Genomic DNA, 135436 nt, shown 5'->3' on the forward strand with positions numbered 1-135436 from the left:
TATTTTAGTCAGAGATGCATGTGCTTCAAATCTATTAACATTAAGCCTTACATTTCCTTTATTCCAGTTGTACTGATAGTAAAACCTGAGGTAGGAAAGTGATGTGACACAGAGCAAATTAGAGCTGGGAAGGAATCAGAAGTTGGTTTCCTCATCTATGCTAAACCCAAGCTGCACAGGTATTTCATACATCAAGGCCCCAAGACATAATTTCCTGAGTGGTGCTGATTTGTTTATTTATTTTATTTTTTTTTTTTAATTTGCCCAAAGAAACGTGCTTGTAGTGCATGGCTTGAAATGTTACACAATAATTGGCCTATGAAACTTTTTGGTTGCACATTTTCTTCCTCTCTGCTTCCATTTCTCTTTATTTAACTAATCCATCTTCACCAGGATATCTGGGCATCTTCTTATGAACAACACGAGCCACAAAATAAATTTGTTTCCTGCCTTTTAAAAATAGCAAGATTCTCTTCTTTCTTGAGCGTACAAGAAATTTAATTTCTTTTTCAAGTTCAGGGCAATTTCATTTGGCTGCTTTGGTTCTCAGATAATTCATAATTGACTTGGAAAAAAGTCAAATTCAACTTGGATTTAATCCATATCACAAGAAGCAAAATCACAGCTGACACTCTTGTTAGCACGGTCAGCAGAGAAACCCAGAACCTGCTTCTATAAACATTACTCAAGCAGAACTTATATTCTGAGTAATTTATTGTTAAGAATTTTGCTAGCATGAGGACACTCATGAAATTAAGACATTGCTCCTTTGAAGGAGACCCTCTCTGTTCCCAAAATTACACCAGTTTAATTAAAAAAAAAAAAAAAAAAAAAAAAAAAAAAAAAAAAAAAAGCTTTTTAAAGTAGTTTTTGTTCATTGTTTATGGAGGAGTTGAGAGTTTTTTTGGTTGAAGAAGGATTTCTTCTACTTAGAAATAAACATAAACTAAACATTTGAAATAATCTTTCCCCGTGAGTAAAAATGTTCACAGTGGTTCTTGTCTTGATTTTAGTTGTAAATAATAGCAACCCACTTAGATAAGTTAAGTTAGAACCACTTCTTCACCAGAAAGGTTAATTGTGCCAGGGAAAGGATAATGCTTGGCCTTGTGTCTAATCAAGGCACTGATAAGCTCTCATTACTCTTATTTAACTTGCAGGAGAAGCTGGAAAGCCAGAGTTTGTGGTGTGCCCAGCTGATAAAGGAATTGTTTTCCTTTCCCTGTCCGGTGCCAGGGTCTCCTGTGCAGTTTCACAAATTCAGCCCCATCAGATGCCACGGGAGCGTATGAGCAGCACCCGTTGGTGCTGATGCAGTGGGCTTAAGCTCCTGGTCTCCCTTCAATCCATGCTGCATGTTTTATCATTCATGTTTACTCCTTTTCAAATGTAGAATAAAAAGCCCTTTTTTCCTTAATATTTCTTCTTTCCTTCCTCTGCCAGTTTTATAGCTGTGTCCCTTAATTGCTATCTTTCACCAAAGGTTTCCAGGTTTCATCACGCCAGTAAATAAATTATTTCCATTTATAACTCCATAGCTGTCAATGGCTAATATATTCATTTGTATCTTGAAAGGGCTCCACACCAAAACCTAATTAACATTTACTGAGCAGAAGAAAACTGTATAGAAGAAGCAGTTCTCTCTAGCCAGTGTAATAAACTTGCTCATTTTTCTTTTCCTGGTTTTGTGTTCTTTATCCATATTTGAATGGATTTGTTCTAACTCCCTTTGCTTTAGGACTCCTTTTGCTTCTGTTCCCTACCAGAAGCCTGTGAAGAGCATTCTCCTCAGAGCAGTGAGTATTCTAGTAGCATGGGAAGGCTCATGAACAGGTCTCAAAGGATGAACAGGTCTCAAAGTTCATTGTGAGCAGACATGTAGGGCCATGGCCAAAGCTACATTCCTGTCTGCTCCCAAGCTGTATTCCTGCACTGCTCCTCCTGCTCTCACCATCATATATTTGAGGGGAAAATTCAGTAGACCAAACTTAGTAGTTTAAAATTAAGATATCATTTAATAGAAGAGGAACCCCTTCTCTGGTGGTTCAGACCATTTCAAACTGTTTTAATTCCATTCTGGGGGGCATCCCTCACTCTCTACTGCAACAGGTATTCTTTGTCTCCCCTGGCAGTGGACAGTAAACAACTGAATATCATATTCTAAACATCCCAGAGATACAGAGATGAGTCCCACGGTGTAAATGCATCAACAATCAGCATTCTCCCTACCATCCAGCTGAGACCTTCCCCACCTGCACAGGTTTTCTGCTTGGGCCAGGGCAGCTGGAAACTTGGCCTGTCCCCACTCCCACCCGTCCCTAAATCTAACCCTAATAGGACCAATTCTCTTAGCATTCAGTAGGGGAACAATGCAGTTGAGTCTTCAATAATTTGGCACTAATCTAATACTGTCTTTGTTGGAGGGGTCCGGACTTTGTTGTGAGAAAAGCTTTCCCAGACTGAAATTCGTTCTCTTGCCAGATTTTTTGTTTGCATTTCATTTTTGAGCGTGGCTTACCCAGAAGAATTGATATATACACACACCCACTTTGCTCTTTCACAGGCAGAATTTGTCCACATCAGTGAGAGAGAACTCAGGGCTCTCCATTCAGTTTCCAGCACCAGAACTACTTTGGCTGAACACTGTGATGGCAGACCCTACAGAGAACATGCTCACTGTCCAGGGAGATTTTAAAGCAGCCTTTCAACTCCTAAGGGGTCTGCAGGAGAGTTGCAGAGGGACTTTTCCCAAGGACATGCAGTGATGGGACAAGGGGGAATGACCTCAAACTGAAAGAGATTAGATTTAGATTAGACACTAGAAAGAAATTCTTTGCCTTGAGGGTGGTGAGGCACTGGAACAGGCTGCCCAGAGAAGGTGTAGATGTCCCATCATCCCTGGGAGTGTTTAGAGTCAGGCTGGATGGGGTCTGAGCAATCTGGTCTAGTAGGTGTCCCTGCCCATGGCAGTGGGGGTTAGAACCAGATAATCCTCAGTGTCCATTCCAACCCAAACCATTCTATGATTCTACGAAATTAAGCACTTTCTGTGAGTTTCAAAGCTGAAACTGATATGCACAAGAGCGACCAAACATTTTCACGGAAGCAAGTTAATGCCCTTTGGAATAAGATAATTATTATATATATTAATTCTAGTAGAAGATACTATATTAACAAAATAATTTCTTTGTTATTTTGTCATTTAAAGATACCATCATCTTGTCTTGCTTCAGACTGGAGAGCACAACCCATATGACTGCAAACAACAGATGAAAAGTTCATTCTTGCTCTTCGGTGACACTGATCACTGAGTTGTCATAAATGAAGTGCAACCCTCTTTATGAACCTTGGACCTACTGTTTCGGTGGCACAATTATTTAGTTATTAATTTACACAGAAAAAAAGAAAAAATTAATAAAAGCACTTGCTTGCAGCTGAATTTTGTCATTCATAGGTCTAACCCCAGAGTGATTCTCTTTGTAATCATTTAGAAATTAATTATTTGGCTATTTTTAAGATGCAAAAGTAAAGAATTTTTTTTAACTTAAAATATTTTGTCAGATTTTTTTTTTTCCTAAAATAATACTTAACCAAATGTTATAAGCAGGTTTTTTGGTTTTTTTTAACTATTGAATTTTACTACTTTACAATCAATAAAATTATTGATTCCACTACTGTAATGTAGTGAAAGGGTTCTGTTCAAACAGATACTTTTACCAAAAGAATATTTCCCCATGCTGTATTTAAAAAAACTCATAGTCACCTCAGGCCAGAATCATCAGTCTGCATGCAACAGTGCTGGCCATCAGGTGTACCCCATCTCTGGGGAACTCTTTTAACAGGTGTTACTCAGGCTTCTGCTGCAAATTGCTGGTTTAATTTGCAAGCTTGAGCACCCTTCTGCTAATAAAGCCTTTGTACAACGCGAGCACAAAGGCACTCTCTCACAGAAACATGGCAATACCCCAATGCCCCACAAACAAAAGTTCAGTAGGAAGCACTGTGAAGTCAACAAAAAATTATTTTAAAATTACACTATTTTCCTTTTCCTAAGTGGATGTTTACGATAACAGTTCACATGTTTCTTTGAAGGCTTAAATTTTAATAGCACACTTAGTTCGAGAAAATCTAATGGATTCTAGGGAGTGGGTTAAGGTATGAAGCAGAAGGGAATCAGGCACCTGGGAAAACTCTGGGCAAACTGACTAAAACAGAGATTCATTTTCCCTGCATCATAAGGTAGGAACCAAACTGGTTGTCTAGATTTCCTGTGTATGGAAAGAATACCCAGAGGGCAATTCATCACAACTTAGGTGTTTATCTTAGACTGAGGTAAAATAAATGTGTCCTGGAGGTATCTTTTCTATCCACTAACTATAGGGGAACTGAAAAATGTGGTTTAAATTAGACGTACAGGTTTTAGACAGCAAAGTGAGGTGAGATATATGGCTTGCAAAGTAAAAATGGGAGCAACATCAACAGCTGAGAAATAAAAGGAAACTGTGAAGGGCCTTTGGGGTAATAGGGAAAATGTGGAAGATGGGAAATAACATAATTAGGTAATCAAGTGGGGTCACACAAAAGGATTTGAAGAGCAAGACAAAACGGTTTCACAGCAACCAGGTGAGTGTGACTGGGCTGTCGTACAGTATAAAAGAAAACAGAGAAAGCGATTAGGGAAAAGGTTTGCAATAATCACTGCAAAAGTTGCTCAATGCATGGATACAAGAGCCTCCTGTATGGTGCAAAAGAATTGCCAGTCTTTGGGATATTGTGGAAATACAAAGGGTATTCAACCGCAGTATCTTCAAAAGATGAGGAAGGCAGTGAAGGTGAAAATGGGTTGCATTTGTACTGTAGGGGAGATAAAAAATATGATATGCCAAATTGAGTGAGAAAAGGTGGGTTTTTTTTTGTCTTTGAACCAGAACTAAACCTCACAAAGAGAAAAAGTCTATTGCATGTTAATATGGATTTTTTCTGGTTGCCTGTCGAGACAGAATTGCTGGCTGAGATCCTAGAGATAAAAGAAACATTTACGTGGAAAATCTTAAATCATAGACTATAAATGGGAATCTATTTCATTGAAAAAACAACAAAATTTTATGATTAACTAAATTAACATGATTAACTAAAGAAATCTGCTCCTTGGTTGTGCATTATATGACCTAGTCTTAACAATCTGACTACACATTCCGTAGTCTCAGTCTGTAATATAACAATAAATATTACATAATCCAGACTAAGAAAGAGTGGATTATTTGATTCAACCGAATCAGAATAATGAACTGATAAATATCAAGTGACTGCAAAATGGCTTCCAAGGCTGGCTCATTTGGACATTTTGGGAAATTGTACTATAAAAGCCTGTGGTGATCATCAATAACCTGTATTATCGGAAATCAGTCATGGGGTAACTGAAGGCACTTTTAGAGCACTGCTTTGTGACTCACATTTAGCTAAAACATTTTTATATTTTCCTTGCCCATCTTCCCAGCTCAAAATCTGAGCTGTACTTTTTTTTTCAGTTTTTATAGGAATTCATCTAGGACTCCTATTTTTCTCAGTGATGTTTTGACTGCATTTTAAGCATAAATATTATGAATCCTTCCCTGTCAACTTTTGATTTACCAAACATTTGGCCAAGTCAATGAACACATTAAGCTCACTACATAATACCAGATGGCTTTATGGGCTTGTGTCCTCTCCTGGGCAAATCTTGCTGTCATCTCTGAGCATCTGCACGGAGCCACAAGGGATGTGTGCACTTTTCATTCATTCAGCTGGGTCACTCATCATTAATATTCGGAGCAGGAAAGGAGGTGTCAGACAAGAGAATTGGTTCTGGCTTCTGTTAGCACATTGACATGTCAATCATCCGCCCTAGAGGCTGCCAGGCCCAATTTAGAACAAAAGTAACTGCTGGGCTGAGCACAACACAAAAGGAGACGAGGTTTCTTTGTGTTAACCAGTCCCCACACAGCGTGGAAATGTAATTAGAGTCTTCCTCACAAGCAATAACACACGAAACCCAGTCACTAGCGGGACATACTTTGAGATAAAATCTCTGACCCCAATCACGTTATGAATGATCCTGCTGCAATCATAGGGTGTCCTCAAACAGAAATTGCATTTAAAGTGCCTCTCTCAGGAAAGTGGTCTGACCCAGCATGGTGGAATTAACTGGAATATGTTAAATTCCCTACAATTTCTTATATGACAGCTTTGATCACTCATAAAAGGTACTCTTGTTTTCTAGATTAATACAGGCACCTTTAAAAGACAAAATAGCAGGGGAAAAAAAAAAAAAAAAAAAAAAAAAAAAAAAAAAAAAAAAAAAAAAAAAGTCCTCAAGCCGTTTGAGCTCAGTGCAATTCCCCAGCAGCTGCGTGTGCAATGGCCTCCTAGTGCTCCCTACTGGAGTCCATCCAGAATGCCTCCTGCTTCCAAGGCAGCTTTAAGGGAAAAAGGTGGGTATGATACAAAACCCACATGGGCTGAGCTGCTTGGACTAGGAAACAGGAATTCCTGCTCCATGAACCCTTCAGCCTTGTCTTCCAAAATTTCGATCTTTTTTTGCAACCTTGAGATAGTCTAAACAAATGTGAGCATCAGCAATGAGAGTGTTTTCTCTCACAGTTCATACCTGTGTACCATCAAGGGACAGAAGTTTCATTTTGCTCTGGCAGGTGGCTTCTCTCTCAGCAGATGGGCTAGCATAGGACAGCTTACAAGTGACTGCCTTTATAACAGCAGATTCAAACCCCTCAGACACTGGGATCTAAATGTCAAAGTTAGCTTCTTCCCTGGCTTAAGTTGAACCAACATCCAGGCTGCAAGTATCCTGAGGAAGGTTAAATATTTATTGTATTGGTCAGCTCTATCTCTGTGTGTAAAATCTCCTACCACCCATTGATATTTAGAGAAACATTTTCTCAGGACAAGCCACATGTACACCAGTAAATCTCTGTCAGAATCAATAAACAGACACCTTCCTATGCCAGCTGAAGAACTAGTTTATTTAGCTTTAATATAAGGTTGTCAAATACATGTTCTTTTCCCTAATGCTTGCAGCCATCTGCTGTTTACTACATGTGACACAAGCAATCCACCTGAACTTCTGCCTTGGTTCGTATGTGGGAAATCTTTAAATTTCAGCATTTCTCATAACAGATAGCCATTGTTTCATATGCCTAATTTGTTTTCTCAGGAAAAGAAATGGGGAAAAAAAAAAAGTATTTCAGTGTCTTTAATTCTCTTATCTCCTTCAGCCCCACTGACTGTATCTGACTGCATCACGAAAGACGCATTTTAATTGTGGCCTGGTTTTGCAGTGAAGTTTTATGGCCACCTATATTTAACCCAAAGTATGAACCCCATAGCTCTATTTCAGATCCTGCAAAACAAAAACATAACATCAGCAGCCAAAGGTTGTAGCTAAACTGCAGAAGCAGCAACAGTGACAGCGGGAAACAATAAAGCACTTCTCCTTTAGCTCTCATAGCTATATATTACTAATGCTGTTTAGTGATAAATGTGTTTGAACAGCTGCAACTCACAAGCAGGTGAGAAGGAAGCCTGACCTCCCTCCTTATGTAGCCATCCTGAGTACAAGGAATGAAATATCACAAAATATTTGTCTTGGGCTCTTACTTAGACCGGTACTTTATCTGTACAGATATTTTGATATTCAAGTACCTACAGACATTTTTGTATGGCTGACTACACAAATTTTTCTCTCACACATTTTTTCGTCTCAATAACATGGTGCCATGCCCACAGAAAAGAAGAGTAAAAAGACAGTGATTTGATGAACTTTTAGGAGTGCATTTTGATCATCAGCATAAGACCATTTCCCTTTTATAGTCTAAGAGACTAAATAGGCAGCACAGTGGCACTTTTACATGCCTTAATAAATGCTACATAAATCTATGATTCCTACCATTAATATCACCTTCAAATAACATGTTCTTGCCTAATTCACGTAGTGTTGAAGTTTACTGAAAGGATAATGCACACACTATAAAACTCTGGCCAAAAGATCAATATCAGTGACGTATATGTCATGGCAAAAGAAAGAGATGCAGAGGAGCTTTCATGTTCTCTCATAAATGCCCAAGTCACTGTGTGTGAGTCCAGCATCCCTTCTGAAGCTGTCTCCTCTAAATTATATGAGGGACCAAGGAACTAATGTTCACAGCTTTAAGTATATCTTTAGCAAAATGATGATCCTTCAATACTTCAGACAAAAATATTGTGCAGAGAAAGTATGTATGTCTTAGTCAACCACCTGCCACAATATGGAGAAAGGAGGCTAATTTAGTTCTGAATAAGTGCCATCACTGACAATGTAAACATTTGTAAGGCAAGTAACTCAGGGTGCAGTTATGCCAATACATGTCAAAACTATGTTACAAATACACATGTTTAGATAACACGTGAGAGAGGAAGAGCACATCGGTGCTAACCTGTCAGAAGAGACAGGAGCTCTGTTTGCTCAGCAGAGATTTGTGTGCTTATTTGTCCTCTTCTGTTCCTCATCTCTAAAACTGAGATTAATGCATTTTTCTACACATTAGGGAGATGTATGAGGTTCTTAGGAACAATATGAATAGCATTGGTATGAATAGCATTGGTATAAATAGCTTCTTTTCATTTAAATTGTTTTTCCACAAGGAATGTTGCTGTTTCAGGATAAAGATGCTCCAATTTTCAACACGCTGACAGCATTTTGATCAGTAAGGTTGCATTTTCTTCCCCTTGTTTCCATCAACATGATTTTTACGTGACAGAACTGGTCCCTCTGTAATTCATCTCCATACATAGCATTTCCACACACAACTTTATGAATTCAGAGATAAATAGTTTGAGAAGGCCGTCTGCTTTCATTTGCATCATTCTCCGTGCACTCTCTGATCTGAGGTTAAGTTTAGCAGCTGCCTAATACACAGACCAAAGACTGAATTATCTCTGTTACTTGTGAGGACAAGAACTCTTCTCATTATGAAACATTCTATCTGCTGCAGGAGAAGGGCAGATATATACAAAATGGAGAGGGATGAGCCAGCATTACTGTTCACTCACAGTTTTAGGGAGTTTTTTTACATTTAAAAAAATGCATGTAAAAAGAAACTGTACCAGAGTAGTGAAATAATCAAGATTTCTGACTTGAATTTTAAACAATGGAGTATTACCTAAGAAAACTCACACCAAAGCACCCAAGAGAGTATCCAGTATTTATTTAATGCTGAAGACAAGTTAAAGAGTATATCCAATGGAGACTCCTCAGCCACCAAAAAGAACTTATGCTGAGAAAGCAAGGAAATAAAGTTAATAAATTAAAGAAAATTTATACAATACTTTGATTTTCAGAGGTTAAAAATGGACTAAAATCCCTATATTACAAAAATATTGAAAGTAAAATGTTTCTTGTTAAAATCAGCTAAAAGTCACGTATAGGACTAAAAAAACCCAGATTCTTTCAGTGGGGGTTTAAAAGAAAACTGTCTCTGAGAAGACTATTGCTCTTTATTTTTGATTAAAAACATAATCACAGCAACCTACATCTTCATAACTTCCAGGGTGGATCAATACCCCTCATTATATTGTTTAATGCACATGCTGAGATTAAAAAGCGCTTCTGCTGGTGTTAATCCCAGCAACCTCTTGTGATGATACCAGCCTTGAAGAACATGACCTCCCCAGCACTTTGCTCCCTAGCACAACTCCAAAGCAAAGAAGCCAATCAGCCTTCTGGGGCACAGTGCTGAGCTCCATGGTGAGCTTTCCCAGCAGATGCTCCAAGAGCTCCTTGTTGGAAGAGCTGTTAACCACAATTAGAGGCTATATTCACAAAGGGATTTAACGCTGAAAATTCCTCTTCAGGCCTTTAAGTTGTTAGACTTAAGTACCAGCAACACTCACAGCTGTGGCTACCACTAGGTCTGAGCCCACAAAGCCCCACAGATATTTCTCATGTAGATGGAAGGAAAAGGAAAAGGAAAAGGGAGAAAGAGAAAGAGAAAGAGAAAGAGAAAGAGAAAGAGAAAGAGAAAGAGAAAGAGAAAGAGAAAGAGAAAGAGAAAGAGAGAAGGATGGCAGCTGCTGGGCAAAGTCCAGGGGAGTGGCAACAGTCTAAACAGGGAGTGATTTTCTGGAGGCCAGGCTGAAAGAAATGGCTTTACAAGAGATAAGATGCCAAAGACTGGCACTGTTGGAGTCCAGGGCATTCCTTTGGTTGCCCTGGAGGGTCAGGGACCTGGGCAGGGGGGTCTGGGACCCCAGCCCAGAGCTCAGAGAGACACTGGCTTTGATCTCAGTCCATAGGAAAAAATTCCTACACTGAGAGAAGGTTTACAGACTACAAGAGTGTGAAAAATAGTAGTTTAGCTTATCACAGGGTGAAAAAATAGTAATTTTAGATTCTTAGCATTGAAGTGAATGGGGACAAGATGGAGAATCTGGGGCATTGTCTCCTTCTCCTTCTCCTTCTCCTTCCCTCACTCCATTGCTGCATTGACGTGGCACAAAGTAGTTAGTGAGGATTGGGTCAAAGTAAAGATGACCTTTTTAGTAATAGTGATAGACATTGGTGAGAAATAGTAAATAAAAAATACATAGCAATTAGTATAAAAGATAAGGACAATCCAGCTCGGGGGGAGACGTGAGGAATCCATGCAGCTGCGAACATCTTGTCGGACTCCGAGAGAATTGTAAGATAAGAAACAATAAACGAAGTATGCAACCTTGAAAAATCTAAACCTGAGAACTCCGTCTCTTCCTTCGGCTTGGCTCGGAGCTGTGCAGGGGAGCAAAGGACCCTGAAACCACCTGAAAAACAGGGAAAGCCCCTGACATGGCACATGAGAAAGAAACAAAGCACAAGGCAAAGCTTAAAAGATCAAAGCTCTGAGATGAGTACAGGAAATGTTTCCATGAAAAACATCTGAGAAAGACGCAGATCATGGAGAAGGATACTACAGACCTGAACCATAAGCTGCTGAGATGCAAGGCTTCATGGGCTTCTGAGAAAAGGTATTTGAAAGAAAATGAGGAAAAGAAGAAGAGTCAGGAGCTGATCCAGTACAAAGTGACAAGACACAGGCACCTGAAGTTAATCACCAGGTCAAAGCTGATGAGCTTTAGCAGAAGATTTGCTACAGAATAAAAGCTTCAAAGATCTCAAGAAATCCTGGATCAGCTGATGGAGGAATGGATTAGGGAATCAAAATGAAAAAGCTTTAAAGGAAGAAGAATGAAATTCTAGAGCAAATGAGAATGAGGATGAGAAGACATATAAGTGTGCTGCTAAATATAGCTGAGAGAGAAAAATTCAGCAAGCCCCAGAAATCCTGGCAAAAACTACCCCACAGAAAGTAAAATACATCAAGGAAATTGTTTGGAGGAAAGAAACCACTGCTCTCAAAGACAAAACTTGGTGGTGGAAAATGTCATCTACAGGAAACAGAAGAAACAATCAGAAGAAGAGATCAGAGAATTGATTTGTTTTTAAGAGTTTTGAATTTTTTTTGAGAAAAAGTTATTAAAAAAATACCCAAAGCACTGTAAGGCCTGAGTCAAAAGGAGGAAAAAAACAAAAAACAAAACAAAACAAAACAAAAAAGTGAGTATTTAAGCAAACAACTACATGTCTTCAAATGCCTCTTATAGTGCAGATAATCTTAAAGAAAGATTACAGCCAATTTTGGGTCCAAAAGATAGCTGGCAATTTATTCTTTTCAAGATCTGCCAAGAGCTCTGGATCATATTGAACTAAAATGGTTTCATTTTAACCTCACTGCATCCAATGAATATGCCAATCACCATCTCTCCTGACAGCCTGGCCTACCTTCTTGCTGCTCTGACGTCCTTTGGTGGCACAACACTTGAAACACATGTTAAATATACCTAATTAATATAAACTACAAATATATTTAATTAAGTTTACTAGACAACCTGATTTATGCATGTAAAAAATAGAGATCTCATAACAAAAAAAGCTTACCCTTCATTAACTTTTGAAGCCTTGAGGAGAAAGAATTGCTTCATATCTGCTGTGCAGGTGTTTTTGCCTCAGAAATGGAACATAAAATACAGAAGTTTTTCAGAGTTCAGAAACTAGAAGAGTTATTAGTCCTAAGACAAGAACACAATTATATTTAATCTAAAGTGTGACTTGCTAGTTTGCATTTCTGTTGTTGAATAGACCATTAGGACAAGCAACAGTGTCACCTGAAAAAGCAAAGAGCTTTCTTTCCTAGAAAAGGAAGGCTGAAGCAAAGTTCACGGCATTAGGCTCTACACCTTCGTGAGGAAGAACAGCAGAGCATTCCAAAGAGCTGGCATTTTCAGCTGATGGCACCCACACAAACGGTGATTGATGAAATAGACTGCATTTGAGAGCATTTGATCTGGATGTTCTCAAAGACCTTTAGGGGCTTCTGCCTTGTGAAACTAAATTTGGGTTTTCCCAAGCATGTGGTTCAAAAATAATGTCTCTCCCCTAGAAGAGTGAAATTCTGAGCAAAGCAGAAAAACCAGCAACAGAGAGAGCCTAACCCTTTCACAACCACTGCTGAATATCAGTATATTAGTTTTGTTCAAGCTCTTGCGTGAAATTTCCTAGCTTCAGGCTGCAGCCCAACAAGTCAAAAGCACTTCTTGACAGAAAAGAAAGTAAAGCTGTATTTTGCCAATATAAATCAACTACGATTTGAAAACTTGTTCCTGCTAAAAATTCAAAGAGATTGTAGGAGCAGAATAGTCTGTCTAAGAACCCTACAGTTGGAAATACACTTGTTCCCAGTAGAATTGAGGATTCTAATTTGTAAAGCATAACAGGAAGATATTTGCATACTTAGAAATCTACAATATTTTCTACGCTGTCTTCCAATACATCATAGTCATCTGCTGAGAGATTCTGGTTAATCTTTCCTGCTTTTCAGATGGAGTTGGAAAGTGCAATGGCTGTGATTCTGATTTCTGTGTGCTGAGACTCTGGTGAGGCACAGAAAATGGATTGGCTTACTGCTTGCTATGCACTTATCCAGGAGTATAGAAACTTAACCCAGCTCGGTAAGGAACACTAATACTACACAATTCATATAATTTCTGGATAAATATAGAATTGTAACCAATTGTACACTCCAAGAAAAGATGACGTTACCTCTTCCTGGCCTGAGGAGAAATCTGGGAGTCTGGGGTCTTGTGAGTTATTTCAAATGCAGAAGAAACTGCCAGAGGCCAGCATATCTTGGATATAAATTAGCTTACTACAAAAAAAAATGCTCAAAGCCACCTTTCTTCAGTGGAAGAGGAAATAAACAAAGCAGGTTTCTCAGCAAACAGGTAAAGGTTGTCCCTCTTGAACAACATCAAGAATTCTCTCTCTGTTTTCACCCATGCCAGTTTATATGTGTCTTTTGTAGACTTTTCTCCTGGTTATTTCTGTCATTCTGCATCCCACAGATTTGAACATCATCATATTGCAAAATCCATTTGTGCTGTGTCTTTTTTAGATAGAAACTATTTTAATTTCAGTTTTCTGAATACCTACAGAAGCATAATCTTTTCCTACCTTTATCTCTCACAAAAACCTTTTGTTAAACCTAGAAGCATTTAATGACATCTAGCCAACTATAACAACATCCTGCTTTTGAACACTAAGCAACAGCTACAGAATTTCTCATTGCTGCAAACAGCAGCTATCCAGCCATGTGCCCCAACATCTATTCCAGCAAAAGGCAGATAAAGATAAATTACCCTGGTGTTTTGAGATACAGCAACAGCAGCATAATAGTTCTCATGTTTTAGTGCTTCAGCTTCAAAGAGGTGCAGTGACAGAAAAGGAATTGACTCAGGAGTCACTATGGACAGACAGCACAACAGGATAAGCTGGCTGCAGGAGGAGGGAGAGATCACAGTAGTGCTGCCCTTGGAAATCCTGTCAGAGGGTGAGTGCTGTGAAATACACAACTTCCAAACAATAGTATGGATTCAGGCTTAACAAGACCTTGAAACAGTCTTACTCATATTTCATGCTGCATTTCTGGAATACTGCTCTTGCTCTGTAATAACATCCTCCCCTCCCCCCTCCCACCCCCTTTCCTAATTAGCCATATCTGAGAATACACTCTTCCTTCTTCCTTTTAGATAGATGTCTGCCCAAAGTTGTTCAAAACTAGATGTCTGTGAGGGTGTCTGCATTGCATGTGAAGGTCTTGAAGGCTTAATCCTAAAGTGAACTCTATACAGCAAACAAACAAGCTTTTTGTTGGATTTCAACCAAGACACAAAATATTTACAAAAAATACTTACAAAACTCTTTTGAAATTTAAAATAAAACCCATGAGAGATTTCAAAGCAATGTTTCTAATTGATTTGGATAAGCTCAGCTTTTAGGATTACTTCCTGCTACTTTTTAAAATAACTGGATTATCTGCAGGATGAAGAAATCTTTGACCTATATATTCTAGTTTCTGTCTTTTTCTTCTATTTACTTGGTTTTAAAGCACGTTAAGACAAGCTAACCCATATAAGTGTCTTGCGGGACATTAGATCCAATTTGAGTCATGCAAAAAGCACCTGTGTACCACAGGGAGACAGATGGACAGACTCTTATTTTAGCACATATTGCACGGCAGAAGGAAACCGGTGGAAAGCAGGACCTGAATTTCTCTCCACCCCAGAAAATTACAATCACAGAATTAACCCACCCCCCCCCCCCCCAAAAAAAAAACAAAAAACAAAAAAAAAAAAACCAAAAAACCGAACACCAAACAACAGCAACAAAACATCTACCAAACAAACAAACACACACTGCCCCCAAATCCACAAAACCACCTTCATGCTGCTTGTATTGATAGGTCTCATATTAGTGTTGGTTACATGCTCATCAAAGCTACAAAGCTACATATTATCAAGGAGAAAGAACAGACAGGAACGTGGCAACTTAATTTATTAGTGAATTCCAATTCCTGCAGGAAGGATGTGACAGTCAGATGAGAGAGTAACATCAGGAGAAATCGTTCTTTACTAGGAAGGAAATGAAATTGATATTAAGTAAGGAACTACTATAGAAGCACTTGTCCAAGGGTGTGAAACAACAATCCTTTTCCAAGGAAGGATCACAGATACTTTAGATATCATCTCCCAAAAGTCCAAGGAAAACTGAGTCTCTTGACTGTATATCAAACCTTCTTGCTCTTGCATAGGACTGGCATAGGGTAGCACACAGTGCGGCTGCAGGGATATGATCCCAGGGCAGGGAGGCTGTGGAGATGCTGCCCTGGCTCTCCACAAGGGCCAGTTAAGCCATCTAAAAGTATGGATGAGGTGAGTCTCCTGCATCTGCACACACAGTAGATATTTGACTCCATTCTCCTGTACACTGGCTCCACCACCTCTATGTTCATTCTTTCTTTGAGCAATGTGTTAATTTAGATAGCACACGTGGCACACCTGTCCTCCCTTTCATCCAGGAGAAATGCACACAGTGCTAAATGACCCACATGGAAGAATATCTGACTGACCTAGAGAGTGGTAAGTTTAACTGTTAGCTTATTTTTTTTCCATTTGCCTCTCTGACACAATACACTGAGAAGTCAATATCATTGCGACCCCTGGAAAACATGGCACATGCACAGTCCTTTGGTGGTTTTGATTTCTTGTTCTCTGAATAAATGAAATGCCCCTTTCCCCACTTTTAAGACAAACAGATTGAGTTGAGAGATAAAACAGACAACAGTAACATTTCAATTTAGTAATTAAGTCACAAAATTATTTTCTTAACCATAGTTTCCCTACCAAGCATAGACATTTCTACTCTAGGACAGGGGAGGGCACTAAAGAGTTATACATAGATCTGAAAGCTGAAGCAATGCTTTGTCCAACATGCGCCATGCTCGACCATGATTTCAGGCTCAGCGTGTACACTTCTTGAATGAAAAAAAAAGGCTTTGATACAGACTATTTAAGTTGCTTGAACCCCTTCCTTAACCGTTGGGAAAAGATGCTGAAGCCGAGCTTTGCTTTTGTACTTTATCTAATCCTTATCTAAGCCAAGTAAGGAAAAATACATCCCTGTCAATAGTTTTCTAAGAATATGTTGGACTCTGAGAGAAGTAGACGTGGTTTGAACAAGACTAATGTGTTTAGGCATTAGTTTTATTTGTCTCTAGTCAATCAAATTAAGTTTTAGGATTAAAAAAAAAAAAAAAAAAAAAAAAAAAGATCCTTGTTCTTCCTGGACTGATACCACTACAGAATGGACACAGTTCTTGGATAGTGTCAGTTTAGACAATCGACTGTAACCATTACTGCACTGTCAAGAAATCTCCTGCAAGACTATTTGCAAACTTACTGCACTTGTTAGCTCCTTATGGGAAGCCATGATTCATCTTCATGTGCATGTGTGTTTTGTCGACAGAAATGAACAACGCACAACTATTTACATAATTAATTACCATCAAGCTCAGACTAGCATATGAAGCTGAGATAATTCTTCCCATTTTCTGCCTGTCAGAGTCCAGCTCAGAACTTGAACTGAGATCTTTCTTTGTACAAGCACATCTGCATGAAGACTCTTTTAATTATAGCAACTTCTTTTTAATTAGTGAATAATTCTGTAACCAGTGGTAACATTTGTCATGGTGCAAGAATATAATCAGATCTCATGCACTGGTGGATGAATTTATCACTGCAGAGGTCAGGAAGGCTTTATGAACAGCATCCAGTTCAACAAAGTATAAGTTCTATATTTTTATAGAGACCTTTTTTTTCTATTTTTCATGCTATGCAGCATGTAATAAAGCAGGAGTAAACCTGGTTGTGTTGGTCAGTCACGGGACAATTATGAGGCAACGGTATGCAGTACACATGAGGAAAAGAAATGCTAACAGAGATGGAGAGGCATGAATGCCACTTTATAGGTCACTGATACAGTTCTGGCCTGCTGTTTTGGCCAACCCTTATCAGAAATATAAAATTTTAAAAAATGGAGCAGAGATATCAGAGGAAGACTGTTAAGCAGCCCTGAAACTTTTGAGTTGATGGATGTCTTGTATGCAGTGAACACATATGTAACACGTCCTAGGGTTTGATTTTGATATACATCCAATTCTGTATCACAGTTTTCATTTAGCAACTCCAACAATTGTTTTAGGGTAAAAGGGGGTCCTCTAGCCATCTGGATGACATCCTACTTATTGACATATTAGAAGGAGTATCACATGCAGCAGAAACAGAACTAGGGAACAAAGGCAGGCGTGGAGGAGGAAGTCTGCCTGGAGAGTCCTAAAAGACAGCCTGTGCAGAGGTGTGGTGGAAGAGTCCAACAGCAGAAGTCCTCCAAGAGCTCACCACCCCATGGCCAAGCTCTGCTCTGGTTTCCAGAGAAGGACAAGCTTGCTGCCTGCCCTCATGGTACAGAGAGACAAGTCCCCTAACAGCTCACAAAACTTGTTTTTCTCTCCATGATCACAGTTTCCCATGACAACCGTGTTTTTTTCTCCATAGGGACACTATGCCTGGCTGTGAAGAGATGGACTTCTGCGAGAAACAGAATTTCCGCAGAAGCTGGGCCTGTCCCCAACAGATGGAAATGGTTCAGGTGCTTATGGTGTCCAAAGTATACACAATGTGAATCCATTTTTTCCGCCTTTGAAAGAAGCAACAATGAAAACCACATTGCAAACAGAAAAAATAAGCTTCTTTTGAATTTCAAAACAGAGCAAAGAAGGAATCAATTTCTCTTAAGAAAATACCAGGAGCTTGCAAAAACAAGGACGAGCTGTGCGAATCTTGACTTTGTGGGTGTAACAGAAAACTGGAACCATAAATGCACACCATGTGTTACAATTTTTTTTTTTTTTTTTTTTTTTTTTTTTTGAAAGAGAACTGGCTGCCGCGCTACCATATTGACACAGACCCTCCAAATCAATTGTAAGGACATTGTCATGAAAAACAGGATAAAGGGAAGCGCTCGGTCTTCCCAGGAGCCGCAGCGGGCTCTGCGCTGGGGGTTACTGGAGGTTATTTCCTCCGCACGCCGCGCTGCCCTCGCCCGGTCCTTCCGATTACACACCCTGCTTTTGTGTGTCCCGGCTTGCCGGGGGAGAGAGCTCTGTGTGTTTGCGGTTTTGTTCCCTTCATTACCATGCAGACAATATTCGGCTGTTCTCAAGGAAGGTCTGGGATCCCCGCTCTTTTCCCAGGCTTTCTTCTCGTCCGTGAAAGGAGGAAAAACAACGAGGAGCCTGTTAGGCCGGGTCTCGCCGGGCCGTGGGCTGACGGTGATGTCAGCAGGAGCGCGGCGGTGAGTGGCTGCGGCCGCGCTGGTCATGCTCTGTCCAGGCGTGGCGCGGCCGGAGCCTGGCAGCCGCCGCACAAAGGCTCCGGGGGGAGCGTTCAGCGGCCCACAAAGTGCCAGCCAAGCATGAAGTGGAAGGGGATCTCCCCCTCGGCACAGGGACGGCTTCCAGCTCGCTCTCTGTCAGCCGAACGCCTGCCCGCAGCTCGCACGCTTCCCGGGAGCCTGCCTGGGGCTGCGGATATGATGATGATGATGATGATGATGATGATGGCGATCGTTATTAGCGGGTGGAACGGGATTTTGTGAAACTGGGGCTGGTTGGGGAGGTAAGCGCAGAAGGGAGAAAACCAAATTTGTTTTGGTTTCGCAGGCCTCAACCGATGTAAATCAGCGTAGCCTCATTGCCTCCAGCGGCAGATACGCTCCCGTGCAGATCAGCACAAAAGCAGGTCCATGATACCAGATAACCGGAGGCAGTTTATCTCTACAACTGTTGCACAGTTCCTTGTTGGGCAATTAGTAAGCTAAATGTCTACTAGCAAACATTTAAACACAGACATTAAAGCAAGTAGGTTTAAAACCAGTCTGTGGGTTTTTTGGGGGTGGTTTTTTTTTTTTTTTTGGCCATTTTTGAAATTTCATTTTGCCTAAAAATATTTATCATTCTCGGGGGGGGGGGGGGGGGGGGGGTGTGTGTGTGGGTGTGTGTCTGTGTACAATCCTTAGTCAACCCTTTGGTGATTGCTTGTCAACCTTCCAGTTTTAATTTTGAAAATGAGTTACATTATTAGAACTAGAGATAGGTTGCCACAGAAAGACAATGAATAATTCTCAGGCTTGTTTTGTCTTCCTGGCCAGATACTCAACACAGAATGCAAACCCCCAAATTCTGGGGTTTCTTCACAGTAGAAAGTGGTAAATACAGGATTTATCCTTGCTAACAAACTTGTTAACTAGCTCTAGTTTTTCAGTCTTCATTCGGCTTTCATTCTGCCTACTAAAGACTGACTCCTGGGATGACCCATTCCAACACTGTGGCTCACAATACTCACAGTCTCTTGACAGATCCACGGGGAATTAAAAGCAATGGAAGTTTGCAGCTTGTCTTCAGAGGAGAAAGACACTGAAAGCACATAGCCATTTTTTTCTGAGAAAATATTAGACCTAAGTGAAAGACAATAAGGACGAGTGGGAGGAATTGAGTATTCCATACTATCTGAAACATGTCTCCAAAGTATCAGTCAATATACTTTTCAGATGCAACTTCCCAAGACGTTGGGGTATCATTTAAATTTTATAAGGAGTGTCAGACAGCACAAATGTTTTACGTGCCTTCCAGAGCCTTGAGTTTGAAACGTGCTGTGTTTAAATTCAGCCAAGTTATAGGTTGTAAATTAATTAATTGTTAATTGTAATGAAAATAAGTGCCTGGCTAGCTAACCTGCATGCCATTATATTCATTAAAACCCAAAGAAAAAATAAACAGAAAAGCCCTGATTATCACCCAGCAACACAAATATTCATCCCCTCAGCTTTCTCATCAGACTTTTCAAGTGCTTCACAATACATTTGCAAATTTCTATCTGCTACATCCATTTTTCAAGAGTATGCAGGTGCTGCCTGTTTCTGCAGCTCAGTGACATGCAGTACATGCACAAAAACGTGTAATGAACATTTTCATTTGGGAGATCAGAAATTGTGGACAGTTCAGTCTCTCACTGGCATTTGGAGGCTGACACATAATAATAATGATGGTGCCAAAACTGAGATTTACAGCAAAGCCATGCACTCACCCGTGACATTCAAGGTCTGTCTCTTTACCTTGCTGTATCTCATACATGCACACACACAGATGTTTATGACAGCAGGAAGTGTATGCAGTAGAGGGGCTACAATTGCTCTAGTAAAATCAGAAATTAGAAGTGCTTGGAAATTGGAAAGTATTTCTGTATTAAAAAGTAAAATTAACAATAGCTGGTGAATTCCCTGAGCCTGCCACTGTATGTCCTTACAGAAAACAGAGCTGGGGAGAGGAGTGTTTGGGGTTGATTTGTTATTGGGGGAAAAAAAAAAACCCACACACACAAAACAACAAACAAACAAACAAGCAAAAACAACAACAAAAAAAAACGCCCACAACAAAACAAAACAAACAAAAAACCACCAAAAAAACCTAAACAAGTCACAACCTAGAAAATTTCAGTCTTCCCCCAAGCAGTTTTCTTTGTTAATTAATTTGTCTTCATCATTAGAGAGACCTCACCCTTTTTCTTCATGGTACTTTTCATCTCAGTGCTCTGCTCTCTACCAAAGGCTACAATTCATGCAAGGTGTTACTTGCAATCCTGTGTTTTTAGGATTCTCATTATGACTTGGTAATTCACAGATCACCTGATTTTACCTTACTGCTACTAATTCCTTTCCAAAGCCACCTTTCAAACGTGAAATCTGTAAAAAACTAACAACAGTGATTTCTTAAAGGTTAGTCCTCTTCTGGATGCTATCCAAAGCAATCGTTTCTGGATGTGGATGCCCCATCCCTGGCAGTGTTCAAGGCTGGGTTGGGTGGGGCTTTGAGCCACCTGATCTAGAGGAAGGTGTCCCTGCCCACTGGAGAGGGGTGGAAGTAATGATTTTCAAGGTTTCTTCCAAGACAAACCATTCAGTGATTCTATAATACCTTGTACTTCTCCAACCACTAGCTGTTTTTTTCCGGATCCTCGAAGCAAAGTCAAGAATTGCTTGAGCTATAAATTTTAACATCTAAACATTTCAAGCAACATACAGAAAATGTGTCTAGAAAGAGAAGGTGAGGCCTGTGAGCAAAGCACGTTGCTTTGGTTTTATCTACTTTGTTACCATGCTTACAATTGTATTGCAACAGGTTTTCCTAAGCAAAAACTACCTGGTGTTGGTGCTGATAGAGACTGAAAAGCAGCAGAACAAAGAGAAGGTAGGGAAAATATTCAACCAAACCACAAAAGATAACTAGGGCACTATGCCACTTGAGAATCATGGATGGCTTTGTTAAAATTCATAAACTATTAAAAAAAAAAAAAAAAAAAAAAAAAAAAAGGCACCATCTATCTGTACTTATGTAGATAGGTGTTTGGTTAGTTTTGACAACAGTAAGCTCCATTGTAGGGAAAAAACATTTCCAGTTCCAGAAGGGAAACCTTCACACTTCAGAAAGGCAGAAAGCAGAAGAGGCTTTTCATTCTGCTGTGAGATACTGGGTTTTGTACTTGTTATGTGTCTGGGGACCCAAGCTTTCATGCTCATGGGGAAGTAAAATAGTTCTTTATGGAGTATTTTATAAAGGACTATCAATCATTCCTGTATGAGTCTGAAGCAGAGGGGAAGCAAAGGAGAGGTCATGCACAGAAATGGTTGTGTCTCAAGCATGCAAAGAAAGATTTGACTGTGGGAAAGCAGATTCACATTCATGCAGACGCTGAACTCAGCCTTACAGAGCGGGTAAGTGCTGCTTGTGCCTGCAGTATCCTCTCGCTGAGGTCTACCACCTATAAAATAAATCCTGTAATGAAAGCAGATCACCTCATAATGCAGTCCTGGAAGGGACTGATTCATCCAATATCTTTTGCTTACAAATGTACCACGGGGTTACCACAGTTCAGGCAGCCTCATTAAAAGCAGTGCAAAACACAGAGCCTGAATGGAGATGAAATAAAAGCCCTATAGATGGTTGTTACACATAATCCATTTGTTACTATGCTTTGGTCAAACAAAGGAGCACATTGTTTATAGAGCTGCTTTCTGCCAGCAGCAGAACAAATTTTTATATGATTCTGCTGAATATTTTACAACATTCAACAAAACTAAGAGTGTGCCTCCTTCATAATGCTAGTAATTCATAACTGGGAGAGAGATGAAGGCGGAATAGAGAGTGTGAGAATAAAATAGTGTGATAAGGTAATTTGTAACAGCTGTACAAGGAAACCAAAATTATTACTGATTCTGAGCACCTGAAGACGTGCACTGGAAAAGAGATGGAATTTTTCATTCTTTTATATGCATTGCATATAATATGTATAAAACTTAGAATCTATTCCTTAACCACTAAATTCAATGGTTTAACATTTTGCATACCAATGGGTGAAAATGTCTAAGCTGAGAAAGGCAAAAATAAAAGGATATTCATGAAATAAAAGTTGGCCAGACACTAAAAACCACAATTGAAAGCAATGAATGAAGCAACGAATTTAACAAGTATAGGACCTGTCTAGTTACACAATTAGAAAGTTTAAAATAGAATTGCTATTTCTAGTTCTGTAATTGGCATGTATGTTGAAGGCTTTTTTTTTACCTGACAAATCAGTGAAAAATGTAGATTGCAGTCTAGGTGTTATTTGCTTTCTCATATCCTGGGTTAATTTATGTATATGATGTAGATGCAGACTTCATCCTGACCTCACTGGAGTTGCACCAGACTCTAAACATGCCAACCTAGGTGTCAGCCTAACCAGTTAGCACTGGTTAATTCACATTTTTCACCACTCCTTACTTTGTTTTTCAAACTGTGTCTTCAGGAATACACTGTCATTGTTCATAAATGTGAACAAATAAAAAATCCCAAAGCTGGATTTTCAAAAGGAGGCTAAACACTCCTTAGGCTGGCATAAGCTGAGAGGTGGGCCTTATACCTAAGCAAAGGAAATGTGTGATTATTATTCAGGCTGAACATGCAATACACTACATGGAGCTAACCTTTTGCAATTTAAGCACAAGACACTGGTCTGTCACCACACCTACAAACAAAGTGCTAAGAAAATATTATCATCTGAAAAAAATGATACCCCTAAGAACGGGGGGATCCGAGACAGAGCCCCCAAACTCCCAAACCTATTGTGAGGTTTTATTTAGCATCAGTATGATAACAGTTGTGCAACTGCAGCTGAAGCAAGAGATTTTCACCTCCCCTGCTCATGATATGACTTACCCTGGCTTCGAGGAGAAGGGGCAGGTCTCACTCAAATGGCCTTAGCACTCCTTTGGGAGGGAAAGCAAAGCAAAGAGACCCTGAATGCAGTTAGGGGCCCCAAAAGGGAATCAACATATCTGCAAGGAAGTGGCACACCATGAGGCCCTGGCTGTTAATACTATCTTTGTCCCGTGAAGAGAAGTGGCGGCAAAACATGGCCTGGTGAAAAGACGTGAAGACAGCACCAGGGTAGATATGCAAATTTCTGTGGGAAAACATCCCCTTGGAGGCATTGAGAAGCACTGACATGTTTTCACATAAATCATTAGGCAAGACAGGATCCTATTTTCCATCCAAAAGGCACTCCAGAGGCTGAGGGCCACCCTTCTTCCGTGCACAAACAAACACTCTTGCCTCTATCCAGCTGCTCACACAGCAATTACTTTCTGTATAACTATATAAAAGTAGCAAAGACGATAAGGGTTGTAAGGAGTATATTGTTTGTGTATGGGTGGTAAATACTGATAATTGGGATACAGGAAGAGCCACATTCAGATTTCTCAATTGCTGATTTTCTGTATTCTAAGTTTCCAAAGTCATTCAAGGCACTATGACACTGTGTCAGTGCAGCTAATATATTCAATACAGACTCCAATGGGATGGATTTCTGCCGCAGCTGTGAAGTCTTAAGTAAGCAAGTAAACTAGGCAGGGGCTAAGTAAGCAAGTAAATGCAGCGAGTGAGTGGGAATTTTTTGACTGTTTCAATGGATCAAACCTTAATTGCAGGCGTATTCTGAATGCTGGACTCCTCTGAAAACTTGAACTGATACTATGCAGAAACCCTTGCTGACATTTAGCGATTAAATAAAAGAGGAAATATGACTGAGTAACAGAGAAGGTTTCTGAGAGAAGCTGTGGATACCTCATCCCTGGAAGTGTTCAAGGCCGGGTTGGATGGGGTTTTGAGCCACCTGGTCTAGTAGAAGGTGTCCCTGACCACAGCAGTGGGATTGGAACTAATGATCTTTAAGCTTCCAGCTGAACCATTCCATGATTCTATGACAGGGAAAAACTTGGGACCTTAGAGAAGAGACCTTAAAATCCCGAGTAGAGGGATGGGCTTAGGAGTGGGGTGGAGGCAGTGCAGGGAGCTGCTGAGGGCAGGGAGCTCATGTTACTGTCATGAGCAGTGGCACCTACTGAGCAGCACTGCAGCCCCAGCACTTGTACCCGATGGAGAACCGCTGAACAAATGTCCTGATGAGCCCAGTGAGAGTGTTCTGCTCTGCCCTGCTGCCCCACCAGCCTGCCTCTGACCCACCTCCCCGACAAGCTCCCTGTTCCTAATCCTCCTTCCCCTGACCAGACTAAAGGGAAAACTCCCATTTCCTGCTGATGGGAACTCCTCCATCCATCCATCCATCCATCCATCCATCCATCCATCCATCCATCCATCCATCCATCCATCCCTTGAGTCTCACACACTACAAGTAACACACTCTCCTTCCTACTGTGGGTCACTTTGAGGGGAGCTCTTCACCCATATAAATATTTAGCAGTCGTTTTCAGGAGAAAATTCCCAGCATCACATTGGATGAGACAGTGGGCTTGGGGCAGTGTAGTGATTAATGGGTCCTCTGCAGAACAAAACCTCCTCAGCTCTGTCACAAGATAGTTGCTATGGTTTTTTGACATTGCTTAGCAGAAATTTACTTTGGCCAGGAGATTGGAGGAGGGGAAATATAAAAAAAAAATGCCATAGAAAAGCCTTCCATTGTACACTGGTAATTATTCTGAGCAAATCCTGTGCCTGTCTAGAATTTCAAGCTCTGTATAAATACTTTCAATTAGATTTAAAAAAAAAAAAAAAACAAAAAAAAAAAAAAAAAAAAAAAAAAAAAAAAAAAAAAACACAGAAACAAGAAATTAGGAGACTTTGTTAAGAACAGACAGCTTGAAACATGTCTTGTTAGCTATCAACAAAGTCTGTTAGAAATGCTGGAAGGTTTCAGCTAGGTTGATGTAAAAACAACATCAAATATCCTGCGAGAAACTAAGTTAAATATTCTTTGCAGTGGCTCAGTTAAAGATAGGTAAGAATGCACACTTCATTGCAATCAGCTGTAACAACCTCAGAATGTTTTAGCAGGGTATTTTACTAAGGTCTCAAATTTCAGCTGACTCTGTGGCAGATGGCAGCTTTCATAGGTGTAAAATGTTCTAATATATCAGACAAGTTCTGCCTAAAATATCCAACAAAATAGGAAAGAGAAGTTGGCCAGGGAATGTTTTTGAATGTGTTTAAAAATGGATGCTTCCCATTTCATACAGCAAAAAAAAAAAAGGCCAGAGCAGCATGCAAGAGTTTTAAGGCATTCTACCCATCTGGAAGAGGAGTCTTTCTGCATATATTTTGAGTGACACAATGACAGGCTTGTATCACCATCCCCACTTGAAGGAAAATCCTGCCAGACTGAATACCGGAGATTTGGGTTTCAAAGCTTATATAAGATCATAGAGAAACTGCTAATCTTGAGCAGCCTTAGGCATGCCTAAATTGCCTTGTAAACTCCAATCCACGAGATGCAGAGTGCCCCACCTCCTTAGAAACACTGTATTAGGGTGTTCCATCTATAGTCAACAAACATCAAACCAGAACATCTGGGAGCACATTTCATTTGGGTTTGTACACTTAAGTCTGTAGGTATGTATCTGCAAGTCATAAATCAACGTTATACCAGCAAACATCCAGGCTAACTTGGAAGGGAAAAAAGGACATGTGTTATCAAGTCACTCTGGGCTACAAAGGGAATTATTCCAGGAAAAGCACTATACTGATACAGATAACTCTGCTACTGCTACCTGAGTCTGCTTATTCAATTCCAGGGAGAACTGCATTGTCACACAGAAATACTTTTTAGGTGTATATGAAAACCCATTCCTGAATCTCAAGTAGAATTATTAATTTCTTTATTTATTCATCATTTTACTAATTTCAATGCTCTGAAGTCAGTATTTACCAGCTGATCATCTGATCTGCACAAAATATCAAAAATCTTAGACTATTCAGGGCTAATAAAGCTGCTGCAGCTTTATTGGCATCCATTGGCATGTACTCTGTTGGACAGACAATGTGTCAAACATAATAGCAAGTTTTGAGAAAGGCTTAACAGTTTCAGTGGAAAACACTGCATCACTATCAGAATTTTTTATATAAACATAACAGTCCCAATGGAAATTTTAATTTAGAAAGTTGTTTAGTTCTAGGGTAGAAGGAGAAAACATAGTCAACACCATGGCAATGCACAGCAAATGTCTGAGGGGGAAGGTGACAGGCTAAGGTGCAAATTCCCACTTTGCATTTCTCCCTGCCTAAAACCTTGTCACAGTCTTGGTTTTATTCCAGTGGAGAATACTGAAATCTCAGGATGCTTTTCAGGATGGGAGAAACTTTTTCTGCCCAGGCCCACATTTGCACCCTCTCCAGCTCAATTTTTCCTGATGTCTGAGTGGCTGCTTTCAACTCCACCAAAGAGTTTAATAGGGTATGAGAATGGTGTCCAGTTTTCTTACCCAATGCAAGCTAGAAGGCATGATGGGGGAATATTTCAGTAATTAGCTGTAACATATTTCACAGGTAGATCCAGATAAAATTTGATTAAATTTGATACAAATGCAGATAATAGAAGCAATTTTTTAGGAGTTCTATAAATACAGCTCTATAACTGAAGGCAATATAAATTGAATTTGAAAAGCTGCAACTTGGCCCCATCTGTAAGCATGTCTGTGCTCTTTCCACTGCTTCACTAGGTCTTTGAGGCTGAGGTTGCCACATTTCCAGTAGTTTTCCTTTCAACATTTTTTCAGTTGATTACCTTGTTGTATTTTCAGTCATCTACCAATTTACTACATGTTCTGTCCTACATGTGACCACTCTCCTGATAGCTACTTATGCAGGAATTCATATACGGTGATCAGCAGGACAGTAGCAGCTTTTAGTACAATGCCTTCACTATACCCACAACCACCAGAAACTGATTAAGCATACACAGGGTACTTTAAATTTTTGGTTATTTTCTCTCTACGTGGATTTTTTTTGTGGGGGTTTTTTTTTGAGTTCCTACAGTTGTGATATTCCACACAGTATGAAAACAACATTCACCTTACACTAGGTTTCTTTGCAGACCAGGAAATAACTAAACTGGCGGATTTCCTAGATAGGATGTTCCTCCAGCACAACAAGAAACCTAGGGCTGACAGATGAAAAATTAATTACCTAAAGCAGTATTTTCTTGTTGAAAGCTCCAGTGGTAAGCATATAGAACCTAGTCTTCAGCTTTTGGAAAATAAGGAAGAAAAACAATCTTGAAAGTTCCTTTCTTCATTGATATTGTCACAGTTCCTTTTAACTCGGCATGAGAGGGACTTCCACAAGTTTTATTCTTAGACCAATATTCTTGAGATTGCTTTTCCATGGAGGGAACTTAGATACAGTACTAGACTAGACTTATCCTTGGATATGCTGTGTGTTCATCATTTTTTCCATTTCACCACAAAAGAATACATGTACTTACGTTACCTGCTTCTGGTTTTAGACTCATCAGTATTACTAACAATTCATTATTCACATATTCTCCAGTCTCATCTCCTTCAGTCATTTCATTTCTTCAGGCTGACAAGTGAAAACAATAGAAGTGATGAGATCACATCCAGACACTGATGAGTGCAATCTAAAGCAATTAACATGTCCATCTGCTGCACCTTCCCTTTGGTTTGGATCAGAAACACACCTTTGAACACAGTTTACTGATCACCCTCACTTACCGTGCTTTTATTCATGTTGCTCTTGGAGAGTGTTCTTTCAGAAGTAACTGCAGCTGCCAGCTGCATTTCAAGGGCACATCTAACATCCTTCATCCATCCATCCTTCATTCAGTAGCATCCAGCCTGCTACTGAAATGTGCAGAATGAGATCAGCTCCTCAGCACGAACACTTCTGTTAAAGAAGGCACTCCTAATAGGCTACAGTTCCTGCTAATGTAGACATGAGCTTCCACAGGATTCAGTTCTTCCCGGGATTGGAGCTGAGACCTGTACCTATCACAGGGCTCAGGATCCATCAAGAGACATGGCCTCTAGACGGCAGCAACCATTTAATACCCAGAAGAAGCACACATAACTGCAACATGGCAGTACTGCTACAAAGACGTAGCAGTACTTCCTTCGAAAACTTGTTACCTTCAAAAGCTAGGAGTTAAGTCCTAGAATATTTGAGAAATCCATGTTTATATGCATCTAGCTCAACTGCACATAAATTAAAACCTTTTTAATCCACTAGGTGGTGTATTTTGTCTTTCTGTCAAATGTGGCCTTGCAAATATTCCCCTTAATTCTTCATTTCAAGATGGGGCCAGTAAACAATACCATCTGAAAGGTGAAGCAGTAATCCGGTCTACAAGGGCCAGCTACTTTATCAGGTCATGCTTCTTTGACATTTTCCATGATTCCTTAGAAAAGCTTCTGTCAGCACAGGATAATTTTGTTGTAGAGCACTCCTAGATCCATGAAGGAATAAAGTAGAAACCCAAAATAAAAACATCACGGTCTCAGTCTATTTCCCCTTATACCCAGGTATGCTGCCTGGGTATCTAAGCTATTCTTGTGATTTATGTCACGTATTTTCAGCTGCAACATCTCTGGAAGCTCTCTCCTTGGTTTACCTCCAAGTCACAAGATGATGCAGTAAAACACATAGCTGGATCTTTTTTGTCCAGTTATGCTTGCACTTCCATGGCCATAGTTACATACAGAAAAAGCAGAGAATGCCAGCCTGCATAACAGGATGTATCTTGGGGGATATACCCTGGCTGGCTATAACCTTCTGTCTGAGACAGAAAACACCTTGGCTGGTGCCATTCAACTCTTGGCTCCAATCGAAGTCCACATTAAAAAAAAAAAAAAAAAAAAAAAAAAAAAAAAAGTATGCCTGGATCATAGCTTGCTATTTAGACATTTGGAGGCACTCATTTGTCCATATTCATTGAACAGTATCTACTATCTACTGATACACGGACACACAGACACACAGACACATAGACACACAGACAACAACAACAACAAGTAGTAAGCAGGATGCCCAACATCCCATCAGCAGCATATCTCTCTTCCTAGAATTCTGTAGCCGCTAAAGCACCACATGGTCCAGCTCTCCCTAAAGTTTAGCAATAAAGAAGCCTGTAATGGAAGAATATACCTAGATAATTTTAATAGTGTTTCCAGGAGGTCTTGTTGGTATTAAGCTTATATAGAAGTCACAGAATTCACAGAAACAAACCAGCATGGTTGAAAGCTCAAGACTGAACTGAACAAAATCCATCTAGCAAATTGGAGGAAGCTCAGCTATCCTCCCAGCTGCAATTGCCCTTATGCTATCCACCCACAACTCAGCTTGCTTCCCTTGGAAAACGGGTACTGGTAACAGGCTATTTTTTAAATAAACACACTCATGAGAATCACAACCAAGGGACACAGACAACTCACACGGAATCATGAGCTTTCAGAAGGGAAACTTTATGGCACCTCCTCACAGTCTGTACAGTCACGGTCTGTACAGTGCCCACGTCAGTTTAGGTTATTTACATATCCAGATCCATTTGAGGCCAGGCAGAGCAGATAGCTCTAAAGAGTTTACATGCTCACCATTTCTTCACCAAGCACCAAATTTAAAATACAGGACTTGCCTGCTGTGCACTGGAGGATTTGTCTCTTGCAAATTTTAACAAATCAACCATTTCCTCTGTGGATGGTTGATGCATGAGAAATCTGAGGTATCTGCATCTACAGTTGTGCATGCTACAAACTCCAAAAATTTATCTGAAAATTTTCTGCTGAATATTTCAAGCTTGAGTAGAAACAAACCTAGGAAGTTCCTCAACAGCTGCAGTAAAGGCTTTAATCTCATTATAAAAAAACCCATCAACTGGATTTGTTTCATAGCCACTTCTACAACTCCTCTTACTCGGGGATAATATAGAGCAGGGTCTGTGTTGTATTTTATTGACCAAAGTTTCCAAAAATACAGCTCTTCATGTGTCAGAAAAATGGGTAAAGGTCCTTCTTGGTTATACACACACTGAATAAAGGGCCATCTTAATAGCATCATCTTGTGCACATATTTAGCTGTAAGAAGAGGAAGAAACAATCTCTGCAATTGTAAATTTGAACATGTAATAATCTTCACATTAAGTACTAGACTGCTCTATGAAAAAAAGGAAACCTAAGAAACAGCATGCAAATAAATGTTTACCCGTGCCACACAGAGAATGTATATGCTGAATCCAGTTATTGATGTTGATCATTTTAAACCTGATATATGGTCTGCTACAAAATCTCATACCAGGACATTCCTTGACAGCTGGATCAATGTACGTAGTTGTATTGTAAGAAAAAAGTACTCTGTGCTGGGCAAACATATTGTGAAAAATTAGATTAAGCATTTACACGATCAAGGTTTGTGTTCCATTAAGTCACTTTTATGCCATCATTAGGAAATGCCCCTAAGAAGTGAGTTTGAGGGATTAACAAGGAAAACTTGGCACAGAGACATATCTAATACTGGCATTGCATCAACACCACTGCACTCAGGTCTCAGCAAATGCAGGTTTTGCTGACTTCAGTTTGCAAATTTTGACAGCAGATGGTTGAAACCTGCCCTCCTAAAAATCCCATGCCTGAAATGGCATTGCCTATGTTTACACACTCTGAGAAATAAGACTTGGATTTACAAAGACCTGAGTGAGTAACTTCTATTCTCACACACTGGGATGCCTGTCACAGAGAGTACAGGACACTTGAGACAAAGCAAAATATCTGACCACTGCTACAAAGCAAATAAACTTTTATTTAGATAATAAAGGAAAATATATTTTCAAGAAAAGTTCTAGGGAGTTTTACTGCTCCCCTGAAATGTAGAGAAGTCCCACAGGCTCCCTATCAGCATGTCAGTCCTTAAGTGAAAGAACAAGCAGGTTCTTTAAATCACGGGCTAAAGTCACTATCTGCATTAACTGCAGGGATTTCATCTCCACATTGCCTCTTGATTGATGCAATCTGCATATGAGGAGTAATCTAAATACCGGATTGCACATATTTGGCAGGTCTTGCATCCCTCTTCACAGAGAATAGTTTTGTCATAACTCACAATATAGTTACTGTAATACTGCTCAAACAGTGTGCTCTTTGGCATAGACAACTGCTTGGCCATTTCATATAGGCTTTCTGGCTTCAAGTCTTCAATGCCATAAGTTTTAGTGAAGATGTATTCTAATTTCCAGTTTGATTCATTTTTCTTGTTGGCGTCTCTGAGGTCCAAGTAAAACTGCCAAAGATCCTACAGTTCAAAAAAAAAAAAAAAAAAAAAAAAAAAAGAAAAGAAAGAAAAAAATGGGCACTGCTGTATTGCTTTCTTCCCTGCTTCATTAAGTCTCTGGAGTGATATATTGATTAGGAAGCTGTCACTCCTCATTATTCACATGTGAATAGAAGGTCACGTCCCACCCCAAGAGCTGGGCTTACACCCAAAGCTGGTATTGCGGAGCAGTAATGGTGGGGGGATGGGGAGGAGAAGAAAAAGGAGCCACAAAAGCAGCAGTGGCACTGTTAGAGTCTTTCCTGTCCAAACTCCACAACGCTCATGTCTGCCTTAGGAGTGAGGCAAAAGGGTGAGAGCCAGAAGTTTCCTTTCTGTGGGCACTACTTGAGGGGCAGAATGGACAGAAAAAGAACGGCCCAGGGTTAAGTTAAGGAAAAGGAGGGATGTCGATGCAGGAGTGAAATGTGCACAAGAAAGGAGCAGCCTGAATTAGCATAGGTCTCCAGAGAGAAACCCCAGTCCCAATCAAGCTGCAGGGTGCATTGTCATTGAACTCGGCAGGGTTAAGATTTTATCCTGAATTACACAAAGTCTAAACCGTTCGCGGCCAAACTAATTACACAGGATTCACTTTATCTCCAAAAATCACATGAAACTACAAAGTAGAAGCCTTCTACTTTTTATTTTCCTTCTAAATTTATCTAATATTTCCTATAAAAAATCCTATATAGGATGATTATATATGATTATAAAAGACATTATATGGTTAAAACTGCTTTCTTCATCAGCCCTTTTACACTCTTTAGAAACGTTTCATGGGCTGCATCCCAAAACCCAGGCTATCACCAGCAAACAACATTGGTACGTAAGCACGCCCAGGATTTAGGTCAACCTCTTTCACCCTTGCAGATCTCCCTGCAAATAGTTTTAGGATTTTGCCCAGAAAAAATTCTGTCTTTGATCCTACATCATAAGAATATTTGATACAGAGCAGTACTGGGCTGTACTGGACAGTTCTGCAGGCACAGAAAGACCAATCAAGTTCTCTTTCAGATTTCCTTTTCATTGCCCAGGAAAAAAAAAAAAACAAAACTAAGAGTAGGCACCAAAGTTCCACCACCAGCAGCCATAATGCTACAAATGCTGACATCTCGCTGAAATTTTTACTGACACTATAAAGTCATAAACAATGCTTTAAAATCCTTACTTACCAGCAAGCTATAGTCAAAAAGATCATATTGATACAATCTGACACCAGGGTTGTTGGATTCCATTTGCAATACACTCTTCACCGGGGTTACAGCAGGTGCCACAAACAAGGAATTGACTGGCTTTTCTGCAGAAAAAAGGAAGTTGAGGAGACAGTTTCAAACAAATGTTTTTGTAGAGTGACCAACAGAGCAAAACCAAGAGTGACAGGCTTTAAGACATTAGAAATTTTTAGCTGTATCACTGTGAACTGCCATACTTCCAATGGATAGACCAAGGCCTGTGTGAAATACCACAGTACCACTCCAGTGTGTACCACTCAAGCCCATCTATACTAGAGGCATCCCAACCAATTCAACTGCCTGTGCAAAACTGCAAAATGGTCTTGCCTATGTGTAAAGTCTCTGTATGTTGTATATTTCTACTAAAGAAATATTAAACACCTTTAGCTGCTGTTCCCATATAGTGTATTCTACATGTTGCTTTATGTATTCATGATATTATTAGAAACACCAAGATCTGTTTCATCACCTGACCTTAAGTAGCCCAGCACCTACTGTGTGAACACCGACCTTCGCAGCAACTGAAACATGAGGATGTATGTGAGTTTTATTGAGACAGAATGTGCAGTGAGGACATTGAGAAGTCCTCTGTGGGACAAAAAGGAAGCCCTAACTATTTCCATCTTCGACAGCATCACAGCAGTGAAATCACAAGGTCAGCCTCCACATATAGGCAGAAGTTTTGAAAGTCTGGAAATCAGTAGATTCTTCTGGAGAAAATACAGCTGAGCTCTATTTCAGTACACTGGTGCTGGCTGCAACATTGCATCTATCTTGAATTCTATGGAATTTTGTCAAGAGGAAAATGTCCTGAATAGAAGCAGTCTAAAACTGTACAAACACAATGTGTATTTGATTACTATTTAAATTTTGTCAAAAGATGAAAAATTACTAAAATAATTATGAAGCAGTTACTCGCACATGCAAACTTTAAACACAAACACCAAGATCAGTCTGTTCCCAGTGAAATTTGCAGTAGAGATGATGATTTCGTGAACAAATGGGACAGTGAAAAAAAAATACAGGTAAAAGACTGCATTGAGCATCATTAAAAAAATTAAATAAAGCAGCCAGTTCTTTCACTGGGCTGGGTTCTTTTTTACTAGAGATTAACAGCAGGTAAAAAGGTAAAAATTTGGAATAGTATTACCTGGTCAGCATTTTGGGCATTGCTCATGAGTTAATATAAATCATAGAAGAAGAGCCATTTAACATTTGGATATTTTATATAAATCAAAGCAATGAACCTCTTACTGTTCTATGGTGAACAAAAAACTTGCTAGAGTTCTGTTAGAGATGTTACGAGTGCTCCATATGGCCATGCCCATGCTTAGAACTAAGGGTTTTCAATGCAATAAACAAAAATTTCAACGTGGGTGATTTTCTTGAAGGGAAATTAGCTGGTCTAAGAGATGCAACAGGCAGAGACTTTCTTCCCCCTACCTCCTGCCTACCCTTATCTTAATTAACTTTGAAGCAGCAGGGAACTCAGCAGAGAGGCACAGTAATGATGCAGGAAATACAAGAACATAGAGCATGTCTAGCTGGTCTGAGAACATTCCCTTTGACACATTACACAATAGCAACTGGCTGGTATAATTTGCCCATGTCACTGAGAGAGCAGAGAGGAAAGACTAGAAATTCTTGTCTAGGCATAAGCATTCATTTAAAAAAAAAAAAAAAGGCTTGAGGAGTCTCTGCTGACATCAACAACAACAAAAAAAAGACAGTCACCCTTCTCTTTGGAAGGTTCTCTTTGGAAATAAAATTGGAGTGTGTGAGACTTGAACTCTTGCAGATAAATAACAGTATTTCCCGATTTTCTTTTTTGAATTCTTTATAACACAGGCTGGCTAGAAAGAACATGCATGTAAGTATTAACTTGCTTTTAATCAGGAAGAAAAAGTTCAGGAGTCAACAAGCATCATTACCTTCTTCATCCAGGAGGACCATGATACTATCTCTATGTGTATGTCCAAAAAACTGGCCCGCAATAACACTACTGTATTTGCGAAAAATCTTTACCAGTCTCTCATTGTAATACTCCCTGATAGCTGTAGTATTCCTTGCATATGGCAAGTATCCTACTGGGACATGACCTATTATATACACCTAAGGAATTAAATACAGAAAGCACAATTAGCACCTTTATTTCAAATGTAAAATCTTAGCTGTATCCTAGAAGTGGCTACCACAGCTTCATAATAATGCTGCCTTTAAAAGTGGCATTCTAAAAGCTGTAAATCATGATAGGTTTTTTTAATATAAAATCCCAACAGTAAGATCACTTGGGTTCATAATATCAATTTAGTATCTTATTGAGGAGAAAAAGATGTTCCAATAAATCTATGCATGATTTTAGACCTAAGGAAAATGTTATCAATCACTTCAAATGAAAAAAATACATTACTAGGGCAAAGCTTATAATTTGGCATCTCAAGAGGACAGAAGAAAAAAATTATGTTTGAGTATTACGGAGTCTGCGCCCGAGAGTCAGCGAGTCAGCAGAAACATGGATAAATGGTTAAAACTCCTCTGAGGTAGAGAGACTTGGTGCCAACTGCAGACACCAACTAACACGCTGCAGGGTTTCCTGAGGAAGGGAAATCTCTCCTTTCTCCTCACCATTATATAATATTCTAATATTGTAACACTGTAGCAAAAGGTAAACATGTTTCAAATTAAATACTGTTGCTCAGGTCCCCACACAAACCAATCACAATCAGGAAATAACAATTTAAAACTTCACTGTGTATTATAAGACAAGTTATTATAACACTCAAATCATAACAATTACTGCAGCTTGGATAAGTTTCATGTCTGATAAACTCTTTTCTAATTTCTATTTCTGATACTTTAAATTACATTAAAATGCAAATAAAATATGCTAGCTTTTGTCTTAGGCCAAGAGCATACATTTTAAAATTAAAGGCTGTATGTAAAAAGGTCAGAAACGGACTTCTACGGTATTTTACATGGTAGGAAAGAAAAGGTGTTTTACTGTGTAATTTGAGAAAATTCATTCAACTAGTTTATTACTTGTTGCAGTACAATGTGCATATTAAAGGAGGAATTATTTAAAAAATAAATTTTTGACTTTGTAGTATCTTTGGCAGCATTATTCTTCTAGAAGCATGTTTATACTTTCATTATCTCAACTTTTTTTTTTTTTTTTTTTTTTTTTTTTTTTTTTTTTTTTTTTGTCAAAATTGAAACAAATAACGATAGCTTCTATTCCTGACCCCTACCTTTTCCTTCTTTTGTGAAGAGGTTTCAAGTATTTCCTCCAGCCAGGCAAACTGGTTGGCTGGGTCAGTGATATTCACGGTTACCTTGTTGGGGCTGTAATATAAATTTGTGTTCAGACTGATTATCCTGAGTGGTTGATGACTATTACTGGATTCAAACAGCTGAGTGTAGAAGCCACCTGTGAAAATAAGACCAGCATCATATGACAAATTAAAAGATTCAAAGCACAATGTTATAATCAATATACATCACTGAGAAAACACCCAACCTTCCTCTTTCTAATAGAATACCATGCTTATTCAAGCCACAGTCACCTTATCACAACAGAATATTAACAATGTTTTCAGTCATATTTTACTAGAAGCTGACACTGAATTATTTATTAATTCTTGCCTGTATTATCTTTGTGTTTATTTGACAGTATTTAGATGCAATTATCCAACTGACATGCAAAAAGTGCCCTGTAATATTTCTTCCACATTGACAGATACAGTAGTTGTTAAAGACCCATACTTCTTGAAATACAGCAAACATACAGGCCCCTTGAGGAAGAACTGTTTGAGTGTAGTAGCCTCGTACTTTGAAAGTCGCTTAACTTCAGACTGATTATATGATGAAAAGTAAGAATCACATTTTTCAATCCTTGCTCCCAAAATTTTCCATGGCATGATGAACTTCTTCAATAGGTATAACTTAATATCTCATGGACTTCAGTGGAGCCATGGGAACAGAAGCATAACAATATGATTTAACTTAAGGTCTGCCTCTTTGAGTTTTATTATCCTTATTCAGATTTCTACTTCCACTCTTATCCAAAGTTTGCTCTCGTTCAGGACACAAAAACGCAAATTAAACTTCCAAATCCCTAACGTTTGAGTGGATTGGAAATTGGGTGGAACTTTCCAGTCCTTTGCTAAAAAGAAAAAATCTAATTAGGAAATATTTACTCTATCAGTTTATTAAGTTGCACACAAATATCAATAGCATAATCACCACAGCTATGTGCTACCATAATCTGAATAAAAATGCACCTATTCAGTAGGCTCTGAAATACATACACCATTAAAACAGATGCAACATTTTAACAGTTTTTTTCCCATTAAAGTTTTTGCCCTCATCTAAAAAGTGCTATGAGGTCTCGAAAGCAGAAAGATATTTCACATGAATTGGTACAAAGCCAGAAACATTATACATGTTACAAGAAGTGATAAATACTGCATCAGAAAGTAATAAACATATCCTGAATATGGGCACTGCCATTCAAAAAGGTAAGTAACTTCTTCCAGGAGAAGCATCACAGATAACCCATTGTTCTGAACACATCCTATGATACCTAGCTAGACAAGCAGGACAAATCCACAGAAATATTACTTCTCTCCACCCTAACTTCACAATGTGTTACTGCCATACTTTACCTTTTCTGAAGGTATTGATTGCCTCATCACTTAGCCAAGGTTTCCAGAAATCTGCTACAGCATTGTAAACTTCACTGGTAGTTACAGGAAGCTGGTCCTGTGAGAGAGGAAAACCTGCCTAAGTCTTAGTATTCAGACACACAGACAAAAAATCCACTAAATTATCCTGCCTGACCTCTTTCATCACATGTAACTATATCCGGTCATCACCAGGAGGAATTCAAGAAAGGAAAAATCAGCTTCTGAATATCCAATATTGCTGATTAGGAACAAATGCCTAAACTTAGAACAGACTGCATGGCCTCGTTAATGCATTATTAAACTAATGCCAGAAATATGTCAAGCCTTAAGAATACAGCAGAATGGAAAACCATACATTCTGCAAAATTAATAAATATATCAACTGGCAAGTCAAAGTCTAAAAATAAAATCTTTTGGATGAATACTGGTTTCTTTTTCAAGTAACTTGGGTTTCATAGCAGCTCCCTAAAACTCCACTTCAGCCCTCAGAAACATTCTGGTGAAATTCACAAATGTTTTCATGAAGTTCTTTTTTTTTTTTCTGGTAAAACAGCATTTTAAAATGTACAAGAGAAAAGTTTTGTAAATGTTTTCTCCCACTGGCTCTAATTAGGACTGTAGCACTCTTCAGTCTGAGCCACAGCCTGATGAGACCCATGCTCTGATCTAACCCTGACAGGAAGATACCAGCCTGTCCTTGCCTTTCCTGAAATATCTGGACTCTTGGTGCTAGAAGGAAAAAAACAGGGATTGAAAAAGTTGCAATGCATGTTTTCATAAACTTAAAATTTGACCTTTCTAAGATCTTTGAAACTAAACCTACATGATTAGAGGTTTAGGCAGTCTCCGTCTAGGAGCAGAGCAATCAGACATCTGTTGAGACATTTGTTGATTGCAGTGCCCAGACATGAGTTGTTAGGACAGCTTTGAGCCAGAGCTAACAGTCCCTTACAGACGCAGCAAAAACCTGATGCCAGATAAGAGGCCATGTTGTGGACTGAAGGTGCTTTGGGCCCAGGCAAGTTTGTGTTCTCTGAACTGCTAAAAGCAGTCTGGGGGATTGTTTTAAGCAGGAGCAAGGGTGTGAAACAAGTAAGACTATGCAGAAAGGCTGAGGTCACAATGTATGATCTGAAAGGTATCCAAATGCTTGATTAACCTGAGTAGTATTTTTAACATGTTCTGCAAGAAAAATCACCCAGGACTCTTAAGTTGTTAAGACAGACAGCTCAGAACACAAGAGAGCAACAAAATTATTTGGTTCATGGTGGGTGCACAGCTTTGGAACAGCCTACAGTGCGTGGCTTGCTCCATATTGCTTCCAGTCTACAGGACATTTGCCAAGCCTATCCATATGAAAAAAGAAATGCAATAAAGAGCAAAAAACAAACATTAAAAAATTGAACAAGTTGAAATGATCCCATAGTGGGGATTGTCTGATCCCACGTCTTTTTCAAACAGTAACTGAAAAGCATGTCAGTTCTGCACATTGGTGAAGCATGCCATTTCAAAAGTGTCACAGAAACACCCCTGAGTGGCTTTGTGCAGGGAGAACTAACAATCACCAGTTATTCCAATCACCAGCTTGTTTCAATTTTCTATTTGCTGCCCATCTGCGCCTCCCGATCATATTTTCTTTCTGTCTTCAGATTTAATTTCACAAACAAAATTCATATTTGTTGAAAAAGTCCCTACATTCTTTGTTTACAAGGTTTTTGTAGGGGTTTTTTTTTTTTTTTTTCTTTATCAAAGGAGATTGCTGAATGACAACAATTCTCTGCTAAGACATTTTTAAAAATGAAACAGTGAACACAAAACACTGTGTGACACTTCAGTTAAGGTGTTATTTAAGTGAACACAAAACACTGTGTGACACTTCAGTTAAGGTGTTATTTATCGAAATACTTTCCTAGTGGTTTCTAATGAATTAACCTATCCCCATGTCAGTGCATATGAAAAGCTGAGGTTTTACTACCACAGTAAGAACACAAAGGACTGAAAGCACAGTTTGGTTTCTGCACTCAAGACTTCCAGTATACATCTAGCTGTTACTTTGTCTCTCACACTTCCTTTGCGGTGTCTCTCAGCACCTCTGCTACACCCCTGTTTGGGAACCACTAACTCCAGCAATGACAGAGGCAATCACACAATCACCTGCTGCACTAACCTACACTCTGACAGGCCTAATAAATACCACAGAAAGCTGGAATACAATCCTTGAGGGTGTGAAGGGGTGTTACTGAATTCCCATGAGGAATTTTAAACAAAGTACTTCAGTTGACCTGCTTCATATCCCTTCCGATCCCCTCATATCCAATGACAGCATTTGCTTCTGATCCAGTGCGCTGCCAAATCGACCCACAACACGCTTTAAAGGACAAATGAAGCAACTGTTTGCTTTTGAGTATGCCAAGAACAATATTCAGCACAGTCAAAGTGAAAAAGCACCATCCTCAGCTGCACATAACTAGTGAATCATCAATTTGATTATTTCTAAATGTCCAATGAGGAAAGAAAAGTAAGACATATTTTTAGTAGTAGCGGCAAAACTATGGGAACTTAAAAAAAAAAAAAAAAAATCTGCTACTAATTTAGTTAAAAAACAACGACAAAAAATCTAGTGATGCCAGCTGACAGATTTCTAGTAGGTCTTTCAGTATGCTTTGAAACTTACCACAGGCTCACAGGTCCATTAATGATGTCACTTCTGCTACATTAAGTTACTGTATACACATGCATGACATACACAGTAAGGAAAAGTTTGTGCATATTAAGTACATTGACACGTGGTGGTTCTAAGCCATGAGGAATGATTAGCAATAAATTTGTGTGACCTCAGGCCATGTGCAGACTCTACTTTGCCTCAATGCTTCCTTAGGCAAGAACACAGAGAGAGTGGTTTAGTTTCTGTTCTAGACTGTAATCATTATTAACCATATTAAATGCTAACTGAAGAACTGTAGAATTCTGTTTCCAGAATAACAGTTACACATAATTAACTCTTATTTTTCAGATGTGCCTTCCCAGGAGCTAGGAACACACTCAATATGATGTATGAACAATTTTCTAACTTGTTTTACCTGTGGCCAGTAGTCATGATTGCCTAAGGCTGGGAAAACCTGAAGATCTGGAAAGAAATTACGAATTGTAGAACTCAGATTACCAATTATGTTAATGACCAACTTTGTGGAGAGCTCTTTTACGGGAACATGAGGAGGGCTATCCCTGAAAAAGGAAAAGGTTTGATTAACAAAGGTTTGTTAGCAACACAAGGGAAGCAAAAAATTGTGCAAACACATCCATATTCTAGCATGTAACACTACATACATACACTACATATACTTTACTTAAAATCACAGAATCAAAAGCTCTCTGCAAAGGCTTTTGTTTAAAAAAACATGAACAATTAATCTTATTTAGACAATGTCTATCCTATGATTCATATTTATCATAATGAAGATTTCTTAGAAATCAAAGTCATTATTTTGCACTACTGTGCAGTTTGCTTTATATATCCTTCTTCATCTGCACATCATTGCTAGTTTCTTCATTCCCTTTTAACAATATCCTCTTGAAAATTAAGTACAATAAGGTAAGTGAAATAAAATCATCACTTGACATCATATTTCTTAACACTCTTTCCCAAGAAAAATAAGTTATATAACATAAACAAACTAGTCCTTACACTCAAAAATACTGATTTCTTTGATAAATTATTCATTGATGTATGCCGTAACAAATTGTGTGATAGGAGAATTGAGAGTTCTGCTACAGCAGAAGGGTAAATCAATATTATTTTTTATGATTATCTAGAAAGTTACAAGGCACAGTACTATGAAGCTGCTCCCTTTCACACTTCTTTGTCTGGTCCCACTGCTAAGGCACACAAAGCCTCACAGGTAGCATCTCTGTGAGAGAGTATCAATAAGCCCACTTAATAATAGTGAGCAGAAAAGATAAATGTTCTTACTCAACAGAGGCCTGCAATGAGTCAGTTACTGCTCTGACCATCCTTTTTGCTTTTTCTACTTCCCACCCTCCCTGCACCATTTCTATTAACTCACACTAATTTATGCTAAATATCACAATGAATAGCCCAGCAGCTATTACAGAGGTCAAAGCCTGTTCCTGAGGCCTTATATTCCCACTGAGTATTCCACCTAGTAGGCCATTTGGACAAGTAAAGGGACAACTAGGATTTGTGAGATATTGAACTCAAATCTATTGGTGCAAATATAAACTTGTGAGTTGCCACACTATTTGGCTATCCAGCTTTAACTGCAGAGTGACTTGAACACTTACCCTGTCCAAATCATGAATGAAACCTGCTCTTTTGAATCCTTCATGAATGCAAATGCTGACAAAATAAGTTGATAAGGAGAATCACACAAAAAGTCTCCAAAAGGGCCTGGGTTGGAGGCATTGGCTCCTTTGGATGAAGAACAAACTTTGGAGAGATCAGGGGTAATGTGGTAAGTCGGATCTAAATGTAGGTCAGATACATGCCAGAATTGCCCTGTTTTCAGAAAACAAAGGTTAAAGGAAATGCATTATTTGCATTTGAACTGGATATACAGGGGTAATGCCAAATTTACTTCAGTTTATCTACTGCTACTCCTATTTAAAGTTTACAATTTGTTAATTAGCCTGTCTGGAAAGTGTGGGCAAATTCTTCCTGAGTCCTTCATGTAGTCTGCATAGGAAAACCAATTACAGAAGCAGAGGCTATTATGCGTTATGCTATTCACCAAAATTTAAATGGAGATTGGAAGGAACTGAAAAATCAGCTCCTTTTCATTAACAGCAATCTGGAAACAGGTAGTAGAGGAAGCAATAGAAAGACTTCTCCACTTTACTTGAAAAGAAAGGGAGCTGCATTTTAATTATTCTTCCAGAACTTCCCTGGCTGGAAGCTGCTGTAAAAGATGACAAGAAAGATGTTTAGAAAGAAAGGCAAGAAACAGCATGTGTGCAGAGACTGGGTTTCTCACAATAGAGCAGTGTGTCAGCCTTACTTACTACTTTCCAGGATGACATGCTCTCAGCCACTGTTACGCAGCACTGCATGGATAAAGGAGCTGAGAAGTATAGGAATGTGCTGAATAAGATGTACGAAGTCTGTTAAACTATCAGCCTTCAAGTTTTATGTAAAATAAGAGTAATTTCTTTCTGTCAGTTTCAAAGCACTTGGTAAAGGCACATGTGTATCTGGGGCAGTGGTTGTGAAATAGGGACAGATATAAATTGATTTTTTCCAAGGTCACATGCTCACTGTATGGCTGAGCAGGCACCACACGACTGTACCCCCATGGAGTTTTACTTCAGGAATCAAAGACTAGGTGATCTTCAAAATCTGTAAAATCTTCAGAGGAGGAGACGGGAGAGACAAGACAAACGCCGGGACACTGCTGCGTGCTTGGTCAGCGGCAAGTGTGAGTAACATGGGATGAGAATTCTGTCGGACATTTCGGAGCACTCACCTGTGCGCACCCCGAGGGGATCAGGCCAGGCAGAGCGTGTGTGTTTGCTGCCAGCACAGCAGAGCACAGCAGAGCAGAGCACAGCCCCCAAACGCGGTGTTTGCAGTGCGTGCCTCGGGACACCGCACCCGAGCCAGGGCTCACCTCACCTCACCTCATCCGCCGGCCTGCCTCGACAACTAAATATAAACCCCGTGTAACCCCCACCCCCGTACCTGAAAAGAGGCATGTTGACTGATCTAGCAGTCACGAGCGGCCGAAGCCAGTTGGGACAGGGAATGCTACGGCGGCAGGTTATGAGCGGGAAGCAGTGCCAGGGGAAGGGAAAGGAGCCGCGAGCGTGGACCGCGCAGCCCGCCCCCCCTCGCCGCCGCCGGGCTGAGAGCGGCCCCCGGCCGGGCCTCCCTCGCCGGGCCGCCCCTCACCCGCCTCCCCCGCCCTCCACGGGCGGCCCGGCCGGGCCCCTCAGGCGCTGACCCCCGGCCCACTCACCCACGGCGGAGCGGGGCCGCTGCGGGCCGGCCGGCGCCGCCTCCAGCGCGGAGCAGAGCAGCGCCAGCCCGAGCGCCACCCGCAGCTCCATGTCGGCCGTGCGGCAGCGCCCGGCCCGCCGACGGCTCTACTCCTGCGACCGCCCCGGCGGGCAGGAAAGAGGCGAGCCGCGGACGGCTTGTGCAAGCCCCGGCCCTCGGCGGAGCTGCCGGAAACCACCGCGCCCCGCCCGCACCGCTCGGGGGCAGAAGCCGCCCCGGCCGCCGCCCCGCTGTCGGACGACGGCTCGGGCTGTCGCCTTGAGCCGGCCGTGCCCGGGGTGACCTTCAGGAGGTGCCACCCCCGGGTCAGCGCTAAGGAGCGGGCAGGAGCCAAGCCTGGCCGCGGGCAGAGCCGAAGTCGAGACACCGGCTGATGCGAGGCAGCCTGAAGGAAGGCTGTGTGCTCGACACCCTACACCAGTCTCAAGCGTCTCTTGGAGGAAAGGTTTCTCACGGCATACATGTAAAAACGGATCCCGATTACTTATAAGGCTTTAAAAAAACAAAACACAGAAACGCCCAATTTGATGAAAAATATTATCAAGTACACCTCTAATACAGCTTCAGGGGAGTGACGAGGTATATTGTAAATACAAGTCTCCACTGCCAGGGCTTTCGGAACTGCTGTTTATTGAAGTCAGAGTAGTTCCATATAGAGAAAGAGTACTTGGTGTCAGTTTTAGGAGAAAATCACAATAATGTCATGGGTCCTGTGACTACCCTGAAATGTCCCATGGCTCACTGGGCTGTTCCTGTCCGGGCTCTGCAAAGCTGTGTCAGCAGCAGCTGGAAGTCCCATGTGTCAATATATTCCTCTTTTCCACTCCTCTGAGCAGCGTCAGTTACTTCACAGGCACCACTTCTCCACTCTTCTCTCCCTTATTTAATTTGACACTGACATTATTTATATTTAGAATAGGGGAAATTAGCTTTTGTTTAAAGGGCTACTTACCTGTCTCAAAGTGACTATAATGCATAATATTTACCATTCAGGGATTATTTGTAAACCAAATCCTAACAATTTGCCTCTGCATTCCTTGCCTAGTATTTAAGAAGAAAACATAGTTGTTTTTTTAATTCATCACCCCACAAATCACTTGTGCAGATAAATGGCCATACTGGGAAAGCAAGTCTGTCTACTCCAGTAAAGAGGGAAAAAGCAGATGCTCCCAACTTTCTGAGAAAAGATGGCTGGTAAGGACAGTCATGGAGCAAGTGCACCCACAGGCAAGCGGCAGCAGCAGAGGGGAGGCAGATGAAGGCTGTATTAGGTACCGAAGCTGAGAATAAAATGGACTGATAAAACCAAAGGGCAGAAGATGCTAAAAAATGACTTGCATTGTAACAGTGAAACAGGCCAAAACGTAGAGTGGAACTCCCCCATACCACTGGATCACATTCTACTTTTCATTTCTCTAATGAAAAAAGATAGCTTTTAGATTTTAAAAACTATCAATGTCCACCAAATAAAATATATTTTATAAAGGTTTATAATTAGTATAGTGTTCCCCACAAGAGAAAACAGACTTGAATATTCCTCTCAAACTGTTTTTTGTAAAAAAAATAAAGCTAACAACTTTGAATTTTATATTTGTGTGGGGTAGGTCCCAGTTATGTGTGAATTTTTATCAGATGAGCTACCCATGTCAGCCTATCTATCCAGGGAAGCAAGAAGCCTCTTGCCATATCACATGGCAGATCTGAAGGATGAGGCCTGGGAAGTGGGGCAAGATGCCCCTCATACACCTCTGGCTGCAGCCACACACACCACTCACAGAGCAATGACCAGCTAAATCCATAGTTTAGCTTTGCCTTTGTTTACAAGGCTGTAGGTAGCTACACTTTCTGAGTCAAGTGTGTAGAAAACAGACTCTCTCATCTCCGCCATGCTGCCAAAAGTCTCAAAAGTTTCAGTTTTCCTAAGCAAAGGACACTTTTTCCCACTGTGGCCTTTTAGGGATATATTGTTCAGGCATGAAGTTTTAATTCTAAGAAGCATTTTATTTTAAATTGCTCACAGTGCAAATCGTTATTTCTTGTACAGATTACCTATGAAACAACAGCTCTGAAAGGGAAGTGCAGTGGGTTCATGTTGTACAGTTTTCCTCCCATTCCTGTGGAGACTGTTGTAAGGGAGTTACTATGTTGACTCTTTCCTCCCACCTTGTAAAAGACTTCAATATTTGCGTATTAGGAAAAAAAATAAAATTAAAAACTCTTTAACTATTAAAACCAAAACTCTACAAACTTTGGAACATCATCTGTAAATCTACTGACCTTAACCTGCACTTAGTAACAAGTTCCCAGTGAAGAAGAGAGCTGAAACTTATGTGAACATCTCACTTCTCTGTCTACATAAAGTTTAGATTTCTCCAGCAAGCCACCAAGATCAGTTTTTCATTTCCCCAAGTCTACACTGCATAAAAAGGCTGCTCCATCACTGTGTACCACATGGTTTTCAGGCCTTTAACTCAGAAAAAGGAACTCTGAACACCTCTCTCCGAGACACCCACTGGAATATTAGCTGATTATATACAAAAGGAGCACAGGTTCAAAAAATGTTTTAATTGCAGTCCAAAACAATTCAAATATTTTCCATTTACTGTAAAAAAAAAAGGAAGTGTTTCAGAAATTTAATGCCAAGTTTAACCTGTTTCACTATACAGCACAAACATGCCAATGTGATGCCGTAAGTTGTTGTTTTACATTAAAAAACCACCACCCCCCCAAAAAAACCCCATCTTTATTAACCTTTCATGCCAGAAGTGTGCATTTTAGCTACGATCAATCATGGACAGGACATTAATCCATCCAGCAGAAGTAACATCAGGACAGAATACTCTATGCTTTCTCATAGTGGCGAACAGCAACCACATCGCCAAAGGTGAGAGTCTGCAAGTCCAAGGAAAAGACAGACATGTTAGAGGCTGGACCACATTCTGTCATGCTTTAACACATTATGAAGTCCATGTTAGATCAAGGTTGGTTTACATTATGTAATTTATAGAAAAACAAATAGATCTACATTATTGACATTTTAAATTAACAAGAAGCCAAACCTTAGCTTTCTTATGGGTAGGTACCATAAGAAACGGTACTTTCTCCTTGCTGCTCTCACACCCAAGAAATACATAATGCACATTTACAAGGCAGCTGTTAAAAATTTAACTTACTGTGGGTTTGGTTTTTGGTTTTTTTTAATACAGCATTATTTTAATACAGACTTAACACTTATTTTCCCAAAGCTTTTCCCACTAAGATGTGCAGTCTAAAATTCCAATGCCTCTGATCTGTTATGCATAAATATAAACTCTAGGAGAATCTTGTCTTGAAGAAATGCATTCTGTACCCTGTGTAGCTAGAACTACCAAATACTGTAGTCACTGTAATTGAGCAGAACACCAACTATAGTGTGCATTCTGGAGATATTTCCTGAAGTAGAACAGGGCACCTCATTGTATTCAAACTGCAAAGGACAAGATTTTCTGTATCTGTGATTTGTGCATGGCTGCTTCAAAGAGCAAAGGATGTGTTTTTCCTTGAAATGCTTGCCAAGTTGTGTTTCAGTATGCTTTAAAGTTTGTATTATTTGCAAGTCTTCATCCACACAGATACTCTCTGAAATAATTAGGAAACAAAATGTCTTCAACATCCTAGCCTGATAGATTAGTATGGCTGAAGACATTATATTTTTGAAAGCTACATCTCTGTGCCATGAAAAGGACATTAGCTATAATAAATTACAACATTTATTCACCACATAGTCTTGTTTCTAAAAAGTCAGGAAAAGCAAATGAAGTTAAACTCAGACTTTTTTCCACACAATTGCTGTTGATCATAGTTTTTAACAATACAGGAGGACTAAACCCTTTATTATTAAATATGAAAATGCTATTAGCTCCTGCAATATTGTAATTTTATTTTCACGTGAAACTACTTGTTCTGTGTAAGTATTTACTATTTATGTGTGCATACATAAAACAAGCTTTTACAGAAGTCTAAATTGCCACTGTCAACAGATGATTTCCTACATAATCAACTTCTTTATCATTTATAAGCTCACCAGGACTTTTCTCTTGTGTATTTCCACAAAAGTCTAGAAAGAGAACATCTATACTCTGGAAATCCATAGGCTAGCCCGCCTACAGCCACTAGCAATTTTTAAATTGTCAGTAAAACAAGACACAAACAAAACCAAAATAAGTATTCTAAAAATCCCTGCTAGCTTTCCCCAGCAACTAGTTTAAGGGTTTGTGTCTAAGTCACACTGTTCACAAAGCTTGAGATAAGGGTAAAGTTGGAACGTTTGTGGTGCAATGCAAATGCTCAGTGTGCTCTATACTTACCATTACCATTTTGCCATCCTTTATTTCTCTCACAAAGTTTGTCTCTTTGCCATCCCACTTCTGTACGTGCACTAGCTTCTCTCCATCCAGGGTCACAACTGACTGCGAGATACCAAGAAACACAAAGACATGCCTTTATTTAGGGTACTTGGGATTCTGCTCACACATTCAGCAGGCACAGTTCAATTGAATTCTCTTCAATAGATGGATGTGGATCTAGAATGATAAAGTAGTCCCAGCCATTTTAAAGCCAAGGCCATGAACCATCCTTGTTTTTAAGCATGAAATTCACACAATTCTTGTTTGTGTCAAAGGATGAAAAAGTTGTTTCCTTTGAGTTCCAGTCTCACAAAACCTGCTTCAGATGTGCCTTGGAATAATATTTGATGTTAAGCCCCCAAAGGTGCAAGAAAAGAGCCAACTGACTATTTTGACTGGAAAAAGTTATGCCAAATGATATTTGGCTTGTGAGAAAAGCAGGCAACGAACACAACCAGCTGACACTGAAAACACAGGGAGATGCAACGTGATGCATTCAGAAAAGGCACGGCGTAAGCAGGCAGGGCAAGCAAGACTCAATCTTGCTCTTTTTTTCCTGTCCTTTGCAGTGCTATAACTAGTAGCAGCAGAAGTTAAATGGGGTTTTGTTTGTTTGTTTTTGTCTGTTTGTTTGTTTTGACCCTACCAATGGAAGAGAAAGAGAGGTGACTGAAGCCCCCGAGTTCACTTACTTTGCAGTTTCTATCATCGGGGGTAGTTTCATCAAATTCCTCTCCGAGTTTAAAGCTGATTTCTGTGTTTTTGAAAGTGCTTTGAGTTCTGATCACTACTTTGTCCCCCTCGCTGCTGATAATCACAGTGGGTTTCGTCACATTCCCCACCTGCCGCGTTGCAAACCCCACTCCTAGACAATTCAAGGAAAAAGAGAAATACATCAAACTTCGGGAATTTCCCCCCACACACACATATCGAAGTACAGAAATTCTTCACCTCCCTCTACAGCTGTAAGCTATCCCTGTGAAACGCTGCTTTCTGCTTCTCTCGTGCCCTTGTACCGAGAGTATCCATCGCTACTGTCCGCCCAGCTGTAGCTCCGCGCCTCCCTCGCCACTGAGCACGGCAGCACCGCGCTCCATACGCGGTCACACGCACGGCCGCGATGTCCTCCGCTGCTCAGAGTTTCTATTCCTTATCACTCCAGCATAAGGATTTCTTTTTTGCTTGTTTGTTTCAAATTTATCCGCAGGCAGCACGTGGTCGCCTTTCTCTCGCTTCCCTTAGCCCGGGGGCATTTCCCGGAGCCTCTCCCACACAAACACATTCGCCCCCCCCCCCCCCCCCCCCCCCACCCCCTGTGAATGATTCGCATCGAATTAGCTCTATGGATAGAAGCACAGCCGCCAAAACCACCCCCTCCATCAGCACCACTGCTGCTAATGTCTCACCTACACCTCTGGCACCTGCGGGGAGCCTTTTCGATTTCAATTTTTTTTTTTTTTTCCAGGTGGTGAAAAATGCCAAGCTTTCCTAATATGCCACTACCCTGCCGTACCTACCCAGTGCCTTCATGTACTCGTCAAAGTTGTGGCTGTCTACTAGCTTCCAGGTGGCGCAGAAAGCCTCGACCATGGCGGCCGGCTGCGTGTTCCAAGCGCGGTGCTGAGGGCGGCAAGAGCGCCGATGCCCCCGCGCCGCCCCGCATTTAAAGTCGGCGCCCGGCGGGGGGCCGGAGGCGGGGGCGGCCGCGGTCCGTCCCCCACGGCCGCCGCGGACCGCCCGCACCGCCGGGGAGGGGGCGCGGCGTGCCCGGCCGGGCGCTCGGCAGGACTTGGAGGGGGCAGGGAGAGAGGCTGCCTCCGCCCGCCGCTCCGCTCCTCGCCTGAGCCGCCCCGCTCCTCGCCTGAGCCGCCCCGCGGACACACCGTCCGCCCGCCTGCCTCGCTGTTAAAGGAACGCGAGGGCAAAACGAGAAGCGGGCACCCAACGTGAAGGGCTACTGAGTGAAAACACAGGGTTGTAATGCTACCGGAGAGCACCATCTCCAAAAGTTTTCCCGCGAAGATTTTCAAGGCCGTTTTGGTGCTGGCCAAGTGCAGATGCCTTTACTCACGATGGCATCTGTATGGATGCTGTCTGAACTTGGTATTTGCTGCTCCTGGCTCAAAACAGCATCTTGGCTCCATAACTGTCATAATTTCGAGATTAAGAATGAGGAAAAAGGAAAAGACCTTATTTTTTTTTCTTTTTCTTTTTTTCTTTTTCTTTGTCTTTGTCTTTGTCTTTTTTTTCTTCTCTGCAAGAGAGGGAGTAACTTCCTTCTAGCTGTTCCTCGAAATTTTTTGAAGGCAGTAGGTGGTTGGTCATCTTGTCTCATCGTGAGTGCTTTTCAGAAATCAGCCTGTCTCTGTGGGACATCCCACGGTGTCCTGACCTATGGCTTGGATGGATTCCAGAATAGTGAATCAAGCACTTCAGCTCTTGCAAGTGAAAGCATTTATGTGATTTAGGAACAAAACCTCAACAATTTTCCACCTAGTTCAGCCATACAAAATATAAATTATTAGGAATACTTTTCTAATATTTTTTAAATTAGTTTTTGCCCATCACTTGCATTTCTTTCAGGCTCTTGTAGTATGGCACATTCTTTGAGCGTAAAGAAAATGATGTCTCTGGTGGGATTATGATTTAAGCATGCCGGGTTGGATGAGGCATTGAGCAGCCTGGACTAGTGAAACAGTCCCTGACCATGGCAGGGGGCTTGGAGCTGGATGATCCCTTCCAACCCAAATCATTCTATGATTCTGTAATATTAAATTCTAAATTATTTTAGCAATATCCTCATGAACTGGCAGTGTCTCCTCTCCCAGTATCAAAAAGGAAAAGTTACCTGCTCATAAAGATTTTGTTTGCAGTAGCCATGGAGCCCCTGTTTATTACTCTGGTGCAGATGTGTGGGAGCCTGGAGCAAGCTCATGCTGTCTTTGCTCAGAGGGGCTTATATACAACCAGCCTCAAGGACTTTGTGATATAAAGCCCCTGAAAATGATTCAGTGCCACTCCCAGTAGCTGGACTCCTCAAGGACACTTCTGCTTTGCACCTTCTTAATTTCATTCTTGCTGCAGCCTGGCCTCTGGGAGGCAGACTCTCCAGGATCCTTCGTAATTTAAGTAGTCATACCTACACTGATGGGACAGCTCTGTTCTGCCAGGATTTCTCAATGTATTTAAATAAGACAAGTACTTAGTGTGATGACCTGCCATTAAGGGGAAGGAAGCACATAAAATTTTTTTAAGAAAAATACATTCTTTAACACTTTGCACTACTCTTCAAATATAAAACACGGTCAGTTAAAATGTTCATATCCCTTCTTAAGTGGATAGGTTGCCAGAGTCCTCACATTGTGTTTTATGATGGTGAGATTCCACCTATCTCCATTAGTGATGATTTGGGATCAGGGTAAATCAACAGTAGGAAATGTTACATTATTGACTCCTTTGTGGGGTGACAAGCCACAGTTCAAAATGTTTTCCATAGCCTCTTATGCCCTGTGTTTGATTGTGGACACTTATGCACGAGTTATGCTAACATCAAAAACTAGTACGAGTCATCTTGATTGACATAAATGCTTTGCTATGGCTGAAACAGAGATCATGGTGTGAAATACACTGACCTGGCGTGCATTTTAGGTTGCTGCACAAGAGACCAGCTTGGAGTTTCTTTTGTGATGTCAGCACTTGGATGTTTTTAACAGACTGTGTATTGCTGTGACAAATATTATCTCTGGAGATTCTGAACAGACAGGGATTCATTCTCCTTTACACTACCTGAGCAGTGTTAAGTAGGCACACTTGCATTCCCTGTACAAGGTCTGCTTAAAAGATGAAAATTCTGCAGCAAGATATCCCTGTATAATGAGTAATCCTTGCTTCCAAAGGCCATTTGGTGAGACTGTTCTAACCTTCAGCCTTCAAATACTGGACAGACAACCTACTTATGGCTTATTTTTTCCCTGTTGTATCCCTGCTTTACACACCCTCAGACATTCAGAGAATGAGGCTGTCAGCCTCATTCAGCCTTCATTTAATACTTGAAAGAAAACAAACAAACAAACAAACAAAATGCCAAAAACCCACAAAACCTCTACTTCTTCAGGGAAGGGAAAAAAAAAAAAAAAAAAAAAAAAAAAGGTGTGGTGGAGGAACACCACAGGATGGTCACCAGGCTGCTGTGGTAGAAAAGACTGACCATGAGGTTCTGTCATGTGTGGATTCCTCATAATTTATGTCAGGAACTGGTGAGCATCTAATCACAACAGCCAGTCACTAAAGGCTTAGTGTCTGGCTGTAGAAAAGTAGGGAAATTGGTGCAGTTAGTATTTGAAGTCAGGTTTATCTGTCCTTCTGCTCAGTCCGTCTCTGGATATAATAAAGGGAGGGCTCTCTTGCTACACCAACGCAGTTCAATCTCTGTCTTTTCACCGTCTTTGTTGTACAATAGCCAGGAATACTATGTTAAGGGGATACTATGTTATAAGACCTCAGATAATGTAGTGATGATTGCATTATTCAAACATTTCTGGCAATGGAAGTCCAGGAACTGCAGAGCATCTTGTACCCATATGTGCAACAAAGGGTAGCAGTGATACCAGGGCCTAACTCCCCTGGTACAAAAGCAGATGTAGGCATTCAGAGGCCTTTCAGGAATTGAATTCCATTGAAAGACAACAGGATTTGGCTGTGCTAGCTCACTTAGGCATTTCTTTAAACTCAGAATTATGAAACATTTAGGGGTCTACTTTTGAATTAAGGAAACTGAAAATAATGTGCAGCTGAAAGACGTTTCCTCTATTTATGGACAGCATGCAAGGGTATTCTCAGCAAATTTTAAGCTTGTTGTATGCCCTGCTGTGATTCTCTCTGCAGCTTAGTTCTCAGTGTAATAAAGAAATGAACAGAGTTTAGTAGCTATTGCATCAGATGAGTGTCTGTTACTTCAGGGCTGAGTGTGATTTCATTTTTGGTGGTGCAGAAAAAAACTAATGTCAAGCAGCGCAGTAGAATGTTCTTAACTAAAATTATCTCATATGTCTTCTAGTTGTCTGAGATTTGTGGATCCCCCTAATAAAAATAAACCATCTCAGTGCTGTTGGTGAGTCATATAAAATACCTAGGTTTATTTACTCTATCAACAGACAGTTCATTAGAAATCTTAGGTTCAACAAGAAATAAATGCCTCACAAGACACCTAATTATGCAGCTGCACAAGCAAGTGGTCACAGAATGGCCCCAGGGACAAAGCATCTGTATGAATCCAGTTCTGTGCTACATAAATGCCATGGGAAGGGCTTTGCTGGAGTTTTGGACCAGATGATGGGTGTGGTGCAAGGTAATGCAGGCAGGAGCAGGAAAAATATGTTGACACCTTATCCCTTCTAAGGGCATGACATATCTTAGGCAAAATTTAGGAACATGTTCAGTAGGTTTCCTACAACTGTAAGCCTCAAGCAAAATAATGCCAGGACAGGCTAACATTAGACACAAGTCATGTTAAGGTCTAATTCTGGTGTTGGTTGCTAACTGGTGAAAATGAAGTGGTCTGTGGATCATGCATTTCACTCTTGTAAGACTCTCTCTTATGTTACAAATTGGTGTGACATGAGATTAGGAGAGTCTTGGAAAGTAAATATACACTAATACCTCATTATGAACTATTAGACATATATTTGGATTGGTTTAAGCTGGGAAGACAGCTAGTTGACAATGATTTAAAGGAAGCAAATGCTACGAAATATCTCCAGGGTGTTCTCTGCATCTGAAAGGCATTTGGGAGGTTGTTATCTTTTGTTTAATATTACTGTCACTTACAGTTAGATGACTCAAGTCAGACATTCTCCTCAATGAATTAGCCTGCATTAAACCCAGCCACCTTCCTGCTCCCAGTTCAATTTATGGAAGATGCAATTACTTTAATTTTGTGCCATTAGGCCTTTGTTATTCTAATATTTGTCTTTTCTTTCTTTTACATTTAAGAATAGAAAAGCAATTTAAAAGCCTTTAAACTGTAACAGAAATGCCTGATACTGGGTGTCACTTACAATAGCTGTCTAGTTACTGTAAAAAAAATCAATGCAAGAAATCAGCCTTCCAGACACAATTTCAGCATGGGCATATGTAAAGGAAGAAAGAAACAAAGTTTATAAATAAGCAACCTGATTATTTCAGGGGTAATAATGACTCAGAGAAATTTAGAAGGCATGTGAATACTATGAACATATTAAATTAAAATAGTTCTTATTAGGAGGAATGGAAAAATAGCACATAGGTTTTAAGGAGATTTGATGACTTTCATTTGACCTGCTTCAGCTGATTCTGAGAGACGTGGAGATTTGGTGTTCCATGCAGACTAGTGAGAATATTAGTGGAGCAGAAGGACCCTCTTTATTTAAGAGGGTCCAAGGACTCTGTATTATAGAAAAGGAAGGAATGATTTTTATCACCATCAATATAAATTTTACAGTGTTAAAGGTATGAGATTAACTTGTCATATGTCAAAATATCATGTTCTCTTTCTGTAGCCCTAGAATACGCTATGGAGGCAATGAAATACATAAAGTAGTGTGATTATTTGGGATTCAGTATAACAAATCTCAAGCTAATCAACCCCAAGGTAAATCCTTTCAGCAAAATAAGAAACAACTGTGCAATCTGCAGGGCTGAATTTAAGATATTTTTGGAATGGCTCAACGTACCTTCATTCAGTTTGTCCATGCCAAAGCATTCCATTTTCTACAATATACTGCAATCACTCTCAGTACCAGCTGAGATTAGGCAAGAAGTGAAATCAGCTTTATTTGACTGAATTTCAAGAATTCAAGAATTTGAGAAAACTGAATTTGTAAAACAGATGCAAAGTTAAAACTCATTAACTGCCTGCATTTGTATATTCTAAAGCTCCTCCTTTGTTCCACTGAGCTAGGGACTGACAGGACACAGTCACAGCCTTTTGGAGCCAGATATGATCTCCCAGATGCAGCTGGAGCCACACTCCTCTGGGTTTATGTTCTCTAAATGGGAATCTCTCACCCAGAGCAAGCTGTTTCCTCAGAAGTTCTAAAGAGCAGTGTTAGTGCACCTGGAGAAATATATTAATTCCACAGTCTTGATAAATAATTTAATTAGGTTATCAATATATGGGCCTGTCATGGATGAACAAATGCCTGACACACATCAGGCATTTGAAATGAAACCTCATGCTGGGTGACCTAGCTGGAATTACATACCTAACTCGACTCATTCAAGAGTGCAACCGTATCCCTGCTTTACATATTGGTTTGTGACCAAGCACTGACTCATTTCTGAGTTTTCATGAGTCTAAACACATAAACTACCTGGAACACAACATTTTAGAGCAACCTGAAGCATTGCAGGGTTACGATAGCTCATAACTAGCTTTAAATAAGGACTAGTGCCGAGACAAGCTTGGGGAAAATTTTAGTCATACAGGATATTTGGAGACAATCCCAGAGAAACAGTGGTCTCTTCAGTCTGGTACACAAAACTCCAGTCAGTGAAAGTTAAACTTACAGAAATTTATATTAAAAATGAAGTGCATATTACCTGTGAGGAGACTTAAGCCTTTGGGCAGCTTTCAAACTGCCTTACAAGACTTTTTAATCCCGCAAATTGTAAACTATGCTAACAGCCACACCTATTGGGTATGATGCAGGAAGTAATTCAGAGAAGTTCTATATCCTGAATTGTGCAAGAAATCACATGAGATGGTCACAGTAGACAAGTCTATACCAGGAAACTTAAAAACACATCCCACTTGCTAAGTGTGGGTTCATGCTTTGCCAAATCCAGAGTCTGTTACAGGAAAAAATACAGATATACACAGAAAGGAAAGCAGGCATTTAGTCCCTGCCTGGATAATCATGGGACTCACTTTGTGGACTGTACTGCACTAAGTACGAGTGGGGAGGTATAGATACTGCCACTGTTCCTTTAATTCCATACATTCATGCATACATGTTATGAAAGGTTTCCTCCTCAGTGTGGCAACAGTAAACATAAACCAGACCCTCTATGGTCAAAATGATTAACTAATCTTGTAATATTTAAACAAGGCTTCTAATAGCATCTTCTTCCAGACCTTTGAAACTTTCTTGAGTGACCGATCAGCCTTGCACCCAGAGCTCAAAATATCCAGAGTCCAGAACCAGTGGAGGGTGCAGGACCAGGCTGACTTCGTTGCACCATGACTGGCTCAGATGTTCTGCAAAAAAGAAGGGCTAAGAAGGGCTGGGGAGAGGAAATACAGTGCAACTGTCATGCCATTAACTCCACCTCATTGTCCTTTGTCTCCATTCCCTTAAATATACTCCTTCTTACATTTTAGCATTTCATTTCATCCTTTATAAAATTACCTAGAAGTTCAGAGTCACAACAGCCAATGTTAAAAAAAAAAAAAAAAAAAAAGGCAGCAAAGTTCAAAGGCTGTCTGAAGGAAGATGCCTGGGAGAAACTTATTTCAGCACTTTTTCAGATTGCAACACCACCTCTTACTTGCATAATGACATGTTATTTGTTTTCCACAGCTTTCCCTCTTTTGGTGTTAGAGACAAGGGCTGTTCTGGGCCTGGCTCAAGGGTCTCTCATGAGTCTGTCTGACAAAGTAAAATTTACCCAGTGCTTGCTGAGAGGAACAGCAATGAGTTGTCCTTCTACCGTCCTATTTTAGCGAATTTGGAGGTAATAAAAGAGATTCGTTTTCTGCACTGAGTGTTGAAAGCACTAACAGTGGATGTTGGGCTTCAGGCGTGAGTGAAGCAAGGGGTGGGCACTGAAGAACAGGAAAAGAGTAGACGGATGTAAGCTTTGAACGGAGTAACACGATAAATCAAGAGGGAAAGAAGGAACGGGATAGGATTGGATTGTAGAGCTCGCTTCCCCCTGCTTTGGAAGCTGCAGGAGTTGCAGCGCCCAGGGCCGTGAGGGGACGAGCCCAGGGTCCGTGTGAGGAGGAGCCCACGGTCCATGTGAGGAGGAGCCCACGGTCCGTGTGGGGACGAGCCCAGGGTCCGTGTGGGGACGAGCCCAGGGTCCGTGTGGGGACGAGCCCAGGGTCCGTGTGGGGACGAGCCCAGCGTCCATGTGGGGACGAGCCCAGGGTCCGTGTGGGGACGAGCCGCGCCGGCGGCCGCTGGAGCTGAGGCCGTGCCAGTGCAAGGGCGCCCTCTGCCGCCACTGCCCGGCGCTCACAGTGAGCCGCGTCCTCCGTCCTGTGGCGCTGCCACAGCCCTGCTTTTCCTCAGGGCAGCCGTCATCCCGAAGGAGACCCGAACTCCGCCGTGCCCGGGAAGCCGGGAGGCGGGGTACGGACAGGGGCTCGGCTGTGAGGAAGGCGAGGGCCCGGCTGAGTGGCTGGCGCGGGCTCGGGCGCCATCTTGTGCCGGCTGGGCGGGAGGTGCCGCCTGACGGCTGCGGAGCCCATCCCTCGGGAGTGCTCCTGCACCCTTAGTTTTCCAATAAGGCACCCAGTTTCCTGTTTCTGGAATATTACTGGGCATTACCAGCAGTTCAAATGCTCTTTATTTTTATGTTTACACTGCTGATGTATCATTGACAAACATGCCCGAGGAGTCTGGAAATAAAAGCACAGTGAGCCCTACAGAGTAGGGTCAAGCCAGTCTCTCACAGATTGGCTTTTCCCAACATTGTATGATAAACACTGGATTTACAGCATCAATCCTTGCACAGCAGAGCCCCAGGAATGGTAGGGATTGTCCAAATCCTCACAACAGGGCCCTTACATTGCAAGCAATTTTTATAAATATGTTTAACACAGAAAAGCCTGCAGCACACAGGCCACACTCGGCCCCCAACAAGCAAACAATCAATCAACAACAAGAAAAAAAACCCCCACAACACTATCCATCAAATGTAAGTCTTTCACTAAAATCCAGACATCTGGCATTGGGATGTGCCACATCCCAAGAAGAAGTGATGGCCTTCAGGCTTCCTGTTGCATACATCCATCGGCATGGTCCCCACTGGGCTGAAGAGGAAAATAAACCAAGACAGTAAAGAAAGAGCTCTCAGTAATCATTGCTAATTACTAGCCAAAGTAAAACAGCTTCAGGTTGAGAAGATAAAACACAATTATCCCTAAAAAAGATCAAAACGGTCATCTGTGGTGGGACTTGCACCCAAGCCCAAATCACAGAGTGGGCACTTAAAGCAAGGTAGGCTGCAAGCCAGACTCGGACACCTGCGCTAGAATAAGAGTTTATGGGTTGAAACACAAGATGCTTCCTGTTTGCAATCACATGGATTTCTGTATACAGAGGCCTGTAGCAAAACTCCTGAAGTGAATGTGTTGGATCAGCTAGAGACAATCTGCCTCTTACCAGCCCAGTTTGCAGCTGGGTTTGAGGTCTCTTAAACTTGTCTCCCTCTACCGCCTTGCACAGTGTACCTGACAAGTTCAGGATCCCACTAGATGGCAGGACAGTTTAAGCCTTTGCTATTTCTACTTCAGAGCAAGTGCCCTGCGACCCCGGTGGGCTCAGCCCCACTGGTCTGTGCTGTCCGGACCAGGAGGAACCCACACTCACCACCATCTGGCGCTTATGCTCACTGAATGCACATAGAGAAATCCATAGCTATGAAGTCTTTGTTCAATTCTGCGTCATGGACTTTATCACAAACAAAACACTAGCAGACAGAAGAGAGGAATATGAACTAATATTAATTTGCTAAACCTTGAAATATTCCACTTTATGTGTGTGATACATAAAGGACATTTAGCCTACTAATGGTAGTAGGTAAAGTGGTAGTCGTAGTAAAGTGCAGTTTAAGCCTCTTATAGCCACCGGTCTCTTGCAGTTTTTAAGTAGTCAAGTGCAGTTATAATTTTGTAATGACATCTGGAAAATATCAAGGTGAAATTTCTATATATTCAAAATACCTAAATTGTTTTATAGATGCACAATAAAATTACAATGATACTTCCTTTTTTTTTTTTTTTTTTAACATGCTGAGTGGGTAAGAATGGATAATTGCTTCATTATGTTCTAAAATATGGATACAACAAAGTTACTTTTTTTTTTTTTTTTTTTTTTTTTTTTTTTTTTTTTTTTTTTTTTTTTTTTTTCTGGATACTAACATGAAATTCTTCGCTCTATGAAAGCCCAGGATAGTGCTGTAAGATGATGAAAAATATGCTATTACCTGTACCAAACTTGCTGGAATGGAAACTGATATTAATACATTATAATACCAGATTAGCCTAAATAGACGTTTGCTGCTGTCATTTATCAAGGTAATTAAGCATGTACCTAATTTTAGGCACCTAAGTAGTTCTGCTGACTCCTGTGAAACCCCTCTGCATTTAAAGTTAAGCATGTTTTAAAATACTGCTTATTCAAGGCCATAACGTTGTGGCCATGTGAACCAAGAGAATGCAGTGTTATCATTTACCCATTAGTTGAACTAAAGGAGGGCGGTAAAGCCTGGATAATGGTTGAAACTGGATAAACTGGCTCAGTGACAAGCATATTCAGAAGCACTTAATTTGCTCTTTACAGACTCAGCTGAAGTTTAGTAGGACTATTATCTGTCTTCAGCACACTAACAAGAAAATGAACCAAAGCTTCCCCAACTTCAGCTGTGCTTAAGACAGTAACTGCCCAAGCCCCGGAGTACTGGACAGCATACCATAAAGCCCCCCAGACAGGCCTAAAGGGGTGAGTTCCCTTCTGCCTGAGTCAATAATCATGCACAACAAATAAACTCTGCTCCAAAGACCAAAGTTTATGTGGTACAATGTCTCCCACATCAGTCAATTTGTGAGTCAGTTTATACAAGTTCAGAAGTATGCATTTGGCTCAGAACTGGAGAAATTTGGTAAAATCCAGGCATAACTAAATATTCCTACTGCTACAACTAACTAATAAAGAAATGTCTCATGCAGTCTAGATTAATACTTGTTTAGACACAAACGGTACATGCACATGGCAAAGAAGCATTTCTGTGTTTGTAACTTGGTTAATGTGCAATTAGATAATACACATATAACATATTACAGATATTTTTAAAATGTTCATCCAGCTTTTAATTATATTGCATTTTAAATCTTGGTTTTAATACGGTGTTTTTTCCAAATTTGCTGCTAAAATTCTTCTTTCTATGCAACATATTTTTATTGACAGGTTCATTCAAGTACATTCAAATTCATTCAAGTACTCAAGTACAAAGCAAACACCTGAGTGCTTACAATAAATTACGCAGTGTGTTGAGCATTCTTGACTAGTCGTAAACTATACATTTGTGAGCAGTTAATGCCATTTATGTATATAGTTATAGACTGGGGTTTTTTTACATAAAATTTAGCACATGTATAATTTGCTAAATTCAGCTGGTTCATAATTGATGTATTAATAGCAAAAAATTTCAAACTAGCTTAGACTAACAAAGTACCTAAAGTATCTATTCCTGAAACCCAAATTTAAATGTTTGTATTGTATCAGAGAAGAAACTTAAACATATCCAGTGCTGCAACTGTGAACGAAGTGCAGAATTCAATATAGGCCATGACCCAGAAGAGCAAAGCATATAAGGACTTATGTTTCAGTAATACTCATATGCTTGATTTTGATGGGATCACCACAGCTTCTTCTAATTTACCAATATATGTACTGTGATGCTATAAAGGAGGCTGCTATAGGAGAATGGGACTGCAACCCAGAACAAGCATGTGTACCACAAATACAGTTACCTCCTAGTCCCTCTCCACTGTGGTTTTCAGCTCTGGTCCTCCAGTGTCAGCTAGTTCAGCATCTCAGACTTTCTTAAGCCACCTGTTTAGATCCAGTGGAGTAAGTTATTTTACCTTTGAAAATCTGAAAAAAAATTGGGATGTTGCATTTGTTAAATGAAAACAGGTTTAAGAGGAGGGAACTAATTGTCAGTTTAGGTGAATTAAACTGGATCCTTTATTGAATGGTCCCCAAAAGCCAGGGTATGAGTAAATGCACAGTAGGAATGAAAGTTGTGCCTAATAAGCTCTCTTGAGCTCTTACAAGCTCTCTGCCAGGTTTAGGTAACACAAATATTTCATAGATGGAATACCAGTCACATGTGGGATGTACCCATCCAAGATGCTTCCTGTTTTCATGATGTACGTAAGTGGCTGCTGCCCAAGGAATCGTTCATGTCTGTACCTGAATCTTAAACCCCTATAATAAGGGAATGAATGCCAAGTATTTTCAGAAGCATGATCTCTAAAACAAAACAAGTCCTTTCAGTAGAGAAAAAACTTTGCCTAAAATGTTTGTAAAATCACAATGATTGAAACATCTTCACTATCAGCAAACAACAAAGCAAAATCCAGATGAAATAAAAGATATATGTATTATTGGGCTTTAAATATTGTCCTACAGGCGAAACATTAAGAAATCAACTGAAGACAGAAAAGATGATAGATATTTAATTTCCACAGTGAGATCAAATAATATTCATCATATACAAACATACCTACTTTACTTTAGATACGCATGAACAGCTACAATATTCAGCATGAAAATGAATGGCCAAAGTGGTGAGATGGCAAAGAGAGGGAGAACTGAGATGATCTGCCATAATTAAACAGGGGTAAGGAGAGTTTGAAAACAAATGCTGATGTTTAGTAGTTTATGCAACCTTTCAGCAACAGGAGTAGGAGAAAATTTTATTTTGTGTAATTATTTTTTTTCTCATACCCATCTACATTTGTCTAATGAGAACAAAAATCTCAGGAGATAAATTACAGATAATGTCTGTAATCTAATATATACTTAATATCACGTTACAGGGAGGGAACACACCTCTGTGTCAGGGAAAAAGAAGCTGGCTTGGGAAATTAAGAAACAGGATTTTTATTTTGAAACAATAATTAATTGCTGGTAGGTATATTAATTGAATCTGTCAAAGAAGATCAGTTAGGATGAATACTATAACCAAAACAAGAGAGGAAACTGAAAACAAGAGATACATTCTTTAGTTCTCTTCCTGTTTGGATATGCAGAACATTGCTTTTGAAGGATGACAGTAGAAAGAATTGTATGCCATCCACATAATCATCTAGGTACAAGTGTGTTGCAAAGTCATGTCTGTGCTGCTAAAGTTGCTACCACACTTCAGAAGGGGTGACACAGGGAAACTGGGAAGTCTGTTGATGGGATTCATGAACCCAAAAGTCCTTAAGTGTTAGGAATCACTGCATTTTCCTTCCGCCTCTTGACTTTCCAGCAAGGCTTTGGATGATGACACTTCTCCACCCTCTGCTCCTGCATCTAAACAGAGACAGAATTAAACATTTATACCACACACATTCTCACAGCTTTTTTAATGCAACCAAATATTTGGGTTCACTGATCATCTCTGTTTGGACTGGCTCTTTACTACCACAGTCATGGGTGCTTTAGAAAGAGAGACCAACTCAAGAAATAAAGAACTTTGAGAGGCATCTTCTAAAAGCCTCTGCCTGTTGGTGTTGATGTGCCCGCTTCTTGCACAGGCTGATCAATGTGCATTTGGCTGTAAAAAATGGATTGAAAATAACTTTGTACTACTGTTATTTTTTTTTTCTGGGTAATTTCCAAAATCAAATTAGAATATTGCATTCCTTTAAGCACTGTGTGGTTTCAGGTAGATAACATTACAGTTTATGGATATGCCAATTATCTGTCTGACCTTCTTTGACAAGAAATACCTACGTGAATTTACCCTGTCTTCACAAGATGGGGGATTTTCTGTTACTCTGAGTTGGAAGTTCACTTTCCCACAGATTAGAGTTGAATGCTTGCATGACTGATATAAAGAAAAACTCCCCAGTATCTCTGGTTATTATATGCATTGTTTCATGTTGTTTCTTTTGATCAACTTTACTCACTGAGAGGCAGAAACTCCTCTTGCATTGATTTCCTTGCAAACCATAATAATAGTTTTCACATTACCTTCAAGCCCCACATGGTAGTAGCAGTGGTAACAGCATACCCAAATCTATGGCAGTCCATAGCTTTTGGGGACAAGGAGAGGTCTGCTCAGCACATCTGGCTGTACTGTCCTTCACTTCATACTCCTCCACCTCCTCCACAGTCATAATCTAAGGGGTACATTTTCTGACTTGCTATAAAATCAAAAATACCCAAAAGAGTTATATATCTTGGTCTTTCACAGCAAATATATAATGCTGTGCACAATTTGTCAGCTAAAGCCCTTGGTAGAAACTGCTTGATGTCTTAAGTCTCCTCAGAGATTCAGAGGCTTTGGAGTTCTATAGCGATAAAGAACCGAGTTATTTGACAGCCTCCAGCCTAATGCAGCACAGCACGGTTGTGGAAAGGGAGACAGAGCAATCTTCTCTATTGGCTTTTTCTGTGCAGGTTGGACATCTACTGTCAGAGGAGTCTCTCAGACAGGGTGGAAAAAACCAGTTTGTTAGAAGAAATCTAATCTCATACTTGGTGGCACTTAGGTGCTAGTTAAGCTGCTGAGTGTTATTGGCAGAATGGTGCCCTAATGCAGGTCACCAAATGTGGAAGACCAGTACAACTTCTTGCTCTCAAACTTCTTGTACCTTCCTCTTCAACCTTTGGATCACCAGTGACACCAATCAATTATTCAACCTGGTTCCAGACCACCTGTGGAAAGTCTCAGCACTCCAAAACTTACATACCAGATGATCAGACATGATACAGATGGTTTGCATTTCAGAGTTAGGCTCCAAGATAAGTAGCTGATTCCAGAATCTCTCCTGTTGATCTTACAAGAACATCAGCTTCGTGTGGCTTGCAGAGTATCTGGACATTTGTATCATACAAACACCGTCCTTGTGTATTCATAAAAAAATAGAGCAAAGTCTCTTTTCTTTTCTAAACCAGAAGGTATTACCACATCCTGTTCCTGACTTTTCACTATGACAGTAGCTGACAGCATTTTAGAAAGAGGAAATGTATGATCCAATGAGCATTAGCTAAATTTGAAACAAGATGGAGAGAGTCATCCTCACCATTTCCCATAATCTTCACTGAATCTGAATTTCAGAGTGGCAACAAAATAGGGCATACTTTATATAGCCACATGTTCCATCTTCTTCACTTCTCTCATTTATCTGATTTCTTTGTTCTGAGCTGCAAATGACTTCCTTTTAATGACTTATTGTTCAAGTCAGAAATAGGCAAAAGGGATGCTCATCGGAGCCCCAAAAGTTTCACAAACAGTTTCCCTGTCACAGCATTTGAGCTACAAAACTGTCTTTCCATTTTGATGAATTCTCCTTTGTTTGCTTTTTGTCTCATCAAAAACTTTAACATGCAACACAATGAGGCTGAAATTCCCATCTAATACTTGTGGAATTCCCATCCCCAGAAAGCACCCAATCTGTCAGAGTGGACCTAACTGCATGCTTTATTCACTTCCTATTATCACTACTGTAAACTGCTGATAACAGAATCTGCTGCCTTCCAACATGCTCTGGCACAGCTATATGTCAATGACAAAAGCCAAGGACAATTCCATGCTCTTAATCTTCAAATCCTGGCAGTGCTGGTCCTGTGTTTCTAAGAAAGCATCAGTACATTTTGCTAAACCTAATAAAGCTGGGTTTCATTTCTAGGTGAGGAGGACTATTGTGTCATCTGGAGGGCTAGATACTTACTTTATGCCATACTGTAACTTTTCTTATAAAAAGACTTCCACTCTTTCCTGTTTGTTTTGTAGGGACATAATTTTCATATTCAAAGGGAAAATTGTCACCTCAAGACAAAATAATGCCTTCTTCCAGAACCCATTCAGAGTCATATTTTCCTCACTTCTTCTGGTTCAAGTCAGGTTATGGTAATTTGGCCCTTCTTACTCCTCCAGGAAATGTTCTTTCTGTCCTGCTTAACAGCCCTTTAATGGGCCCGTGTGGGCTTTAGATTACAGAACCCCAAATACATGTGATGTAAAATATGAAAGCTAAAGCTTAAGGCATCACATGACTATAAATTAAATCACCAAAATAACAACAATTTGAGATCAAATAAATCCTTCCCTCCTGGCCTTTTACGGTGCTTTAGGAGGCTGTACACCTAACATCCTGTAATTTCTTTGGGCAATGTAAAAGGAAACCTCCTTTGCAACCCTGGAGACCACGAATCCCTTTAATGATCCACTTCAGTTCAGATCCATGGACCGTTTACACTTCTGTACAGGCTTGCTTTCCCCTTTGCTGCGCTCACACTTTCACTGCTCCTGGATGCAGGACCATCTGTTGTGGTGATACCACAACAGCAACAGTAATGGGCATGAGAAGAAAAAGTTTTGTGAAATAATTCTGATTCAGATTTTACAAAGTAGGGGCAGACCACGCTCAGGGCCAGTCTATATTTTTTGTTTCTTAGGCATTAGAAAACAGATTTTTATGAATCTGAAAATTCTCCTGAAGTCACTCTGAAAGAAAAAAGAACTCACAAAGCTGGTGTTGATTAGACCTCTGCTATATCAACAGGGCACCTTATCTAAAGGACATGACAAAATAGGGCACTGGTCTCAGATAGCAAAGTTAAAAGCCTACTAAACAGGAATAAAATACTATAAACTCTACTCTTAAACAGGAATAAAATACTATAAACTCTACTCTTAATATACATGCATGAGTGTGGATAGCTGTCATTGTATTAACAGCACAGCTGTTGTCTTATGCAAAGTTATCTCAATGCAGTAGTACGCTGGAATTTGTACTTGGAGTGATGTGTTATCCTAGTTGCCCGGAAATACAACTGTATTTTCTCTCAAGTGAACTGGAATTCAGTTCCCACCACTGAACTGTTTCCCTAAGCTGCTAACACTGTATCTGTGAATGGATATGGATATGGGTTAATATTAACTTGTCTCATCAGGAGGCACATGTGATAACTGCTTTGGAAGGTTGAATTTAATTCTAAATGATGAAAGGAATATTAGTATTGATATCAAAACTGCACGGTGGTGGAAGTCTAAAAAAAAAGCAAAGTACATCTGCATAAAAATGTCCTTTTCTGAATGCACAGCCATTACCTTCTGAAACAGAGAGCTCGGCCAGTTTGTGTGGCAGGTCTGAAGTCCCAGCACCAGCAGGAGAGCCCAGGATATCTGGTAAGGCGTTTCGGCGGCCTGCCCGTCCTGATGCTGCAAAATCTGTGACCACGGGCTCCACATCAGTCATTGCTGACTCCTTTCCTCATAGCAACATCTGAACAAACAGAAGAAGAAAACAGCTGTAGCCTGAGGGATGCTAATCACCTGCTCAATAGTACAATAGCCAGAGGCTTTGCCCAATGGTTCTTTTGTTATTAAAAGCCATACATTTCAATACTAAGTGTTTAAGCTTTATTTCTGCCCCTGAAGAAGACAGAAGACTGTCTGTGCACGTCCTTACCTTGCCATTTGCACATCAGAACTAAAATTTTGTTGTCATACAGTCTGTTCGAAGTAAAACATGTTTTCCTTATTATGAATCTTGTTCGGATTCTTATTTAGAATCTTGTTAGAACTAACTCATTTCACAAAGGATCAAACTTTATAAAATGACCTCTCAAAACACCAACTGAAACTCTTCCCAGAAACCAAAACTTTTCCCAGAAACCACTTGTTTTCCTCTGCTGCTTGTTAGTCTGGTTTAACCTTCACTTGAGCATGTGACTTTTATCAAATAAATAACTGATTCCTGGAAATTACGGAACCAACCGTTTTATGCTCTTGTGGTCCCTGTCTCAAAGCCCATTGAATTGAATGAGAAAACTGAGGACCACAGTGGGCTTTCGATCAGGGACAGGGATGTTTGCATGATCACACCCCGAGTCAACAGATGAATTGAGAACTCCTAGAGCAGAAGGATACCTGGCTGCAAGTGGCACACAGAGACAGGGTGTGAAAACTGCCCTTAGCAGTCACAAAAGGCTAGAATACAGTCATTTACACAATAATATGATAATTAACAGGGCAATTTATAATTACGTATCCTTTACTCAATTAAAAACAGTAGTTACTCGCTCTATATGAATGAAGTTCTGTTTGCAATGTGGGAGCAGGAATGTTGTCTCTTTTTTGTAAATACGGTCAGTGCTTTGCGTGGGAAGGGATACAGATGGTACCGGAGACCAATCTGAGGGAAGGCTGTCAGCTTTTCGTTGACAACTGGCTGTATTTAGACTAAGAACTGGATATGCAAAGTGTCAATCATGTTAGTGTTGTCCATATAAGAAGCAGAGCATCACAGATTCCCTTTTAAAAGTCTGCTAAGCTTGGGAAATATTATTACTTTCATTTAATGGATAGAAAAAAATATACAAGTAGATATCAAACATGACTTGCTCTGATGTGCAGAAAGGAAGAGGCAGAACTTTGATTACTGATGCCAACCTGTTATTTCTACCACAAATATTTTCTCTTCTCCATCAAAGTACTGTGATATATGTCCTAAAGTTAATTCGTGTTAAAAAATGTAAAATGTAATGCAATCTCTATAAGTGTAAGTTTTGTTTTAATCCCGTATGCTAAGAGTTAACTCAGAGGAAAGTATCTCGGAAAAGGTACAGGAATTTCTCTTGCCTGAAAAGACATGGGAGGGACACGAGATAAAAATGATTGGAATTACCAGAAAGGGAGACCCAAAAATGCCTCTGCCGGGAAGCGTTAGAAAAAGAACAATGACAACGGAAAAAGGAGATGAGAGCCCGGAGAACCAGATGATTACATCAGATCGATATCTAGAGCGTCTCCTCCTGAAATTAACATCTCCACACCACACCTGGGCCCAGCCATTAACGGCATTGTCCTTTCCCACTGCCCTATTCAAACTCTTAGAATTGGAACATGAATGTTTAATGAAGATGCCTCGGAGGAAGAACCGTCGAAATCCCGAGTTTCTCTCAGCGATCCAGTGTATAAAAAGAGGCTGCTGCAAGCCAGAAATGTGAACTTGGGGGATAACAGACTGGCAGAGTGTGTTATCATTGTTCACCCAGCGCCAACCCCGGGCTCAACGCTGTCCTTTTAATTGTGGCTGTCCGAGACTGTCATTCTGTCTCTCAAATAAAATTCCAAATTTTGATTTATCGAATTGATCGTATTTATTACAGTACCTTTCAGCTCTGTCAATCCAAAACCAATAACTATTTTTAATCTTCTTTGTATCTCTAAGTACCTTGCAATAGAAGAAATGAATCCTTCTTGGCAAGAAACAAAGGCACAAGTAGGACCACCAAGTCTGAACAGTGACCAGAACATGCAAATAAACTGGTTGCTTTAACCAAGGGCAGTAAGTGAAAGATCTCATCTGGAGGTTTAGTAGAAGGTTCCTGTTCTGCAGGAAAACAGGAAAATTTTTCCATGAGTAGCAAAATGTAGAAACTATACATGGGCATTCAAGAATGACATTTTTCAGAAAGCACTTAAAAATCACGGAGTCATCAAGGCTGGAAGAGACCTTTAAGATGATCCAGTCCAATGGTCAAACATGCAGCAACATTCTCCATTAGATTTAGCATTATACTGTCAGAGGCTGAGATAAGCACTTGGCATGAAATACAAAAATAAGGAGAAAGAATCCATGTTCATATACACAGTCTCATGGCTTCTTGGGGGGGCGTTCATATTTATTCAACTTTAAGTGTCCTAAGTGTTTTTCCTCATATGCTCGCCACAGCAAGTAAAAAGACTATAAATTACACTGCAGAACAGAAAATGCTTGGGGTCTTCTTCTGCTTAGTAAAATAGTTAAAATTACTCTCAATGCCAAAACACCAGCATGCTTGCATTTCCTGCCCATTTAATTTCAGCCATTAACGTGGTGGAGCCAAAAGTACTGTTGTGAGTAGACTGCTGTTCATATAAAATCTACAGAATAACATTAATATCAAAATACACTTTCTCAAGCCTGCCTTGTGGACTTTCCCCTCCCTCTTTTCTCTCTTGCATGGGTGTTTTGGCCCCTAAATGGTTACTTTTTAAATGGAGAAAATCCAGTCTACAACTCATGCCATATGAAGATACTCTCTTCTGCAGTACAGTTTGCACTTTTGCACTTGTTTCAAATCCCTCCTTTTCCTCTCCAGCCCATCTCCTTCTCCTCTGATGTAATCTCCCTCCACTGTATAACACTATACAACCCAGGCAGATGATGAAGGACACAGTTTGATGTGCCTTAAAGTAAGTGAAATTTGATTTATGCACTTGATTAAAAAAGTATGCAAATCTAGACAAATCTAGAACATCTGTCAGACAGAAATTCAGCTGATCATTATCCATCCATCTGGTGGCCATAATTCAAATATAGCTATCTAAAAATACAACATCCTTTATATACATAACATTTACCATTAAGGGTTTTCAGCTTTGTTTTTTTCTATCTATACTGCACTAGCACAGCATGCTCTCTAAGTGTATTTGAAAGATGAGGGACTACCCCAAGAGACTTAGAACTGACATTACAAAACATAAGTCCATTTATAGGTCCATATAAACCAAAACTTAAGCTCAACTCCTAACATATGACACACATTATCCATAGTAGCTTGCTGCTGTACTTGAGAGAAATGCCATTTTGTTTGTTAATATTCTAAGGGAGTTAATCTATTTCATTCTGAGGCTCTCTTTTATCAGTATTTTCTAAGGCCTACATCCAGTTAAGGATACAGAGTTTCACTGCTCTTCATCTGTTTCTACCTTTACATTTTTTTAATACATTCCTTGGAAAATATCTACCTTTCTGGCATCTCTTGCATCTGTTAAGCACAGTATTATCCATGCCTCCTCACAGAGTAAACAATAATTACAATGTGCACAGCATCTATTTTTCTCAAATTCACTCCTCCTGCTGCTGCCAGCACATCCTTCCGCTTCATTGGACCCATTTTGCTCTAGCCTTATCCAAGATAAAGATACTCATATTTTGCCAACGCCTGTGTGCAGTTGCTTCTCTGAGTTTCCAAATTACTATTGTCATTTTTCTCCCGTGTTGCTGCTCACCAGACTAATGGAGCACAGTTCCAAAAAGAACAGTGCCAGATTTCCAAATCACAAAGTTCTGTACTTCCCCAGCTCCCTTTTTTGCCATAGCAAAAGCCCAGTCTACCCAAAAGTATAAGGCAACTGGGTTGAAAGAAGGAGTTGGACAGGGTGGAGGCTGTCTGCAGAGCGTCAATAGGAAGGCAGGTGCATGTCCCTACCAGTTAAGAGACTGAAGGCTATGACTGACATCCCAGCTAGCACTCCATCACCAGGACTAACTTTGCAGCTCATTAGTGGGCCAAGAGAGTCTTAAAGAGGTTTTGGGAGTATTAGAATAATCCTCTCATATATGCCTCTGAAATGCCTGCTTGTGAAAACTGACTACAGCCAAAAGCAAAACTCAATTAATGATCTACCAGATATTCAGGTAAGTGTCCTCAGGCAAAACAATGGCAGGTAAACTACCAGTGGCATTTTCTCTAAAGACAGCTAGTTTGTTAATCTTTGAGTCTTCTTTTGCTGGCAGCATAGCCTTATTTCCTTTGGGGGAAAATGAGTCACAGAATCTGGTGAGAATTAGTTTAAATAAACGACAGGAAAAGAACAAATAATTCTCCTGAAACAATTTGTGTTGAGAATCAAGGGAAATAATGCTTCAAGGTATTTAGTTGTAGCAGGTGCCATTGTCCACATTTAATGTCAGTGTTGTCTCTTCTTCCCTCTTATCTGTTAGAAAATAGATAAATCACCACCTTAAGTATTTGTGAAAGCTGTTTTTGCTTCTGATCTTTTTACTGTCTAACGTAGAGAACACCAGATTTGTTCTGCTTGGAAGGACAATCTATTCCTCATCAAAAATCAAAAAGTTCCCAACATTGTCACTGTGGTAACCTACTCCATGCAGGAGCTTGAAAGACCAAACACATCACTCCTTGCTATTCAGGCACTTTTGTAAAAAACTTACGAATAGTCTCTGCCCATGCTATCAGAGAAAGCTACATTTCCCAAACACTGTTCATTCTGAATGTCCTTTAGTAGAAATAAACTGGAAAGCATGACATCTTCTCACAAAACAGATGAAAAATTCAATAGCCAAGTGTAGCCAAGTAGTACTTTCAGAGCCAGACTGACTGATTCTGTCTCTTACTGTAAGATGCATTTCAGCATCTTAATATATTCAGAAAAAACTTTAGTCCTTCAAGTGGTGTTTAGTTGGTCTTTATTTACTTGTAATGAGTTTTCTCCATGCACCTCTACCCCAAAAGCCTGTAGTTCAAAATTTTCTAAGTAAGGAGAACTGCAAACTTAGTGAACGAAGTGCTTTCCACTGTGCAACTGAGATGAAAACCACATCTTCTTTCTATGCAGTTGCCATGCTTTCACATCCACTTCTGTTGCAGCTACATCCTCATGTCTTTGTCTCCTCTTACCAAAGGTCTCAGAATAGGAACATTCTCATTATACATGCTCATGTAATCCTTATGCTTTATCCTGAGGTGTTTCTGGACCACAGAAAAGGAAAAAAAAAAACCATCCATGCTTTTAAGGAAGACAGCCTAGAGATTATGATGATAACTAACAGTAATCTGGGCACTCACCTAAATTTTGTGAGAAAAAAAATTTCTCTCATGTGTTTCTTCACATCAGGAACATTTGTTACGCACAGGCAACCCTACTGCTAGGAAGTACACAGAAAAGTAAGCAAGTGTTCTTTACCAGTACATCTTTACCATATGTATATCCAAACACAGGGGTTTTGGTTTTGTTTGGGGCATAGGAAAAGAAATAATACATTTCTTACTATGCAGAAGCAATATAGCTAACTATATGAATAATAGAGGTGATTCACTAAGGAAAAAGAAGCAAATTTGTAAACTTTCAGTTTTTTTAATACATCACTAAACTAGAATCAAAGAGTAATTTTTAGTATTTCACCTTAGAAATATGATTTGGATTTCCTGTACCAACAGAGTTGGCCGTTCTCAGAAAAAATAATGAATATTTGTTTTCCTGTGCAGGGAAACGAAATTATATCTCATCTCACTAAATCTACAGTGCAGAAGCATGTCCTTCTACATCTTTGCAGTCTGTCTGTTACAGCCCATATAACACGTGATATTTTTGGGATGATATTTGAAAGTTTGGTATATTGTATAACAGGTTTTCCCTTTTGGTTATTTGCAGTGTACACAGCTGTACAGACATTTTACACAAAGATCTTGTGTGTTACTTCTGCTCTGGGTATATGACCTGCTCTACACTCTTGCACCTGAAGCAACATACTTATCAACAGTGTGCAAAAATAGCTTCCATACATGATCTTCTTAATACCAAAATGGTCAGACTGGGATATCATGATTGCACCATTCCTCTATATCCTGGTCTCAGAAGCACTGAATGAAGCACCCAAGATCTTGATGCTGTTGTTCAGAAGTCCATCATTTTAGAGCACAGAATCTGAAAAACTTGGTCAAAGCTGTAGGACTTTTTTTTTTCCTCTGAATGGAACTTGGAAACTTTCAGTTGAATTTTCAATCACTTCCATGAAGCCAATATCATACTAATGGGAAAGACAAGAGAGGAAAAAAAGCAACATAACATTGATCCTGCTTCCTTTCAGCTTCTGTAGAATGTGCAGACACCAATGGTGCAGTTCATCCTCTACAAACCTGTGCAGGGTAGAAATCTTGAGAGTGAGCTGTGTCTGACCCCTGAGTATGCACAGTGCTCTGATGCACAGGAGAACACATTACAGAACTAATAGCAGCTCTAAATAATGGCACAATTTTCTCTTTGTGAAAATAAATAAGGGAGAGAGGAGAAGGGGTCATGATACTGACAACTGAATCAGAAATTGTCTGCAGCGAGTAATAAATGAAGTGACATTAGCTGAAGGCAGTCAATACCAGGCAAACAAGCATGTCACTTTCTGAATGTCTGTGAGTGACCAAGAGCAATGACAGACATAAATGTTAGTCGACTTCATGGGAAACACAGTTCAATTCTAACTCATCGGCCATGCTGGAAAGAAATCAAACACATCACCTACTATGGAATAAGAAATGAAGCTCAGTGGTAACAAATCAACTGACCAACCTAATTCCTCCCCTTGTATTTTGTCCATTCATCCCCACAGAGTTTTCATTCCCTGTTGCAAATGTATATGCCACTTTCTGAGTTCAGCCACACAGTTCCAACCTGCTAAATCCTTTCTTAGAATCTACATTTGGCCTGAAATTCAAGAGAATTTTGCCCACTTTCAGGAATATATATGAGGAGTAATTTCAGAATTAGAAATAATTTTTGCAGCTAACCTTGCCTTGCAGAGTCCCTGCAACTACAACATTGCAGTTCAGTTTTATTTCTGATCTTTTGCACTGTCAAAGGCACACAAAGAAATGAGTATGTATCCCCCAGCCACTCCAATCTCCTTTCTCCTCAGCCGTTCAACTAGGAATTCCTTAGTGAAGCATCAAAGAAGGTTTTCCCTCTGCTTTGATGTGTGCTGTCCCACAAACACTTCCTGTAACACAGACAAGTCATCTACATAAGCCAGCATATGTATGTCAATCTGTATTCTTCATTAGAAGCAGCGAGGGATTTGCTTCTTTACTTGTCAGCTCTGTGGAAGAAAACTATTCTGACAAAACCACTGGGAAAACTGAGGCAAGCAAAGAGCTTGAGGCATAGTGGAGTCCATTTACACAATGCACTCCAGTGAAGACATCATCCCAGTGAAGTGTAAAATGCTTTTGTGAGAAGATGAATTTACAATTTAGCAGAAATATGAGAATGGAACAATCCCATGCATGTAACCAACACGGCGGCATACCCAAAGTCTCTCACTGGGGAAGGCCCAAATCTCCTTGAGATCTTACTGACATGAATGAGGGATGTTTCCATCTGGCTCAGAGTGAATCCCAGTGTGTACCTGTATGTTCCCAGGAAGGGAAGTCCTTGTAGGAGCACTTCCAGAAGAGGAGTTGCAGAGCAAGAGGAATTTCTTGGTACTAACATGTGGGCACGAAGGGTTGAAAGCTGGAAGCACAAGTCTGACAGAGAAGTAAAAACCACTCAGAGCTGTAACTGCCCTTCTATGTAAAGAGAGATTACCTGAGGATCTGTGTGAGACAAAGAAATTACATGGGAAGCTAAAGGGATATGGGAAGAAAGGAGAGCTCTAGAACCTTACTGAGGAAGAGGAACAAAATCAGCACTGAGGCGTTTCTTTGGAAGGCAAGCAAGATGGGAGGAAGAGGCTCGTTCAGTTCTGGAGAACACTGCAGGAGACCAGCTCAGGTGCAGCATGAGCACATGAGAGATGGGCACAATGGAGACCCTACACTTAGCAGCAAAATAGCTAGGAAACACTTAAACAGGTTTGTTTGGTTTAAAATAAAAAATAAAAAAAAATTAAAAATAATTTAAAAAAAAGTTAACTACACCAAGGATCTTTCTTCTCAGTTTTTTTTGGAGGGGGATAAATTATTGTGTTAATATGACATGTGTTACAACATCTTGGCTACCAACTTCATAGTATTTTTGACAACCTGTAAAGACTGATATTGTTTGGAGCCCTCAAAAGAACAAGCAGCTCCAAAAAGAGCTTCTGCACAGAAGTGCATTTTCTTTGGCCTGCAGGCAGCACCCTTCCAGCGAGAAAAGTCCCTGTTTATTTAATATTAAGCCCTCCAGAGTGTCCCTTGGAGGCAGAAGTGGGTTTGGAGAAAGGGTTACCTTTCCATTATGAAACTGGCGATGGACAGAAGCATGGGATTGAGACCATTTCTATTAAAAAGAAAGGACAAGCTCTTAGAAGTACTTTATTGATTTAGCTATGCAAATAAAAGTTGACATTTTATCTTTGTTACAGCCAGGTAACATTCTATAGTTATATATAAAGCCAGATTAATTTTATTTTATTTGTATGATTCTTCCTTCTTCAAATCTATGAGCTGTGGTTTTTTTAGCCTGGATCAGACCAGGGGATCATCTCATACTCTTCATGGACTTCTTCCCTGCTCATCTCCGTTTCACCTGACAGATGTGGAAATACTTGGGTTTAGCCAGTTTTGCAGTCACACCCCCCAGCATTTCTTCACCAGAGCATAGGAGAGGATACTCTCTTCTTATAATTATATAGTTTATGTCTGATGAACACTTTGGAAAAGCTGAAGTCCAACCAAATCCAAGCACCATTCTCCTCCCTGAATAAAATTTTCCCATTGAAGTTTTTTATTTCTGCATTCTGGTTTCATAGTGTAAGCATACATCAGGAGGAGTCCCTATTTCCAGAATTACTCATAGCAGTCTGTTTAAAAAACCAAAAAACAACAAAAAAAATAAACAAAACCAAGCCAAACAAACAAACAAACCAAAACAAACAAAACAAACAAACCCCACACAACAAAAATCCCAACACAAACTAAACCAACAAAAATGAAGTGAAGATTGTATTTAATTGCTACTTACTCATAGAGGACTGGAAACAGCATTTAAAACAAAGTAAGCTTAAATATTTATTAAGTTGTGAAAGTACTAACATACTAATAAAGGCTAATTTTAGTTTCTTTACCAGGGAAAGCTACAAGAAAGCCTGCTTGTCTTTGTCATGAGTGAGTCTGTAAATCTAAGACTCCAAGTTTATTATCCTGCTGGCTTCCTTAAGCACCAGCCTGGCCGGTAAAGCAGTTGACAACTTCAGCTTTTTTAGTAGTGCTTATTGTTGATGGGAGCATCTCTACCACCCTCTTCAGCAAATATCAGTCTGAGAGCCCTTCAGGTATCTTGCAGACATCACCCCAACACCTCTCTCAAACACACTTTTTTGGTTCTCAGTGCTCTTTGCTTTTGCCATGAAGCTCTGCGTAAGTATTTCCCCTGTAATTGTTAATCTATTTCTCACTTCTGTTGTGTCTCATACTCCACAAATGATCTGGGCTTCCTGTACTATTCTTCTGGCTCATCCAAGAATACTCCTGGAAATCCAATCCAAAATAACTCATTTGGCATTCTTCACTGAATAGGACAGTGGAAAGAACATCATATTTTCTCAATTCATTAAATGTTTGAATAATGAATATTATTTTATTAACTCAGTTCAGGGACAGTAAAAGTTCTTTGAGTTTTAGGTGAACTACTGCAGGATAATTCTATAAAGCTATCTCTGCTGGTCTACCCAAAGATTTTTCCAATCACATTTTTCTAACTAATAAAACATAACTTTTTTCCCTAAAAACTTTGTCTTGACCATGTTCCTTAGACTGCCACAGATGCTGGAAAATCATTCTGGTTCAGTTTGCCCTCAGGGGAAGATGAACCAACAGAGAAGAGAACTCTGTGCTTTTCAGATTAATCTGGTGACTGTTTAAGTGAGCCCAGGCAGGAAACAGCCATTTGGCAAGTGAACTCTAATACAAGGAAAATGGAGCTAACCTCCAACTGCAAGTCAACCTGGTGCCCTGAAACAGCCTTAAATGAGTTACTCAAGTTTCCTACTGTTCTCCTTGACATGTCAGTGACTTTAACATCCACAAAGATTGAGAATCAATAGGACATAAGGATACATTTTGAGAAGTTATATGACTTTGCTGCACTGTCTTCAACAACTGCATTTTAAATGAGGACCCTCAGTTCCTTGCTCGGTATGTTCCATTTATACTATATTTATGCTTTTTTTTTTTTTTTTTTTTTTTTTTTTTTTTTTTTTTTTTTTCCCTCAGAAACAGTATTTCTTCTATATTCAAGGAATAATTTTTCATTTTCATTTCATTCTCCAGCATACATTGTGCTTGCTCCAATACAATTTCACTGAGGTCACAGTTTACCTGTTCAATCTTGGCAGCAGTCTTATTTACTGATTTTAATGAAATTACAGCTAGGAAAATTTGCCCCCTCTCATGGTGACTCACCAAGAAAATAAGCTGAAATTTGAGAAATCAGCCTTCTTTTAGGCTTATAATTTAAGTTAAATAATGACCTTGATTCACAAGACTTTCTCAATTATATTTACAATAGACTTTAAATCACAAGTAAAAAAATAAATTCAATCAATTACAATTCACTGAGACGTAACCTGATAGTACATGTCTACAATTTGACCCTGCAGTTCCGCACGTACCTCATCTAATTGCAAGGCTTGTGTCACTTCCACTGAAATTTGATAATACAGCCAGGACACAGTACTAAGAACGGGCACTTTGACATTCAAGACCAGATCACTGAGTCAGATTTGTCCCACTCAGATTAGGTGATAAGAGTTATCTCCAGGGGATAGGACAGCTGATGATAGAGTCTCTGGTTACCTGTGTACCTGAAAATCTGTGACTGCACCATGGTCAGAGACTGCAGGGTATTTACACCCACTGGCAGAAAGGACCAGAATAACAAAACCCTCGGATTTAATCCTCTGCCAGAATGCTCTGAGACTGGGGGAAAAGCTTTTTTTCACAGAATAAAGACTATAGGGGCATAAGTATTTGAGAGCATCTTGTTCTTGAATTTTCTGGAAATGAGCCAGCTAAGCACTGCTCCACTGAGTATCACTGATGAAAGAAATTAGTAAATAAAAACTCCACAATCCCCAAATCTCTTGATGAGTAATGAAGGAAACAAATAGCCTGTGTGATTATCTATAGTACAAGTTAAGGACCTTTTCCTTAGAATTTATTTTGGATTCATTTTACACTTCAGGTGAAGGGTTCATCTGTAGTACTATACTTGCTTCCCCCTTCCTACTATTAGATGACTCTGTGCTTCCTCTGCATCTCTGCTGAAAGGATACCATTGATCGCAGCAATTTATAAACCTCCCTGACTTTCATGCTGTTTCAGAGTGTCTTTTTTTCCTTGGAGAATAGGTCTAATAGGTAAAATTCATAGTAGTTAGAAGCCTAAACAAGTCAGTGAAATACACATGGGATTAATTTGATTTAACTTCTTTAATCTTTCAATATACTTCTATTTTATGTGAAAGTATGAATCATCTCTATTATCCTCTAACGACCTTAGCCTGGGACACTAAAGCAGCCTTCCTATCTTAGGGCTTCACAGCTGTAGACTAGTTTCATAAAAAACAAGACATATTTCAATCAAAATTCTACTAAAATATACTAAGGAAATTATTTTATGGTATCAGCGAGCTTACTTGGCAATTAAGAAAAAATATTGTCTTTCAAAAAATCTAAGCCCTGAAAGCAAATCCCTACTTCCAACTGTTAGAGCCTATCTGGTTTTCAAGAACAAGCACCAAACTGACCTTTCCAAGGCAAGCATGAGGCTGGCAGGCAAGTAATTTCCACACAGTTTAATTAATGTATTTTAAATGAATTCAGTTAGAATTATCTCTAATTAAGGCAGATGGCTTTCAAAGAACCCTTTCCATTTTGAGAAATGATCCTCCAGTAAACATGCCATGCTATTGAAATACCTGGATTAAGTGCTTTAAATATGGACCAAAAAAAGGGTGTATTTATATCTCAAATGATAAGGAGGCTGTGAAAATCACCAGTACATATAGGATGATTTAAAAGATGACAGTAGCAAGTTAAAGTGTGCTTTTTATAAATAATTTGAATGAAACACTCAGACTTTCAGTACTGAAAGGGCCTAGAATAAAAACTATTTTGCAGGGCTTGTTGTTACAACACAAGAGAAAATGGTTTTAAACTGAAGGAGGATTGATTTTAGACACAAGGAAGAAGCTTTTTACAGGAGGTGGTAAAACACTGGCACAGGTTGCCTAGAGAGATGGTGGATGCCCCATCACTCAAAACATCCAAGGTCAGGTTGGATGGGGCCCTGAGGAACCGGACCTTGTTGCTGGTGTCCCTGCCATTGGCATGGGGGTGGGACTAAATGAGCTCTAAAGAACCCTCCCAACCCAAACCATTCTACAATTCTACGTATGGCTGGACCCTTAAGCTATTTTAGCTGGGATACCATGATCCACAGAACTTTTATTCAACTTTCTTAATCTGCATGGGCCATTGATGCTTAAGCAAAGTGAGGGAATGAAAACCAAAACATAAACAAGCAATCAAGTCTTGTTCCTATTTGTCGTACAAACAACATAAAGTAGAAGTTCCACATACAGAATCCTTTGGATTTAAAAGTTTAAAAGTCACCTTGCTTTCTCCTCATATTTTTAGTTTTAATTTAACATTTATTCTGCTATATTTTGAGTGAGAGTTGGGTTTAATTTTGACATGTTAGAGCAATGCCATCCTTCCACAAGAGTAGCAGAAGCAACGAGATCTGTCTAAGCAAACGTTGCTCCCCTTTGGAGCAGAATTAGATAGGATTTTCATTTTGAAACCTCAGAGGAAATGGAGAATCTGCACTTCCACGATGCAGGGATGGTACCATGTAATTCCTGAATCACATCAATTTTAATTAAACTTTTTACTAGGTCCAGGCAAGAGAGAGACCTCTGACTGTTCCTGAAGAGTTGCTTGCCTGTATTCAGGGACTGGTGCAGGGTGGGAGGACAGTCAGCTTGAGTTGCTATGGGTATGGTGACTGCTTTAATCACCAGGCTCTTTGACCCCTCTGAAATTTTCACTTTTTGGTTTCACCCCTGGAAGCCCACAAACTTCACGGGGTTTCCTTGCTCTGGAAAGAGTTCATACAGCACCCCAGTGATACAGAACATTTCCTATGAGGTTAGAAGGCAAGGAAATCCCAGACCTTTCTTGGCTTTATCACAGGAGGTTTGCTCCTTTGTGCCCTCATCCAGCACTGAGACAAAACCAGTCAAACCCTGACAGCCACAGAGGCCATGCAGGAGATGGGACATCCTTCAATGGAATTCCTTCTCTTACCCTGAAGGAGACAACACCAGCCCTGTCTCCCCTCTCCCTTCCCTCCCATGGCAGCAAATGCCTTCTCTCCTCTTTGTCCTATGGCAGCAAATTCACATGCTCATAGACATGCTCTTTCCATGCAGAAAGTGCCAGTGTCCCCCTCCTCACCCAGCCTCTCCCACCCTACCCCACAGAAGGACCATGGAAAAGTCTCCACTATCCCTGCAGAGGCTCTTTCCCAGGCAACACCACAGGTGAATGTCCCCACAGAAAGACAGAAGAATGAGCAACACAGCCTGCAGAGGGGGAGTTACACGTGCCATTTGGAGGTGCTCACACCCACCATTTCAATCCCTTGCTGAAGGCACTCTGCTGCAGGGGGTGAGGAGCCCTAAAGGACCCATTTCCCTTGGTATAATAATTACTGCTCAGCACTGACATTTTGTAACCTTCACATTTTATGTTTCACTGGAAATAACATCCCCCTGGCAAGCTCCTCTTAAGGTTTTGCAGCCTCCACAGCATTTGGTCAGAGCCTGTACCTACCTGTGTAATGTGTGCATTCAGGAACTGCAGAATGCTCAGAAACAAATTTTTCCCATCTGCTAAGCTAATGACCTCTCCTAAAATGCCTATGAACTCTGAACATTTCCTTTTTTAGTTTTGTCAGCATAATCATATTACAGCCTGACACCCAACAGTGTAAATTAATCAGTTTTCTTCTTTTTTTTTTTTTTATTTTCCATGCAAATTCCTCAGAAGTCTGTTTGTTTGTTTTATTTTTTGTTTTTGCCCATTTTGTCTTATTAAGCACAGAAAGAGAGAAAAGGAATAAAAAACAGATAGTCATTATTCCTGAGTGAATCTTTCTGTGAGCTGATACTTCTTTTTCTAGATAGATTGAAACCAACACCAAGGCCATTTTAGAGGATACGTTCTGCAGACATGTCTTTTCCAGAAACACACAGACCTAAGTGCATTGCTAAATGGAAGTTCCACAGGAGGGTTGTTTTGTTGTTTTTGGGGGTTTTTTTGCTGGTATGAATTGAACATTTTAAAAGAAAGCCTGGAAGTGATAATGACAAGTGCAGATCATTGAGGAAGTACGCTGATGTTGTGGAACACAAAATATTTACTGGTTTATATACTGGGAATAAGTTCTGCATTGAGACCTATATATTCAAAAGGTCAAAAATAAGAAGGTGCATGTCATTGTCTCCCAATGAGTGCATACCCTTAGAGATGGTGGATTGTCTTTTTTTAAACTTCACTCAGCACTGGAGATGAGTAGAGCCTACATCTCCTCTCTAGAGCCTTGCATGAATCTGGATGGAAAACTGCAGATAGGGAGATTTCAAGGGACTCTTTCTGCAGATGACCTCTTGTTCTTGAAGAGCTACCAAAGATTACAGGCATGATAACATTTTTCTCTGGTCTTCTCTACTACATCTTTATATCTCGCTTTAAAATTAGCAGCTGAAAGGTTTGTTTTATTTATAACTTGTGTTTTTCTTTAAAAAAGGTACAGAAATAATTCTTCATTTTCTGCATTTTCTTCATTGCAGATGAACAGGCACGACCTTTCATTGAACAGGACCTGTATGCTAGTCTAATTTTAAACCCTTGGGTCACATTCTATTCCTTACAACATCAATCAAACCACTACAGCTTTGTTCAATTAAATGGAGGTTTAGGAGAGCGCTGTCAGAAAAGAAATCCCTGCAGATACCCCTCCACAAAATCCTTGCTCATGTATACTGATAGAAGGGAAAAAAGTAAGAGCAAGATTTGTTCCTGCCTGAGAAGTTTCAGCAGTACCCCCTCAAGTGTAGAGTCCCTCATGTTTGTGATGACTGTGTGAAGGCCAAGGACAAGCAAAATCAGCTATTCTTGCTCAGTGCAGAGCTGTTTGTGTCCAGTACTCCATCTCAGACTCCTCATGGTCACAAACAGCTCCAGAAACCTGGCTCTGACACGGATGTCTCTGCAGGGCTGACCTGGCAGTCTGCAATTTAAGGGTCAAATAAATGGTTTCACCCAACAAATCCCTCTTCCCCTCAGAAGGAGGAAATGATGCACCCACAGAGAAACTGAACTCGTTTCTGTACTTCTCAGCAGGGAACTCCTAAAACACTGATAGTTGTAGCCAAAGAACATAATTTTAACATATAATATGGAGGGGTTTTTTGGCTTTTAATCTAACCACATTTATTATACCAAACAACAGCCTAGCTCTGTGGTTCAAAGGAGAGCCTATAAAGACAAAGATGACCCCCACAGTGTGTAAAACCTAGCAGCAGGATAACACTGGCAAGGCTATGAGCATTTAAATAAAGGGAAACTTCTCTGTTTGCTTAGTCTGTTCAAGGCAGTAAGGAAACAAGCACAGCTCATTACCTAAAGTTTTTTAGGAACGGCAGATGCTAAAGAAACACTGTTAAAATGTTTTAAAAACAACTCAAAAGAGGTACGGAATACAATACAGCAAATGAGAGCATAAGAAAAATGTACTTACAGGACAGCAAAAAGAGGCTGATGAATACTAGAGACACCCAGAAACAACTGGGAAGTGATCTCAATGTCTGTCTTCTCAGCTGACTACAGCAAAACACCAATGGAAAGCTGAACTGTTGCCAAGAAGGAAGATAAACTTGCATGCATTTAAAATAAATGAACAGATTACAAATTCACATACAGGAGAGCATGTCACACAGGTAGACTTCTGGACTTCAGCTTTTCATTCAGAGCCCTTTTTGTACAAAAATAAATTCTTAACAACAGTACCGTTAAAGGAATTCTCCATCCTCTCATAGTGGAAGGCAAATCTCTCTGCACCAGCTGTGCTGTTATGTTCACCCCAAAGGTGGCAACTGCTGCCTGGACACCGTGTGAGCAACAAGCCCTGGCTGTCCTGTGGCATTCTGCTATCCAAACAGAGAACATGTAGCTGTGGCATAAAAACTGCTTTCACACTGCTCTAAGATAAAGACTACTTTGCCAGCACATTTTCAGCAAATATCTAAAACAGAGTTCATATTTCAACACGTAAACACAGAGTTTCACAGCAGACAAGAAAGCTAGCTGGAAATAACCACACTGCCTAATTTTGTATTATCTGTCAGTTGATTTGGATGAAGAATCAATCAGTCTGCAAGAGGAGGGGCATTTTGTATGGCTGCTTGGCAATCTGCACAATTCTGCCCCCCAAATTCTAAATACCTTTGGTTCAGGGATGCCTTGAGCCCCACAGCATGGCCTCAAGTGGGGCCGACATGAGCTACAGAAGAAAGCCACAGCTCAAGCTGTGCCAGCAGCTCCAGATTCCACTGTCTCCACAAAAATAACCTGCCATCACATAACTACCAGAGAAGCAAATTGGAAAAGCCTCCCTGCTTGTAAAAATCAGAAAAGCTGCAGCAATTTGAAGCCACACATATCTTGTGTGCCACGTACGTCAGCAGGGCAAAAAAAGGAAAGAAACTATCAGGAAAAATTAAATTCTTGGTCAAGGAAATGATTCAATGTTCTGTACCAAGTCAAGGTTGCCCCTAGCTGACATTTTTCAAGGATCAGTCACCTACAAATGGGGGAGGGGGGGGGAGCCTGGAGGGAAGGTGGAGGTTTATCTACCACTGAATAGGTTTCTTCCAACACAGAAGATCCAAGCTGAATAAAATTCAGCTGCTGTGAATCTAAAGCAATCCCACAGGAGTTATGTTTCTCTAGATGTGCAATGAGGTGACTGAGATAGGGGTCTTACCACAAACTGTTCACATCAGCTGATTACTTATTTGTTAGAGTGAAAAAGGGATATTTCGGTGGATGTCAGTGCTCACATAAAGTTAGGTAGCAGAAACAGAAAATAATTTGCCTATATACATTTTCTGTACAGTGTCATCACTATTTCAAATATATAACATAGACAAGAAAAGATTGTTTAAAAAGCTAACAATTTGTTTAAATCGTCATATTAATTTAGCCTTCAAACATCTTATATAATAACTTGCGTAAAATATGAAACCACACTGAATTTTACACCAATGCATTCAACAATTCAGCTCTTGGCAAGTATAACCTTTTCTTCCCCAGATTCTCTTTTGGATGAATATTCTTTTCACTGCACTTTCATGTTGAGAAATAATGAAATCACTTCATGAAACACAGTACAAACTTTGTGAAGGGCTCAGAGAACTCTTGCCTGTTTCACAGCTAGTATTTATAAAAATGCTGCTCCAGAAAGTTTCTAGAATATTAACAAAGGCCAGCATTTTGAAGTAGATATGGGTTCATCACAGGGAGATTACTGGATTTCAAAATATTTCAATAAGTTGTGCTACTTTTCAGCTTCCACCTCAACATTTCTGCCACAGTAGCTAATACAATAAAGACAGCATAAATTTACAGGAAAACTGCAATCTTGCCTGAAGCTTTTAGCACTCTGTAAAATTAGTTTTCTTCTTGTGTGTATCAGCCATGCCTATTTTATTGGTTTTGCTCAATTAACACCATGCAGGTGAAAATTCAGTGGTGTACCTGTCCTTGGCCACTGGTTACAAAATATGCTTCATTTATTTTAGTATAGTTGGCAAGGCAAAGCAAGAATGGGTTTCTAACTAAGAACCAGGATCTGAAGAGAGTAGCGTGAATACAGGGAGACAGAAAATGTTATCAGAGTCACACTACCTGTTCTACAGTCTCAGAAAGGAGGTATGTGGTTGATATCATGCTGACGCTCACACACAGCCCAGCTGGAGTGAGGCACTGGCAACCGCACCATTAGCCCTTTTTCCCAAGCTATTTTCTTCCCTTCCATTCCCCCTCCCTTCAGTAAATCATGCCTGGTATTAGCAGGGAAGCATCAAATTGTGAATGTTATCTCAAGGTAAAATGCTGTCTTGTTCAAATCTGTTGCTCACCCAAAGACCAAAACCCATGCTTTCACTATATTACTGGACAAAGTGTCAGTACAGTCAGTGCTTTGAACCACATGCTTAGCCCAAAATGCTTTCTTTGCACACATGCCCTTTCAAACTTGACATTTTGTGTATTGATTTTGGCTGCTTTATAGGTACTTAAGTGCCGAGGAGAAGAAAACACCATGCACATAAAAAAGGTCTGTTGATGGGTTCTCTCTATTCTGTTCTGAAGAATAAAAGCATTACACATCTTTGCAGCTCTTCAGGGATTCTACCAGCTAAAGGATGGATTTTTCTGAACAGTTACTGCAGCTTCCAAAACTGTAACTTAGACACCAAACTTCCACACTTAGAAGTTTAGTAGGTGGCTTGGTGGCAGATAAACTAATGATCTAAGAGCTCCCTAATATGCAACAGGATGTTTTAATGAAAGTTTACCCATTGCATACATAAGGAGAGGCTATTCGCTGTAAACTTGGATAAGCTTTGTTGGCTAGCAGCAATGAGAGCATTCAGAGTCTCCCGAACAACATACTTAGGATGTGCAAAGTCCACCCTGGCATGTCATCATTTATTAAGCTACTTTTGCATTTCAAGGAATTTATTTTTCAGGTAATAATTCTGAGCCTCTTACTTGCTTTTTCTACAAGAAAAAGTTCTATTTATTAATTTGAATATGAATAACATATGAATAAAGTATTCCGAACTTGAATTTAGTGCACTTGAGGAGCTCAGCGAAGTCTTTTTATAGACCAACCAAGCTATCTTGCATGAAATTTTAAAGAAATCAAAACGAGACCACGAAATATATTCTTGGATTGATGCCCAGAATGTTCTCAGGTTTATGAGACACATATAAAGGCATTTCAGTTTATTTGTAACATGCATTTATTTTATATTGTTAGGTGTGGACATCCCTACGCTGATGTCTGAGGAGATATGTCACCCAATATCTTTTACCTCTGAATGCTCTTGCGATAGCCATTAAGGTGAGATAACTGGGGATGAAAAGAAGTTCTCTGAATTTCATTGGATATTAAACCATTTGGGGTTATCCTAAAACTAATAAACTCACACCTTTGTCTAAAGTGAATAAAGGTGGAGTGCAAGTAGCCATTTTCAAAGCAAAACCTTTCATGGACTGTCGCGGTGAAGGCCCACCACTGTCCCTGGAAATGATGGTGCCTTTTTTCTTGTTTCACACACCACAATTCTTCACAGGGAGCGGATTTTCTTCATTCTTCAGCCAAGAACTAGTCTATGTATGGCAGGTGCCACGACACCTTTGCTTGAGGTAGCAGATTTGCAAAATACAGAGAAGCCAAACTGCAGAACCAGATGCTGAAGTTTCTTCTCTCAAGCTGGATGCTTCAGAAAATTACTTCAACCTACAAATTTCATATATGAAGGAAGAGCCACCTGGAACTAGTGAAAAGGTAACACCTGGGAGAAGTGCCTGCCCAGGGATCCCACCCATCACAGACTTTGCCCTGCTCTGGGTTGCCAGGCAGCACCTGCATCTACTCACTGTTCACTTCAGCTAATAAAGAGATCATCACCTCTGCAATGACTCCTGCAAACCACCAGGCATAGTTCATTCTTCCTTTTGAAAATATGCCCAGAGGAATACCTTGGGATTTGAAGAAAAATTGCCTAGAGCTGCTGTCTCCTAGATGAATGCTTTGATCCCCAGGGAAGAAATTAAGTTGAGCAATAGCACTTTCCACTGTGCAGAAATATTGTAACTGAAATTCTGGTTTTGTGATGTCAGCTCAAATTTCGCCCTAGTCTTTACACTTCAACCTCTAAGGTAATGCTTTCATTTAGTTAAAAAAAAAAAAAAAAAAAAGGTCACAAAATTTGGGGGTCAGAACTGCCATTTGTCAGGCCACCACTTGAAATACAAAGGAAAAATATTATTCTTGTAACCTAAAGAAACCTGATTCTGTAATTGATGCAGTGACTATACAAAAAGAGGTCTGGGAACCAGACCAACATTCATAACTTCCACATTTCCAACTAGAGAACTGTAATGACTGCGCTTGTTTTCTCCCCACGAGCCATGAATTCTTACCTGTCCTGTTCTCAAATTTAGCTCCCAGCTAAACCTGGAAGTTTAACAAAGCACTAAAAAGGACCCCAACAAGACACTGCTCTCTTGGGAACAAGAGTGGCAAAGCATCTTATGACATTTATATGCTTCTTGCAACTGGAAGTGAATGAGGTCAGTCACAACACAGACCTACTAATCTGATGACAGGACAGTTGTAATTGCCTCTCTTTTTATGTGCTATGTTGACTCACCACACCTAATAGTTTGATTTTTCTGATCTCCCTGGGAGAATGGTTATTAAAATTTGTCCCTGCCAATGAGGAGTTACCACACCCATAAAGAAAGTAACAGCATTAAAAGAAAGCTGAAGAGTCAGTTTTCAATTGTTTATATTATTTGCATGTACCCAACTCAAACAGTGATTATTTACACTGGAAAGAGTTATTAGACAGTTTTAATACAATTATACTCAGGAAAAAAACCCCCTGTGCCTCTTGATAATCTTTGGTGAAGTTAAAGTGCATGGTATACATTAGTTTGTGAGGAATACTGCAGTTAGAATTCTGAAAATACTAAAGGAGGTCAGTGTAAGCTGTTAGACACACACAGCTCTAGAGATAAAGAGACCACAAACATGTCCAAAATAAGCAGAAGTTATTTATGCAATAATTTTGGACTCTCCGGGCATCAATTTTTGTGCTTGTTGTGTGTCTCCTACTGTCACCTCAATCCCCAAACAATGACAAGCTGCACCAAGTTCAAGAGCTGGATCATCACACAGTGAGACCCGAACTGATGCCAACATGTACTTCATCAAACATCACTAAATGCCCCTTGTTTTTTTCCCCTCACCAAACAAAGGGCTGATTTGCCCAAGTTCAGAAAAGCCTTGCTCACATGGTTTTTTTTGGAGAGAAAAGAGGCACATCCAAAGTTAATCACTGAATTTGAAGTTAGTGAATTCTGTAACTGTTAAGACAACAGCGATGACCAATTCTCAAGGTGGCATAACTGGATGAAATGAAGTGAGTTTTGATAGGCAGACTTATCATCCCACCTCTCGGACAAACCAAGCCCTGTGTATTCTGGGAGAGACTATTTGCTCTCCTTATTGTAAGCCAATCTAGCAAGTTTCCTCTTCAAAGTAACATTTTTAGGGAAAAAAATGTAATACCAAGCATTCAACAGTGGCCAAAAAAAGAAGAGCTCTTGTTATACACTTCAACAGAATTTTAGAAACTTTACACTCGTAAATCCACACTAGAAATTTGACCTCGCGGTGCCTTCAATTTTATGAAAGAAAATTCTGGAATTTTCCTAACATTATTTCAGATATATTATTATGTCATTATTTCAGACTACTCATAGGCACACTTTGGATGATGTCTTTGTATCTGCCCATTCTGTATGAATTCTGACTCTGCTGCTGAAGAAAAGCATGAGCTTTCTGAGCTTTTCTCAAAGTCAGTCGAGGAGGAGAAAAGAACAAGTAATATAATTAGGAAGAGTACAAAGTAGTTCAACTTTATTCTGTTTAGTCTTCTAAAAACAGTTCTGCATATAAAAATGAATTAGGGTCACTGCTTCTGGGACAACTAAAAAAAAAACCTATTTAAATCAAAGCAAGGAATCCTGCTTGACTTTGCTGAATACTTTCTGAACAGATGGGCTGCATGAGACATGAAGGAAGGTCTGGGAGGAAGCAGACTCTGGTGGCTTCTCAGAGGCCACAATCCACTGGTGCTTCAGAATATCAACATCAATAAATTTAGAAATATGCTAAAATGTCTGTATCCCGGAAAAAAAAAAAAAAAAACAACCAAAAAAACCCAAAAAAACCCAACCGAAACAAACAAACAAACAAAACCCCCAGCTCTTTCATGTCAACAAAATTAAGTTCTTCTATTCAGATGGGAGTAAATAGATGAGGCAATCAGGTAGAAATCACTAACTTAAACTTGAACATTGGTCATAATCATCTTCTCCCGCAAGTAGATTTACAAGGTTACAGGGACAGGCTGGCATAAGTTTAAACTCTGCTACAGAATCAGTCAAGGTGTTGACTGGGTATGAAACATGTTTTACACTTTTCTCATGTAAGAAGTCAGTCAGTCTCTTTGCAATGACACCTATTTTTGCTGTATGTGGTTTATTTATTTATATTTTTTTTTCTTAAATGAATATGTATCCACTGTCTTTGGCTCATTTCCTGCTCCCAGAAATTGTTCCACTTAATTTTGGACCCTGAATACAAGTTCTTTGAACTTGCTTGAGACTGGAACACTAGATAGTATTATTTCTTCATTTGCTGAAGCAGAAAAAAACCCTTCATTTCTGCGATACTAAAATACCTGAGTTAAGTGTTTGTTGGAATTCTGTTCTGCCTTCCTGCTAGTTACTGCTGTGGCTTCTTGCCAGCCACCACCTTGAAGAGTTAAATACCAGCTTCCAGATGAGCGGTGATGTAAAAGACAACAAAGAATCATTCTAAATAAAATATATGGCAGTATGAAAGAAAAGAAAATATCCTCTTGCTGGGACAGCTGCCTATAGGTCCTGGCTAAACAGTCCTCTTATGAAGACAAGGTAGGGTTTTGTCAAAATGGGAGTTTGTCCACATCTCAAAACCAGCACACTTTTCATCATGTCACCAAGGTTCACTTGGCGGAGAACCGCAGTGTAACCCTCCACTGTTTGCAGGTCTCTGAGAGCAGGACAGGAGGAGATGACTGGGACAGAGCCAGAAGTAGAGGACAAATCAAGGCTGAAAACTCAGTCTTATAAAATCATAGAATAATTCAGGTTGGAAATGACCTCAGGAGGTCATCTACTCCAACCTCCTACTCAAAGCAGAGTCAATAACTAATTCAGATCACACTTCTCAGGGATTTGTCCTTTCAGCTATTGAATATTTTCAAGGATAGAAAACCTCTGTGCCAGGGTTTCACTGTCGTCATGAAAAAAAGTCTCTTCCTTACCTCTTCCTTACCTTCCTTGCCTTCATTACCTGAATCTGTCCTCTTCTAGTTCATAACCATAATCTCTCATAGCCACAGTCTCTTGTTCTCCTGCTGTGCAACTCTGAAAAGAGCCTGGCTCCACCTTCTCAGCAACATAAGGAAGGCTTGTCATAGATCCCCCCAAGTGTTCTCCAAGTTGAACAAGCCCCAGTCTCTCATCATCTCCTCAAATGTTCCTTCCTGACCAACTCCTGCTCCAGTTTATCAACATCCTTTTGGTAAGGCAGAAGCAAAACTGGACAATCTTCCATATGTGGTCTAATAAGTGCTGCCCAGGATGTTGTTATGCCTCCCTTGCTAAGTAAAGTTTCGTTTGCTGTGGGCAATGCACAGAGCAGGGTAAAATGGTTAGAGCTACCAAGAGTTTTCAGGTTGAGCTGCTCACCCCAACAGGTGTAAAAAAGATGGGGAACTATCCACTTATACAGCAGGAATCAATATTCTAAGAGTTTCCATGTTTTGGAAACTGGGCATGGTGACAGATTTCCAGTTCGGCTGTGAGACATATAAAACAGAGCATGTGGTACTCCAAATCAGGCATCAAAAATCAGCTTTTTTTATTCTCAATAGGGCTGGCACTGAGTCCAGTTTCCAGATGGTTTTCTGTTGTGTGTTTCTGTTGCTTAGAGGAACACAGCAAAAGCAGAAGGGGAAGCCCTTCTCCACAAAGAAGGAAGGAATTAGGGAAACAGAAGAACAAGCACGAAGAATGAGTCAAAAATTAGTAAGTTACGTCACTTTCTGTGTCACTTTTCTCCAGTAAGAACCAGCCATGGAAGCTCTCACTTTTATGCCAAACAATTTGGTGTTTGATTCTGTTGTCTGTAGTAGCTTTGGCTGGCATTTTCTAGTCTTATTTATACAGTTAGATGCAAAGCAACCCATTTAAATGCTTGTTATTTATTAATAAATGTGGTGTTTGAAAGGACCGATGCTCTTGTTTACCATCCCCTCGGATTTCAGTCAGTCCTCATATCAAGCTCTATGCTATACAAAGTCTGACTTCTTTTGTTTTTTATCTGCTTTTGATATTTAATTATTCAAACTGTTCGATGACTGCATTAGGGTCTGGTTTAGTTGTTTCCATATTCAGAAATTTTCCTTACAGTTCACTGATTGCATTCATTTATTAATCTAATTAAAAACCAATGGGAAATTTCAGTTTAAGAATTTGAACCCTGGAGTAGCTGTGGCTTCTAAAAGAGGTCCAGTGCATCTGCAGAGTACATACTTAATACAGTGAGGACATGACAACGTTGACCTAAAGGACTGCTAACTACACTCACCTTCAACTACGTGTAGGTGCTCCATTTATTTGTGCTATTGGAGCCCACTTAATACCTAGGAAAAGACAGCTCAAATGCTATAGAGGATAATATCAAGTCAATAAACTGAAGCACACTATACAATCAAATGTAATTTGAAATCCAAGTTGTAGCACTACACAACATTGTACTGCACAGCTCCAGTACACACGAGCACTGGAGTGCATGTCCTGTTTTCATGGCTGCAACCTTAAAAACAAATTCTTAAGCACTCTGTACTACTGGGGCCATAAATACTTATTTAATCTTATTTTCTAATTTTGTCATTCAAAATAACAGTTGGAGGCTTAAGAGAGACTACCAGGACACAGAAGGTCCAAATGGTCAACTTTCTGTTCTTAACTGTGCAGGGTACTGAGCACTGCTGATGCCCACAATTCTCTACCTCTGCTGTGGAGAGGTAAATCTATTTAGCAACTTAAAGAATTGAGCCCTATTAAAATTAAAGAAATGTGAAGGACTTCATCAAAAAGGTTTATTTAACTGGGGAAGTTTTCTTTTCTAACAGTAAGACTTTTTCCCTACTGTCCAATCTCCTGCAACAGACTGGGTTGTTCTTGTAGAGCTATTTTGCTGCTGTGGTCTTGAACCCAGGCCCTCTCAGGAGACCAACAGAGCAAAGATACAGCCAGTTATAAAAAACAGGGTTCCCAGAACACCATCCCACCTAAGGACATCCATAGGAAGCTGATTCTGGGGCTTCTGGTTGCTGCTGAGAAGCACTAGCTGGGATATAGAAGAATTGGGGCAGGATGCACAGTGGCCGCTAACTACTGCTCTTTCAGCCTTTGCCTCTTGATCTTCAACCCATCCTTATAGTTTCCTCACTCTTTACCTACTTTTTCTCTTTACCTTCCATCTCACTGATGCAGAATTCAAGGTAATAAATAAGCATTGCAATCTTACTATGTTTTTGTGTCAACTACAATTTACTCGGCTTGAAGCAGAAATGCAGGCACCTACACTGTGGCAGCCGAAATGGCAAACTGCCTTTGCACAGACATAAGCAGAGTATGGAAAGAGAGGCACCTGTGTCCCTAATCCTGCAGAAGCTACGGAACAAGTGTAGCATTGCTGCCAGCTGCACTGCAGAAAGGCAAATGCGTGGTTGCAGCATTAGGACACATGAAATACAAGGGTCAGCAAGCAGCATTTTGAAGGGTAATGCAATTATATTCCCTGGTCAGAGAAGGCACTATAGGCTTGCCTTCTACAGCCACACAGATGCCAGTGTGACAGTAAAACACCTTTTTTCACGTGCCCTAGCAGAAGGTGGACACAAGCAGAGCCACATAGACATAGCAGAGCTCCAACCAGCTTTATCTCCTGGCCTGAGACCAGAAAGAGACAGACTCAAATGGGGCTGGGGAGGAAATGTGGCTAAAAGAACGCAATCTTTCCCATTATATTGTAGAATCCATTGTGCTTGTCACATGGAAAAGCAGAGAGGAAAGAAATCTCCCCCAAACATCAGTATACAATCTTCTGTGACTTGTAGTCACAAATCAGCAAATTCAGAGACAGACCTGTGTCTGAGCAAGGCTACAGCTTATTTCCGTGCAAGTTATCACACTGTGCACAGGATTTTTAAAGCACAATTATAGCTTCTGACATCCTACCTAAAGGAGTGGAGTGGTCACCATGGTAACACCTGCTTCACATGGCCATGAACACCTGATACCAATCAATCTTGAAAACATCTTTTTAAAGACACAGCCTCCTGGAAAACTGCAGATGGAGATTTTTTTACCTGAAACTAAGAAGATGCTCTCTTATAACAAAAATGGAAGTTTTTTCTTACCATCTTTTCGTCTGACTCTCCCTCCATACAATTCTATTCTGTATAAGTTTACAAAAGTGATAGAAAATAAAAAAGGTGATGGTGCTGTGCTGAAAAGTGAAAAACATTGTAGTACAGCTGGTATGTAAATGATAATCTTGCATTTTTCTCTCAGAGCATGAACTGTGGCTTCTGAGAATATGGCCATGCTGTGGTTGCTAAAACAAAATAGAAATGTGCCAACTGTAGTGTGACACCCCCCCCCCCCCACCCCCCGCCCCCCCCGCCACCTTCCCAGGACAACAGATTTCCGTCAAATGTTAAAAAACCCCAGAAAAGTCATCAGCTTCTTTCTCCCTTTTTGCTTTCCAAATCTGCAAGTCAATTTCATTCATTAGAGTTGTGTTCCTTCATTGGGGTATTAGAAGAAAAAATTGTTTAAGGAAGTGATGTTTGCACTCAGCTTGGCACTGTGGGTTTCTGAAGTGCATTCTGCCACCAGCCCTCCAGACACATCCAGCAACCAAAGACTAAAGTCTCTGTGTCTTTTGGCAGGTTGGGTTTTTTTCAGCTCTGTTCCACTCCAACAGCCTTTGGGTTCTTTGTGCTCTGACTGTTCCTCTGCCTCTTTCAATAGTCTGCCTCCTCCTCTTATCCCAGCAGGACAAATAATCCCAGAAAATACCTCATGTGCAAAGTTCAACAGCCTTAGCAGTATTTCCAACATAGTCTTGCTATTTCCTATTTAATTCTATCTCAAAATATTGCTACTTTCATTATTTGAAAGTCTGCTTCTTAATTTTCCTTTGAAAAAGACTTTCTTTCAGATGGCTTCCATCTTCCATTTCCTTTACATTCAATTTTTCAAGTAATTCAGAGCTATAATAATCTATTTTGATAGTGTTTTGATACAAGCAAAACAATGCTTGTGGTAAAACATTAAACTCACACTAAGCAGAAATTCCTTTACTGACTACGGTTTCAGAACAGAAGAACCACTGAATCTGCAAATACCATTGACTGACAAAATATGGATATCCAACTGCCTTAGAACGGGTAACAATTCTGCACAGAAATTCTTTCAGCATCCTGAAGCCGTGTGGAAAAACAGCAGCAGTAGATGCTGCATGAGTCCAAGGAGGTAACGAGACATCGTTTCCATACGCTCACTGAAGTCACTAGAACGGCCCCCCCTCTGCCATCCCTCCTCATTGCTGAAAAACCACAGCAGATTATGTGCACAGGAACTGCTGCCACAGGTTGGTTGAGCTCATGTCTACATGGTACACAAAAACTGAGTAGGAAGATGCTTCCAAAAGTTACTTCTAGAGTTCTGGTTATATCCAGAACAAACTGCTTAACTCATCAGAAAAAAGATGTGACTGTTGCTATTCAAGATGAGTGCTATCAGGATTTTTCTGAGAAAGAATGTGCAGTGACTGGTTATGGTGTGTGTATATATATATATATATATATATATATATATATATATATATATGTCACTTTGCATGTATCCAACCGAAATGTCAAAATGTACTTGTTTAGCTCAGGTATGTAAAAAAACCCCAGTTGTTTCCCATTTTAGTATAATATTGGCCTCTACCTACAGGTGTGTTTCAGGAGAAAAGTGAGGCATGTTGTTTTGAAGCTAGAAAAATAAAGGGAATTGATGATATGTAAAATTTGTGGCAGTCATTCTCTGCCCTTGATATGTTATGCAAATAACTCCCAGCAGCTGTACCAGGTATTTATACTGTCTCTGATGCTTACAAGTCAGCACTAGCTGTCATGCAGTCTTGTTATATATGAGGAAGTCCAGCTTTAAATCTGCTTTCATAGAGTGGAAGTTGCATTTATTCAGCTGTGGTTCTGACATGTGTCTCACAGTAAATGGCATTATTGCTCAACAGGGCAACAGACTCCAACAATAGAAATATAAAGCTCCAAAATCAAAATGAAGATGTCCGTAACAGTGTATTGTGTTTTGATTTGTGGCAGGGCTCAGTTATGATTTTCAATCTGCACATAATCAATGACAGAAGAGATCCATTGATTCCATTGATTTTGGCTGGGATCAGAAACCATACTTCAACTATGTCCAATTATCTCTTGCAAAGGTAAGTAGCAAGGGAGTATCAGGCAACTGCAGGAGAGTTGTTGCAGGATTTGAGAAAGCTCTTGTGGCTTCCTGTGTTTTATCAGCCTGTAAAACAGTACTCAAAGCCTGCCCTTCTCAAATTCTTGGTTTAAAGACAACAACATAATCCATGTAGTGAAACACACAAAGGCAGTCTGCCCTCGCTCTGGAAGAGCATTGTCGTAAATAACTAATTAATTACGCACTTCAGCCTGGAAGCTGAACCTTATACTTGCCACCACAAAATGATGATTCATTTGCTTTACATATCTTTTTATGAATGAAGGGTCAACACAAAACTATAGCAGTGAGGGTCAAAACTGCCACGAATATTTTCATTACCTTCTCTATCAGGTCTACACATGCGTTTGCTGACAGGAAAACCAGGAATCTTTCACCTCTATGCAGCCGACTCATCAGTGCTGTAGGTGCTGTCAGTACTGCAAGTTTTGAAATATATGCTAAACTGATGATTTCTGATGAGTCTGCTACTATCCTTTGGTGTACTAACTTCAAATACCAGATTCCAGATAGTGAACATGGCATGTGCCTTTTAGGCTGGTGTTCATTTTAGTGCTCCCTTACAAAAAAAATTTTCATGTAGGCACATCTACACTGGGAGTCTTTTTTATCCCTTGATGCTGTGCAGTAGCAATAACTAATAAACTGTTTGCTAAAGAGTTATTTATGCAAGTACAAACACAAACCCACTAGATTTAATAATAAATTTTCCTTTTGGACTTGTGTAAGATAGAGATAAAAACAACTTGATAAAAATTTGGTCCAGAAAGAGAAAACAGGAGCAGAACAGCAGACCTTTCCAGCAAAACAAGTCAGTCTGCCTTATAAGCTCTCCTTTCAGATTCAGATTTCCATTCCTGGCATCTATGGCTGAGATTTTTTTCCCTAGTCCCATTACAACTTCTGAGTCTCAGTACTATCACTCAGGCATATCTGATGTCTTTTTTTCTCCTCCTTTCAGTGTCTCAAAAACCGAAAGGCAAAGATAAAGCCTGGAGTCTCTGACAGGGTTTTTCTTCACACTGTAATTAATGAGGTTAATGTGCTTTACTGATTTTTCACTCAAAAACATCAAAAACCAACATCCCTCTGAAGCAGTGTGGAAGAGAGGCACAAATTCACCTCCTTGCTGCTGGCAGTATAGCCTGAAATAGCTTAAAAAGCCTTAAAAACATTTGGAGACAGCCTGCCCTACTTCTTGTATTTCCCTATAAAATCCTTTAGACATAAACCATTGACCATTGACCAAGCCAGGGCCTAAGACTGGACTCAGCTGCACCAACACTCCAATAGGAATTTAGAAAGCAAAGGGATCCTCTCAGAACTCATTGGGATGCTCTCCCTTACCTCTTAGACTTGATCTCCATATAAATAATTTAAAATTTGGTTCGAATCCAAGTTTGCTCTGTATGTTTTGTCTGTGTAGCCAGTTGCAGAATGAACCTTGCCACTGAATTTTATCAAGATGCACTCAAATTCAAATTAAACCTGCTGCTGCTATTACCTTTGGCAGTGCTTCCTTAAGTGACCTAAACCACTCATCTGTGACAGCCTCCTAAGAGAGAATTCATGGTAACTCTTGCCTCATTCTGCCTTCAGTTGAGTTTCCATCTGTGTTAGGAGAAGCCTCCTAAGTGCTGACTTCTGCTAAGAGGGATTTTATGCCGGTTGAAAGGCACGAGATTGCTGGCTGAACTCAGTTCCACTGCAGGGGAGGGACCAAACTTCAGCCTACACACAAACACTTCTCCTTTATGCTTCCTGTTTCCATTACTGCAACTACAGCATCTTATAGGCCATAAGAGGCAAACTCGCTCTTTCTTCTGAAATACACAACTATAGCACCAATTTAGATTGTGCACTGTGTAACTGTATTGATCTGGAGCACTGTTTCCCCACTTCAGTGTGGTGCCCAGTCTCTGGAGGCTTTGAAGTAAAAAAAATAGGTGTCTATGTTGAAGAAATAAAATATTCAAACCACATTAATATAGGTGGTTTGAATATTTTATCCAACTCGTGCTTATCTTCTAGGATCCCAAATGCAGGACAGGGGCCAAAGAGGGGGATTTTGTACAGGCTTGGACTAGCAGCAAGTAATTCTTCCTTCTGTGAAGAATCTTTGAAACCTGAGAGGACTCGCAATGACCTAATCCTCCTCACACAGCCTCTGCTGAACATGAAGGATATTGGCAGGCATGATTTCCACATTGTAAACCCATATTCGAGGAGTTTATCTTTTAAAAATGGATGGAGCTTATGAATTTGCACTTTTTTACCATTCCCATACGCAGACAGAGGTGGGCTCTACATCTGGACAGATACTGGAGGTCAATACAATTTCCAAACCCATTGTTGCAGCTATTAAGCTAAACAGCTTATGCCATAAGCATCATCTGCAGTGAAATATGTAAAAAAATGCCATTTCATGAGTTCTTTTATCAAGGTTAAAAAAAGTCTATAGCTGCTTGGTAGGTTATCTTATGCTTAAGTCAAGTCTGCTTACAATTGCAGTTCTTTCCTCTACCAGCAACTTGCATAAGGACATCCTACTACTTTCAAAAGAAATTTCACAGATGCAGGGAAAAAAACCTAAACTGTCCATACAAAGTGTTATTAATATTTATTGATAAGAATTTAAAATTCTAAATCTATTCTAAACATTTAGGAATGAGCAATAAATGACGTTTGTTTTGAGCAGCAGATGTTTATTTAAAAACAAATCTGTCTGTATCTATGATGCTTAATTAAGCAACATTTCCTTAACAGTCCTGGCTGTAAGTACATACTGATTTACTTACTTCTTCGCAGAACTGCTGAGTATCTGCACTTCTCATGTGGAATCTCTAAGAATTTAAGTTAAATGATAGAGTGTAAAAGTAATCTGCTGTAATTAGGCTTCAAGTATTAATTACACAAGTTCAGATGTTTTTGTTAACGTATTTTCTTCAGATCTTCAAATACAACAGTGAGTTTTGAAGGAGAGCAGAGTTCCTCTTTCTTGCAGAGTTGTAACTAGTTGTAACTAGTTGTAACTAGTTGTAACTAGTCCCTGTTTCATTCTTTTCTTCTGGGACATCTCAACATAAACCATTGGTATAATCAATAGATCATCTGCCCATGCACCACTTCTCACCTCACGCTATTTCTGTGTGCGCTGAGAGGCACAAGAACAATGCTTTTGCCTTCAAAACTGCTCAGCCTGCAGTGCACTGGTAACATCTCTACATACCTGAAGCAGACAAGGAAACAATGGCTACAGCTGTGGTAGGGACAAGGGGAGAATCCCGCCAGCATGCAGAGGGTGATGATGAGACAACAGTAACATTCAAACAGGAGGTGAAATAAGGCAGCAGTTAGGCTTGGCTTTGGGAAGATGGTGCTATCATTCCAGATGTCCTGTCACTTGGCCAGGATCTCTGTCAGAAACCAACACACTGCAAATTCACACACCTCCACAGATTTATGGTTTGCTTTCCATTACACATAATCTTAGTATTTCAAATATTCACAGAATTAAGAGGCAACAAATACCAAGACAGAAGCTGCTTAAATGTCATGAAGGTGGCTTAGGGAGCAATTTCTGGATGTCTGTGTCAAATCTACCCTGGATTTGAAAACTATGTTCAATATAAAGAGCTGAGTGAGATGTTCAGGAGGTAATCAATAATGTTGAGGACATCATAAAACACCTGAAGGAAGCAAAATCTATCAAAAGCCATTAAACACAAAAAATCTGTGTCTCACTCAAGTAACCCAGGAGCTGCCAAGCACACGGAGACTATACAGTGGTAAGCATCTTCATGTGTTCATACTGTTTTCCCTTATTTTTGACCTCTCTCAGCAACAAGACCCTACACACTAGATACCCATTTGGTAAGACTCAGTTCAACCGTTCCCAACTGCTCTGGACAAAAGTATAGAAACAAAAACAAACTCCCCAAAAGAAATCCCCATTAAGTCAGTCCTAAGCAAAAGAAAACCTTCCTTTCATACCAAAAAGAAGTCCAAGTTGTTTAGTCAACACTGATTTAAGAAAACCCATTCCTTTCTGTGACAAGGCAGAACATCAAGTTTCTAACAAAGACTACGAAAAATATTTTCAGTTTTGACTTCAACTTCCTGAAGCTGGTGTGTGAGATAACCTCCAACTAGCCCCACAACTATTTCCTACAGAGAGGAAAGGACTATTCTCTCCTATGACAAGAAGTCTACTGTGTCTGCTGATTTTGGAGAGGTAGAAAGCAGAATCTGAAAGTGGAAAATTACAAGGGTATTTTGTGCTAATAAGATGTCAGCTTTCTGATGAAAATGGGAAAGGATCTTATGAACTGTTCATTCAGTTTAGGGTTTTTTTTCTTTTATTATTATTTCAAAGGAGCACTAGACAATGAAAAAGCACTCTAAAGACTGAAAGAGCTCAATCAGAAAAGAATCTAAGATTTTAGATTTTTATCTTGCTATTGAAATTGTGTTACCCCTCCACTTGGACTAAACTCCGCTTGAATGATAAAATGGAAATTTTCAAGGTGCTCAGAGACGAACACACAGTTTTTTTCCATACTGATCACCCCGTAAGCCCAGCAAGTCGGGGCTGGTGGCTGCAGCGGCAGCCCTACAGTGCTGCAGGGTGCCCTTCTGAAAGAGCACCAACATGAGTAACCAACCCTTGTAACAATGCCCTTAAAAGCAAGGTTATGATGAGGAAATTTAAAAGTCAAACGCCCCCAAGAATCAACATCTGCTTTCCTGTCTACAGAGACATCTCCAGAGACATTTCTGACATTTCTGACATTGGGCAGTCAAGAGCAGGACATGCCAATTTATGTGATGTCTCTACCACTAATAAAGCCATCAGCATAGATGTGAGAGCTGAAGTCAGCAGTTCCAAAACAAAATCCCTCTTTAGAAGCTATGACAAGAAGGAAAAGGGGTCAGAAGCCCAGACAGACCCCAGCTGCAGGATGTGCTCGCTTGCCAATGTTTAACTAAAGAAATCTGCTCTCACACCAAGGTTCTCTGAGGGCTGAATGGCATCTGGAGGTGAGGGGAAGGTGGTCCCAGGGAAGATAATGAATCGAATCTGATCCCTAAAGACATGCAGAGGGACAGAAGAAGAGGAAAGGGGGTTCTTCAGTCTTTATTCTTGCATTGTGCAGGCCAGACACAGCTGCAGGCCAAGGGGTTCCCTGGCACTCCCTGGAACAACAGCATCTCTGCAAAGAGCAGGAGAAGAAAAGTAGGAATCATTAAACTCCAGCCCTAACCTTTGCATACTCCATTATGGCTACATTTGATAAACAGGATTTTTACAAGTGCTTTGCATCCTCCCTCCAAGATTCCTTGCTGCTATCAGTACAGGAATGCAATTTTAAATGTCATGAAAACATGGTATTTATACCTGGATGTAGCAAATAACAACAGTAAGATGCATAACTGATATCACTGGCAGAACGATAATCCTGAAACCTGGACAAAAATCCTCAAAAGAAGTGTCTTCAAACATTGCTGCCCTCTCTAACTTCATGTCACATTGTCACTGCACCTTCTCCTGCCTTTCCCCCACGCAGTGTCCTGCACAAGAACACCCGTGTCTGTCAGCACAAGGGTATCCATCAGACAGGCTCTGTAACTGCAATTGCTAATGCTTCTTTTGACCTTAGAGGCTGTGACTGACCATGTGCTATTCCACGTCTGGTGTCACAGAGATCAAGCCTGACATAAAACAATGGAAGGAAGCCTTGGCACACGAGGTATCACACAGATGAGAACTGAAGGTCGCCTCCACTCTCAGTGTGCTGTGACACCAAACCTCAGGCAATGTGGTGGCGTTCTTGCTTTTCTCTCTGCTGTGTATGCACACCACTGAAAGGATGGGAGACTACCTCTGCAGCTTTTAGCGGCCTGGGAGTGAATGTAATTCTGATACTAATTCCCTAGGTATTTTTCCAAGTCCATCTCTCTGCCAGGTATGCACAGCAACAACATTCCCTCTGCTCCTTCCAGGAGTGAATTCTTCCCTTCACCTATACTGAGGAAAAGGATGAATGCTTACTCTGAACACAGTTCACGTGTCAGCACTCTACGTAAGGATATGATCAGGCCACACATCAATTAACCACGCAGCTTTGCAGCGACACGCTGGCAGATCTATAGATTTTTTTATTTGCCCTTGGTATAGAGGACATCTCCAAAAAAAAGGCAGGGCCAGTGTACCACAGTGCTGCAGAGATCCATCTGAGGCTACTGTAGCCAGGCACGATTTGTAACAGATGTTCTGATATATACCTGAAACCAAATTCACCCTAATTTACCTTCAACTTCCACAAGGCAGAGAAGTACCAACACAAAACCCTATCCTTCAAGTCCTGGGTGGTCTGTTCCTCAGGTCTTCATGCGTTGTGGGTCTAAGTTGGCTGAAAATACCCTGTGAAGCAGGAAACTGTTCTTTCAAGAGCTGTTAAACAGTTCTAAGGATCCACTGCTTCGAAACAAATGCATAAAACCCCCTTGAAACAGAAACAGGGCAGGATACATCTCACAGAAAGGAAGAAACACATGGCATAGGGCCTCAAGATTCTCAGTATTCAGCCAAGTTCTTTTCAGAATTTTATTCAATAAATAAAATAAATAAAAATATTCACGCATAGCAATTCAAGCATGTCCATTCCCACTGAAGGATTTCCAGGCTCTACGGTCAAATTATCAGACAATGCTCTGAGTTTTCTCTATTTGTCCTTAGTAATGTTTTGCCTCTCCAAAGAATCCTCAGGCAGCATGAAGGAGAGGAGACATCAAGTACTTAGCAGAACTATCCTGGCTATTAGTAGCACAAAAGCTACTCTGCTCCAAATACCATCAGTCAGGGGTTTGTGCCTAACCCTCTTCCTACCACGTGCTCTTATCAGTTACCCAGTCCTACATCATCCTCCCAGTTTTCATGGTCATTGAGTTTCAAGAGCTAATACTTGACTCTTTAGAAATGTATGCTTTGATCACATCTGGGAGCTGATGTCAAAATACTCGATATTTATATGAAAATTGTATCTACATGAAGAAAAAGGAAGCAACTTCTACAAATGAACTTCTCTCCTGAAATTTTGACCTTTCAGCTACAAAACTGGAGGCTGAAAAACAGCCATCAGATATCACAAATTGACACAGATAAAATAACCTAGTTAAAAGAGCTGCAAGTTCACACTAAGTCCTTTACTAGTGCAAGTGGCAATTCTATCGGAAATTGTAAATGACTATAAAAAGAAAAATCAAAGTCAGGATTTACTAATAGCCTTTCTGAAATTTCATGCAACAAGAGAATGTGCTGAACCTACATATCCAGGGAAGCTGTATTTAGTAGAGTGTGGTTTCAGATTGCTTGTAAAGTGACCTGAAATAGTTGAATGGACCAAGAGTCAGGGGCTGGAGGGAAAAACAAATTGAGGGAAAATATGTTGCCCAGTCTGTGCAGAAGCAGAACCCTTGCTTTGTGCAGCATGTCTGTATATGTTTCTAGGATCATAAACATTCCACAATGAATTTCTATTATCACATGGTAGGCACAGCAAAATCCAGGGCACATCACTCATTTGCCTCACTAGAGGACACAAACTGCTCCGTCTTTCAAGAAGCCTCCCTGGTGACACAGTTGTCTATTCTGTGCTTTGAAGGCTTCATCTCACAACTCAGAAGGTAATGTTTTCCCATTTTAGCAGGAGACCCATAAGTAAACCCTTCTCCTACCTCAAAGATCCCCAAAGGAAGGATGGCCTCCAGCCACAGAAGAACACTTCCTATGCAGGATGCCCCACAACCATCCATGTCACCAAACCACATGGTGGAGGGGATCTTCCAGGAGCCACAGCCTAGACTGTGGCACAAAACTACTCTGACAACAAGATGTGGCTCATCATCAGGCTGAAGCAAAGGCTGAAGATGAGCAGAAATTGTGGCCACAAATGGCCACAAATCCACCAGCCAAAGTGGAGGTGTGAGGCCAAAGCCAGTGGTGTTTATATCCTTGGATAAGGTGGCACTTGCTATGCTGCCTTGGAGGTACTGTGAGCCCACACATCTAGGCTTTGTTTAAGCTCATTCTGGATCAACTGCATAGCTGCCTTCACTACTCAGGCCAGGGAAAAAAAAAGAAAAACAACACAGAAAAAAATCAGGGTAAAAATGCTTCTTCAAGATCAAGTTATGAAAAATAAGAATGGCTTAAATGAATTTCTGAATTAGAAATAATCAATTTGGTGGTGTAATAGAAAAGCTTTTTTGATCTGTTTGGCTTTTTTGTTTCTTGGTTGTTTGGTTTTTTTTTTAAATTTTGAGCCATCTATCCCTCTAAACCTCTGAACAATTCCTGCATTATCGCAGTAGGCGCTGCTGATTCAAAGCAAGGATTAGTCACAAATCTGTGCCACCCCAGAGCCATTAAAACAGCAAGCTGGTGGATGGGAAAAGGGCATATGCATCTGATAACTAAGATGACCTTTCCTACAGATATTCGTGTTTGATTACCAGTATCTTTTCTGGTTATACAGCTCCACCAATACACTGTAACATCCCAGCTCTTCCTGAATTGTGGAGACAAAAATAAGGCAGTCTTTATTTACCGCACCACAACAGCACTGCTTATGCACTGCAAAACCGTGCAAAATCACCGGAACAACTTTATTCTTCCAAATAATGAAGATACTTTTATAAGCCCTATTAAACCCAAGCATCAGTACCAACCCCAGCATTAAATTGTTGAATACGGAGCAGTTTTCCTATGGGAAATTTATGACCAAAGGAAATATTCTAGCCTTGGTATTTTTACAGCATCCATTAATCTTTTAATGGCGGATGGAGCTACCCAAGACTTTAAATGGTATTCAAAGTGTCCTCTCCCTTGAAGAAGAAAAGTCACCTGCATTGCAATACCACGCCACAGCCCCCAAAAGATGAGATGACCCCTGGGTGCAACTGGTGTTGCCAAAGCACATTCTTTTTGTCAGCCACCATTCTCCTCAACAGAAATCCTGCCCACTTTGGTTACAAAACAAAATCATCCTGACCTTTTCTCTCACTCCTCTGCTCAGTAGCATTGACCCCCATTGTCAAAGTGCACAGATGGGGCTCCTCAAGCCCTTTGCATGTGCCACAGACATTGTTTCCTGAGCCCTCACTGCTCTGTCACCTCAGCTCTGCCCCTCTCTCCCTGGTGGCTGCCTTCCCCAAGCCTTCCAAGTAAACACCCAAGTAAACATCCTGTAAACTCAACACCCAAGACGAGAAGCACAGACAGTTCATGAGCTGTTTATCAGTGACTTATTACCAAGTGCAGCATGCCCTGAGAAAAAAAAAAAACCAAAACAACCTGTTATTTTTGTTCCTGTAATTTAGAAAAAGAGGGCACAATTTCCTCCAGAAAGCAGATGCCACAAAATTATTAGTGAGTGTTTCCTGGTATTTTGTTTACAGTTTAAACACTCAAATTGGAGTTGCAATAAGTGTTTGTTGAATATTTAGTACAGTTAAGCTCTATTTTTTTCTAGAGAAGCATCATTTCAGATGTTACAGCTCACCAACAAGTGATGATGCCATATTTGTTCAGAGTGGCATTTCTCATAGAATCTACAACTCCAGAGCTACACTGAAACATAATTAACAATATAACACATCACTGCAGCTCCTCTGCATCTTCCACTTGCAAACAAACTGGTGCTAAACTCTGTCATATCCCAGCAGCACTCTCTTCTCGGCTTCCCTTCCTCCTCACCTCAGCTTCCCTTCCTCCTCATCCTCCCCCTCTAAATTCAGAGACACAAATCTACAGAAAACATGCCAAGATACTTTCTAAAGAGGTGTAAAAAGGAGAACAGTGTCATGTATATTCCTCACCCAAAATAAGCCTATGTGCCTTTTATACAGTCCATATGCTTATTTTCTTAACAATTTTTGAGACTCCCATACTGATACCAGACACGAACACACCATAATATTCCTTCCTCAGTTTCAGGGCTTTTCCCCCTGAGGATATCACTCCTCTGAACGTTTCCAGAACATCTCCAGCCTCTCCCAAGTTCAGCACTGGCTGTGCTGGCACTGTGCAAACACAGCTCACAACACCACAGAGCTGTTTTTAGCTCCCATGCTGCCTGAGCCTGAGCATCTTCCCCCTTATCACATCCCATTTAGTGATGAGCCATCTATCCCCAGGCTTTTGAATGCTACACTCTCTCTTAGGAGATGGAGCCTTAACAAGACATGCTCCAACAAAACAGCATGTCTCTATGTGTTCTCCTGTCAAGGTCTTTGCCCCAAACTCAGAACGAGGTCTTATCCCGCACCTCTTTTGTACAGTTGTATAAATAGACTGGGCCTGCTGTCTTGCCAGAGCAGTTCAGACTGGCACAGGAGGAGTGAAGCCAGATCCCCCTGCCAGCTCCTGGTAAGACATCTGAACAAATATCCCCATTTTGGGAACAGCCTGACTTCAAATGGTAATTACGTCTCACCTTTGAGGGGCTCCTGCATTTCTAAGCCCGAAGGCTGGACCGCCTCCTGTCACAGCCACAGCCAAGGGATGCGCTGCCATCCGAGCATCAAATGTGACTCCTGTCAGATGGCAGCTTGGGCTGTCAGCCTTGCTCCTCTTCCTCCATGAAACACTGGCGCTGGAAAGCCTTAACAAGGGAACTGGGATTACGGGAGACATCCCTTGCCCCGGAGACGGCACTGCCGGCTGTTATCTCTGCTCTCCAGGTCTCAACCAGGAATAGAGCAGTAACAAGTGCACTCAATCCTACACTGAAAGGCAGCCATACAGAAAGGCCTGGGCTGGAAATCTCAGCTTTTTGGTGGCTTTAATCAAATGGAACATCACTGGGAGGAGAGGCGAGAGTAGAGGTGGGGAGGCACTGAGCCATTCAAATTAAAATGGACTTTTTTTAAAATTTGCTTTGATTCAACTCTAATCTTACAAACTTTTTTCCAAATTCTGAAAAGGTACAGAAATGAGGCCAAGATACAGATTTTTAAATAATAATAATAATAATAATAATAATAATAATAATAATAATAAAAATACCATTCCCTCTCAAAATGTATGCCTAGAAAAATTGTATAGTTAAAATATTTATAGTAAGGACTAATCAAGCCATTAAGGCATAAAAAATCTTCATTAAAAAAAAGGTGCATCTCTAAATCTCATCTTTCAGTTCTTCCAGAGTATTTATTTAATTTTAAGCAATAGAACTTCAGGTTCCAAGTTTTACAAAAATCTAAAGAAAAAGCAACTGTTAAAATCATTAAGGGGTGAAGTTTTAACTGATTTTTTTGGTTGTCAGAATCATGAGGCAAATATCACTCCATGTGGATGTGCAAAACTGATCAGCTGGATAAATTTGTTCAGCTTTCTTCTATATTCTGCAGGCCACCAACTGCTACTAAAGAGGCCTCCAGCGTTCTTCATCTCCCTTCACATGACAAAATTTAACTCTCTACAAAGGCTGGATTGTTAACCAGTCACTTAATTAACACAATGAATATACAGCTGAATGTCTCATTACATCCCTTCAAGATAAATAAGTTTCTGTAACAACCTTCAATTTCCATGCTAAAATGTGTGAATTATTATAGTTGACTCAAACCAAAAAATTGTCTCTCCTTAAATGGGATTACAGCAAGTAGGTTTCCATTTGGAATTATTTTAATACTCATTAAAAATAAATGAATGAGTATCATAATATTAGTATAATAATAATATTAATATTTATTTTTTAGCTTCAAAACTTGCTAGAACAGAACACACTGAGTCTCTTGGGAAATCTGTTTGAGATACACACCATCCAATTTATTCTGTTTTACTTTGGAGTGTTACTTCCAGCTACCTGTAACTAATGAGAATCCAGAAGGAGAGAAAGAACATAAAAGTGAGTTACTCATTAATAAAAGGAACTGTGTGGACAGCATGTACTCTCTCTTCAAACTGTAAATAATAAAACTACCAATTCAGAACAGAAAAAGCCAGCATTGCCTTTTCAGTGATGCGTCTTCCTGAAAGCATCATGCCTTATGATAAACACCTTCTATGTTCAAGTGGAGACCTTCCAATCACATCAATAATAGGTTGTTTCCATTAGAAATTGGCGGAGAATTATTTTTATTCAATTTAATTCCTTCCACAATTCTAGCTTTTGCAGCAATCAAATGCAAGCTCAAGGGGAAAGAAAACAAATATTCCTCCAACCCTCACACACTCATCTTTTTAAGCTTTTTTAAGCTCTCTGAGGTAAACAGCAAGCACTTTTAGTGACAGTTTCTGAGTAATGATGGGGAAGAGAGGGGAAGTGGTTGAAAGCACCACTGGCTTCTTAATGCCAACTCTTTTATGTTACTCAGGGAACACATGTTCAATCTCTGCTTATGAAACAGCTTTGACAACATGGAAAGGAGCTTTTTGCTTGATGTTTGCTTAAATGAAACTCTATTGTAGAAGCAATTGCTTATAGTTTACTTTTTGGTGTGGTTCTTTAGTATTTTCTTGTTAAACAGAAGCAACTCACGGTCTTACTAACAGACTAGTCAGTGGCTGTCTTCTCTGGAGGCTTTGTTTCCAGGAGGTTTCACTGAAATCCAGCTCTTCTGAGAAGAAATTTAGAGAAAATACCAGAAGGGTGGTAACAACAGAATTTCTAATAGAGGTGAGACACATTAGAAGAACCTCATCCCCACTTGGGGACCTTTCTTTTAAACGTCAAAGTCACACCATTGCACATGATGCCTACTTCCAAGAAAGCAGCAACCTCGGTGTTTCATTTCTGAACGCAGAACATAACTATTGCATGAAAGCTTTAGCAAAACATGTTTACAGAAGTCCCTGCCTTTTTATTATACTGTATTGTGCCTTGGAGAAAGCTTTTCTTAAGTGAACAAAAGCTGCAGCAGACTGAATTAGACTTGAAGCCTGAAACAGATCACATATAATACACTTAGAAATTGTTTTACAACACTGAATTTAACCATATCTAATTAGTAAGATATTTTAAGGCAGGCACTGCAAACCACTATGCTGTTTTTAGCATCTATTTGTTATTTCTTATTAAAGGTACGGTCAACTGCCCTTCTTTCAATCTGTTAAATAAGGCTCCTCTTTCCTGTTATGTTTTTCATGCATAGGTGGTTAACAAAGGCTTCACAACAACTTTTCAGAGGCTCAGCTTTGAGCTTGTAATGACAGGGTCACGGGACAGCTCAGGCTGGACGGGGCTCAGGCTTCCCTGGTGCAGCCCAGCACCAAGGTCAGATGAGGCTGCTCACGGCTGTGCTCCCTTGGGGCTGGAGCTCCCCAGAGCAGAGCTGGCACAGCCACTGCGGGCAGCCCACACCTCTGCCTCCTGGGATTCTTTTCTTTGTGCACCATTTGAACTTCTCTCGCTTGGTCCAGCTGGTGCCCCATGTCTTTGGCTCTCTCTTTTTGACCCCCTCCTGCCTTGTGGTACCAGGGGCTGCTGTCAGCAGCCATCTTCAGAGCCCTCTTCTTCCAGACTGAGCCAGCCCATCCCTCAGCCTTTCCTCATGGGAAAACTGCTCCAGCCATGACCATCATGCTTTTGATACTCTAGAAAATGGCTCCTTCCCTGGAGGAGAGTGCATCCTGTACTGCAAGGAAAGAGGAAAGGTGAACTACACTGACACACTCCACAGCATCATCTGACTCTCTGTGTCCAGGGAGCCACAATCCAGTGTCCAAGCCTGGCTCTGCTACAGGCAGGGTTACAGCTAAGTCAGTGTCTTCCCATTACAAATTGTCTCCATAGGAGCACCCCATCCATCCTCTGGAAGAAGTGGAAACAGAATTAAACAGAATTGCAGACCTCTACCCTGCTTCACAGTTCCAGGCTTTCCTTTTTTTTTTTTTTTTTTTTTTTTTTTTTTCCTTCTTCTTCTTTTCTGGAAAGGCCAGTCCCCAAAATTTCTATACAAACAGCAGAAAAACTTCAGCACTCCCACTTTATTGTGGACTTAGATGAAGACGAAGTGCCATATGATTGCTTAACACCTGTTTGTGTCATGTGCCAAAGCAAACAATGCTACTCACAACTGGCTAAGCCCTGAGAAATATGTATACTTCAGACAAACCATATCCTTCTACCTGGTACTATGGGAGAAATTCTAGTTCAAACACTATTTTCAGAACTGCTTGTCCACTCAGAGACAAAATTTCTAGACATCATCTTCCCATCTTCTGCTTCCTTTCGTCCTCCTACCCTACCAAGCCTCATCCGCAATAGATGGAAGAGACATACCAAGGTCTCCACATGTATACTTCCAGGACAAACCTTGCCAACACGATTTAATGGAAACTCCCTTAATTAAGGACTATAAAATCCACTTTTGTAGCTAGAAATTGCTTATGAACAAAGCATACCATGTATTGCCCAGGAACTAAAGCTATTTTTGATGAGGCAGAGGAAGGATACAGAGTCATCTCAATCACAATCTCTTTGTCATCACTCAGTGAAATACCACAGAGCACTTTCATCAGTTAGTATGAAATATTTAAGAGCTGCCAATGCTTCTGCATCTGTCCGAGTGAGACCAAGGTACCTTGCAATGAAGAAGATATAAAATATCGATGGGTCAGGTGCTCAGCTAAAGGATACAAATGACACAAGATTCCAAATTAGGCAAAACAAAACTTAAAAGGGATGTTAAGCCTGAGCAAAGGGCAGTACTTTATACCAACAGAACACCAAATTGTGTGGTGTTGAATGCTGCATGTCTTCCAAGGGCATTTCAACAACTCCAAAGCTGCATTACTAATCACAGTTCCAGATTGCTCAGGAGCTTATGGACAAACGCCTGGATTTCCAACAGAATATTGTGAATTGGTTGCAAAGGAAAATGAAAAAGGCTAAAATAAAAGGCTGCCCATTTGTCCATGTGGGCTGGAAAGCAGTATAAATTATTCCTTCTGTTCTGTCTCAGCAGGTGTTCTGAACTGCAGGCATAAACATCACTGTGTACTGTAAACCCTGTTCACCTTCCTCTGTTGGATGGAATATGTGGGCAGGATGGGGAAAGACAACAGAGATAGCTTTGCTATTATTATGCATGTAGTAAATACTGCTTAATCTGTAGATTAAAAGAAGAAGCAGCGAAATGGAAAAAGCAAGTGCTCCCCGATCTGCAATTGTTTTTCTGGGATCTTCCTAGGGACACATAAAATGGAATATTTTTAATTCAGAGCTGCATCCTTGCAGCACAACCCAGCACAGAAACTGCCGCTACCTCTGGGTACAGCACGGAAAGATGCGTGCCACATACCAAAGCAAAGACATGCAGAAAACTTCTGCTGCATATATTCAGCCCTTTTTGTGCTCTGGGAAGCCAGCTGAAATCCTCCTGTCAAAATGCTTCAGCCTGTATGCACCTGGCCAGAGCTCCACACCCAAAGGCCGCTCAAGGTCTCTCTTCCCATGCACAGTGCAAACCTGACCCTGGTAAAATCATCCCCTCCCTTTGCTGACAGTGGTTTTTTTGGCTGTAGGCAGATGAGCTGCCTCAGCCACAGCTAAACCATGTGAAGGACTCCTGCTCCCAGCCCACCCCAGCCCAGCCCCTGGTCTCTGGGCAGAGGCCACAGTCCTTCTCTGCAGGATGTCACTGCTCTTCTCTGCCCTGCCAAGGTAAGGGCACAAGTTTGCACGTCCTACCCAATCTTTCACCACAGCACAAGTTAAACACTTCCACTGACAGGGTTTTAAGATCCCTCCCTTGGATGCATTTGAACTGAAGCAGGCTGGGAAGCACCTACGTACGATGCTACATCCCACATTTCTGGGAGCGATGCAACCACGGGTGAGAAACTGCTGTAGGAGTTTTCTCTGACACCAGTTGGGAGCCACCCAGCCCAGGGTGTGGGATGGCAGCTACCTGGAGCCCAGGGAGAGTCCTGTGGGGCTGCCAAGAGGCCAGGTCCTTGCAGCAGGGAAGGATGTTGGGCTCCATCTAAGTGCAAGAGGATGAGGCAGGGCAAGACACTACCTAAGTGTCTGTGCTTGTTCCCAGAAAAAAAAAAAATAAAAAAAAATCACTGTACACCTGATCTTTCCTCTTGCTAATATTAAGCAAGAGAATAAAGTCAAATGTAATTGCTATACAAGCCTGGTGGTGCTCTGTCTTTAGTGGGAAATGAAGGCCTTAATGTATATAAACGATTGTAAGAGATGTAGAGGAGAGCTTTATACAATGTAAATGCAGAAAAATATTTTCAAAGAAATCAAAGTTATCCAGTGAGAACTTTACTAAATTAAATTCATCTAGATATGTACATTCATGCCCAGAGAGCAAGACCAGTAGATACAATTTCTACAACAGGAAAAAAGCTAACAAATCAACTGAATACACTAATAAATCTTTCTTTAAAAAAAAAAAAAAAAAAAAAAAATCAACCAAACCCAACCACCTCAAAAAAACCTACCCACAGTAATTTTACAGGGAAATAATGAAAGAGAAAATAAAGACAAGTACTGTGATGCTATTAAGCTGGCAAGACAAGGAAGGAGAAAATGGGCAATTACCCACAGCTCCTCAGTTGCATAACAGAACAAATAATCTTAAGAAAAAACAACACTTAAAAGTCAATAAAAGCACATGTATTCATAAAGGTCTTGCCAGATAAACTCACAACACCTTTTCATATTTCTCCTCCATTATCCTTCTCGTGACAAGGGGAGAGTGTTACAGCCTCCCACTGTGCAGAGAAAGCAGAAGAGGACGTTCAGATGTAGCCTTAACCAGAAGAAACAGCAGCGGCAGTAGGAAGCAAATTAAAGTCTAATCAAAAACTTGTAAGCAATTGAGAGAAACTGATAGCGGAAGAAACTAGATTTTATTGTGACCACAGTAATCCAGTGTTGGCACTGAGTGAAGATAACAAAGTTACTGCACCAGTGGCTATCAACCCTGTATCAAGAAGTATTTAAATTATGGACAAGGAAAGCAACACATCAGCTTATGAGGAATGACAGTGTCTGTATTCATAATTCAGTATCAGAAATATTTCAGACCTATTGAGTTTATTTTGAAAAGACTTTGGAGAAGAAAAAGCACAATCAAAACTTCCACAACTGTGCACTCCCACGGAGCAAAGAAATTGAAAAATATAATCACCAAGTCCTTGAGCAGCAGAAGTTATAAAGCTCAGCATCTTATGGAGCACCCATACCAATTTTCTGATGTCTATTAAGTTGAATGCTTGCTGCAGCTCTCCCTTCAGTGGGGGCACCAACCCCATCTCCCTCATCTCCCTGGTGACCAAAAGTCTTGAGGTCTGTAAGATTTCATCACTTTGAAACCTCTGCTCTTGTGATTATATTGGCAGAAATTAATCCCCAAGGGTAAAAAAAAAAAATTACACCAAAGCAATGAGGGGAGCTATCAGTCAGACAGCATTATTTTTGTTTCAGCTTCATCTCCTTAGGAAACCAGGCTGAAATTAATATAGTCAGGGCAGAAGGGAAGAAATAGCAAACGTAAATCTAAAATGGGAAAAACTTCTAAACCTAGAATTTTTAAGTCAAGTACAGAAGACATTATTTCACGTGAGGAAAGCCACATTTGGGAACTTTGCACAAACAGATCACCATTTCTGACTTTCTAGGATTTCTGCTAAGCCACACGCTCAGGCTGCAATGAAAATCTGGATGATCCCCTTGTAAAAACGCAAACACCAGAATCTTAATCCATTCTAACACAGATGTTTGACTGTCTAAATACTTCTACCAGACAAGATCACTTGGATTTACTTTTGTAATTCTCCTCTTCCAGTGCTGAGGGTGATCCCATGGGTCTGGGCAGCCAGTCTGGATGCCACAGAGTGCAAAAAATCAATCCAAAATCCTGAACAGTTCCACTGCTCACAAAACTATTTGACAGAACGAGGTGAACCCTAGAGAGATGCTGCAGTTCACAGAGGCTCTTTGGACATCAAGAAGTGGAGAGAACACACCAATTTCCCTCACTTTCCCCCCAAAGCCAGTCAAGAGAAAGCCATGCCCAGAGAACCGAGTGTGGTCCTGAGGCATCTTCACCAGGAGGAGAAATGAACGAAGTACAGCAAAAAGGCCAGCAGGAGTTCAGGGAACATATGATCCTGAGCTGGTGGAGATAACTACACAAATGATTCCTCACAGATTTTTCCATCCCAGGTTTTAGAAACTGAAGGAAGCAGTTCTGAAAGGCTCATTAAAAACCCTCATCTGTAGACTAATAGAAAATATTATTAGTTAACAGGACAGTCAATAAATGGACACAAGGGAACAGTTCTGCGCTTTCAGACAGATTAACATGACCTGCTGAGTTTCAATCTCTCTGCATTCATGATTTGCACTAATATTTTTTTAATTTGTCATTATTTCGAAGTTCACATATATTTTTATATATATATCACATATATACATATCAGCATACTGATCTGTTATGCTGTCTTGCCTTAATTTGTAACTGTCATGACCATCTAATTAAAAAAAAAAAAAAGAAAGAGACTGGTCTCTGTTCAAACAGGGTGTACTACAAAACCAAGGTACAGAACTAAACCTCCACTCTAATAGTACAGCAAACTGTGTGCTTTTAGAAGTTATGTGGGTATTTATGGTTAAGTTTCAAATTATCTTACTTATACATGTATTTGGCAACAGCCACAATGTAATATTTCAAAACCATCATGGCATGAACATTCAAGTTCAAAATTTCAAAGAGAATATTCTAAGTTGAAACAAAAAACCTCAGTAACTCAGACCATTCTCATCCCTATGACTTCTTCAGTCAGAAAAGGTAAGCAATCAGAAAAGGTAAACAAAGTGTCATTGTATTTCCTTCAGTTGTTTTTAAGGTCTCTGTTTTGATCAAATTTTTCATCAAGAAATATGGGGTTTTTTCCTAGATACAGAAGGTGATCAAGTTATACCGTGTAAGTCAATATGCCCTATATATTTCCACATTACCCAATCCTAACCACAATGCCCCAAAGGTAGACAGTAATTTTATATACTGCTTCAGGAATTTTTAATCATTTACTCCTCTGTTTGCTAAAAACACTTGTCTGCTCTGTAGAGTTCACAAATAACTTCAATAAATGCTGAGAAGCATCATTTATAACTGAATTAAGAAGCAATTCTCTTACTGCCAACATTCTGGGGCAATCAGAAAGAAAAAAAAAAAAAATTGCCTCATGCATGATCTAAATACAAGGACATTCCTTGCAAACACAGAAAGTTGAAAGTCAGTGATGTATTTTAACTGGTTTTCTAGGCATATATTTTGCATTCACTAACTGCATGTTAGTAGTTCATTATCTTTTCCATGCAACTTAAATTATGGACTTCATGCAAAACAGTTATGTTTCAAATATGTGTTGTAATATACTTAAGAAGTAGATTACTCTCTAGCCTTCGTCTTGACATCACTGATTAATTTGACCATACCAACATAATTTCAGGAAGGAGACGTGCTTAAAAATCGCACCTGGCGCACTTCTGATTGCTCTTCTGCCGGAGAAAAAGTCATTTCAGTTTCTTTGCCGATGAGAGACAACCTATGCACGACATCGATCATCGGCTGCCCCTAAAGGTTAATAATACCTGGCGCTAAGAGACATTAAACCCGGTTAGTCCGGAAGCATCCAGGGCAGGGAGGCACAGACGGATCACCCGTGACCTGTCCCGAAGAACGCCTGGGACACGGTGGTCGGGCACGGGACATCACATCCCCAGCACCACCCGCCCCAGCAGCTTCACTCGGAGCATCCGGGCCGATCTCCCTCCGCTCCAAACTTCTCCCCGCTCCCTTCGCTGCCCGGCACCGGGGTGCCCGCGGCCGGGCGGGACGCGCACGGTGCCTCGGCACACTCCGCGCCGCCGGGAACGCTCCGGTTAGCGGGAACGCTCTCGCCCCGCGCCCGGCCCCGGCTTCCCCCGCCCGCCGCCGCCGCCGCCGCCGCGCTCACCCGGTGCCGGAGCTCCCTGCCCTCGGATCGCGCTGCGCCGGGAGCCGCGGCCGCGCCGGGAGGATGCCGCGCCGGGATGCCGTGCCGGGAGGCGGCGGGATGCCGTGCCCGCCCCCCCGGCTCGCCCGTCCCCGCAGCCCGTCCCGGCGGGGAGCAGCGCGGGGGGGCCGGGCCCCAAGGGCTGCCAGGCCTGGAGAGGCCGGGCGCGGGGCACCAGTCCCCAAAATACCGAGCGCGGGCCGGCACAGGCTGCCGCTGCGGCCGGGAGAGGGGACGTGGCTGGGACACTCCCTCCCTGCAGCAAGCGCGGAGGGACGCGCCCGCCGAGGGTCCCTGTCCCGTGTCCTGCTGCACAGAGGTGTCCTGCTGCAAACTGAAGTCGGGGGAAAGAGCAGGACCCGGTGCCCTAAAAACAATAGGGAAAACAGCTCTTACCTGGAGCCTTGCTGACTTTACTCCCTTTTCTACCACCCTCCCCCCACCCTTTTTTTTTTTTTTTTTTTTTTTTTTTTTTTTTTTTGGCTGCTGTCCCTCAAACTGCACCAGCAATATGACACAGGACATCCTCCCACTCCTGCCCGACGCAAGCAGCGAGCGTGTGACAAAGAGTTGGCACCTGGATGTAGCCATATGTGACCCTTCTTGGCTCCGAGCCTCGCACAGGGAGAGGCTGCGGTGCAGCTGCACGCCTCTGTCAAGGCTGCTGGCCTCTGGGACATGCCTTCGTGCAGGAGTTTGGAAAAATCCAACCTTGGCCTGAAATCAAGAGTCTTTGCCATTTTCCGCTTCAAATGGTGAAGAATGCTGCAAGTTCTCTATCTTAAAGACTGCGTTTCAGTGGAAACACAAATTTAACATCTTCAGGCATGTTCTACCACATTATACCAAACTGGCTCTGAAAGAGTTTTAAAAGATCAAGACATTTTGAGCATAGCATAGATTTGTTTGGTTTGTTTTTTTTGATTGTACCAAAAGAACTCTATCTATTTTGAAATCACTTTAAGATGTTTTGAAAAATCGCACTACAACCTCTCTCTCTCTCTCTCTCTATATATATGATACTTCATCCAGCTGTTTCCCTGGATCCAGCCAGAGCCAAATGAAAGGGAAATCTGCACAAAGATTTTCCATTTAAACTCAGAAACTTTCCATTTATATTCTGAGAACTGGACAAATGCAGACAAAGATGGGTACCTTACCTGTGTTTTTAGTACTTACACTACAAACTGTGTCAAGATTTTTATCATAATTATTTATGATAATAAATAAGGTGAAACAGAGGATTACAATTTTATTCCATTTTGAAAATGAGGTTGGCTTTCATGAACCTAAAATCCCTTGGTTTTACTTCTTACATATTTTTGGCATGGCCTAGAATACTTAGGATCTATTTTTAACACTATTTAAGCCATGTTGTTAAAGTAATCCTATTTACAATGGGAACTTTAAACACCAAATAACTCAGGTGACTTAGAATTGGTTTATTATGTTGCATTTTTTTCCATCTTGCCAAATGTCCTCTTAAAGTAAAAGAGCTGTAATTTGGAGTCCTGCCAATACTCCCTCTAAAATATTTTTCTTAGAATATAATTTGCTGTATCTCCTTTAATGATTAGCCTCTTTGCCATTTATTTAATTATTTGGGCAGATGGCTTGATTTCTCAAAAAACTCTCTTATGACTACTATTTTTAGCTTAATGACAAAAATAACTGGTAGGTGTCTTTCCTTTTCCTTACCAGGTGTCCCCTGGTAGGGTTAAAAGGAAGGTTTATTCAGAAGAATGTTCTCGCAGTTATTCTCTCACTAAGCTAGTATTTGTACTCTAGATTTACATTCAGCAGCTCCTTTTTCCAGCAGAAACTGAAAAGCAGTGTGCTGGTCACCTTCAGGGCTTTGTGTGAGAACACATGAGCTGAGGAGAATACCCAGGCATTAGTGCCGAGGTCCTGTCCTGACTTAGCCTGGCAATGTGAAGGCCTTGACATCCTTCTAGCCCACCTGTATGTCTTCTGATGGAAAATCCAACCCATGCATTCCTTCAGGCTGAGGCAGTTGTAGGAGTCCTGAGGTAGCAGGAGATGCTCTTCACCTTTGCTGCTGCAGCTGGTATATGCTGTGTGCAGGTGGGATTTCATGTGTGGGCTTTGAAGTGGAGCACTTCAGACACCTGCTCTGAATCAGATCCAGAATGAACGCCTGGAGGAACGTGAGATGGGAGATGCTTACTCCATGATGAGTTCTTCAGGGATGTGCATGTTCCCAATGTGGCACTGAGAGAAAGATCCTTTTTGCAAAGGAGTGAATCAGATACCTTAGTGGTGTTCAGTAGTAGAAAGCTGCTTTGAAGCAGCTGGGATCAATTTATTTTCTGTTGTGGGCATGCCTTGACAGAAATGTGGAGCTTCCCTGCTTAGAGCCACAACTGGGTTTCTCTTTCATTCTTTTATTATCAACTGCTATTTCTTTATTTTATTTTCTCCTTTCTTGTTGCAAAATCAATGTCACTTGAAAAAGAGATTTTGTATTTGTAAGTCTTGCTTTTCACGTTGTAGCCCTGTGCAGTTTCTATATTTTTTAAGTATCTGGAGGATTAGGAAAAAATCCTCATGTACTGTAATAATATTCATGCCAAAACCTGTCTTTCTTTATATTATATTGTACATATTGTTGAGAATTTTAGATTCCCAAAGATGCCTCTAATTAAACCAAAGGCTATCAGAAGAAACAAACCAGCAAGGAAAATACTGTAGACGACTGTTTTTGAATTCCAGTTGCGAAATTTTTGAGAAGATTATGGTTTACTGTTGTGCTCAGGAGACAGGGAACAAAGTCAGTGGCCCAGGTCCTTGCTAGTGCTGTGACTGTGTTCCATGTTCCACTTGGCGTCTAAAATTTTTAAGGTAAACAGGACATAAGCAAAGTAAAAATGAAACAAAACCAAAATTCAGACTTTTGTGACTGTTTTGCTCTCTGCAGTGGGCACTGATCAGTGCCAGTGGCCCTTCCCTGGGGATTGAGCTTCGCTGACTTGGGTTTTCATAGGGTCTGGGCAGCCATGGTACTGGATGTAGCAATGTACCAGAGACTTAGGCTGCCTTTTAAACTGGAGACAGAATCTTGCCACATAAAGGCTTCTGAACGCTCTCCCTTCTGCTAGACCACTGGCTTTAGAAAGCTGACATTTTGGACTCCTTTAAAGCATCAAATTAAGAGGTGCAGAATAAATTAATATTCCTTGGGGGAAAAAAAAAAATTCTTAGATAAATAAGATGACAAAGATAAATAGAAGAGATTTAATCTGAAAGTAAAAGACATTTTTTTCCAGAAGCAGAAGTTATGTGCAATTAAGGGAGCTTACACAGATTCTAAATTAAAAAAAATTAGGCTTAAAAATGTAGATGGAGAGTTTGTAGAACAACTTGCTACAGGCAAGTAAAAAAGTTATTCATAAAATCTTAGACCACAAGAACTAGGAAGTTCTGCAGAGCTGAGGGATTACTACGGAGTAGGAGGATCACAAAAGGCCATGAAAGAGATATAATGCAACTCTTTCTTTGCAATGTTCTCTACCAAAGAGCTTGGAGTCACACATATCCATCCACTTTTTTTACAAAAATCATGTCTGCAGAGTTATCCTATATTAAATGGTTGGAAGAAGAAACAAAAAGCTCATATAAGGAAAATGGATAATAAAATCACCTTACCTGAGTCCTATTCACCTGGAAGTATCATGAAAGGTCAGGTATTGAACAACTGTCCCACTAAGTTTGAGGTAAATTCACCATTCGAATACTTTTTGAACTCAGCCAAATAGATACAAAATAGATACTCAGCCAAAAAGGTACAAAATCTTGAGAAGGGCTCCAGAGGGTATTTGTATTTGAGACAATCCACTTAAAAATAACCTAAAAATAAGTATCACTTGGCATACGAATAACTCTGAACTAATACCATCCTGGCCTGCATGAGCAATAGTGTGTCCGGCAGCACCAGGGCAAGGATTGTCTCCCTGTACTCAGCACTGGTGAGGCCACACCTAAAATTCTGTGTTCAGTTTTGGGCCCCTCACTACAAGAAAGACATTGAGGTGCTGGAGCTTGTCCAGAGAAGGGTAATGGAGCTGGTAAAGATCTGGAGCACAAGTCCAATGAGGAGCAGCTGAGGGAGCTGGAGTTGTTTAGCCTGGAGAAAAGGAGGGTCTAGAGAGGGACCTTATCACTCTCTACAACTACCTGAAAGGAGGGTGTAGCCAGGTGGAATTTGATCTGTTCTCCCAGGCAACATGCAGTAGGGTGAGAAGAAATGGCCTCAAGCTTCACCAGGGAGATTTAGACTGGATATGAGGAAAATTGCCTTCACCAAACGGGTCATTCAGCAATGGAAGAAGCTGCCCAGGGAAGAGGCTGTGTCCCCATTCCTTGGAGGTGTTTAAAAGGTGTGTAGATGTGATGCTTAGGGACACAGGGTTTTGTGGTGCACTTGGCTGGGTTGGGTTAATGGCTGACTCGCAGATCTCAAAGGTCTTTTTCAACCTAAAGGATTCCGTGATCCTATTGTATGATTCAATTCTGTAAGTCTTATGAAGAAGCTGTGCCTCTTCCCATCTCCTGGAGACTACATCAAGCTCTTTCATATGCAAATGATCCTCTTTATATAGACTTTTAAATTCCATTGATACTTCTGTCTAGGTCTTTCTGGAAAGAACTGTGAAGACCTTCTTAAGGAGTCTCAACTACCTCGAGATTAAAAGGATTAATAACTACTTAAAGGCTCATCTAATAAAGGATATTAAAGAAAGTCATCCAGATTCAACTTCTATCTCACAAAACAAGAAGAGAGTCACTGAATGAAATCCTAAGGCAGTGTGTTTGAAACAATAAAAAGAAGTACCTGTTCTATGCCACATATTATTAAATTACTCTTTGCCTATACGATAAGAGAATAAAGTAGAAACAAAAATCATAAATGGGTACAAAAGTGCAAATTATGGGAGAAATATTTATCAGGTGCAATTAAACACAAAAATTGAGATTCCCAGTTCTTAATATATATGAGGCCTCTAATAAACAACCTAAACCAACAAGGCTTATAATAGAAGAAACAGAAAAGCAAATGCATCATCTGTGTCTCAGCTTCTCGCAGGTTTAATATTTGTGGTCTTTTCTTGAGGAAAGCTCAGACTCTGGAGACATTCAGAAATCTTCTCAGAGACAGTGTTAGTTGGGAAAGGTGACTAGGGATACAGGTTTTTTATTTACTTATTTACCAATATTGCTATTAAAATATCTGCAGCACGAGCACTGCAGATCCCTGGTTTGCATAGCTCTCCCTGGTTTGCATAGCACAATTACTCTAAATGACAGCATCTTGTTCTTGTTACCACCATACCCTCACACTGATCAAAAGCAGGACATGCTGGCCTCCAGCAACTGGCCTCTGAATTAGCACAAAGCACGAGTGAACTCCACAGAAGTTGAAAGCCACTGTGAAGCAAAAATCAAGCTTCTGATCCATGAGATTGATTACATGCACGCATCCAAATACATGGAAACTTCCCCGCGCAGACATCCTGTCGGCTGTGATACAGCGTTACGCGTCGTGTCTTGCTGCCACCTCGAACAGAGCTGACAGCTCTAAATGCACTTCGATTTAAAGCACTCTAAGGGGAAGGGAGGAGATTACATAGCCCAGAGGATCTGCAGCTGATGTGTGTTTGTATCAGAATGACAAAGCCAGGGTTTGAACAGAGATGCTGCTTTTTCAGCCTGGAGTTGGCCTTGACAGGTTGCATGTGAGATGTGCCTTGAAGATATCCAGTTCCTGCCTCCTGCCCCTCCTCATGTCCAGGCTCGCACATAAATTCATAAAAGCCTCAGAGGATTTAAATAGCCTGGTTACAAAATTGTATTGAAACATGGATACTGATGCAAACTGTACAGCCTGTTGGCACTGCATGAATCACGCCAGGCCTAGAAAGAGTCTACATTAATTCCAAGTGTGATGTATTTCCATTTCTAAACTGATCTCTTTTCATATTCATATTGTGTGTTGCCGTCATTTAGATTATTTTCTTTCTTTCTTTTTTTTTTAAGTTTTCTTTTGCATCTGTTAATGCTTTTGCCAAGTCTCTGTATACATAGCTAATTTCCAAAGCTTCCCTCATCCTGTACTGTGTTTGATCTCTAGTTCTTCCAAAGAAATATATACAATGGCAATCAGAAATTGAGATAAAGAAGCATCTCTTGAATTAGTTGTTACAAACAAATCCCTATTATAAACAGAACCAATAGAATAAGGAAAGGGTTTTCCCACTTTAAAGCTGTTTTTTTGCATCCCAGATATACACAGAGCAGATTGGTATCCTACCATTTTGGTCATCCTCACTTCTTCTGTAAGAAAAAATTGTGCTGCCCTTTGAAGGCTTTTTCTAGTTTCCAAGGGAAAGCGAGCTGCTCCCAAGTCACTGCCACGGGGAGCACAGCCTCACGGGCAGCCTCCCCAACAGCCCATGCACCATGCCATGCACAGCACGCCCTTCAAAGGATGGAGAAGAAGGAAGCTCAGTCTGGCTGGTGACACTGCCACTGAGCAGCTCCAGTGAGATGGCTGGTGTGATGCATGGCCGTGTTCAGGAGACACATCTGAGAGTGGCTATAAAACACCTGCCATTAGGAACCTGCATTCACAAAGTCAGACATAACTTTGGTGGATCTGATGCCTGTGGGGATTAATGGGCAAGACATGCAGCTCTGCGTGCTGCAGCTGCTGTTGTGAAATCGTGTCACTGTTGTTCGATGCTCGCTTCCAAAAATTACAGAAGCACTTGCAACAAATACAGTTGTTGATAAATCCCTGGAATAGCCTTCTGGGTGAAAAGTTCATTAAAAGTCACATTCAAATAACAAATGACTGTCACAGCCAGATGTGTATATCCTGAGATACAGTTTAATATATGTCAGACACAGATAGAATGACAGGGTAAATGATGATTAATGCTTAGCTGACAATTTCACAAAGCATCACACTAAGTAAAGGAATGCCTCTGAAATCAACAGCCTAATATTCATAACATAACTTGGGTGAAAAATATGAAATAAAAATAGATTATATATAAAAAAAAAAAAAAGATAAATGCAATATGCTTGCAATCATTCTTGAGAGGAATGAGATTTGTCTTTACAAACAAGCCCTGGGTCTGCTGGTAGATAAAACTAGCACTGAGAGATAAGAGAAACAATGGGAAGGATTCTACTGATTGATGAATGGAAAAGAAGATACTTGCCTTTACAAACAAACCATAGGTTTGTTTGCAAATGAAATTGAATATTGAAAGATGAAAGCAACAATGGGGAAAACCCATAAAGTTATACATTAAAAGGGGAATCTTAGGCATTTCAGGAAGTCTGTATCTCTCAAGTACCTCAGCCAATGGGGAAAGAGAGAGGGAAATGCAGCGGGGAAATTGGGATAAAAAGGAGGCTGCGTCCTCCGAAAAACTGAGAGACCCCAGGGGAAATGCCCCATGGCCTCTCCCTTTATTCGAATAAAGTAAAAGGACTCCTCTGTCTCCTTTTTGGACATAAACCTCTGGTGTTCGTGGATTAATTTTCCTAACATTCTCCGGTCTGTATTTCTGTTTCACCCAGCTGGGGAAGAAACATTTCTTTCTCAGGTCAATAATTAGACAAAGATTTTGTCTGAAGTAATGAACCAAAGCAACGGAGCTGTAAGTGTATCCCCCAAAAGACAAAAAAGACAAGGTAGGGTGTCAAATGTGATTGACTGGGCTTCTGAAGAGAAGCAGCATCACACAGAGGCTCAGAACACCCAAAGTAGAGGTGTTCATGAGCCTTTCCAGAGCTTTGTGAAACATCCTCCAGGCCTGACATGTATTATTGCAATGTTACAACAGAAAGACAGGCAGCTGAAAATGTGCTTTCATTACATGACTGTGCTGGCAACAACACTGAGTTAAGGATTTCTTCTGCCTACTTCACAGGTGGTCACTTTTAGCTCCATGAAAAGGTGCATCGGCTCCCACAAATGGCTGTGGGCTTAGGCTGGATCCAGGAGCAGCAAATGGAGCACAGGGTGGGCCACAGGCACTAGCGAATATTGCCTGAGGATTATCAGGAAAGCATGATCTCCGCCAAGCTCTGCTCCACTGCAGCCATCAACAAGGGCTTAATTGTATGGGTCAGGACCTGAGCTGACTTGGCAGAGCTGTGTGTCACCAGCTGGAGTGTGTTCAGACATGGTCATTTGCTGGGGTGATGTCCAGTTTATGCACTGGTATTTAAAGAGAAGACACTGACTCCTTTTGTCACACAGCTCCAAGTTCCTAGTGCAACTGAAGCAGTGCACAAAAGTGCAACTTCAAGCAGTGTAGAAAGGTTGCTAGGCCATTACCTGTGTCCTAATAGTTGAGTTTTTCAGCATGAGACACAGAAAAGGTACAATGCAGGCACTGGAAAACTGGACTGTTGCCTTTATAGCAGCGAGAAAAACAATGAAAATTGCTCTTGTTTTGTGAAATAGTTTCTTAACAGTCTCTGGTGTTCATGATTTTGTCTTGTCTACTCAGTGACCCCTGAACCTCTGGTGACAGAAATTACTTAGCAAGTCAGTTCAGTTGGAGGATTCACACACTTCCTGATCTCTGTGGTATTGAATTCTGGACCAAATGCACCAGTTCTTTACACATTTATCTTTATAGTAATTTCTTCCTCATTCTATTGGAATGGCACAAGGAAGTTAGAAGACACTTGTGTCGGCAAGATGTTTCTTTACAGCTAAGGTCAGTTCAGCCTCTCAGAGCTGCTAATACTGGCTGCTGCAGTAATGTATGAATTCCTGGGCTGAAAATTTTTAGGTTTTCTGAGCTATCTGTCCTCTGCACACCACAGCAGCTAGACAAAAGGATCATATGGGATGGGGATGTGAACCAGTCCCAGGTAGAAATGTTGGGAAATTGTCCTATCAGGAGCAGATGTCCTGAATAAGCTCTAGTTACCAGGGAAAAGTGTTAAAAAGGCAGTAAATGAGGGAAAAAAAAAAAAAAAAAAAAAAAAAAAAAAAAAAAAAAAAAAAAAAAAAAAAAAGAGAGAGAGAGCAAGAAATAGTTGAATATGGAGAATAATCTCCAGTTTTCACAGTCTGCAAGGGCCAGGTTCACAGCATTCCTCTTGTTCATTTGTTTATGTCATGGATTTACAGGCCTGCAGTGGCATCTCTGAGGTCTTCTCATGATATTTATAATGTACTTGATACTTCTGTAAGTGTTTTACAATATTATTGTCTCCTTTTTTTTTTTTTTTCTTTTTTTTTCTTTTTTTTAAGGTAACTTCTCTTTCAGCTATAAATTCCTAGCTCTGGCAATTGGCTTAGGAGAGCTGCTCTTTTTAGATGGCAGTCCCAGCTAAACATGTGGCATGTTAAGCTACTCAGCTTACCTTGGTTGTCTCAAAAAAGCCAGGTTGTTCTTCAGATTTTTGTTAAGTAGAGAGCAGTCTTTAGTAAGCAGTGTGTAAAGGAGCTGGAGCTTTTAAAAGGACATGAACAGGACTCTCAGTGTCTGCAACAGCTGGAAGAGCAAACAAGCACCGAGTTGCCAGTGACAAATGAAACACAAGTCACTATCTATTAATTTGCTATAAGTTGTCATTTAAATTTAGTATCTGAGTAATCTGGACTAAAAAGTTCTAGATATAAAAGACCCTAAATGCAAGTAATTTGGACTAAAAGAAATCAGACAATAGAGTGGACTTGAATTTGAGTTTCCACTTCAGATGTAGGGATCATTATGTCAAGAATGATGTAAGCAGTAATAAGCTTGCATTGTGTCTTCCTGGGAGGTACCGATTTCATGGCTGGCTGAGAGAAGTCTCCAGGGAGAGAGCACGTGGATACTGAAAAGCAGAAAAAAAGCATTTCTCAAGAGGGGTGAAAGGACTTTTTGTCTAAAAAAAAAAAAAGAAAAAAAAAAAGACAAGAGAAGATGTTTCATGAAAGAACCTCTCCGAATGAATCAGCTCTTTGGAGTGCATCAAGTTAGCTTTACAAAACAAACTGTTTCTATGTATTCACCATTCAGGAACCTTCAGTCACTCAGTGAATTAATTTCTTTCAGGAAGTTTCTCAGAAGTGCCTCACCAACATTACTGGAGAATTAATCTTTATAATTCAGTTGTCAAGCAGTATGACTTATCACCTATAGTCTAATTCTTGCTCCCTCATTAAATGGTCTGTGTTTCAAAAAGACATTTTTCCTAAAAAAAATATCATCACCTAGTCACAAAATTAATCTCAAATTTAAGCAGCCTTGAAGACCAAAGTTCTTAACTTTGTGTTTATTAGTCCCAGGAAGTGAACGTGTCTAGGGCATAGACAATGGATTTGAAGATACAGGCTGACCCTCTTAAATAACCTTGTATAAGATTATCCAGGCTTTTGTAAGATGGGTGTACTAATAAATCAAAAAGTCTTTAAGATCTTTAAGAGAATGATGGATTTGGAGGTCCAAAATTTCATCTCAGGTAATGAGACTGTAGGGAAAGAGCCTAAGGATGGAAATACCTAAGCTTTGATCAGTTTTGAGGCAGGCAGTTTGAGAAAGAATCTATCCAACAGAAAGATCATCAGCGAAGGGTTGGGGAAAGAGATGAAATTTTAGACAGCAAAACGGAAATATGTCTCCCTTGGTGGTAATTAAAATGAGAACTGTCCAACCAAAACTACCAAAACAATTTCCAGAAGAAATCATGTTCAAATAAAAGTTGGATGTGATCAGATGGTGCCAATTAGAAATTTTGTCCTTATCTAGAGCCACTGAACGGGCCTATCTCCAATTTATACATACATTATTAGGCTGTCAGAGCAGCACCTGTGTTCAGAGACTCTGCATGCTGGTGAGAACAGCTGTAATGATTCACACAAAAGTTTGATGACTACAGAAATGGTGCACGTGGTCTTTCCCTGACTCAAACTTACAATGAAGTTCCTTCCTGCCACAATAATGCAGCAACAGTAAAGGGCTTGGTTACTGTGGGATGCAAAATTTTTAAATCATCACTATGTCAGGGACACAGAGCCTGAGGGGTTTTTCCATTTCCATAATCCCTGAAAGACACATTTCCTCTAATTGTCAACTAGAAAATATTATTTCCTCTTCAGATTTGTAGACATACCATGGGACAGTTTACAATGTGCAGAGAAATCAAATTATTTGAGGGGCTGTCACTGAAAAGTTAATTTGCTATATTGTTTAGAGTTTACACAATGTTTACTCACTACATGGGAAGTGCTAATTATTGACTTAAATTTTTTTAATTGACTTAAACATTTAAATTGAATAAATGTTCTCTTGTTCATGCAAGAGAACAGAGAATTTAGAACTTCCTCTGCTACACTACAGATGTCAAATATGCAGCAAAGAAGATGCTTCTCAATCAGAAAATCTGACACTTTTTTTCAATTTGTGTGTGTACGTGGGGTGGGTTTTTTGGTTTTTTTTTAGTTTAGTTAATTTAAAACAACACAACTTGATCATGAGAGAATAATGTCTGGAATCACAATGTGAAAATAACAAAAGGAAAAATCGCTTTTCATTGAAACACTGAAACACAGTGAAAAAAATAATTTTCCAAACTTTAGTTTTAATGAGCACCTATTAAAGTGCAGCCCCACATCCAAAGCAAAAGAGTGTCAACATCTTATTCCGAAAACCCTAAATGCTGATGGCAAGATATAACTTCCATAGGGGTTTTCTCAATTTTAAGGAGCTTCTGAGGATGTTTAAATGTGAATGAACCTCTTAATTATTTTGCTCTTAAGCATCAACTGGATAATCAGATAATGTGACAGATATCAGGAGCAAAAAGTAAAATATATGGTACCAAACATAAACCGTTTGAAGGTGAAACTACCTTAGTCTTGGTTGTTCCAATGCACATTTTTGTTGTAAACAATTCTCCTTCAAATTCATTATATTCCTATTTCTTCTAGGTTTTCTTGCTCTCTTAGATCACACAGTGCAAATTGAGGAGGCATTGCTGCCTTAAGACTCCTTTCCACAAAATCCCCGTGAGATGGCCACAGATGTGCCAGCGTAGGAGTACAGTGGATCTATAGTTTGCTCCCTTTTCTTCACTCCTTAGAGCACAAAAGTTTCTGAGCCTGATCTTTTTCCTTTCCTGCAGTCGTCTTTATAAACCCCACATTTTCTGCTTATGGCATATTGAGTCTTGACATGGGAATGAAAGAGTGATCCACAAAACGGTGCCAGCTTCCCCAGCTTGACTATGTGTTGTGCTTTCTGCACTAATGTCTGGCTTTTATATTCAAAAATATGCTGCATATTTATAGGCCCAAACTGCACTACACATATTGAGACACCAGACTGTGCCTCCTTGGAAGTGCAAGTCCAGATTCATCCCATCCTCATCCCTGGAAGTGTTCAAGGCTAGGCTTGAGGGAGCTCTGAGAAATCCGGTCTACTGAAAGACATCCCTGTCCATGGCAGGGAGGCTGGAACTAGGGGATATTTAAGGTCTCTTCCAACTCAAAACATTCCATGATTCACTCCAAGTGATGGTGCCCTGGTAGGCAGCTCTCCAATTTCCTTTGCCATCATGTGTCAGGATATACAGGCAGGAAAGAGATTGTCTGCCTCCTGAAACATGTCTCCAGTCCTGAAACTTGGGGTCCTGTCACCAAAAGTCCAAAGCCCTCTCCCTCAAGTCTCCATCTTTAAATCAATAAGAAAAATATCAGTGGGTTAGCCACCATCTGCTCGCTGACCACATAGGGTAGAGGAGCTTGGGGAACCAGATGTTTATCTCAGGCACATCAGGCTTTAAGAAATCATTGGAAAGCTTTAGGGTTGCCTTCTATTTGGTATATTGCAAGAGATAGATGAGGGCATTCCTGGACCTGTAATTTACCCAAGATGATGGACACCTTTAATCCAGCACCACCCGGACCAGTACACTTGGACCTTTCTCTTTCACCATCCTCATTGTCCTAAAACTGTACCTGACCTCCTTCAGACCTGTTATATCATCAGCCTCACTTGACACACTGCTGTCACAGATTTTACCACTCCAGAAAGAAGACAAATTCTATTTTATTCTTTTTCTTGGAGCATTTAAATTGAAGTCTGCCTCTGTTGTTGAGTAGCTTGGAGCTGGCTCTTCTTACTTTGATTTCAAATGGGTAGGCATGAACATTTTTATCCTCAATCTCTGGTTCACTGCTCAGAGCTGGCAGAAGATCTCATTGCCTTTTTTACTAGACCTTGCATGCCCACCTGAAATAAGTTTGCTGCAAGGAGATAGGCAATTTCTGTCTTGGCTTAAGCCCTAGAGTCAAAATAGGAGTTAGCCTAGTTCAACATTTGGAAGGTTCATGTCAGGGTAGGTGTGAAAACAGTATGGCTGCTCGTGGTGCGACAAAAGAGAGTGAAAAGAGGAACTGGCAGAAAGTCTCTATTAAATAAAAAAAGAAAATTACTGAGAGTCCTATGTTTCTCATAATGAATTTCCACATGCAGTGTACTGAACTATATGTGTGTAACAAAACCTTGCTGTGCTTGGGTAATCCCACAGGCACAGAGAGAAAATCAGTGCTGAGCATATTCCAGTCACAGAAATACCAATGCTTCTGTATGCTTCCTCTAGCCAATGGCTTTCCCATCATTGCTACAAAGTGACTGCTCCAATACCACTATTCCAGGGCAGAAAACCATGAATTATGAAATTCAGATTTAGCAGTGGAAAAACTCTGTTCCAGAAACCAACCTGTCAAGACAGAGAAGAAAAATGGCAGAAGTATGTTTTTGTTTACGGGTGTGCGGTTTTTTTCTTTCACAGAGTTTAACTTTGGTTTCTGCAAAATAAATAAATTGTCCATCATTACAAATAAGCAACTGTTGAAAGAGAAATTTGGCTCTAAACATTCTCTCAAGGATTTTTTTTTTGGAAATAGGGCATGCCCCAAATTGGGCATGATTGGCCAGAGTAGTCTGCTAGCAGGAGGTCCAGAGAACCAGACAGCTCAGCTGAAGTTAACAGAACTGCAGAGGAATTGTTAACATATTAATTTAAGCATTAATCGCTGAAAACATTGATTCTTCTTCTCCCTGTTTAAAAACTGGTTCCATATGAAGTCAAACTATTCCAAAAATAAACTCTGATTTACTTCCTTGAATGCCTTGATCAGTATATCCATAGTGTGTTTTAGTATTAGGCTATATTTGCACACAGGCAATTTGTTCCACTCCAAAAAATAGCAGCAAACTGTTACAGCTTGCCAAGAGATCATACCGACAGCTTAACAGATTGAGAGAGCAATTTGCCCATTTAGTACACAGACATAAATCTTTACACATTACAGTTTTGTTTAAGGGCCAGGGCTGCTCTCTCCTACACCTGAACCTACCACCAACACATGTATGTTGTGCTAGGAAAAAAGCAGCAGTGAGGCAGAACGCTTGGATTTACAAATGTTGACTCGAATAGTGTTACTCTCTCTTGAGTTTACACAGATACAGAGTTCATGGTGTAATCCAAACTTTTTATATTCAGTCCTCCAGTGCTTGTGGCTGTGTGAGCCATACTTGTACAAATCCCAGCTTTGCCTTCCCCACACAAGTCCAACTCTTTTGTTGAAGGATTATGGTGCCCCTGATGGCGTCCCAAGATTCTGCAGAGGAGGGATCTTGGTACAACTTAGCAAACTGTAGGTACCATATTCCTTTCTCCAAAATCTTCTGAAAATAAGAGCAATGACATATTTCAGCACTGCCCCCCAAAAAGATGCTCAGAGGGCTGGAGCATCTCACCTATTAGAGGCTGAGTGGGGTGGGGTTGTTCAGCCTGGAGAAGAGAAGGCTGCAGGGAGACCTAAGGAGGTCTTTCAGTACTTAATGGGAGCTTATAACAAGAAGGGAGAAGGACTTCTTATATGGGCAGATAGTGACAGGACAAAGGGCAATAGTTTTAAACGGAAAGACAGCAGTTTTAGGTTAGATGTTGGGAAGAAACTCTTTAGTCAGAAGGTGGTGAAACTCCTAAACAGGTTGCCCAGAGAAGCTGTGTATGCCCCATCCCTGGAATTGTTCCAAGGCCAGGTTGGATGGTTCTTTGAGCAACCTGGTCTACTGGAAGGTGTCCCTGCCCAAGGCAGGGGGCTTGGAACTAGATCATCTTTAAGGTCCCTTTCAACCCCAACCTTTCTATGATACTATGTGAAAATATTGTTCTATTTTTACCTAAAATTTATTAAGTTACAAAAGGAAGAGTCCTTTTATCATTAAAAAAGAGGAAACTATAGATGGTTGCTACAACTCAGAAAACAGTAGGACACTTAGCTAAGAATATCAGGAAGGCTGCACTAGGTCAGGGTAAGTATCCTTGCCCAGCATTATGTCCCTGAACAAGACCAATAGCAAATAACAGCAAATGCTTCAGCAAAGAGTGTAGCTGAAGGACAAGCAGATGGTGATAGCTTTGTCATTCCAGTTTCAGCAATTACCATTTTAAGGATTTTTCTGAAGAGAGATTGGAGCTGGACAATTATGCTTAATAGCCCTTGATGGATCTTGCTAGTAGCGGCTAATAGAAAAGGGAGCCTCTTTTGTCATTTTGTGACTGATTAGTTGCTTTGAAAGCTCTTAGTGAGAATCTTGTGTAAGGCTTTTTTAGAAATCTAGGTAAATGCAGAAGCCAAATCACCCTTATCCATACATTCACTAGCTTTTTGAAAGAGTGCTATTAGGTTTCTGCAGCATATGTTACCAGGGGGCTAAGCTGCACAGGTGCCTCCAGAGCCTTTGTGGCACCACATTTGTGGCTCACTGTTTTCTGGGACAACTCCCATAGCCAGTTAAAAACAGCTAGTGGTTCAACATGTTCACATTTTAATTTGTTCAAAATAGCTGGTAAGCTGCATCTGATCTCACCAATGTTATTAATGTATTCAAAATTAGTCAGAGTGCCCTAAGTATCAGTCCTAATAGCAGAATGATCCCTAAGTTCCTGTTTTCTTGTTCCAGCTAAACACTTTCATGGACCAAATACTAAAATCCTACATCTTTACTTCCTCATCGTTACCTTTTAAGAAGATGAGAACCTCTCTATTACCACTCATGACTGGCAAAGTTTATTCTTAGCTGAAACTCATAATTGAGGGAAATAGATCTTCGCTGCCTTTAAGAATGAAAGAAAGGTCATTGACAAAACAGACCACTAACAGCTGGTGTGAATCAGTGTAGCTCCAATAATATCCCTGCAGATATATAAAAATAAATAAAGATATTATCTTCTTTTAAAATGCATAAATTTTCCCTAACAGCTGGCTGGTTGGATGGATAGATGTATTTTAAGGGTTATTAAAAAAAAAAAAAAAAAAAAAAAATCAGTAATCAACTGGCTTGATCTTGCCCAGATCTTGGCTACCTGGGCACACACTGGTTCATGCCCAGCTGTCAACCAACACCCCCAGGTCCTTTTCCACCAGGCAGTTTTCCAGCCACTCTTCCCCCAGCCTGTAGTGCTGTGTGGGGTTGTGATCCAGGTGTGGGATCTGACACTTTTTCTTGCTGAACCTCATCCCACTGGACTTGGCCCTTCGATCTAGCTTGTTCAGATCCCTCTGCAGAGCCTTCCTGCCCTCCACCAGATCACCTCCACCAGATCAAGACCCCCACCCATCTGTGTAATTCACAAACTGAGTGAGGGACTACTCAATCCCCTCCTCCATGTCGTTGATGAAGATATCAAACAGGACTGGCCCTGGTACTGAGCCAGGGGGACACTACTCATGACCAGCCTCCCTCCAAAGCTGTGCTGAAAGCTGCCTTCAGCAAAGCCACTGTGAGGAGGTTCCTCTGGAGACTGGAACCTGCCTAATGCAATGCCAGTGATGTGTCCTCAGGTACTCTCAGGCATCTCACCTGGCTGAACCTTTCAATACAACAAGACAGGGTGATTTTAAAGAATACAGATGGATTCTAAATTCTTGATGGCCGATGAAAAATAAGGGTAATAAATCATTCCTTGATGAATTCCACTTGTTTCTTTAGACATGTGTCCAGATAAGTGGTACAAACACAAAGCTTCTCATGGCTGGACCAGTAGGGAAGATGGGAACAGACTGAAAATTGTCAGTATTGGGTTTTAAAGGCATCCATCACACCCTGTTACAATGCTAGCAGCAGCCTCCAAAATGCCAATTATTTAGAAACACTGAACCATACTATACTATACGAATTGAAGGGGGCTGGATTTTATTACAAATATTTCTGTATTTTCCAATTAAGAATGTAGCACTATGTACTGATGTGAAACTATCTTGTTAATTTACCCTTGGAGAGAATTTATTCCAGGCACACAGTAACAGTAACAGAGTAGAAATTAGTTTTTCTCTCTCACTTGCAATGACTGTCATGGGGCTTAATAGGAATGTTAATAACAATCTTGACCCAATCTGAATCTAATCTTCTTCTGCCGCTAATGGAGTGACAACAATTTCACAATCTGATGATATTTTGTTATTTGCTTTGTGACAGTAGCTATATAAAACTGTTTCAGATTATCCACTCTTTCGTAAAGGATTAAATCCACACAAATTTGCAAGAAAAAAAATGAATGTTGTTACTCAGAATGTTGTTGCTCAATTTCTACTCAGTACTGTATTATTCAAGATGATAAAACATCATTTTAGAAGCATACATGATAATGCTTTACCATTTAAATCCATTGCATTACTTGATTTTGATCTACATAAACAAGTATTTCTAGAAGAAAAAAAAAATACAAAACCCACAAACTTGCAAGAGGGAGATACAGAGGAACATTTATCCTAGACTCCTATCTATTTGAATCCATTAGATTTATATCTAGGTCAGTCCTTGAATAATATGGTCTCTGAATTCCATTAAATTTCTGATATTTCTATTACAAGTCCTTGCACAGATCATCAGAAATAAGAATTTTATTCTTTTGTGTTCCACTTCTCTCTCACAATAGAGATTGAAACCTGGATATTATAATCTGTTGTCACAGACATTATTTCAATATTACGTTTCATTTAGGGGAACAAGGGGGAAGAAAAAGGTGGGCTTTTCTACATTTCACTTTAAAATGACATAAAGTAAGTGAAATGTAGAATCGTACTGTGTACACAGATTCATTCCAGAAAATACACCCCTGCAGAGTATTTTTCTGTTAACATTGTTGAGATAAAACCCACACATTTTCACATTGCCTTTTTTCCATTTCAACGCTGCCAGAGAGAGATTTCAATTCTTGAAGTTGCACTGCCCTCTAGGGGAAAGGATCTTTAGCTGTAGCTCCACGTCCATGCCGCGAGAACATCCTGGCTTTTCTCCTTCAGTTTTGAAAGCTGAACACTCTGCTTCCTCCAAATGTTAGGCTGATGCTTCCTACGTGTTCGGCATGAGAGAGGCCTCAGTACAGCCGTGTTTTATACGCATTTTTATTCCCTAACATGTTCTATTTGTGTGTGTGATGTCTTGCCAAAATCATAAGCCTATTTAGTAGTGAATCTTGTCCTGTCTACAGGGACAGGACTCAAGAGACAAAATGGTTACCAGGGCTTTTCTGCCGGAGATTAAAGCTTGTGTAGCCTTGTCTGGGATCCTCCACAAGGCAGCTCTGGGCTCTCTGCAGGCCTGGTGTTCACTGAAGGAGCTGATCACAGCTGTTTGTGCAGACCACGAAACTGACAGGTGGTCTCTAGTTTGGAAAAATTATCGTTTTCCAATAAACAGCTGACAAAAAGGCAAGTTTTAGTAAGAAGCTCCCTAATAGAAATGAGAAAAGAAAAAGTTATTCTTGCTATTTGAGTTCTGTTATTTTCTAGAAAGAAATAATCGGAGAAGTAGCAAATAATAGACAACTACGATTATCATATTCATACAAACTCAAAAGGGTCACAGGGAAGCAAGATATCACACACTGGGGAAGCCATCTGGGACATGTATCTGGGCATGATGAATTCCACCCCCCTTCAAATGAAGTAAAACTGGTATTTCACAATATAATTTAATGCTGCCAGGCAACTGTATGACTTGAAAATGGAATGAAATTCCAGAAGAGAAATTCCTATTGCAGATCTTTTCTCTTTTATAATTTCTTAGAAAAGATGTGTAGTGAAGGAGGAGCAGGACTTGGTTCAGTGAAATGTACATATTCAGTATCTTTCCACAGTGTAGATGCTGCATATAAGATAGCAGAAATAATGACTGAATCAGAGAACAATGATGGGATTTAGTATTTGGGAAAAAAAAAACAAAACAAAACAAAACAAAACAAGATCGGGTTGGTATGGAGAGAAACAGGCTGCCATGGCTGTCTGAAATTCTTGTAAGGAAAAAGAACACACTGTGAAAATTGCGGGAATACTGAAGTGGAAAAAAATCAGTAGCTAATGAAAACTCATCTTTGAAGAAGATTAAGGGTTTCACAAAGGAGAGGGAATGGAGATTATGCATTCATCAGATGAAGCAAGCTGCAACGTTAGCTGAGAGCTGATGCTGTGCTTCCAAGACCTTCTGGCTACTGCGGTGGTGCTATGTCGAAGAGGAACACAGCACACTTCACTGGCTCAATTAGTGCACAAACAAAAGCGAACATTCAGAATTACTGTTGTGGATCTACTGGCTGAACTAAAGGCACTCCAAAATTTCTCAATGTCCTCTAATTCTGTGTACTTGCCTTTCAAAAAAATAGCTATTATTAATTATTCCCACTTACTGTCACTAGACACTTGCAGCCTTAAAACTTCAGCCTGCAAAAAAATCCTTCTTAGCCTTTTCTTTTCACATTTGATTTTGAAAATAGGATTGACTTTAAAAATCAATCACAAAGGGTAGATTTAGCAACATCCGTAGATAAATCCAATCTGAGCCCAGCATGCAGTAATGTAATGACTGCATGTTAGTAAGAAGGGAAAATTGTTAAGACACAAAAATGTTCTTAACTTGTAAGAAGATGTATACTGCTAAGTATTTTATTTTAAAATCCAATTTCTTTATGTATCCTTCTTAAGTGTCTAGTTTTGGATCTTAAGACATTTTACAAATGAAAGGGTTGTATTTTTCACCTGAAACAGTATCCTTGGTATTATAATACCCTTATTATTAAATATTTTAAATAAAGTACATATTATGTCTATATTAAACATATATTTAATACACTTAAATTTCTGCTCCTTGGTTGATTGTTTTGAAAAGATTTTCAGGCACTACTTTTTCTTTTAGGACTATTTTCTTTTTCTGGGGGCCTTTTTTTGGAGCTGTGTTCATCTACTATGATTAATTAGGGATTTCCATACAAGCTACATAACCCCAGCTAACATCTATGCACGCAGAGGGGGAAGGTCTGCACCTGGCCAGGCGTCTTTGTGATCTCGTAAG

The 135436-nt window shown here is 40.4% G+C and overlaps 3 protein-coding genes across 7 annotated transcripts; all 3 read right to left on the reverse strand.

The window, feature by feature from the left end:
• Positions 1–30361: 30361 nt before the first annotated feature.
• Positions 30362–43644, reverse strand: SMPDL3A (sphingomyelin phosphodiesterase acid like 3A). The gene is made up of 8 exons (XM_040057543.2): positions 43554–43644; positions 41884–42097; positions 40662–40806; positions 37561–37657; positions 36145–36323; positions 34828–35008; positions 32837–32961; positions 30362–31643 (listed from the first exon to the last, which is right to left on the reverse strand). Exons 1-8 carry the CDS (start codon positions 43642–43644, stop codon positions 31332–31334), a joined length of 1344 nt encoding a protein of 447 aa, XP_039913477.1. The 3' UTR covers positions 30362–31331.
• A 2494-nt stretch (positions 43645–46138) lies between these two features.
• FABP7 (fatty acid binding protein 7) lies at positions 46139–49627 on the reverse strand. Its single transcript, XM_040057544.2, has 4 exons — positions 49497–49627; positions 48672–48844; positions 47941–48042; positions 46139–46486 (listed from the first exon to the last, which is right to left on the reverse strand). The coding sequence occupies exons 1-4, from the start codon at positions 49567–49569 to the stop codon at positions 46436–46438; spliced, it is 399 nt and encodes a 132-aa protein (XP_039913478.1). The 5' UTR covers positions 49570–49627; the 3' UTR covers positions 46139–46435.
• Positions 49628–57613: 7986 nt separating this feature from the next.
• Positions 57614–115481, reverse strand: PKIB (cAMP-dependent protein kinase inhibitor beta). Of its 5 annotated transcripts, XR_009207656.1 has the most exons (4): positions 114999–115085; positions 66022–66196; positions 60719–62273; positions 57614–57997 (listed from the first exon to the last, which is right to left on the reverse strand). XR_009207656.1 is itself a non-coding variant. In XM_040058916.2 (3 exons), exons 2-3 carry the CDS (start codon positions 66167–66169, stop codon positions 62188–62190), a joined length of 234 nt encoding a protein of 77 aa, XP_039914850.1. In that variant the 5' UTR covers positions 66170–66196; positions 115434–115481; the 3' UTR covers positions 59624–62187. The 5 variants fall into 5 exon arrangements, 4 of the variants coding, with proteins under 4 accessions (XP_039914850.1, XP_039914847.1, XP_039914851.1 ...); XM_040058916.2 differs by lacking the exons at positions 57614–57997; positions 114999–115085 and adding an exon at positions 115434–115481 and having other exon boundaries at positions 59624–62273; XM_040058913.2 differs by lacking the exon at positions 57614–57997 and having other exon boundaries at positions 59624–62273.
• Between the last annotated feature and the right edge of the window lie 19955 nt (positions 115482–135436).

This window comes from Hirundo rustica, chromosome 3 (genome assembly GCF_015227805.2).
Source record: "Hirundo rustica isolate bHirRus1 chromosome 3, bHirRus1.pri.v3, whole genome shotgun sequence".
NCBI classification, from domain to species: Eukaryota; Metazoa; Chordata; class Aves; order Passeriformes; family Hirundinidae; genus Hirundo; species Hirundo rustica.

What these genes read in the sequence shown, in the direction of transcription:
- PKIB (XM_040058916.2), bottom strand. Translation starts at nt 66,169, where the DNA reads ATGACTGATGTGGAGCCCGTGGTCACAGATTTTGCAGCATCAGGACGG. An exon ending in CGAGCTCTCTGTTTCAGAAG is followed by an intron (nt 62,274 to 66,021) that starts GTAATGGCTGTG and finishes GTCTCTGTTTAG; the next exon opens with ATGCAGGAGCAGAGGGTGGA.
- SMPDL3A (XM_040057543.2), bottom strand. Translation starts at nt 43,644, where the DNA reads ATGGAGCTGCGGGTGGCGCTCGGGCTGGCGCTGCTCTGCTCCGCGCTG. An exon ending in ATCATGACTACTGGCCACAG is followed by an intron (nt 37,658 to 40,661) that starts GTAAAACAAGTT and finishes CCTCTCTCACAG; the next exon opens with GACCAGCTTCCTGTAACTAC. An exon ending in GGTCCTCCTGGATGAAGAAG is followed by an intron (nt 32,962 to 34,827) that starts GTAATGATGCTT and finishes TTTTTTCTGCAG; the next exon opens with AAAAGCCAGTCAATTCCTTG.
- FABP7 (XM_040057544.2), bottom strand. Translation starts at nt 49,569, where the DNA reads ATGGTCGAGGCTTTCTGCGCCACCTGGAAGCTAGTAGACAGCCACAAC. An exon ending in CGAGTACATGAAGGCACTGG is followed by an intron (nt 48,845 to 49,496) that starts GTAGGTACGGCA and finishes TGAATTGTCTAG; the next exon opens with GAGTGGGGTTTGCAACGCGG. An exon ending in AGGATGGCAAAATGGTAATG is followed by an intron (nt 46,487 to 47,940) that starts GTAAGTATAGAG and finishes TTGGACTTGCAG; the next exon opens with ACTCTCACCTTTGGCGATGT.